At 45.4% G+C, this 142,927-nt stretch overlaps 5 protein-coding genes and 1 non-coding gene across 10 annotated transcripts; 4 read left to right on the plus strand and 2 right to left on the minus strand.

The window, feature by feature from the left end:
- Positions 1-3,717: 3,717 nt before the first annotated feature.
- On the plus strand, positions 3,718-9,997 carry LZTS2 (leucine zipper tumor suppressor 2). The gene is given in 5 exon segments (XM_033149810.1): positions 3,718-3,923; positions 5,031-5,634; positions 7,012-7,173; positions 7,175-7,282; positions 8,480-9,997. Coding segments are annotated over 5 exon segments (1,617 nt in total). The 5' UTR covers positions 3,718-3,849; the 3' UTR covers positions 9,149-9,997.
- TRNAK-CUU lies at positions 8,195-8,267 on the plus strand. Its single transcript has one exon. It is a non-coding gene; the product is annotated as a tRNA-Lys (tRNA).
- A 3,464-nt stretch (positions 9,998-13,461) lies between the features above and the next one.
- On the minus strand, positions 13,462-37,526 carry PDZD7 (PDZ domain containing 7). The gene is made up of 15 exons (XM_033149811.1): positions 37,297-37,526; positions 35,296-35,436; positions 33,891-34,065; positions 33,028-33,204; positions 30,576-30,723; positions 29,493-29,553; positions 27,823-28,293; positions 26,726-26,911; positions 24,382-24,539; positions 22,656-22,747; positions 22,058-22,149; positions 20,926-20,997; positions 19,350-19,940; positions 18,285-18,385; positions 13,462-14,223 (listed from the first exon to the last, which is right to left on the minus strand). Exons 1-15 carry the CDS (start codon positions 37,487-37,489, stop codon positions 14,077-14,079), a joined length of 2,805 nt encoding a protein of 934 aa, XP_033005702.1. The 5' UTR covers positions 37,490-37,526; the 3' UTR covers positions 13,462-14,076.
- A 3,149-nt stretch (positions 37,527-40,675) lies between these two features.
- On the minus strand, positions 40,676-50,224 carry LOC117047068 (proton channel OTOP1-like). Its single transcript, XM_033149812.1, has 6 exons — positions 49,869-50,224; positions 48,823-48,959; positions 48,332-48,390; positions 47,364-47,491; positions 44,961-45,880; positions 40,676-41,352 (listed from the first exon to the last, which is right to left on the minus strand). The coding sequence occupies exons 1-6, from the start codon at positions 50,116-50,118 to the stop codon at positions 41,122-41,124; spliced, it is 1,725 nt and encodes a 574-aa protein (XP_033005703.1). The 5' UTR covers positions 50,119-50,224; the 3' UTR covers positions 40,676-41,121.
- Positions 50,225-53,944: 3,720 nt separating this feature from the next.
- SFXN3 (sideroflexin 3) lies at positions 53,945-71,749 on the plus strand. Of its 2 annotated transcripts, none has more exons than XM_033149814.1 (11): positions 53,945-54,104; positions 57,896-58,062; positions 59,076-59,246; positions 60,029-60,127; positions 61,134-61,209; positions 61,575-61,660; positions 63,467-63,594; positions 64,768-64,817; positions 65,422-65,471; positions 66,868-66,915; positions 68,102-68,198. In XM_033149814.1, the coding sequence occupies exons 2-11, from the start codon at positions 57,899-57,901 to the stop codon at positions 68,196-68,198; spliced, it is 969 nt and encodes a 322-aa protein (XP_033005705.1). In that variant the 5' UTR covers positions 53,945-54,104; positions 57,896-57,898. The 2 variants fall into 2 exon arrangements, with proteins under 2 accessions (XP_033005705.1, XP_033005704.1); XM_033149813.1 differs by lacking the exon at positions 53,945-54,104 and adding an exon at positions 54,395-54,529 and having other exon boundaries at positions 68,102-71,749.
- Positions 71,750-88,198: 16,449 nt separating this feature from the next.
- On the plus strand, positions 88,199-118,426 carry KAZALD1 (Kazal type serine peptidase inhibitor domain 1). Of its 4 annotated transcripts, XM_033149815.1 has the most exons (6): positions 88,199-88,389; positions 107,102-107,242; positions 110,380-110,991; positions 112,904-113,064; positions 115,662-115,809; positions 118,036-118,426. In XM_033149815.1, the coding sequence occupies exons 3-6, from the start codon at positions 110,442-110,444 to the stop codon at positions 118,131-118,133; spliced, it is 957 nt and encodes a 318-aa protein (XP_033005706.1). In that variant the 5' UTR covers positions 88,199-88,389; positions 107,102-107,242; positions 110,380-110,441; the 3' UTR covers positions 118,134-118,426. The 4 variants fall into 4 exon arrangements, with proteins under 4 accessions (XP_033005706.1, XP_033005709.1, XP_033005710.1 ...); XM_033149818.1 differs by lacking the exon at positions 107,102-107,242; XM_033149819.1 differs by lacking the exons at positions 88,199-88,389; positions 107,102-107,242 and adding an exon at positions 93,075-93,107.
- Positions 118,427-142,927: the final 24,501 nt, after the last annotated feature.

Genomic DNA, 142,927 nt, shown 5'->3' on the forward strand with positions numbered 1-142,927 from the left:
CCTTAACAGCACCTTTAGATTCAGCTGACTTCCCCCAGTCTCTTGCCACTTTCTTAATCTTGCCTCTTGGTATATTCTGTACTGTACTGGCCGCATTGTTGGTACATAATCAATTTTGAACAGTTGTGCCTGTCTGAAGATTTTTGTGAGCGCAAATCCCACAACCCTGGTTGCTATCATCTTGCTGCTTTCTGGTGTGAAGAACTAACAGAAATGTATCTGAAGAAGTGTGCATGCACACGAAAGCTCATACCAAGAACAAACTTACCGTAGTTGGTCTCTAAGGTGCTACTGGAAGGATTTATTTTATTTTATTTTTTTGTTTTAACAGAAATGTGTTGCATATGTTTTCACTTGTTAGTCAGTAGCACCTGTGGCCCCGTTCATTCAGCCGCTCTCTCGCCTCATTCACATGCCTCCGATTCACATCTCACTGCCTGAGCAGCCAGATTCAAAAATGCAATGAAAAAGTTATGACAGTGGTTTCTGTCTGTCTAGATGTGTTGCTGTATCAGGAATGTTTGAGTTGATGATAGTACACAGAAAAGGAAAACACACACACACACCACTACCTGTAGTTGTCTTGGGCAAGGATATTTCTGATCTCTTTGCATGAATTTGCAGACTGTAATCTGGGCGTCTCAATCTAGCAACTGTTCCCTTCAACACCCTTTAAATCTGTGAGCAAGGGTATAGTCCTTTGCATGTTGATGCTCTCTGAAACATTGTAGTGTAGCATAAATCCCTTTACCCTGGGGAGCATTGGGGAGCCTGCCTTTCATTATGCAAGACCAAAGGCTTGTGGTAAGCAAGGAAACAAGGCCAAAGTATTACCTTTGAGGTCTTTCTCCTGTTGCAGATCCTGTTCTATTAGAGTCGTTCTCCGCTCCCAATTCCCCTCTGCGTTTCTAAAAAAATGCTCATGTACTCATGCACTGCCCAAGATGGGAGCTGAGCAGGGCTGGTCTAGTGCCTAGGGTTGGAATAAATGCGAGTTAGTTCCGCTCGGTGATCCTGAACTGCTGGCAGGAGCGGGAGACACAGGCGCTTTCTATTTAAAGCACAGCACAGGGCAGGTTATAAAAGGAAATCTGCTCTGCGGACAGAAGCGAAGGGAGAGGGAAGCCGAGAGTGGGGAGGTGCTGCTGTGCTTGGGATTCCCTCCCCCATTGCTCTTCTCCGTTGGTGGCATGGCGGAGAAATTGCCTCCCGGAATCCTTCTGCTTCCTTCCACCCCAGCTGCCCTATCAGTTCTAGGTGGGTGGCTCCCTCATTGACTACAGTACCTCCTAAATTGAACATGTAGCATGTTCTGCTTCTTGCGGAAGGGGGGAAATCACATGCAATTCCGGGAAGGATTAACAGAAGCCGTATGTATAAACGGCAGGCTAGTCGTTTCCCTCTGTACAACCTTAGCAGGGTTTGTTGCCTGCAGCCCCGCTTTGAGCTCCCGGCTCAGCTGCAGAAAGGAAGAGGCGTGCAAAAGAAATCAACGTTGGAAAAGCAATTGGGCAATGGGCATTTTCCATGGAGACAGGCAGGCAGCTCTAGCTGGCTGTCCTGGCTCTTGGAAGCAAGGAGAGGCAGCCAGGATGCCCATCCTGGAGGGAACAAACAATACCCCAGCTGTCTCTCCCAGATTCAAGGGCCAGAAAAGACACACAGCCTTTCTAGCTGTGAGAGAGGCTTTGCACTTCATGGGCTGTTGCTACTTGCCCTAGGCAAGTGGGTTGTTGCACTTCTGAAACATAGTATTGCGTGGGAACTCTAAAGCAGGCAGGACCCGTCTTAAGGGGATCTGCCGCCCTGGCGCGGCTATCCCTCCGGCACCCCCGCAATGCCGCCTCTCCGCCGCCTCCCTCCCGCGCTTGCCGCCCCTTGGGAGGGGGGTGGGCGAGCGGGGGGTGAGGGGCGTGGCGCTGGAGCGGCGCGGGGCTCTGCGCGCCCTTCCAGCGCTTCCGGGATGGGAGGCGAGGGCGGCCGGCTCGCGCTCCCGCGCAGCTCGCGCTCCGCGCGCAGCTGGACGGCGCGGCGCTGCTGGGCAGCTCGCGCTGCATCGGGCGGGCGACCGGCTGCGCGCGGGAGTGCGAGCCGGCCGCCCTCGCCTCCAGAGCCCAGCTGGAGTGCTGGAAGGTCGCGCAAAGCCCCGCGCCGCTCCAGCGCTCCAGCTGGGGCTCTGGGAGGCGAGGGAGGGCGGCTTACCGCCCGCCCGCCGGCGCGCGTGTGCCCGCCGGCCCGGGGGGGGGGGGGCGGGTTGGGGAGGAGGAGCCCGGTATGCCGGCGGGCTCGCGGGGGCGCCCCTGGGGCGCCCAGCGCCCTGGCGCACCGCGCCACCGGCTTCTATGGATGAGACGGCTCTGAAAGCAGGATGGGGAGCCTGTGGTTGAACATCAACTCCCATTAACATAGCCGATTGATGGGATTTGTATTCCAACAACAGCTAAGAGGCTGCAGGTTCTGCTTCGAAAGGAAACCTGCCTCTCTGGAAAGAGTTGGCACTCTGTGGTCTCCCTCCAGTTCCTTCCAGCTTTTGAAACTATTTGAACCACAATTAAAGGTTGCCCTTTAAATGATAGTGGTTCCTACGTCCCTGCTGTTATGTAAAAAGGCATGGCACGTATGTTCTCTGCAGCTTTCTTATCACTCCTGCCCACTCGTGTGCTGAATCTTGGGTGGGGACTTGCCCACTTCTCTGTGCAGTAGAGATAGCTTGAGAGGGCACTCCCCACATACATATTGGGTGTATTTTGCAGTGGGGGAGGAAGCAGTGGACGTAATGGTTGCTGATTCTTCCAGGACATGTAGAGCATAAATTTACAACCGGACACATGTTGAAATAGGAGGATTTGTAGCATTCATAGCATTCTATAAAAATAGCTCATGGGAGTCTTCCTTGCTTGATGGAGACCAGGAAGCAAAACACCCCTTCTCCACAAGTGCAAGGTAGGCTCTGGACCCGCTCTGCAAGGGAGATCTCTCCTTCTTTGTGTTTTGGAAGCTATCTTTAAGCTTAAATATCATTGCGTGGCAGTGATATTTGGGGGATTTGAGTTGCTTTTAGACTGGGATTTTCTGATGCCAGTATTTCCCTGCAGGAAAGAGACTGACCTAACTTTTACAGTGTAAATGAACTATGAAACACAAACTCTGCTCCTTGGCCTGTTTTCTATTTTGCTTTTCCCTCCTTGCTGCAAAGGCATCTCTTTCTCCACTAAGCCACCTTTGATCGTCTCCCCACATAGCAACTCAAAGGGACCTTTCCCATTGACCTCTGGCCTGGCAGAGGGTGGAGGTTGGGAGCTGATGGGCTCCTTTGTGTGCTCCCATTCCTCAGTGGGCCAGTGCTGTCACTCCCAGGCGAGGCCTTCTTTCTCTTCTCCTCAAAGTAGGAACCAACTCTGAGAATAGACCTTGTGTCAGAGGCTGCTCATGCTGCTCGTTCTTGGTGGGCCTTGCTCATGGTGGTGGTTTCCTGGTCGTGTTCTTAGCAGCCAATCCCTTCTCTCTTTCAGACCACGCGCAAAGCCCCTCCTGCGGACATCATGGCCATAGTGCAGACCCTGCCTGTCTCCATTGAGTCCACCTCCGAAGGGGCTGCCCAGCTCCACACAAGTGCCTGCCCGTCCCCCGCAGCCATGGGCAGTGTCAGCAGCCTAATCTCCGGCCGGCCTTGCCACAAAGCCACGACAGAGTTTGGCCCTTTCCGCCTGCCTGGCGGGGCTGGTTCCCAAGAGCCCCTGTGCCATGGACTTCCCACCAAGAAGAGCAGCTATGCTTACGTAAGCGAAGAGGACTGGGCCGAAGCGGTGTCTCCCATCAGCCCCTGTAGTGACACGGAAGACCTGCAGGATGACAAAGCCCGGCTTGGCACCATCCGTGGACCACCCCCCAAGTTGGTGCCTGTCTCAGGGAAACTTGAGAAGGTAAGCAGAAAGTGTGCTTTGGGCACAACAAGCTGGTCTGTCTAGATCAGCCTTCCCCTATCTGGTGCCTTCCATATATTTGGACTACAACTCCCATCATCCCTGACCATTGGATATGCTGTACTAGGGCTGATGGGTGCTGTAGTCCCAAATTACCCGAAGGGCACCAGGCCGCGGAGAGTTGTTCTAGTTGATGAATGTTTCCTCAGCCCTGTCAAAAGGCTAATAAGGATCCTCTTCATTGCTCATCTCTATCCTGATTCTGTCTTGAGAGAAATGCATACTGAACACAGGAGTTCACCCTTCTCAGTGCACCCATAATGTCACCCAGTTAAACCCAGGAAGGTGTATGCAGCTAAGGCAAAACAGTGGCAGGGTGTCCATGGGTGTCTGCATAATTTTTCCAGGGGCATATTAAAGCACCAAAAGAGGTGTATCTGAAGAAGTGTGTATGCACACGAAAGCTCATACCAAGAACAAACTTAGTTGGCCTCTAAGGTGCTACTGGAAGGATTTTTTTTATTTTTTATTTTGTTTTGACTATGGCAGACCAACACGGCTACCTACCTGTCACCAAAAGAGGGAGCAGGTTAGTTTCTCACGACCCACAAAATAAGAAGAATAGTGTCTCTACATTTTGCCTCATAACTCAGCTTCTACAAATGACAGAAACACCACCTTTATTTAAAATGAAAGCTGGGGATTCTGGTTCATCCACTGTAGGGGGTGGGGGGCAACTATTCATGAGCTCTCTTATCCATGTTGCTCCTGTTTGCCTTTGTCTGTATTAGCTAAAAAAGGGCAGCCAGAGTAGCACCACATCAGTTACTACAAGTAGCATCATAGTCACTCGCATTCCTCGTTGCTTAGGAGAGGGTTGTGAAAGCTGAGGAGAAGGCAGGTAGGTTCCATCCTCGAAAGAAGTTCAGAAGCAGCCCTTCTAATCTTGACAGAGATTAGACAAGGCCCATTACGGTACCTCTCTTGTGATATATGGAGTACACGTCTGCCAAAAGTGTGATAAGGGGACAGGGTTCATTATCCATTGATTAACCTTCCGGTATCAACCTCCACCCTAGCATCCTGTGCCTGTGTGCTGTTTTTCAGGCCATGGAGAAGTACGCTTATCCGTCCCACGGCCTTCAAGCCAGTCATGCCCAAGAACCGCAATGGCCCCCTGCAGGGGCACTTGGCTCTGCGTCCCGGTGCCCCCGTGCTCTCCGAGAGCCAAGCTAGTCTCGCCCAGCTCTTTGGCGGTGCCCCTGCGGGCAGCACCGAGAAGCACAACTCCCTGAGCTGCCGAACCAGCTCTCACTCGGGGACCATGTCGGACTCGGGGCGCAACTCCCTCTCGAGCCTCCCCACCTACAGTACTGGATGCAGCCAGCAGATGGAGCCAGTCAGCATCTCCATGGGCCACATCAGCCTGGATGGCGGCGGCGGCGTTGGCATTGGCGGCAGTTCGCGTGGCCTCACGGGGCTTTCAAACTCGGACAGCGGCCGCTCGTCGTCGAGCAAGAGCACGGGCTCTCTGAGCGGCCGGGGCCACCATTCCTCCGACAGCGGCTCCTGCGGGGGGCGTTCGCCTGTGCACAGCGGAGCGGATGAAGCCCTCCTCATTCACGAACTTGAGGAGAAATTGCGGGAGCGTGAGGTCGAGCTGCAGCACCTGAGGGAGAGCTTGGATGAGAACGAGGTGGCCATTTGCCAGGTAAGCTACTCTGGGTTGCCTGCTTGCTCCTAATGCAGGCAGGTCTGATGCAGCAGGGGGAGCGCTTGTGTTTCTCACCAGGGATAACATTTCTTGGTTTTCGAAAGGCTGCTTCTACTGCGGTGCTTGGAATGGCAGCAGCGTCTCATTTTACCAGGCAGCTTTCATGAGGCAGTTGCTGTAGGGCAGGAACCAGTAGGTTCATCTCCAATAATGTCAAGCAACTGGGAGCTCCTTTGTGGCACATTTAGGTTAAATTCACCTCAAGGCAGAAAGGGGTACGCTGCCTATCTCAAGGTGCAGTGTGTTGTCAATGTTGAGTAGGCTGGCAGCACTGCATGCTGGAAACTAGTCCTTGCAGGAATTAGCAGCATAACTTGGTTTCCAGTGTGCAGATTTTCCACTCCCCCTTCTTGGCAGCTTCCATACTTTGACATTAACAAGTTCTGCAACTGTTTCTCTCACAGCATCCTGCTGTCACGGACAAAAATGAGTAATCATAAATAAGGTCTACATAATCTAATAAAAGGAGCATTGTTGTGTGTCTTGTTACCAGAGTCATGATTTCACAAATGTTTCCAGTCTGTCATCTTGCTTTTTCCAGACAGCATAATAATCTGTTCCTGGAACCCAGTTTGCACTTTGTTATAATCTAGGTGAATTAGATGTAATTTTGGGCACTTGCAAGCTGCTATTATTGTAATCTTTCTGTTGAGACCCAGTGGTAGGCTACACCCCCCTCCCATGCTGACTAGGATGTGTGATCAGGGGATACGGGCAAGCTGGAGTATGATCCGTGGAAGGCAACCAGGCTGCTGAGATGTGGAGGAACCAAGTCATATGAAGAACGGTTGAAAAAGCTGGATGTGTTTTGCCTGGAGAAGAGAAAATTAAGGGAGACATGATAGCTGCCTTTGACTATCGAAGGGGCTGTCACTCAGATAAAGAAACAGATGTGTTCTCGTTGCTCCAGAGGGCAGAAGTTGCACCAATGGGTGGAAATGGCAAGGAAGCAGATTTCAGCTAAACATTAGGAGAAAATTCTTAATGGTTAAGAGCTATTTAACAGCAGGATATGAAGCTGGGGGTTCCTTTGTGGGGATGCTGCAACTGAGGGGTGGGGAACCATGCATGGTTAGAGGGGGGCACAGCCCCACTTTCTCCCTGTGTGCTTTTAAAAAAAGTATGCAAAACAGGGACTGTTTCCCTCCTCCCACCTGCCTGAAATTTGACAGGTCTGATCCCTGGGAGGGGTAATGGAAATTCTGGAACATTGACGGCAATTGAATTAAAACGCAGAAGTTGCAAGCAGCGGCAGAGCTTTCCTAATGCAAGCAGTGACCTGGGGGTTGATGAAAAGGGGTGTTTTCCTTCCAGGTGTACGAGGAGAAGCAGAGGCGCTGCGAGGAAGAGATGGAAGAGCTGCGGCAGGGCTACACCGCCAAGCTCCAGCAGTCGGCGCAGAAGGCCCAGCGCAGCCAGCAGGTGCTACAGCTCCAGATCTTCCAGCTGCAGCAGGAGAAGAAGAAACTCCAGGAGGGATTTTGCGCAGCTGCTGGCCGAGCGGGAGCTGCTGGAGAAGCGCTGCGCCTCCTTTGAGCGAGAGCACACGGAGCTGGGGCCGCGCTTGGAAGAGACTAAGTGGGAGGTGAGCCCAGGCTGCGGGAAAGAGGGGCTTCCCTATCTCCCCCACCCCCAGGTTTGAAAGTTGTATAGCACACAAGATTGCACCACTAGCAGATGGCTGGCTGTGCTGCTTTCAGAGATTCTGGAGGTTCCCCCTTATTTCCCCTTAGAAGTCTTTACACACCTGCCTTTAGTCTATCCAGGGAAGTTACCCCCTGCTCCTCACTAGTTATCCCTTTCTGGCTGAATTGGAGGACAGTCCAGAGAAGCCTTCCCATCCAGCTGCCCTCCAGATGTTAGTTGACAACAACTCCCATCATCCCTGACCTTTTCACCCTGCTGACTGATGGGAGTTTGAGCCCAACAGCCTCTGGTTGTTGAAGAAGGTATAGAGTCTTGAAGTATAGTTTTCACCATGGGCTTGGGAATAATCCCTGGCACACTTTTAGTTCTCTCTCAAATCCTCAAAACACATCATTTTGGGCGCTGTTCAGATGTCGAGCAGAGATGTTTGGGTCTTTTGGGGTGGGGGACTGGAGGAAAGTTTCCTGTTGACAGGAGCGCATTATTCCCGGCCTTGAATGGGAGAGAGTATCAGGGCTCACCCTGCTTGAGGTTATTGGACTCTTGGATGCCCCTTTCAATCTCTTCCATCCTTGCCCTAGGCTGTAAATGCACTTACGCTGTGATCTAACCGGCTCCTGTTCTGCAGGCTGTGATTTTGCTCCTGGGCTTGAGGACAGCAGGCTTACCTTCTCATGGAGGAGAAGGCTAAGGATGGTTACTAGCCATGATGAGTGTGTTCTGCCTTCCACTGCTGGAGGCAGTAAATACCTGTTTCTGGAAACCACTGGAGGGGAGAGGGAGCTTGTGCTCAGGGGTCCTGCATGCAGGTTCCCACAGGCATCTAGTTGGGCCAGTGTGAGAACAGGATGCTGGGATAGCTCAGCTGGTAAAGCATGAGACTCTTAATCTCAAGGTTGTGGGTTCAAGCCCCACATTGGGCAAAAGATTCCTGCATTGCAGGGTGTGGACTAGACGATCCCCTTGGTCCTTTCCAACTATGATTTCTATTATTTTTCTATGACTAGACGGGCCACTGGCCTGATCCAGCAGAGCTCTTCTTACATTCTTAATCCAACCACGCCTCTCGCTCTGCCAGGTCAGAATCTATGGCATCTTCCAAGTCAGCTGATGCATCTTGTTTCTCTCCCACCAGGTGTGCCAGAAGTCCGGCGAGATCTCGCTACTGAAACAGCAGCTGAAGGAATCGCAGGCGGAGGTGGCTCAGAGGGGCAACGAGCTGGTGCTTCTGAGGGCCCAGCTGAGGGAAGCAAGGGCTGAGCTGCAGGCTGGTGAAGAGCAGGTGCTGGGCTTGCAGGACGTGGCCCGCACCAAATCCTTGGAGCTGGAGGTGTGTGCCAACGAGCTGGCGAGGCGCAAGAGCGAGGCGGAGTTGCTGCGCGAGAAGGTGGGGCGGCTGGAGCACGAGTTGGACGGACTGCGCAGTGCGAGCGGGGAGCTCTGCCCCCTGTTGGCCGAGTGCGACGAGGCCAAGGCCCAGCGCCAGGCAGCGGATACCCTGCAGGGCTTGCGCTCCCAGGCCGAGCGGCTGCGTACCGAGCTGCTGTGTGAGCGCCGGCGCGGCGAGGAGCAGCGGGAAGCTTTCCATGCTGAGCGCGTCACTTGGCAGGGGGAAAAGGACAGGGTTATCCGCTACCAGAAGCAGCTGCAGCACAACTACATCCAGATGTACCGGCACAACCGTGACTTGGAGAGCCAGCTGCGCCACCTCAGCCTCGAACTCGAGGCCCGGGACATGGATGAGTACGAGATGCACGGGGGCGAAGGCATCTGCTTTGAGGAGATTGCCGCCACCGAAATCTGACCGTGCCTGGTGGAAGAAGGCCTTGGTGAATAGGCCGTGCGGCTGCAGACAAGGGAGCATGCTCCGTCGGACGTGAGAATGGAGTGAGCTTGGAACCAGTGGTGGAGGGAGAGGCCTGCTATACCTGAATCCCACTGGGTAGCACTTGTTCCATTACTTAACTTGGCTGGGGAACTCCCCCCACCCCCACCAGCTTAACAGATTTCACTGCCATTGAGATAAGACAAGGACTGGGAGGTAGAGGGCTGCTAAGGATTTTGCCAGTATTTTCCAGACCTGCCTTGTCTGTTAGAGGCGGGGCTAACCTCTAACTAAGCCCACCCTTTGGAATGTTGTAGCAGCAGCAGCATCTCCTCCTCCTCCTCCTCCATTCCCCACCCCTCCCCATGGGGAAATATCTACCCTCTAGGTCCTAATGCTGGCTGTGGTAGAAAATGGCTACCACTGTTTTGCCTCCCGTTCTGTGGGCTGGAGATACGGTGAAGGCAGGAAGCTCTCTCTTCTGCCACTACCTGTATGAAGTGACCCAACTGGCCCTCAGCCACTACCTGGCTGGAAATTAGGCTGAGTTGGCTTTGCCGACAGCCAGCTGATCCACTTAACTGAGGGGAAGGAATTAGCATCGCCTGTTTTTAGGCTGGCTGGAGAAGCATTTCACAGGGTGCTCTTTTGACCTTTGTCCCTGTCCTGGGCTGGGTAAAGTAAATCTTTAAAATAAATTGGAGGGGGGGGGGAGAGAAACATACAATCAAAAGCCACCGAGAGAACCCCAGATTCTGTGACTCTGACAAGCGGTAAGACCAAACATTGATTCTCAGAATGCTGAATTCTAGTCCCACATTTAGTGCTTATTTCAGTGCTAAAGAACATTAAGAAGAGCCCTGCTAGGTCAGACCAAAGGCCAATATTGTGTTTCCACAGTGGCCAACCGGATACCTAAGGGAAGCTCACCAGCAGCGTATGAGCCCAGCAGCCCTCTCCTGCAGTTTACCCACACACACATCAGAAAAAGCTGGTATTAGGTGTCAAACTGCTTCTGATGTATGGAAGTAGCATCTAGCAAATGTGACTAGTAGCCATTGCATGGAATTACAGAAGATATGCAGGCCTAGCCTGAGCTCACCCAAGGCATTGTGGGAAGACACCGTGCTAGGCTTACTGAGGAAAAGTAGTCTCCCCCTGTGCTGTGGAAGCAGGAGCCCAACACACACACACACACACACACACACACACCACCTCCCTAAGAAGACTAAAAGGCCAAACCTTCTCAGGCGTCTGCATCTGTCACGTGCCCTAACCTTAAGGGGACCAGGACAGCCAACGTGTCACAGCTTATAGACGATGTCTCTGAATACTCGGGGCATCTACAGGTACATTCCTGCCCCATCCTCACTTCCATGATGAGTCCCATCATGGAAAAACACAGGGTATAAGTAAATATATAAAAACAATGATGCCCATGTTGTTTTTATAGGGCATTCCCAGATAATTGCGCTCCTCTCGTTGTAAGCTGGGGATGTCTTGTTCTCCATACAAGACCAGGGCCTGCCCATTCGCTTGGGGTTGCTGAGTCTTGTACCAGGGCTCCAAGTTACTTGCCAGTCCCACTCTCCCCCCCATGCTGCATGGGGATCTGGGATGTCCTTCCACCCCACCCCCAATTGCCTTTGTCGCTCCTGGTTGAGCTCTGATTTGAGAGTGCCTTTTGTTTGGCCTTGCTGCCTGGGTCTCCCTCCCACCCCCACCCCCAACTTGCCCTCCTCCAGCTTGTGCTTTTCTGCCCAGCTGAATCCACTCTCTGCAGGCTCCATAAGCTGCTTGAGAGCCCAGTGGTACTGCCTTTGAGCCTGCCTGTAGCACCGTCCTCATGATACCCTCATTGCTTTCCTTTCAGAGTGCCCTGCTGGCTTCTGTTTCCCATGGATGATATGGGTAGGCCATCATTTGCCAGCCTAGTGTCCTTCAGATATTTTGGACTACAGCTCCCAACAGCCTCAGCCGGCACACTGGCTAGAGCTGTTGGGAGTTGTAGTCCAAAATATCTGGAGGACACCAGGTTGGCGAAGGATGGGGGGTCGGTTGGTGGACAGCATCCCTTGACTGTTCCCAGATGCCTGCATTCTCCAGGTGTCTCAGTTCCATTCCATCTCATGGCTTCTAACCAAATGTGATTCAGTTTGAATCCTGGTTCTTTTGAATGCCTGGTTCCTGTTTTCAGTCCAGCCTTCCTTTTTTTTTTGATCTTGCAGTACCCAGCTGTCCACTTTCTGTTGCAATTAGCTTGGAGGCAATTGAATGCCAGAGTTGCTCCATCCAGTGCCCACAAGCCCACACATCTTTAAAAATCTGTACTCAAGCTGCTTTTGGAAGTGAGGAAAAAGCCTGGCCCAAATGAACACCCTCTACTCTCACAACCAAATAACCTTTTCTGCAAATGGGCTCTTCAGAGGGCAGCATCTCCACTTGCGGAGAGCGATGCCCTCCATACCTGCTGTGGAAACCAATCCATGATAAATTGAGCTTTATGCTGCCCGCTAGCTTCTTGGAAGTAAAGTGTTTTTAAAAAGAGCTTCATCGCAAATACCCTGCAATATTTGCCCAGGAGCAAAAAAGGTCAGAGAAGCAGGGTCTTGTCTTCTGGGGTGCAGGAAAGTAATTTCCAGAGGAGCTTGACTGGGAGTGGCTGAATATCCTATAAAGGAGAAAAGCTCTCTTTGGTGGAGAGATGTAGCCAGGCTGACTACATGGGGACAAGGCACATATCCCTGGGGTTAACAGGGTATAGTTGAACAAGGAGGACTAGGAACAGGAATGAGTTATCATTTCAGCCAATGCAGGAAGAACCAGATGGCAGAGCAAACATGGCTCCGATAGCCACAGTGGCTCACCACCTTCTCCTTGACCACCCCAAGTTCTCCTTTGTGCAGCTAATCCTTGATGTGCCCATCCTGCCAAGCTGGTCAGATGTCCTTAGCCCCGTCCCTCTGGCTGTGCAAGCGCTGAGCAGAGAAGCCTCTCCTTGAGTGACATGTGACCAGAGTGCAGCCAAAGCCCAGCATAGTTCAGCACCCTGCTTAAGCCGCTTTGGAAATAGCAGCCCCATTGCTAGAGGAGGGACTGCCTGATATCTGCCAGCCTGGTGTAGCCTTAGCTCCAGTTCCTCCTGTTTCTCCGCATGCAAGAAAGCGAAAGAGCACACTCAAGAATTTGGGGAGGACGCATTCCAGCTCTGTATGATACTTTGGAATGTTTGCAGAAGGGAGTTTATGGCTTCCACGTTCACTTGGGAGATTGTTGTGCACTCCAAGAGAACAAGCCATCTCCGCCCACTTCCACCCCTGGTCATTCTTAACTCTCCCGCCCATAGCTATGGGAGTGCACGAGATTGGCGCCAGGGACACACAACACTAGACCAAAGGAAAAAGCTTGGTGCATGTTATTTCTTTGACTGTTGCTTACCTGATCCCTCTCTTCCCCTCCCTTTTTTTAGCACCACTTTGTGTTTTACTTTTTTTTTTTAACTTTTATTTCTGAAATTGTATATTTTCCAAGCTGTGTAAATTTCTTGTACAAACCAAAAGGAAAGTGTGAATTAAAAAAAGAAGAAGACGACAAAGCCACTTCCGTGTTTTGTTTTTTTTAGAAAAGCCACCTGGTGGTTTGATGCGTGAGGGTAGTGGAGCATGGAAGGATGAAGATAGGGTAGAATGGTTCTCATGATGGATGAGAAGCAGAGGTGGGTGGGCTGGTGGTCTTGCACTTGCACACCCTTCCTCTTGTTGCTGTATAAAAACTGGGTCCAAATGCACCTTGGTTTACAATTGCCACCGTCACTCAGTGGCTTGCAAAACATTTGTGGCAGCATCTTTTAAATAATGCCCCATAGGGAATGTATCCACCTGGGAAATGGACACTCTCTGATCCAAAATATCAACTTCAGCTCAGGGATAGAAGCAGATGGATCTATCCCTTTCCTTTAGCAGATCTTCCCTATTAGGCAATAGCTGGGGGGTCCTTTGAAACAGACATTAGGATTCCAGGCTAGAGATCCTCTGTAGGTCCTTCCCACGTGGATTTCAGAGAAGAGGATCTTCCTTTTTGCTGGCTTGCAACATCATGGCCATTGCAGAGTGGCCCTAAGCCTAGATGGAAACAGTGACCACCAGCTTGCTTTCCTATACGTCTCCTACTGGGACTGCTGCCTGTTTATTTCTCTATGGATTTAGCATTTGAGTTTCAATGGAAGAAAGTCTTGGGTGAATATATTAAGCCCTGTTTCCTGCACTAATGACTTCGTGGACCCTCAGATGGTCGTCTCTCCAAAAGGAGAGAAGAAAACCCACAACTCACTTGCAGACGGATGTTCAGATGTGTTAAAACAGTACCATTGCCTAAGTGCTCAACCTGAACTAGCCAAGTGTCCAGAAAGTGGCCAGGCTGGTTTAAAGGTGCCAGCCCTACATCCTGCTATCTGAAAACCTCCACTCGAATGAGAGCTGTACAAAGTTCCATATGCCAAAAACAACTCTGATGCTTCCTCACTACAGCAAGAAGTTTGTTGCAAAGCAACTAGTCCTGGTTGCAGCTGTCCCACTTACAGCTGCTCATAAAAGCATCTTCTTGGTGGATTTTGGAAACAGAACACCTGATTCCTGTCAAGGCTGGTCCTATGATAGTTGCTGTTCACCTGCACTTCCCTGCTGCTACTCCGGAAATGGGAAGCTTGACATGTTCCCTTAAGCCCCCTGCTTGCTAAGTGGCTTCCCTTCTTATTCACCTAGCCAGTAGTTTGCTTCAGCGGTACCACTACCTTTCTGAGCAATAGGCAGCCATCATAAACAGGTCCTTTGCTGACAACGGGGGCTTGCAGCCATTTTGAAGGCCTGGGCTGGCCATGTTCTTCAGGACATGTCGCTTTGTCCATGGCATTACCTGGCTCTCTTCGGCACCTTCACCACAATCTCCATGGGCTCCTTGGCTTTGTTGCGATAGGCCTGGCGGATGATGTCCACAGCTCGCTGGTGGGTCACGTTCTGCAAACTCTCCCCTTCCACTGCAACCAGCTCTTGGCCCGCCTAGCAAAAAAAAAAAAAAAACCCAAAGGAGTTAGGGAGGCCCAGTATTATATTGGGGAAGAGATGTAGCTCAAGAGGAAGGACTGTAGCTCAGTGACAGAGCATCTGCCTCCCATGCAGAAGGTCCCAGGTTCAATCCCTGGCATCTTCAGGTAAGGCTGGGAAAGACCCCTGCCTGAAATTTGCCAGGGAGCTCTTCCTTGGAGCAGAAGCATGGTAGGTGCAGTTACCCTTCAGAGCTAGAGTCACCAAATATACACAGGAACCAAGCTGTCTTAGCTATGGTGATGCTGCACGGGACAAGCCCTCAGCTGACCTACCTTTTCTTGTGTCTCACTTGTGTAAGCAGCTCCATCTTTGCTATGGTCCTTGGTACTCTGTATATCTGCCTTCCTTAACCATCCAGATGTTTTGGGCTACACCCGTCAGCCCCAGCTAGCATGCTGACTGGGGCTGATGGATATTACAGCCTAAAACAGGAGCAGCCAACATGGTGTCCTCCAGATGTTGTGGAATACAACTTCCATCATCCTTGACCATTGGCCATCTTGGTGGGTGGGAATTGTGATCCCAAACATCTAGTGAGCACCAGGCTGGGGAACACTGCACATATTCTTCAGTGCTGGTTCCTTGGATATGATGCCCTCGGTGAGCTCCCTCCCCTGAACAAGACCTCTTTCTCACTGCAATTGTTGCTGTCCAACGCCCTGCCTCTCCCATTGCCTCCAATGGGCACCACGGCGTGCCCATTGCAAGGTGTGCAGAAGTGACTGCTCCTGCTCTTTGCACTGCTCAGGAGGTTGAAGAGGGGAGGAAAATAGGAAGTAACAACAAGGAGGAGGAACAGTATGTCCATGAGCCTCCAGAGATCGGCAGCGGGTCCGCTGTTCAGATGTGGACCTTAGCAGATGCCCAGCAATGCCACAAGAACATAAGAACAGTCTGCTGGATCAGGCCCATCTAGCCCATCACCCTGTTCTCACAATAGCCAGGCAGATGCCTGTAGGAGAGTGGCAAGGAGGACCCAAGGGCAAGAGCACTCCCCTTCTGCAATTTCCAGCAACTTGCGTTGAGAACCACAACTGCCTCTGACGGTGGCCAGGAGCCATCGGTTTTGTTGACTTGTCTTTAAAAGCCATTCCAACTGCTGGCCATCAAAAGCCTCCTGTTGGAGAGAGTCCCATAGTTTAACTATGTGTCAAGCGACAATGCCGAGCTGGATTTTACAGCCTGAGGTAGCAGAATAGCAGGATCTCTGTGTATAGCAGTAATGCAAAAGCGAAGCTGGAGAGAGAGAGAGAGAGAGAGAGAGAGAGAGAGAGAGAGAGAGAGAGAGACTCCTGTCTCTGGGCTTGGCAGGGAGGTGGTCTGGCTGCAGAGAAGGGAGCTCTGAAGAAACTGGCAAGCCTTAGGTCAACACCCTCCACCACCACCAGCCCTGCATAAATATGGCAGAGGAGTGTCACCTGTGCCTCTAGCCAGCCATTGACTGTTTCTCCCTGCCACAGCAACCTGGGGGACCATTAGGCTCCCCCCCCCAGCCACCTGGCAATCTGGGCCTGCCATCCCCTCAGCAAAGAGGCCACCGAGGGGGAAATCTAATTACAGCTGCTCCCAGGGACAGATGAAAAGTTGCCTGGTGGGCGGGCGGGCAGGCCAAGGACCACAATGGTTCTTTGTCAGCGCCCGGCCTCATTACGCAGGCCTTGTGAAATGCCGCACAGCGCCCTGAACCGTGGGGAACCCTGAATGGCACAATGGGGTGTGTATGCCTGCCGCTGGGGCCCTCGGCCTCATTATAGGACAAAGCACAATGAGCGTTGACTTGGTGGGGAGGGGGCGGATGTCTTAAAAGGGTGAAACCGCACAGGGAGGTTGGGCTGTGGGGATGTCAGATGGGAGGCGCAACCCCTTTGCCATGGAAGGGGCAATGTAAGTGGGTGGGGTGGGGGTCAGATTCCTGGTATGGCCACCACGGCACACTCTTTTGTTTGGGAGCCAGGAGACTGGCTTGCTCAACGTGAGTTGGTGGCTCCTTAGAAAGCTTTGATCACTCTTTCGCAAACACAGGGATCAGTGTGGCTCACTTGGGATCCCCCTGTTTGTGATCTAGTGATCCCATCCCAGCCCTGTGGTGATGGATTCTGAGACATAAATACTCTGGAATAAGGTGGGTCTGTTTTGTTGAGATGCCTTGAACCCTAGTTGTGGATTACGGGAAAATCCTGTTTTGCTAGCATAACCCAGTGTGTCCTCATACTGGGACAAAAAAGTGGGATAAAAAACGTCATTGACTAATGAATAAATAAATAGATCCAGGCTTTTCCGATGAAGGACTCCCTCCCTGGCAAAGGGATATGATATGGCACACTTGTAGGATTGTTATATTACTTTCCTGTATGGATTTGGCTGGCTGGAATCTCTCTGTCTCTCTCTTTTTACTCCTTCCACATTAGTCCCACTTAAGAACCATGCTTTTTAGATTACAATGGTTTCATCAAGATCCTACAAGCTGCAATAGATTCCTCCATGCAGTCTTTTTCAGTTGTACAGTAAAAGTGTGCTTGCATTGAAAGCAATTTATTAATTCATAGCAATAGGAACAGAGGAGTAAATTTAGTAGGTTCTATGTGTCGCAGTTCCACACAGAAGCTGCAGTCCTGTTCATCTTGGGCGATTAAGCTCCCTTGCACTTGGGAGGAGTTACTTTTGAGTAAGCTTGCATAGGATTAAGGCTGCATGAACAGTGGTGCAAAGGGACAGGCTGCTTTGATGGGAGGAGGAGAGGGGAAGAACAGACTGTAGCGACAGCAAAGCAAGAGTATAGGGATTAGGGAAGGAGAGAGATTGCTGCCTGCTCTATTACAGACTCCCGTGGGTGACCTTGGCCAAGTTGCTTCCCTGCTAGTATGGGGGACAGGAAGGAGGGTGCTGTCCTGCTCTGCTGGTTGTTTATTGGGGGGCGGGGCGGTGAGGATTAGGATGAGGAGCTGGATGTGCAAATACTTCTGAAGCAATTGCACAAATCCTATGGAAAGTGCACAGAGTAAGTGTTGTTTGCTCCATCCTGCAGAAACTGTGTATGTTGCTGCGGGCAAGAAGAAATATATGTATATTGGCTATGCAAAGATCAGCTACACTAGGGACAGCCCATGTGCTGCACTCCAGATCCTGTTGACCTCACACCATCCCTAACCATTGAGCCATGGTGACTTGGGCTGATGGGTGTTATAGTCCAGTAACATGGAGAGCACACACTACATTGGCTTCCTAGACCAGACTTTCTCAACCTTGGGCCCCGAGATGTTGGACTACAACTTCCACCATCTCTGACCACTGTTCCTGCTAGCTAGGGATGGTGGGAGTTGTAGTCCAATAATAGCTGGGGACCCAAGGTTGAGATAGCCAGGCCCACTACTCAAGAACTGAGTAGTGCCAAAGCACTCTGGGTGTACGAGTGGGCCATGGGTGCTGATCGTAATACTCAACTGCTAAGTAGAGAAACAAGGAAGGTTTGTGGGTCCCTGGCCTCTGTATGGAGACGGTGCCACTGAAAGTCAGCCTTTCTTTGCTGCTCTGCAGAGCCGTCTCATCCATAGAAGCCGGTGGCGCGGTGCGCCAGGGCGCTGGGCGCCCCAGGGGCGCCCCCGCGAGCCCGCCGGCATACCGGGCTCCTCCTCCCCAACCCGCCCCCGCCCCCACGGGCAGGCGGGCACTCGCGCGCCGGCGGGCGGGCTGTAAGCCGCCCGCCCTCGCCTCCCAGAGCCCCAGCTGGAGCGCTGGAGCGGCGCGGGGCTTTGCGCGACCTTCCAGCACTCCAGCTGGGGCTCTGGGAGGCGAGGGCGGCCGCCCTCGCCTCCCATCCCGGAAGCGCTGGAAGGGCGCGCAGAGCCCCGCGCCGCTCCAGCGCCACGCCCCTCACCCCCCGCTCGCCCACCCCCCTCCCAAGGGGCGGCAAGCGCGGGAGGGAGGCGGCGGAGAGGCGGCATGGCGGGGGCGCCGGAGGGATAGCCGCGCCAGGGCGGCAGATCCCCTTAAGACGGGTCTGCTGCTCTGCTTACCTCCAGTTCTCCGCTCAGGGATGCTGCTCCCCCCGGAAAAATCTTTTCAATCTTCACCATTGGCTGCAATTTGGACTCTATCCCACCGGAAATACTGATCCCTGGAAAACAAAATAGTTCTCTGTGAGCACTTGGGAGCAAGTTGGAAAAGTGGTTGAGCCAATACAATCCATTGTCTGCATAACAGGAGCACCAGGTGTACCAACAGCCTGGACCAGCAGGTGGTGCCAGAGAGGATGCACGTGCTTCACTTGCTGGCAACTCTGCAAACAGTAGGCCTGCAGACTCCTTAGGCACATGGTCTTCCAATTTGGTGCAATCTCCAGCCTGCCTTATGCCCATGCTTGGCATAACAGCCCCTGCCGCGATACCTGCATAATGTCCTGACCTTGTGGGGTAGCAGGACCAAGCCAAAAGGTTTTGCTGCTGGAAGCAAAAGACACCTTTCTCTTTCCTCACAGCAGTTGGACTTCTCCATGACTGTTAAAAGTGGCATAATAGTGCTTTAAATGTATGGCGTGGATGAGACCTAATTCTAAACGGGTGATTACCAGTCCTCCAAAGCACGGTAGTCTTTCTGAAACATCGGAGAGGTTCCTGAACTTTCCCTTGTCATCCTTGGGCAGGAGAAGGAGAGGTCCTTCAGCCTTCCAGATGTTACTGAACTACAGCTCCTGTCCTCCTTCACCATTGGCCACACTGGCTGGGGCTGATGGGAGTCGAGTCCAATCTTCCTTCTCCTGTTCTAGGGAAATGTGAAGTACAGTCCAGGCCACCACAGGGGAACACAAGCAGCCTGGGTGGCAAACCACTGCGATGCTTCTCCCAGACTGAAGTCTGTGGTTGCTATCCACTTCGCCGGAGGTGACAGGAAAGGCTATCTGTATGTGACCCCCCCCCCCTTTGATACCTTCCAATGAATTGAAGCCTGAAATCTCAGATCTATTCCTTTTGGTAGCCTGAGATTCCTCACCTCGTAATATTTCCTTAGCTGCACGCAAATCACCCAGGAGGAAGTGCTGGGACCTTCCATTTCCAGGGCTGTCAGTGGTGCCTTTAACTTACCCAGAGACTGTTTGCTCTTGGACAGGTTGACCGTCAGCAGCTCATATTCCTCCTCCAGGACATCACTGGGGCCATTTTGGAGCAGGCCCTCTTGGTCAGTGGCCGGGGCGTCCTTGAAGAGCTGCTTAAGCTGGGGCCTACCTCTTCGGGGCCTGTTGACCGCAGAGTATAGGGTATCCTTGGCAGGCTGGAATTCCCCATGTGGCCCCCAGACTGTGGCTTTGCCATGGCTTGACTTGGGCGTGCGAAGCCTCCCTCGGCCAGGCCGCCCGTCCCCTTGCTCTTGGGGTTGCCCTGTCTCTTCCCGAGGGGGTGCTGCTCGCGTGGGGCTCACTGACATTTTTGCAGGCTTGCTTAGGAACCAGTGGGGCTGCCCACCACCCCCAGCAGTTGAGGAGGAGATGCTGTGGGAGGCGTAGGCATCCACTGGCACGTCGGGAAGAGGGGTATAGCCTCGGGGGTGAGTCCGTCTAGGGCTGGACGAGAGCTGCAGGCCTTTCATCCTATCCTTGAGCGCTGCTGCTGCTTCCTCTGCCTCCTCTCCTTTCTCCTCGCTGGTCACTGGCTTCAGGAGGAAGCTGCCCCGGAAATCTGAAACAAGAGTCACAGGATGTGACCATTGCCTGAGCAGCCCTGTCCTAGCAATCCTCAGAAAAAGGGGGGGGGGGGAAACTAGGTGAGATGGATCTAATATCTGAATGCCTGAAGTGAACTTGGAAGGAACCGCAGCTCTGTGGGAGACCATGTGCTCTGCATGCAGGTCTCAGGTTCAATCCCTGGCATCTCTCGGTAGGGCTAGGAATGTTCCCTGCCTGACACCCTTGAGAACTGCTTCCAGTTCCAGCAAGCTGTTTCTACACCTATGGTCTGGGTTTTAGGCAGCTTCCTCCGTCCCTAACTTGTGTAAAGGACTGGAAATGTGTGGTTGAAGTTGGCTAATAGTTCCCAATTCCTTGGTTGCACTGGAACTTCCATGCAGATAAGGATTTGTGAAATAGCAACCAACTACAACCTTCTTCAAAACATAACATTTTGAGTTAATGTCACAATACTGAATAAGAAAGAAATGGTTAATTGTCTTGACTGCTCTTCCTCTGCTGAGATTTTTTGGAGTGTGTGTGTGTGTGTGTGTGTGTGTCTTAGCAGGAATCACAAACATGGCTTGGTTACCTATGTGCCATTCTAGGTTCCTAGGTAAGGAGCTGGTTTAAAGCAAGTCAGTCCAATGATCCCCCTCTTTGCTGAGCACAATCTCTCCCTATGAGCAGTGGCTCACAGAAGATTTTCACCAGCCCTGCTGCCTGAGTTAACTGAACCAGAGGTGCCAGATATTTGGGCCCGACACCCTCCTTTGCCAAACACACCCCACATTTTGCACAAACCCCAACGCTGCAACTAGAACATCTCTTGCCAATGAAATGAAATGCGCACATTCATGCCATCTGTATTATAACTAACTCTCAAACTCAAAGTCTTTCCCCCCCACATCTGTCCCTAAGTACAATATTTGGGGGTGGGGGCTACATTTAAGCACGGTGTGTGTGTGTGACCACAAGGATGAAGGCTGGGGACTTACCAGGCACTGGGGTGATGAGATGTCTCTTGGGAGGTGTTTCTTGCTGTGCTGGCCGGAGAGCAAGTGACCTCACTGTGAAGAGGGAAAGGTGGAAGAACTGAGCTTCATTTTCTTTTGCACAGTGATCTTGGGTGGCATTGTGGCCAGCCCTTCTTCCTGGCTACTTTCCCCTCAGAGTTTAATTTCTAGAGAAAAAGGAGCTTCCGGGGCTTTGTAAGCCAGGCCTTCTTCTACAGAAGGCTTATTCTCCCTACTCCCAGGAGAGTATTATGTCTGTATATATACACAAAGCTAAGCTCACACTCTGTGATGAAGGAGGATGTGCTATGTGCATGTTCAGAAACTCCCCCATACTTTGCATTAAGGATGGGGGAACCTGAGGCCTTCCAGATAATACTGGACTCCACGTTCCATCAGCCTCAGCCACCATGGCCAAGGATCTGGGATCTTGGGAGTTGGAGCCCAGCCCCATCTTGGAGGACCACAGGTTTCCCTTCCCTGCTTTACAAATCTCCAGGCTCAGTTGCTGGCACTCAGGATAGGTTGAAGGCACAACTGACAGTGGAGACTGGCAAGCCAAGGGGCCGGCTGGGGCCCCTAAATAGTCTAAGGGCCCACTGCCACTTTTCTCACACTGCACGGGGCAGTTGCTAGTTGCATGAATGGCACTACATCCATTTTGCCCATGGGTGTAGCCAAGGAGGGCAGGGGGGCAGCTGCCCCCTCCTAAATCAAGCAAACCATTAAAAATACTTAACTAAGTTTCTGCCTCCTAACATGAAGCCTGCCCCTCCCCCCTACATAAATCCTGGCTTCGCCCATGATTTTGTCTCTTGGTGCCAAGGAGAACTGAGCAGAAAAATCAACAGTCATTTGGAATAAATATTCAGATGGTTTGCAAGAAATGTTGATTCAGCTGAGCTCTCCCCATATCACCCCATTTGCTTTCTTTTCAGGACAAATAAATAGACTGAAATGATCCTTTCCTTGCGGCAACCCTTTTGAATAGGAATGCTTTCCACCAACTGCTTCTAGCATCCATAGCTTTGACATTGGCTCCCCCAAATAGGTGGGGGAGGGGAAATGTCCCCCTCCTCCTTACACCTGTGATCCTTGCTGGTTCCTTCCCCACCTGTTCTGCTCTTCAGGGCATCATAGGCTTCGAGCTCCACCGGCACAACCATACTGTCAAAACGGCCCAGATCTGTGGGGGTGATCACACTCCTGTAAAAAAAATGAGGGAGAGAAGACTCATGGGTGTCTGGTGGCTCAACTATCTGCTCATGCAATGCAGCTGTTTTGGGGAAAGAACATGGCAAATAACCAAAGAGTACCAGAAGGAAGCAATGGGCACCCTGGGCAAGGCTGGGAACCCTCCTGTGCTTCCCTCCTGTGCTCCCTCTCCCCACCCTCTGAGTTCAATGATGCAGTCCAGCCTCCCACAGTTTATTGCAGGGGTCAGCAACCTTTTCCAGCCATGGGCCAGTCCACCATCCCTCAGACCATGTGGTGGGCCGGACTATATTTTGAAAATAAAAATAAAAATGAACGAATTCCTATGCCCCACAAATAACCCAGAGATGCATTTTAAATAAAAACACACATTCTACTCATGTAAAAACACGCTGATTCCCGGAACATCTGCGGGCCGGATTGAGAAGGCAATTGGGCTGCATCCAGCCTCCGGGCCTTAGGTTGCCTACCCATGGTTTATTGCTTCCTGTTCCTACCTGATATCTCTGAGGAGAAGCAACTTTTCGGGCCGGTCGAGAATCGCCAGGAGTGGCCTCACCAGATCTTCCACCCCGCTTTCTTGGATGTACTGTGTGTTGGGGGGGGGGGGGGAAAGTAACCATCAGCAGAGATCACATGGGAGCCCCATCTAGCTATTTAGTTTGAAGCAGCAGCAGATCCCCTGATCCCCGCTACTACTCTTGTTGCCCAGCTCCCTCAAAAGGAAGGCTATCTTCCCCTAGGCTCAGTTGATAGGTGGGGAGTTTAATCCTGCTTTTCTGTAAGGAACTCTCTCCCAGGCTAAGCAGGATTGAACTGCCTGGGCATCAATGATGGATGGCTGGGGGGTTCAATCCGGCTTTCTGTTGGAATCTTCAGCTGTACCAGATGTGAGGCAGGTGTTCATTTGGGGAAAATGGGGAGGTCTTGCACGCCAAAACTGGGCCACAGACCAAAGGTGGTTCCCCCTCCCTGACTCCTATGCCTCATCCTGGCTCCAGGTGGGCAATCTGTGGCCCCAGCCCTCTGCAAGCAATCAGTTCAGACTTCTGACAAGAGTCAGGCTGGGAGGGGAGACAGAGAACAAGGCATGTCAGAGATACAGTGTGGTGCTGGAGTTACAGAAAGAGCACAAGAAAATGGGTAGCCACCCCACATTGGGCTCTACTTCTGCCTGTTGCTGGTTTCAGCGCTGCCCACCGTTTGTAAGTGGCCCCCAACAGATTACTCCCAAGGGAGTGTGACCCTTGACAGGAAAATCTAAGAGAATGCAGACAGTGGACAGGGCTGAATTGCATGCTTGTAGGTGGAAGTCTTTATTAGTTTATAGGATTCCTGATAAGTGATAAGTAATCCTGCTCTTAGCGGTCTTAGCAAAAAGAAACCAGTTTCAGGGTGGCTGCTGCATCAGCCTATCAAGCAATCCTCCCCCTGCCCTAGTTTCATTTGTCCCTCTCTGCACCAAGATTAGTGCCCCCCTCTCTTCCTTGGGCTTCCCAGAAGCAATCTTGGGAATGAATTTCAACAATGTGCTAGCTCAGAGCTCCCTCTAGTGGCACATCAAAGGCCAGCAGGAATGGTGAGAAGTGGGAGGTAGCAAACTGGTGAGGGCAAACATTCCATACCCTGCAAGTGTCCCAGAAAAACCAGGGGCATCACATTTTTTTCTCACAAGAGGACATTGGCCTTTTTGGGTGCTGTGACCTCGCGCATTTTCACACAGCAATCCCCTCCCCCAATCTTGCATGGCACCCCATGCCCAAAAAGCACTGGGTTTTTTTGGGGGGGGTTGCAGTGCAAAATGGTGCAAGATCAAAGCACCAAAATGGCCAGATGGCACCCCAGTTTTTGCCTTTGATGCGCTGGAGGGTATGTATGACCTTCAAAGCTGCAGCGAAGGTTGGATTGCTGAATGCAATGGGTGCGGACCAAAGCCTGCCAAACCATGTGCCAGAGTGAGACAAAAACGTAAGAGCCTCATGTTGGACCATCCTGTTAATCGTCCTGTTTGGCACAGTAGTCACCAACCTGGTGCTTCTGGGAAGCCTATCAGCAACAGGACAAATGGGATGCTTTAAAGCACAGCCTTACGGAAGGGAGGTACAAATGTAACTGAAGGCAGAGTGAGGCAACTATAGATCATAAGTTGTTGCAAGACAACCAAGGGAGAGATCGGCCCATTCAGGCACCATGGCACACATGGCAGTTGTCCTCCATCCTTACCCGAGTGCAGTGTCTCAGCACAGCTGCCACTTCATCCTCCATCAGCAGCTTCCTGGCCATGTCTTCAATAAGCAGCAGGTGGCTCTCGGTGACTTTGCTGCGCTCCGTGCCATTGTACTGGGGAGAGGAGCCCAAGGAAGGGAAAAAGCGGCCTTTTTCTGGGAGGAGCACCACAGAAAGTCAGTGCAAAAACATAATCCAGGGATAACAAAGCATGAGGCCATTAGCCACCTGGAACCACAAGCCTGAAATGTACGCATGCACTTGAAATCTTACGTCTGTGGGTAACTACTGGCATCGCACATGCAAGTTATTCTGCATCCACAAGCACCCCCAGTGTAGATGAAGATGGTTAGGGTGCTGGATTTGGATGTGGGATGTTCAGGCGTTGTACATCCACAGCTGAGAAAGGAAAGGCGTGAAGAAGTGGCAATTGATATCAACACAAAAACACACACATGCACGGGTTTCCAGAGGCATGCTCACGCGAAGCTACATGCTTGTTGGCCAAGGCACAGCATGCCTTCCTGCTCAGTTACCCCGTCTCAGAGTGCGGGTGACAATCTTCTGTACGACGCTAACTGCAGGCAAGAGAGTGAGATGGGAAGAAAGAGCAAAGACAAATAGTTTGGAATCTGTAGTGGAGAAGGGCAAATTGGAGGGAAACGGTAGCCATTTTGGACTGGACTCTGCTCTGTCTGATGAAAAGGGAAAAAAGGAAAACTGTACAGTACTGCCATTCTGCCTTTTGGGGAAGTGTTTTTTTCCACAATTTGTGCAAGTCTGACAGTCTGCTGTAGACTGCATCACAGGCCCAGTGCAGACAATGCTGTCTATACCACCTACTGCCCCCTACAGATTGTTATATGTGTGTGTTCTTCAACTAGTCACGGTGGAATAATTGTGCATTAGTGATGGGTTTATACCGGGCAACCCACACATCCTTCTGCTTTCTTAGTTGTTCTGCAATGTTTCCCCAATGTTAGTGCATTCTTACCATATGGAGGGGCACGTTTGCGTCTAGTGCAACACAAGTGAAATGATGCCCCCCGCTCCAAACATTTGTGGTGTGAAAAGTTACAGGATTTCAGCAGGGTGTTACAGAATGTGGCACTGACTGCACAAAGCAGTATGCACGCCTTGGACCTTTGCAAGTACAAACAGCAGCAAAAGCAGAAGGGTGTATGACTGCCCCAATAGCATCATGAGCACAAATAATCACAGATGTGCAATACAAAAAAGATGCCTGAAGAAGACCATATTCCCTCATGGTGAAACCTTCCAGAGCCCATATGGTGGGTGTGGCCAAAGTGTATTATTGCACTTCAAGGACCCAGCCCAGCCAGGTAAAATAACTAAACAAGAGAATGGAGCAGGACCTGAGCAGAGTTTCTGAGGACCAGAGAGAGAGAGAGAGAGATATATCTGGAGAAGGGGCCACATTTGGCCCGTGGCCCTGAAGCTCCTCCCCTCTGACATAGGGAGACAGGCCAGTATACAGTACAATTCTCTGTGCCACATTTCCCCATGCTCCCCAGAGTCTTTTTCCTGACACTTCCAGTTTAGTGATGAAATGCTGAAGCAAGGGTTATGACAATTTGTTCTGCCAAATGTGACCCACAGACTGACTCTGGCCACCTTCCTGCCTGTAGACAGACTCCAGCTCTAGCTGCTTCAGATCAAAGCACGAGCATTCGGCAAATGCACTTTCATTGTGCTCCCTTGTTGCTTGGGGCAAGAACCTCCCAACCAATAGAAAGGATGAAAGGCCAAATGGAAAACCCCTTAGCACAGAATGGAAGATGCTATTTCTTAGTGCTGTAGTAATTGAAACAACAACCGAGTCTACGTCCACCTGGTAAAATGGGCCCCTAATCTTGGCTAGGCCAAATCTTGGGGCCTTCTCTTTTGGTCATAGTTTGCGGGGAGAAATGGACAGCCAAGAAAGGAACAGAAATTCTCTAGCTCAGCTGTTGATACAAATAGGAATGGTGATTGGTTCCTCTGCCTGCTGGCTGCCAATTACATTCAGGCTGTGTACACACTATAGCTTTGAAGCACATTCAAAACACACTCTTTCCCTTTCTGAGCATTGTAGTTTGTTAAGGGTCACTGGGAATTTTAACTCTGTGAAGGGAAATGCTCACACACTTGACAGTCTATTATTTTCCCTGCTTCTGTCCCTGCCCAATAAAGGGGGAAAGCCCTGTAGTTAAAGGTTCGCTTCTCCCCACCAAAAATCTCAGTGGACCTTGCTGCCATGCGCAAGATTACAATGAAGCAGAACCAGATTCAAGAGCCAGAGTACTGTGCTCTCTGGAGGGTGCTAGAAACTTTTTGTTACCTTTCTCGCCATCAGACCGCGCTGGGGATTTGGACCGCCTCTGTGTCTCTGGTGACCCAGCTGCCGAGCTTGGCTTCCCAGTCCGGGTGCTTTTAAAGAACAGGTTCATGAGGGTTTTGGAACGCTGGAGCGTGGCCTTCTTCTCCAAGGAGACCGGCTTCTCTTTCTTCCTCTGGCGTTTCTCCTCTGGGGCAAGAATCCAAAAAGTCATACCTGAAGATCATAGCCGTGGGATTACCCAAAAATCTGATCCTTCCCCACTCCAGCCCCATTGACAGTGCATTGTGGGTACCATTTTAAGAAGGAGAAGAAAAGGTATCTGATTATGTAACTTTCTGACTCTGCCTGTTAAACTGCTCTGCATGATGGAACAAAATGCACAGACCAGCGTCTTTCAGATGTGCCATCGGATTTTCTCCTCTCTGCCTACATATTAAGGCCCAGGACTGTTCAGCAATAAGGTACATTTTCAGAACTCCCTAGTAGAGAAGTGGTCAATCAGATCCCTGTGGGTAGGCTGCAAGCTGGACATGAGCACAATATCACTCTGCCCACCTGTGATTCCCAGCAGCTGATATTCAGAGGTGTGATGTCTCTGACAGTGGAGGTAGAACACAACCATGGCTAGTAGCCATTGATAGACTTATCTTCCATGAATTTGTCTAATCCTCTTCTTTTTGCCTTATCCCTCTCTCCTTCTGCCTCCATAAAATTATTTCCTGGGCCCACATTTAATATTTGACATCAAAATAATGTTGCATTAATGTAGAATGAAAGGGGGGAGGGAAATGTAAGCTTTCCAAAACTGCAACATTCCTGATTTACACTACATTATTGCTATTATTGCTATAAAGATGATGATAACAGCAGCAGCAGCAGCAATCTCAATTCTCTCAGTATTTATGTAGTCAAAACAGAAAGGTACCCCCATCACCCCAGTAGCCCAATAAAGACTGAGCATGCTCAGTGTGCATGGAATGCTCCCTGGGGGGAAACGGGACATGGGGAGGGCGACTGGAATGGAGTGCCTGGAATCCTGTTGCAGGTTCCATGAACCATGGTAAGAATGGTAAGAATAACGATCCCATGGCACCTACCATAAATGGTCAGATAGCTCTGCGATCTCTTGATGGGCTGTCGTGGACGGCTGAGTGCCAGAAGGAGGGCAGTTTTAGGGGAGGGGTCTGTTGTCTCTCTGCTGGCAAAGGGCCGGTGCTTCTTCAAGCGGAAGGACTCTTTGAGGCTCTCGGTGCGGATGGCGGTGTCTTTCAGGATCTTCATGGGCTCCACAACCCGTCGGGTCTCCATCACCAGGCTCCCCGAATAGGAGGCACCATCCGACAGTGGATCAGTCTGCATGGCGGTCTCTGCTCTCTCCAAGGAGTGTCTCTGGACTGGCAGTTCAGCAGAGATGCCAACATCCACCATGCAACTTTGTGCTGCTGGGCTGGGGATCGGGGCCATGAACAGGCCATTCATGGAGCTGAAAGGGGTCCCTGAGGAGTAGGATGATGCAGAGGAGCTGGATTCCGAGGTCTGGGACAGCTCCTGCAACCGGCCATTGGTCACTGTATGGAGAAAGAGAGAAGAGAGAGAAATGATCATTATAGGAGTCTTTCCTGTTTTGACAATCCATGTTAGTACAATAAATGCACAGAAGCTACCCATTATTACACACAGGCCAAATGACTTTCGTTGCTTTTGTTGTGGGAATATTGCATTTACACAGCAAGGAATGTGCTACAACTTTGTATTGGGGGGGGAATACCCCAACCCCAATTGTTGTGCCAGATAGTTCAAGCACTGCTATTATTATTGCTGGGTGGAATGATATTATGAGTGTGCCATGGATACCCACCTGATACCGAGTTAGATGTACAGTGGTTCCTTGGTTCTCAAACACCTTGGTACTCAAAACGACTTGGAACTCAAACACTGCAAACCTGGAAGTAAGTGTTCCAGTATGCGAACTTTTTTCGGAATCCGAACATGCTCCGTTTTGAGTGTTGCGCTTCTGTTTTGAGTGCCACACTTCCGTTTTGAGAGTTACACTGAGGTCTGTCTGTTTTTGCTATTTATTTTGCATTTTTGTTTTTGCAGCTTTTTGTTTTGTTTTGTTTTTGTGACTGTGCGGAACCCAGTTCAGCTACTGATTGATTTGACTGCAGTACATTGTTTATTGCTTTCATTTTATGGATCAATGGTCTCGTTAGACAGTAAAATTCATGTTAAATTGCTGTTTTAGGAGTTGTTTTTTAAAAGTCTGGAATGGATTAATCCATTTTTCATTGCTTTCTATGGGAAAGCACGCCTTGGTTTTGGAACGGACTTCCGGAACGGATTAAGTTTGAGAACCAAGGTACCACTGTATCAATGCCCTGACTCAGTATTAGGCAGCTGCCTATGCTCCTCTGAACTGCTGTTTTCTTTCTTTGTGCAACAGACACACAGATCTATGCGATTGCAAGCATGTCCTTAAGGGTGAAAATGCCCACTGGGAGGAGAGAATTTGAGCTCCATCAACATTGGTCTGTGCAGCACAGCACCCACTCCTGGGCTACTCTTTCTGAATGTTTTGTTTTTTGATGACACTGTGTTCTTTGCAAACAGCCCAAACACAAGTGTGAGGGAGAAAGCAGGATTGTTTTCTGAAATGCAAGGAGGGAAGGCAATTTGCTTGCAGGATGCTCCGGCATTCCTTACTCATCCTTAGCAAAGCAACATCCAGCATATTAACGTAGACAGAAAATGTGCATTTGTGCCTTACATCTGTTGAGCCAGCAATACTCTGCCACCATTTCCTTGTATGCAGGGAACCTCCCCGTCTCCTAGATGGAAAGCACAGAAGAGAGACACAACACGTCATGGGATCATTTGCTGCCTGCCCAGCACTGAGCGGTGTCTTCAGAGGCTAACCCGATCCCAGGCGGAGAGACACTTTGATAAATAATGCATCCCCCACTGCCAGGTCCCTTCCCAGCTGAAACTAAATCTGCTAAGTCTCAAGAGTCTGGGTCCCACAGCGTCTTGGGGAGGGAATTGCTGGGCGTCATGGAAGGCAGCAAGAAAGAGAGTTCAGTGTTGCTGCTTTGGCAAGCAACTTCTTAGAGGGCATGACCTCTTTTTTGGGGACACATTAAGCAGATATTGGAGGGCTCTGCTTTCCACCTCTGCTTTCCACCACTTCCTAAGGGCTCATCAACACTTTCGCTTGACCCATATTTTTTACTTTCCACTTGACCGGTATTTTGATTGCATTTTATACCAATTAATTCGCCCTGATCCAAGAGCTTTCCTCTTTGTTCCGTAGCCGTGTCTTGTAAAAATCTCACCCACTGAATCAGATCTCATTAGATGTGTGGAAAATCCGAAGAGAGATTTTGCTTAACTGAGCTTCAGTTCAGTGGGTGAGATCGGATTTTTGCTAGGGACAGCTACAGAACAACGAGAAAAGCTCTCATACCCTAGGGAATTAATCGGTACACAGTATGATCAAAAATAAGGGCCAAGCAAAAGTGTGGATCAGCCCTTTATCAAAATAGTAGTCTTTGCTCCCTGGCCCTTTGTAGCCTACTTATTTATAAAGTGCCATTTTCCTAGGCCAGGGTGCCACATCCTCTGCTCAGCCATAGAAAGGATGTATCCTATGTCTGGCTAGGTAGAGAAAGAGATTACACCTGTAGGAAGCTGACTATGGGAGCTGGTGAGAACACTGACAACACACAGCAATCAGGATATTGGTGCCTTGTCTCATGGCCCTAACCTCCCATAGTAATGGGACCACTGGGTCAATCTTCCCATAGAGTAACACCCCTTCCTATCCTAGTCTTGGCCCAGGCCCAGGCCTAACCTTGATGGTCAGCATGATGTGGGTCTGCCCCTTTAGCACTTCCACTGCCTTGCTATGGCTGATGTCGTCAAACTTGACTCCGTTGGCTGCAAGGACTTGGTCGCCGACCTTGACCCCATGAAGCTCAGCAAGCCCGCCGGGATCCACTCTGGGAACGAGACGACATTAGGATTATTCTTGAACGGGAACAGTGAGGCTTTGGGCAGGTATAAAAGGCATTCCAGGTCAAGTGAACAGGACAAGGGGAACTAGAACATGTTCTTGGTCAACAGAGAAGGGGAGGCTGTCAGAGGGTTGGGCCTAATGACCCTTTGGGTCTTTCCAACTTTCCAGTCCCAGGATTCTAGGACAATAAGTTTGGTGCAACAACTCTGCTTCCTCCTAGCATAACTGGAAGGCATGTCCCTCTAAGGCACTTTCCCTCATGGCTCTCAAAGGAGATTGAGGTGTTAAGAATGGATCCCGAAAACAGAAGAGCCTTTTTACCTTCTCTTTAGATTGGAGGTAACAACCAGGATGTGAGCGACTCCTTCTAATAAATTCACCAATGTCTCAGTAAATTATTGAAATGACCAAGCTTTTAAACTAATTGTAGAAGATTGGCATAAGCCCCGTAAACGTATTCAGAGCTGAAGATTATTTGTCCCCAGATCATAGAAAGCCATGGATCAAATCTAATGATGTGGTCATGCTACAGAAGGTGACAACGGCTGTGGCTTCTCTGACGCTGCATGCATTTGGGACTGAACAAACTTGATTGAAAAAGTCTAAATACAAGAGGCAAGAGGGCTGCTATGGTCGCATACAAATGCCATGCAGACACAAGATAATACTACAGACACAAGATACGGCCATTTTACTCTAGATTAATTAACCTGAAAGAAGGATCTATATTTGGTATCAAATTCAAATAAGATTGAATAACCATTACAGTCACAGCCCTGTACCAAAAGAGTGGGGGGAAATCTACCCTTTTCTCATGATATAACTAACCCAATTTTACATTTAAAAGGCGGATCAAGGGTGTTAAAGAGCACCTATTAAACAGATCCATTAAGTTCAATAAGATTTACACCCAAGTAAATGTGCATAATTGAGGTTTAAGCTAGCTCTCATAGTTTATTCTGCGGTTTGCAAAGTGAGCAACGATAGCAAGCAAAACAAGTTCTACAATGCACCACTTTATTTCTATAAAGAATCGTATCATTATGGCTGGAGTTTCTTGATAGAAATGGTTCCTAAGTATTATGCAGGGATAGTAGACCTAATCTTAGACTGCATACAAACCATACATTTAAAGCACATGTATTCTTCCAAAGAATCCTGGGAATTGGAGATTGTTCAGGGTACTGGGAGTTGTAGCTCAGTGAGGAATAAATCGGGACCCAGGTGGCGCTGTGGGTTAAACCACAGAGTCTAGGGCTTGCTGATCAGAAGGTCGGTGGTTCGAATCCCTGCCACGGGGTGAGCTCCCGTTGCTCGGTCCCAGCTCCTGCCCACCTAGCAGTTCGAAAGCACATCAAAGTGCAAGTAGATAAATCACAGTTCTCAGGATTCTTTTAAAGCAATGTACTTTACATGTGGCAGTGAGAGATTTCACTTTCTTGGGTTCCATGATCACTGTAGATGGTGACAGCAGTCACGAAATTAGAAGACGCCTGCTTCTTGGGAGAAAAGCAATGGCAAACTTAGACAGCATCTTAAAAAGCAAAGACATCACCTTGCCAACAAAGGTCCGTATAGTTAAAGCTATGGTTTTCCCAGTAGTAATGTATGGAAGTGAGAGCTGGACCATAAAGAAGGCTGATCGTCGTAGAATTGATGCTTTTGAATTATGGTGCTGGAGGAGACTCTTGAGAGTCCCATGGACTGCAAGAAGATCAAACCTATCCATTCTCAAAGAAATCAGCCCTGAGTACTCACTAGAAGGACAGATCCTGAAGTTGAGGCTCCAGTACTTTGGTCACCTCATGAGAAGAGAAGAATCCCTAGAAAAGACCCTGATGTTGGGAAAGATGGAGGGCACAAGGAGAAGGGGACGACAGAGGATGAGATGGTTGGACAGTGTTCTCGAAGCTACTAACATGAGTTTGGCCAAACTGCGAGAGGCAGTGAAGGATAGGTGTGCCTGGCGTGCTCTGGTCCATGGGGTCACGAAGAGTCGGACACGACTGAACGACTGAACAACAACAACAACAACTTTACATGTATGGTGTGTACTCAGCCAAGGTAGTATCAAGATTCCAAAACAGTTAAAAGCGGCAAGCTCCAGTGTGAAACAGCTCTTTAGTGCTCAGTCAGAACAAAGGCAATTCAGGATTTTTCTCTGGGTTGATGTTTGCTCTGACTGAGCACTAAAGAGTGGGTTTTCCCTGAGAACGGAATGGGGTGAGCAGAAAACCGCTCAGACTCATGCTTAAAAGTGGAAGTGTAGACAAGCCTCAAGACTTACTTGGAGACATAGATACCAAGGCCATACTCTTTCCCCCCACGGATGTTGAAACCCAAGCAGTAGTCATCAGAGGTGGTATACAGGTGAATAATCCGCCGCCTTCCAATCTCAGAGCTCGTGTCTGATGGCGTTGAACCACTCCTCTCCACAATCAGGCGCTTGTTCACCACATCAACCCTGTGGCGAGATAAAGAATTCACCCAGTATTCTGGACTCTGGGAGTTCTACACAATGGTTTCCTTAAAAAGCTCTACAGTTTTGGGGTCTTCATAAAAAAAAGTTTGCGGGTGTCATGAATTATACTTTTTGAAATATGGCAAACCTGTTTTGAGGGATCGTTGCATGACATCCTAGTCAACTACAGCTGGCTACACAACACACCTTTAAAACACATTCAGAGCACCTTGCCCTCCTGGCAACAATTCTGGGAGCTGTAGTTTGCTAAGGGTGCTGGGAATGCTAGCTCTGTGAGGGGGTAGACTACAGTTCCCAGGATTCTTTGGAGAAGGTGGTGGCGTGCTTTGAATGTGCTTTAAAAGGTATGGTGTAAACATAACCTAAGCAGCGCAAGTGTATGTGATTGAACCCCACCTGGAAAGAGCAGTAGTCTGGAAGCGCCCTAAGTCAGAGGGGAGCATTTAGCTCAGTAACCCCAGGTGACTTTGACCCGTCCCTCTCCTGCGCCCTGGTCAGAGTTCATCCCGATAGCATCTCCTTGCTTCTCACGAAACCTGATCTCACCGTCTCTGCTCCGCTGAGCCCAGCACACTTGCCTCGGCCCTTACAAACAACACATTGTGATTTTTGGTTACCCAAGGGCCTGCTGACAATAGGGTGTCACCATAGCAGGCAGTTCCGCTTACCATGTGGTCTTTTCTTTGGAGAACTTTATCCCTGGCACTTTGCCCATGCGTCTCACGACCATCCGCAGCCGGTTGTTCCCCGTCAGGACTTTGACTGCGCTTCCCATTGTAATGTTCTCCAAGCTCACACTATTCACCTCTGTGATTTTATCTCCAACACACAGGCCAGCCTGTTCTGTTGGTATTAAATACAGGTAACTCAACTTGGCCTAAGGGTTAGAGAGGGTTTCTTTTTCCTGGTTTTCTTTTTTTTTTTACAGTATTACTAAAATGACAAAATATAAAAGTACATAGCACACACATTTTACAGTAAGGCAGGGTTTCTCAAACTTTCTACTCCCAGCTGAAAACTACTGAGGTCTACCTCAATCACAAAATGGTGGTTCAGGAAGCAGAGTTCGGAACAAACAGCTGGTATTTACAGACATCATTTCCCACTGCTTTCTAATCCATCTTTGGAAATGGTTAAACTCCACCACAGCATTGTTCTTGTGGCAAGGAGTTCAATAGGTCAGTTTTCCTCAGGCTAAGTACATAATTTGCTACGGAGTTATTGTGAGGGTCTCCTCATTTCAGGCAGGATTTGCTGATTCAGGGGCACCAAGTGGAAAAAAAACTTTTAAAAATATTTTCCCCTCCCCATTCCCACATGACGCTAAAAGCATTTTTTACCCATCTTCTGTAATTCCTTCCCCCACCCTCCTTTCACACACAACTTCTACCTAATTTCTGCCCCTCTCCCACAACTACAACTTTCCTTCATCTCTCCTCCTTGGTCCTTAGACATTTGCTTCTTCCTCCTGTAAAAGCTTTCCTTTCTTATCCCCTTCCTTTATATTCCCAGTTTATTTATATAATAACAGCAGGCTTTTACTTTATAATTTCCTTCTTTGGCCCTTTCCCCTCAGAGGAGGGAGAGGACCATGTACACCACATTGAGTTCCTTGGGGAAAAGGTGGGCTATAAATGTAAATAATAATAATAATAATAATAATAATAATAATAATAATAATAATAAATAGCCTTGATAGCATATTTTCTCTCTCTGTTTAAAAGACTAATTCTTCACTGGAGCTCTAAAGACCTGTATGCATGGCTCTTGGAGAATCTGACATTTTGCGATGTCAAGGAATTATGTGCTTCCAGAACTACTTAGCAACATGACACATAAACATTGTCTCAAACAAATTACTTTGCTTGGGTTTTGCTGCAACCTCCAGACATGGGTTAGGTCTTGAAGAAGAACTGGTCAGCACCAGGAGACCACCTGCTGGCAAAGATTTAAGTCTAGGTGATTCTGCCAGTGTTGCAGGGACTAGAATGAAGTCCTGGTTTTATGGACAGAACATCCGAGCAGCTTGTTGTCTGTTTTTAAGGCTGGGAGGGTTGGAGAGATTTTGCTTACCTGCACTGCTGCCCTCCTCCACCTTGCTGACGAAGATACCCAGGCCATGCTCCGAGCCTCCGCGCACGCTGAAGCCCAGCTTCCCATCTGTGCTTTTTTCCACCGTAATGGCATTGATGACATCACTCTCATCACTGTTAGCTGTGATGGGGATACAGCATGATATAATTATGAAATGGCACCACGAAGGACACTCACTGCGCTGGAATGACCAGCAAAAGGAGCTACCCATGATCCTCTACCCTAAACACTGGGAAAGTGATAGTAGAAAGAATCGCAAGAGAAATATGCCACACCTCCCTACACTCTGCATTTTAGTCTCTCTTCCCCACCATTGTGGGTCCACCAGACCCAGAAATGACATCTAGGCAGGCTGGAGGGCATGCCATGAAATCCCTGACAGTTTACTTCCTAGGGAGACATGGGAGCGTTTGTCAAAGTGTATCTCCTCTGTCAATGCACACATGGATTTCCTATCTAATATAAATGGTTACAATACACAGAACTGTAATGCAAACATAGAACTGCGATGCGCATCCCCCCCCCTCTCCTATTAGGCAGCAATACTGTAAATGCCTTCACACCCTGGGAACATGGCCAGCACTAGGTCAGAAGAGTTCCCAACTAGAACTGCTTTTTTATGTGGATGTGATTTTATACTATTTTATTTTGCTCTCAGCTTTTAAATTTTGTAATTGGTGTTTTTATCTTGACACTGGTTATTGACCGTAATAAAAGGAATGCAACATGTTAATAGGAGCCGTGGGAGTGGCTCAGTTCAGGGCAAGGTCAAATGAGGAGTCAGATCAGTCTTCTGGAGGGGGTTGGTGTGGCAGGAGCCTTTTCTCCTCTAAATCTCTAGATTTCGACCTCTATATATCAAGGAGCCTGTAAAATGGTCTATATGGCACCTATATGTTTTGCCACGTGGGGCAAATAGAAGAATTGCAGGGGAGGGGGACCACAACACAACCCCAGAGAAAGTGTTAAGCTCTATCTCCATCATGGCCCTGATCCAAATTAGCTCTTCCTTACCCTATGATCCCTATGCTTGCTATTCACAATTAAAATCAGGTCCATGCAGAGCTTGTCTGAGGCCTGATGCAGGAGTCTTGCTAGAATAAAGTTATAGACCCTGAACAGTGTAAGTCTGGCAGGCCTGGTGGCACCCCCCCCCCTTCGGCTGGCTTAGCCCCCTGAGGCCTGGAACAGGTATGCCCAGCTGTATCTCACCCTCTCTGCTTGAGCCTGTTTAAAATACACCCTGTTTAAAAAAGGATCCACAGTTCTGCTCATGGACTTCCCATGCTGTGTCTTCTTTGGTCCTCAATCAGAAAGTGGCAGCATAGTAGAAAGCACTGTTTTGCTGATGCTCAGCATTATGGGAAGCTGCCTGAATCAATTTTATCTCTCCCCCTCAATGTAGAGGCAATTTTAGGGAGCACGACTGGTTCAGTTGCACTGGGAGCGGAGCCTCAGCGTGCCATAGGGGCCACTGCAACTATAATGTAGTATGGAAGGCAAGAGGCATGGGGTGCTGAATTTTGAGACCCCAAGGTCCTCCACTGCTCCATGTCCTCTTACCTCTGCTCCTAACATCTCATTTCTTTGCACCAAATAGTTGCTGAAAACAACCCATCGTATATAACATGAGGTAACATTCACTTCCTGGAATTATGCAGATTACAAATGCATGTTTCTAATTACTGTGATACTTCCTAATCACATAATTGGCTTATTTACTAATACTGGAATGTATATAAAATTGCAGGGCAATGAGGTGCGCATGCTATTTGACTCTCTTGGGTCACAGCAACTTCCTCATAAATCTGCAACTGATCTCGCAAGGAAAGGAACAAACAGCACTGTTGGGATATGGCTCTACTCCTTTGCAAAAGGATGACACCAACTTTCTCCATCCATCCAGGATCTGGCTTGGCTATGTAGGTAGAATGACGTTCTTTGCACACTACCACCTCCCACCTTCATCCCCAACGGTACCTTCAAGGGGTGTATTGATGAGGATAACCCTTCCCATGGGGGACGAGGTGCGGTAGTCCCGAAGGTTCCCATTCATGAGCCGGTTCTGCCTGCTCAGCAGGAGGCGATTGGCAGTGCTGATGTCACTGCTGGAGCCCCGAGAGTGAGTCGGGTAAATGATTTCGCTCTGGAACGAATCAGGAGTGTATGCCATGGCAGGACAGGATGCCGGTTATGCACAGAAGGACTCTCACTGTTGGATGGTATCCCTTGATGGGTTGGAGAAGCACACTATGCTTGGGCCTGATTCCTTCAGGAAAGTTGGGCGAGTTTGTTACATTTTGGCCCCTCAGGTTGCTTCCCACCAGCGGAAACCGTTGCTGGACATGTTCCCATCAATCATAGTATTACCTCTCGTAGACTCATTTTTGTTGTTGTCGATGGTGATGTTACCACTGAGGATTGCCCTTAGGAAAATTCACCTATGTTTAAAATGCAGGATCCAACGAAAACATCTTGCCTCTCATGGGTTCAGATTCATGCTCCTCTTCTGCCTTCCAGACAGGTATGCTGTAATAGTAGTAGTAGTAATAATAATAATAATACTATCATTTTTTTATCCTAAAGCCTTTAGTCAAATTTAAGTCCTATGCACATTTAACTGGAAGCAATTCCCATTGAATTAAATAGGACTTATTTCTATGTAAATAAGTTTAGGATGGCTGCATGGATTTCTTTTGAGTTTGTGGTGCAACAAGAACATGTTTTATGGCACTCCAGAAGTCTAACTGACAAGGGAGCATAACCTCACTCAGTCTCTCTAGTATCTGAAATTTGAGGACAGTCATAACAATTTTTTTGCACTCACAAGGTTGAGAAAGTGAAATTTTAAAAATGAAATTTGTGGGTGGCAGAATTTTTACAAAAATATTACTACCTTTCACACAATGCTCAATGCATCCACTTTTTGAAGTTAGGTGTGTTTGTGTGTGTGTGTGTGGGGGGGTCTAATGCTAATTCAACAGTTTCAGACATGAAGGCACTTCATATTTACTGTGTAAGCAATATGGTGGATGAAAACATTTTTACAGTAAGACATAAGCATGTTGCAAATGTTGTTTGAAATGTTTTCAGTGCAGTGGGACCGTTGTGTTCCATGGAATTTATGTAGAGTAAAGAGCAGGAATAATACTGTTTGACTATGGCTGACCTAGCGAAGTGTAGAAAAATTAAAGCTGAAAAGAAAATGAATCAGATTCTGTTCCTTCCAGTGTCACAGTGTGATTCTATTTTAGCACTTTTAGTCTAAAAATATCTGTTAATTTCAGTGATGTATCTCCAGGTTTATGGCTTGGCAATTTCATAGAATCATATCATTCTAGAGTTGGAAGGGACCACGAGGGTCATCTAGCCCACCCCCTTGCAATTTTTCACCCACGACCCTGAGATTAAGAGTCTCATGTGCTCTACTGACTGAGCTATCCCAACCAAATCTTCCTGGTTTGCACAGAGTGACTGGATATGCACTTGTTCAGCTGAGACCAGAAGTAACCCTACCTTGATATGCTTATATTTCTCAAGGCATTTACTGCTTAAGAATTACACTAGGGTGGCTTGAAGTGGGTACACTAGTTTACAGTAGCCAGTGCCAAGCTGAAATGCTTTCAGCTTGCTGTATAGATGATAAGAAAAGAATAATTAAAAAAAATCAAATACTTTTAATGGATTGTCCAAAAAACCTAACACTTTTTTGAGCTTTGCTTGTAAATAACTCGAGATGCTGCAGGGATTCTGCTTTTTGATCTCTTAATGCTCTCTGCTGAATATCCTGGTAGCTTTGCATTCCACCCAATATAAAACAGTATACTATACAACAGCCAAGAGCTTTTGCTCATTGTAACATTCTCAACAAGAAGCCTTAAAAGAGACTATGTCCCAAGCGGGGGCATTTGTTCCTCTACAGTGCTGTTCAGTCCGAGAAGATGGAGATCTCTCTGCTTTTGCTATGTAATCACACAGGGGAAGAGAGGGGGATTTTCCAGCTTACTCTGCATCAATGATACGCAAGCCCCGGTCTCCCCCCTGCCGCCGTCTCCTTGCCTGCACATTAGCTGGAATGAAGCCTGCGTGCGGAGCGACCTGACCTTAATAAATAAGTGATGTCATCTCTTCCATTAGAGATACAGCACGGGGGCGGGGACCGCACAAACCCTTGTGGGAGAGGACAAGATATGGGGCACGCCCCAATTCTGATACAAGGCCACTAGTAGGCAACTTCTCAACAGCCGTCGCTTCTGCTCCAGTGTGAGCGGAGCGGGATGTTTCAGCACCTTGGACAGGTCTCCCGAAAGCACCTGCATTAAATTGCATCCTGCTACCTGCAGGTAAACCTTCTCATGCTTATCGCCCTTGTTCAACTTGGCAACTCTCTCTGACCTAGCACAAAATAATCTACAGACAGTAGAGAGACGAAAAGGGAAGGATGACCCACTCAGAAATGTAAATAACCCCTGATTAACATACCCCTCCCATGCCCCCCTCACCTGTTTCCATGTTGCTCTGCAAACTTCCTCACCTGGGACAGACACACAGTTGAGCCTGCAAACCTGGTGGCTGCTAGAGGTACCTCTCACCCCCGTCACATGGATTGGCTGGTCAAACCAGGAACAAGACCTCTCATAGGTCAGAAGAGCTGTCAGTTATTCACAGCACTTCCTCGTTGTAACTCTTGCGGAGGGAAGGGGGGAAACTCAGCAGGTGTGTTTCAGGACTTGTAACAAGCAGAGAAGAATGGAAGCAGCTCCAGCAGAGAACATTATTAGGACTATCCATTTGTTCTGCAGTCAAAGTGAACAGGTAATGGCATGTGATTGCTGAAGAGGGATGTATCCCCCTAATTTAAAATGGCTTATGTGTGTTAATATCAAAATACCCCATTGAGCTTATTTCCTATGTTTTGATGCTTTTGTTGGACTTTGTATCCTGCTTATGTGTCTTGTACATTTATGATAATAAAAGGAGACATATCTATACTTTAGTAAGGTGTAGAGGAAAGTCTGTACATCTGGTAAATTAACTTTACATTTGAAGAAGAGATTCCCATTTTGCATTAGTATATTTGCTGGGCAAAATTATCTAAAATATACACATTTATTAAAGCCATTAACATCTAGTCCTAATAGGGTGGCCAAATGCAAAAGAAAGTGGGGCCTTAATAGTCACCTTTAATAGTTAGGTCACCTGCACCTGCCGAAATGCCCTCTTCTACCCTGCTGTATTGAAAGAGGCAGGAGCCTGGTTGTCTTTTGCACTAGGTGGAGGTGAAGTGATGACACTGGACTAAAGCACTTCCTGGTATGCAGGCAAGACTGAACAGAGGTAAATCCCAACCAGAGTAGCATAGAGTTTTATTGAATTAGTCCATATCAACAGAGAACAAAATAGAACAAATAAAGTCTGCATAAAAGTAAACTGCATTTAAAACTCTACATGAAAGGAAATGTTGTTTTTGCTTTTTCTGAAACAACTAAAAATCAAAACATTAAAAACAAAATAAAATTAATTGGGGAGAAGGACATCATACTAGTTTAGTTAGTCCACTAACCCCCTGAAATAAAACCTGCCAGGGAGATTAGTTCATGTACCAAACCTGCTAGTTGCCTGTCTCTGATAGAGTGGGCTTTCTCAGTTGATCTTACAGATGCTCCGTGGACTTAAGAGAGGGGGAATAGTCTGAGGAATGTGTGATTTGCTTGAAATGCTGGTTGGTGCAATAGGTAGATAGCTTTGCAACCTTCTCTTGTATAAAGGGCAGCTTCTTTTAGCTTCCCTCATGTGTGGGGGCACTTATGCTGCTCTCCCCATGATGTCAGGTTGCATTGGTGGTCCTAAGGCCGGTGGTGTTTTGCAGGTCTTGCAGTAAACTTCAAAGAGACTAGCCACGGAGTGCATACGGTAAAAGATGCCCAGTGGCAGGGAGATCTTGACCACGATGGCCCAGAGTGTGAAGCCATAGAAAGACTGCTCAATCTGGCTCACCAGGTGCGGGCGGGTCCCATAGGCATATAGAATCCACACCTAGTGAAACAAAGGAAACAGGGAAAGGAATAAAACCAACTTCAAACTCTTTGCACAAGTAGCCATTATTTTGGGGGCAGTTGCATCCTTTCAAGGCAGGGCTGGGGAGCGTGTGGCCCTCATATTCTGCTGTTATTGTTGAACTACAACTCCCATCAGCCCCATCCAGCATCTGGTGGGCCACCACTTCTCCATCCTTCCTGAAATGTCTCCCATACTTATTTAGCACTTGATGTGGCTATAGAGCACATGGAAAAGCTACGTTGTCTAGGATATACACTTCTTTTTCCACTGGCCCCTGTTCTGCTTTCTCAAGCACATGAACAACAATCAGAAGTTTTCATGTGCCAGATTAGAAGGTGCTCTTTGAGCCAATCTACATGCTCAGAGAAAGAACATGGGGCAGCGCTCCATGACCTGTTGTAGGTCAGAATGTAAGAGGTGCGTCACACAGCTATATCTCCCCTTCCCTTTGCGTGAACATAAACAAGCAGCAAGTCAGGAGAAAAGCTTGGTTAGGCAAACTAAGGCCCGGGGGCCGGATCTGGCCCAATCACCTTCTAAATTTGGCCCATGGACGGTCTGGGAATCAGCGTGTTTTACATGAGTAGAATGTGTGCTTTTATTTAAAATGCATCTCTGGGTTATTTGTGGGGCATAGGAATTCATTCTGAGGGACAGTGGACTGGCCCCCTGCTGAAAATGTTTGCTGATCCCTGGGTTTGCTGATCCCTGGGTTAGAGCCTTTCTTTCTATAACACCAGATTTTTTTGTGGCGGCAGGAGGAGAGTGGAATTAAATTTTGAAGACAGGGATAAAGTTCAGTTCCACTGCTTGGATTCCGAATTGGTACAGCCCCAGGAAAGTTGTAGCATTTGTGTGCCTCCTGAACATGTAGACCGGCCATTCTATAGATGAGGATGTTGTTCAGCTTCACCCAACGTTCTTTGGCAAGAAGATATGCTTTCCAAGCAGTGCCAGAATTCTTCAGTTACATAACGGGTCTTTGAAAATTTCTGTAAACATAACATTTTAAACAAGGATGATATGTTATGTTTTTAGATATGCTGTAAGCCACCCAGAGTGGCTGGGGAAACACAGCCAGATGGGTGGGGTATATATAATAATAATAATTTATTACATCTCAGTGATGTATTTTGTGGTTGGGATTTGGAGGGATTAGTACAGCAGGAACTCACAGAGCATACTACACATCTGCCTTGGGGCATAAATATATGGTTGTCTTTTGTAGATCACAAGGAGCTTGTATTCTTCCAAGCATGGTTCAATAACTCAGGCCTTCTTCTCACATACAGCAGATGAGGATGTAAATCAACTTCTGAACTATACCATTTCAAGTTTTCAAGAGGGCACTCACATGATTGAATGAACCACCATTTTAAAAATAAAATAAAAATGTTTTCCTGCACATAGAAAACAAGGGCTCTTCCCTAGCCTTCTCCCTGACATGCTAGTTCTCTAGGTTCAGCTACTTTTGGTATGTTGAAGTTTTTAGTCATGAGCTTCCAGCTGCATTCTGACAATGTTCTGTCCCAGAACAGGGTTTTACCTCCTCATTTGCTGTCTGTGAGAACTAAGGCACAGAGGGATGTCATTTTAAGTAAACATGACTACATTGGAGCTATAGGCTGCATAGGAATCCTCATCTATGTCACTGTTGTGCTGTTTCCTTGATACTGTTTGCAACAAAAAAGGGTGGGGTATTTGCATAAAGGAGAAACTAACAAATATGTACATTTTTGGAATCAGGAGAAAAGGATTTGTGATAGCAAAGCTTGACTCGGTGTTGCAAAGTACCAAATGCAGTTTGTTAGGTGACTAAAGTTACAAGCCTAATAACCATTTTATAAGTACCTATGTTAGCTTCCTGCTACACCAACCATCAAATAGTATTATGGCACCTTAAAGACAAACAAATTGTATTATGGCAGAACCTTTATGAAGAAGAGTCCACTTCATTAGATGCATCTGATGAAATGGTCTCTGGTCCACATCTTGAAGGTGCCATAAGACTTTTTTGTTGATTTTGGTACTAATCCACTACTGCCCTCTATGGGTCACATAAATTCTCTCACTTGGAACACATTCAAGAACTGATTTTGCGAAGTTACAGGTAGTTACTACAAATATTATTAGACAATGTCCTATGTTTTCCATTTCAGATTTGGCATGCTTGGAGCTCTTAACAAAATCAGCAACATTATGGAAAGATTTGTGCATGTAACATACTCGGGGGGGGGGGGCGTGGCGTTTTTCAATAAGGAATTTGGTAGAGCAAACTGAAATTTGGCAATGATGAGTAAAAGTCTTCATATCAGCCTGGAAGAGCTAAGGCAAATAAGTTCAAAGAAGACTGGGAGTTGCTTGGGACATTTTCGAAAGTGAATCAGGCTGCTATAAGAGGTACTGCCTTTCTTTTGCTCTGCAGTATCTATCTTGGAATTTCATGGTGTAAAATAGGTTTCTAATGCTGCTTCTTATTTAAAGACTACAATATTGAATTAAGGGTGAATTAACCTTTAATATCTTTTCATACCTTGTCATTAAATATTTATGACATGTTTGTAATTTCTTTATGTAACTGATGTGTTGATGATAGTTTTAATCAATAATAATTATTTTTTAAAAAACATTTTAGGAAATTGTGTCATTTTATGTTGGGATTACCAACATGGTGCTTGTGGGCACCAACCAGTGTTCCCATCAGTACCTACTGTGATGTCCACAAAAGGTCTCAGTAAACACCCTCTGAAAAATCCACAGTTCAAAGGAGACTGTTTGCTCTTCTTGCTCAGTTCCTGATTGCATTGCCCAGCCTCTCCTACACTGAATACACTTACACAACACTCTTATACATGCCCACAGTTCATTGGATTCTTGAATTGGACATCCTCTCATCTATTCTGAACACAGGAGAGGTGCAAAGAGCTTCACTCTGAGGGAGCCCTGGGATGGATTATAAAAAGGCACCTATATCAGCTACCTCATAGAAAAAAAGCCCCTTGCAGTTCTCTGTTCAGAAATCAAGTGCTCTTGGTGAGTGAGCACAATGTCGCTTGATAGAAAGCAACTTTGCCAGCCACACCTGAGTGTAGGACAATGTCCAATCCTGTAAGAACCTGTTTCCCATTCATGAGGTGGCTGGTAGTTGTGGACATGCCCATACCATTTTGTGGTTGTGTCCCTTTTTCTGCTGTTTTAGATGTGGCAGCCATTTTGTGTCATCATGCCACATTCCCCACAGCAGCCATGTTGTGTTGCGCCACAACCTCAAGATAGCCATTTCATGACTGGTATCTGTGACACTTTCTGGTATGTAATAACTTGGCCTGGGCCTAGTGAACACAAACCATTAATATTCCTACAGTGCACAAGTCGTCACTAGGCCTGGGCTAAGACCTGGCATGCTGGCATAGTTTGATCATATTATCAAAACTAAGCCAACGGAGACTACTGCCTCAATTATGTCATTGACAGCCTGGTTCCTGGTTGCATAGGGTCTCCTTAGAAGCCCTTTCCACAAAATCCCCCACCCACTGCAATATTGGTGCCACCTTTAGATCTGTCTTAAACCAAACCCAACTTACCGATATGTTGTAGAAGATGAGGAGAATTGAGATGTTTTGTAGGACCTTCCTTCTGATACTTTGTTTTTTAGGTTCTCTCTGAATGTTTGAAATCTGGAAGAGGGATGGGTCATCACCATGATCTGACAAGTGCATGGGTAGTTGATTTTCCAAACTGGCCATGATGTTGGTCAGTGTATGGGTTTTGGAGTAAGGTCTATTGCCATCCTGTTCTGCTGGACCTCTGGAAATGGAAAAGATCCAGCTGGCAGCAGCAGAATTGCTGTTGTCTTGGCCATCTGGCTCTTGAGGGAGGCTTGAGTACAAAGCTTCAGTAATGAAGAGATTCTGTCCCAATATCTGGATGGTCTTGCAGAGGGAGAAGCAGAAGTCTAGGAGGTGGAGGCCACCATTGGTATGAAGAAATAAGATGGCAACCAAAGAGAAGATGGATACCATGAGGGGACCACAGGAGCTGCCCAGAAGCAAGGTGACATCTAAGTTTCTTACCACGCTCTTGTCGGAAGGGAGAGCCGCAGATTTTTTCTTCATTCTGTAGGTGGCAATACCAATCAAAGTTGCCAGGAACATGGCAGACAAGAGCACAGAGTTGAAGATGTAGTATGTTCGTAGGGCTTCAGGAATGGTGTGGGGAGACTTGGCAAGCACTCCAAAGGAGATCATCACCCCAAATGTCGCTGAAATGGCCAAGGCCCCCAGCACTAGCCCCACGAAAGCCCCACTGAGATGGAAGTGTGCCTTGTGAGTGAGCTGGGGCTTTTGGCTGGGGCTTTCCCGCCCCGTGTTCTTCCAGATGATGTAAAGCATTGTAGAAGAGAAGAGACTGAACTCAATGTTGAAGGGATGCAGGTAGGCGGCCCCTTCTGAAAAGATGTGGCAAAGGCTGGTGGTACAGGTGCAGCTGTTGGTGTGGGAACCATCTGTAGGAAGAATAGGACGTTTGTGCTAGAAGATAGATATACGTTTAGCAGAGGAACAACAGAAAAGGTTGTGTGACAACTTCTAACTGGAAAAGAGGACCATTCTATCCGCTTAGGTCACTCCCACAGCAAATATTTAAAGCATTCTTACACCGCTTTAACACTCATGGCAAATCCTAGGAACTGTAGTTTGTTAAGGGTGCTGGGAATTGTAGCTTGGTGAGGTCAGCACTACAGTTACCAGGATTCTTTCGGGGAAGCCTGACTGTTAAAATGGTATTAAGAGCACTTTTTGGTGTGGCTGTGCACTGTGTGCAGTTGAGAAACCGCACACAGTTCTTTTCCACCGGCTCATAGAAGACCAACACAAACAGTTGGGTCTGCTGAGCACTCAATGTTCCCATCCCCTATAGTTATAATCCGTGGGTTGCCATCTGATTTTATTCTGCTCCAAATTTGATTTTAAGCTGTATTTTAATCGATTGTTTGATTTATGTTTTTAATGTATCATACTTTGATGTAAGCCGCCCTGAGCCCCGCCCTGGCCAGGGAAGGTGGGGTATAAATAAAATTTGTTGTTGTTGTTGTTGTTGTTGTTGTTGTTGTTGTTGTTGTTGTTGTTGTTATCTGCTTTCTTCATCCAATCATGACAACTTTATACCAACACATGCTGTGGGAAGGGGAGCTGCAGGCAAACTGTATCTGTAATTAATTTCTTACCACTGAATTTGGAGGATGAGGTGCTTCAGAGGAATGGCATGAGATGGAACAGCCTGTATAGGAAGCACAGTGATTGTGTGGTGGATGGTTAAAGTATGGATGGGAAATGGCTCAATCCAGGGGGAAACTCAGTTGAAGTGGAGTGTTAGGGCTTTGCAGCATTGGGGGAAAGGATGCAAAGGAGAAATATGGGGTGCGGCAGCTGCAGAGCTGCATTCTACAGGGCACCTCTCCTTATGTTATTGAAGCCAAATATTTCCTTAAATGCTGGGCTGAGTCTCAGTAGTTTCCCAGTCCTAGCATGAGAGGTTCAGGAGTAAATGGCAAAGTAAGGGGGCACATCTGCTGGAAAGAAGGCCAGAGAATGGATGTGAATGCTCAGAGAACATACATTACTGGGCTACCATATATGTATAGTGAGTAAGATAGCAAGTAAATAGAAGTCCCTTGGATAGGGTTGCCATACACCCAGAATTTCCTGGACATAGCCGGAATACCACATTCGTCAGCAGCGTCTGGGTGGAAATAGGCCAAATGTCTGGGGAAATCTGAACGTATGGCAGCCTATGTCAGCAGCTTTACAACTTTGCTGTCCGGATTTTCACTGTTTGAAATATGGCATCCCTACCCTTGGATTCAAACCCTGCCTTTGGTCACTTTGAAAGACTTAGTGAGTTCCAAAGTTTGTCACATTGCTCAAGCCAAGCCATTTGTAGACCTCTCTTTGAAAGCTCCCTCCCCAGATGAGAAGGACGGTTTGTACCATGGGGGGCCTGTGAAGTCTCTCCCTTGCGAGCATCATAAAATTCTTCCAGCTGCTTCATGGACTCATCCAGCACCACACTCATCCACAGGAGCACATTGGTGGCCAGAGTGTGCATCAGCCCAAACCTAGAAGCCACAGGGAGAAAGGAGGAAGAGGATAAATGAAAGATCTCTGCACTTCACCCTTCCTTACTCAATTTGGTTCAAAGTTAGATAGAGGCTCCCTGGCCCCAATCCAAACATTCCTCCCAGCCATTATTAGCATTTTCGTAGCCATTTCATGCACTGGCATTTTTATGAGGCTGCCAAAAACCTGACTCGCTTTCCCCTGCATGGTTGCCTCATCTCCAACATTCAGGTTCTTCCAGGCATCCTCATCTTTGCCAGAGGCAGAATCTTCATATTACAGCTACTCAATGCAAACCCTCCTGTGGCGTAATGGGTCAGCACATCTGCTTGTTAATTGGAAGGCCTTCTCAGGGACAGCTGCAGGCAAAAGATTCCTGCATTGCAGGGGGTTAGACTAGATGACCCTTGGGGTCCCTTCCAACTCTATGTCTCTGATTCTCTGTGATTCTAATTGCATCCAATGCAGTGCTAAGTAAGTGCCCTAGCAGTGCAAGGATTACTGTTTATGCAACAGGACTTTGCTTCTCTGCCTGTGCACCCCTTAAATATGTTCTGGACTTTCCTTCACCCCTCTGGAGCACATTTAGGGAAAGGGCATGGGGTGGGGGTGAAGAGGAGGAGAGAAAGTTCTGCAGTGCAAACAGCAGTCTTCGTGCTGATGGGATGCTTTCATTTATTGCATTTTTATCCCGACTTTGAAGAAAGATGGATGAAATAATAAAGAATTCCATAGGTTAGAAAAGACTACTCCTTTTGAAGTTCAAACCTTGGACCAGTGTGTATGCCTGGTTGCTGTTTGGGTTGCTGATTTTACATAGCTCAAGAGAATACACCTACCTATTTAGATGCTGGTGTTCCTGGATGCAAACTTTAGCATTAAACAACAGCACTGAGACCTGTAAGAAGGAAGGTGGCAGGGGTGGGGAAAGAGACAGAAGACCACATCACCATTTGCCACTAATAGTATAAACCAGTCTTCCCCAACCTGGTGCGCTCTGCATTTATTGGACTCCCAACTCCCATCTGCCCCAACCCAGTGGTCAGGGATGATGGAAGTTGTAGTCCAACAACATTTGGAGGGCACTAGCTTGGCTACCATTGCTGAAAGCCCACTAGGTTTGGGAAGCCTGGCACAAACTGTTCCTCCAGTACTCTGAAATTTTGCCTTATGCACTGCCTCTTTAACAGTAGTGAACCTTTTGCAAGGAGAAAGAACACAGTGGAGAGAAGCAGAAGGGGCTGGGATCCTAGATGTGTGGCAGAAAAGGAAGGAGAATAGCTAACTCCTCTAAGGCTGATGCTATCTATCTGACCACATTTGACCTCACCTGGATGATGGTAAAAACAGCTTGCACAACAGGGAAGGTGGTGATGAGCATGGAGGCGCAGTGCTGCAGCTCGTAGCAGTACCCCAAGGAGAGGCAGTCCAGAACCAAGGTGGCCAGTGCAAAGAGAGAGAGACCGCCTGCCATGACAAGACAAGCACGGTCACCACAAATGCAATACAGAAAGCAGGCACTCTGATAATTTATTCAGGAAGCAGAAGGGGGCAGGAGGTCCATTCATATTAAGTGCCAAGACCGTGGGACCAGCCTTCCTGCTGATGAAGGAAAGCACATGTATCCTGACAGTTCCACCCTGTCAATTCCAAAGTGAGTCCCCAGTGCCTTTCTCCACTGACCCATAAGACTACAGATTAAAAAACAACAACATGAGCTGCATGGGAAGGGGAATTGTGAAACAAGACTGAGAAATCTGTGGTTTCATGGAAGTCCCCACCCTTGCCAATCATTGCGATGCTAATAGGGGTAGGCCACTGATGCGAGTGGTTGTTTGTGAGAACAAATTGGCTGATATAACCAGTGCTCCCCCCCTAAAAAAGTGTTTAGGGGTACTCTCATTTTGACTCAAGGAAATCACCATTTTATAGTTCAAATCAGGGAAAATAAATACAGTAAATAGACAGAGTACAGAGATTCACAAAATGTTTAGGGGTATGTGTACCCCTGCGTCCCCCCCAGAAAAAAGCACTGGATATAACAATAGGCTCTGTGTCTCTCTGAAATGAAATGAAGTAACAAGTCAGGCTAATAAAAGAGTGGACTGAAATTATATCTTCTGGTTGGCTTGGATCTGTCAGACACCAGCAGATCCAAGAACCACATTTTCTCTGCAAGTTTCAACTGTAATGGTGTCTTGTGTGTCACAGCTCCTCTAGTGCACTTGCCTTAGCCACCTTTTAGTAGAAATGCCAAAACTTTGGAAGGGCAAGGAGGTTTCATTGCTAGTGATGGTCTTCGTTGTTTGAAGGATTGCACAATTTGCTTTGGCATGAGCATTTTGCAATGGATCCTATCTGTGTTAACATCTCTACCTTTTAGCCAGCTTGCTCCTGCCTGGTGATCCTGGTGCCTTTTCAGCTGCTTGTTGCGGGAAGAGTGGCAGCCAAACCAGAGCATCCAGATGCAGGAAGAGATCATGAGCGCCTCCAGGAAAGCATGGACGTTGCGGCTCTGTGAGCTGTGCTGGTGCATCTCAGCAAGGAGCACTGCACTGCCCACAAACGTCAGAAGCACCAAATAGAGGAGGGAAAGCAGGGAACTGGAGAGCATGGTAGATGCCATGGCTAAGCAGGGTCTTTTTGCAGTGCAGCAAGGTACAGCTCAGCATTACAGGGAATATAACTGTAGACAGAAATAGACTCGAGAGAGAAAGGTCAGGAACACACATCCTATGTGCCATGCTATGTAACTATGTGGATCTTATAACACACAGACAGGCACACAGCTCAATACGAAGGCTGCAATAGTGCATGCATTCCCTTCAGCCTGCCCAGTGTATGAGTCCAAATGAATAATTTTTTGAACTAGCAGTGCTTTTCAACAGTTTATCCCAGGGGTCAGCAAACTTTTTCAGCAGGGGGCTGGTCCACTGTCCCTCAGACCTTGTGGGGGGCCGGACTATATTTTTTTGGGGGGAATGAATGAATTCCTATGCCCTACAAATAACCCAGAGATGCATTTTAAATAAAAGCACACATTCTACTCCTGTAAAAACACCAGGCAGGCCCCACAAATAACCCAGAGGTGCATTTTAAATAAAAGGACACATTCTACTCATGTAAAAACACACTGATTCCTAGACCGTCCGCGGGCTGGATTTAGAAGGTGATTGGGCCGGATCTGGCCCCCGGGCCTTAGTTTGCCTACCCATGGTTTATCCCATGGTGGACCACTGCCAGGCTGCACGGCTTCCAAAGGAGAAAGTTAGGATGTTAGAGTTGGTTCCTTGTTCTGCATTTGATTCAGCTACAGCTGTAGTGTGGAAAAGCTCTGGGCAATTTAACACATTTGCACTATAAAAATAAGCCATCACAGATCGTATACATCCATGTCACCAGGAGAATGTGCCCTAGCTGCGTGACTAGCCCACAGCTTCTGTCATGAAGAGGAAAATCCCAGGAACAAAGAGCTCATCTGGCCTGGTGCTCAATGCCAGGGAATCTGTCTTCCACAAATGGTTAACAACACAGTGCTTCCTAACCATGTTTATTCAGAACTAAATCCTACTGAATTAAGTGGGGTGTGGTCCCAGGTTGTGCCGCTAGGATTGCAGCCTAAATCACCCGCCTCCACCCTCCTCTGCAGTCATTATACTACATATAAACATCCCCTTCCAATGTCTGCTCATAGTTACACTCATATTCTCTGCAATATGCATGAGATATATGGACACAACAGTAAATGTTTTTGGAAGGCATAGATTTGAATTTTAGATTGCTGGGGTCAGACTGAGGGGGCTAATCAATAAACTCTTCTCGTTAGGCTTTCCATGAACCCCATCTGCCTAGCGTACAGCCCTTCATATGCTGTAACGCAATTGCAAAATCAAGCTTTGGGCCAAAAACACAAAGTGAGGCATGCGAGACTCGCTAACATGGGCTGGATTAGGAGTCAGAAGACTGCTATTGTGTCCTGCAACACAGGTGCTTTTCTTGGAAGCAATGTGCCTCCCACTAATAGCTAGGTTGGTGCACAGGACCCTTTTTCTTGGATAGTGGGAACCCCAACACCACATTTTGCAGCTGAAATAATGGGGTGATCCTATATCACCAAGAACATTAGTTATCACTCACCCTCCCGAGATAGTTGAAATTACTAAACAGACTTTCCGGGGGGGGGGGGTAAAAAAAGAAGGCAATATCATGAGTCTTTGCACATGAGCATGGAATCCACCAATTTTTGAAATGGAAAAATGATACCCCCAAGCGCTCCCTCCAGAATTCTTAGGGATGGAGCCCTTCCCCTCGGAAGCCTTCCCTTGGGACAGTGGAATCCTTGTATACATGCTCATTATAAGATCTAGATTCCAAAGCACACCTTATTCTGCTCTAGGCCCTTTCCCTTGCAAGATCCTACTCACCTGGTCGTGTCATGCTGCTGAGAGTCCCATTCTCTCACATGCCTACCACAGATGTGGGATTCATCTCAAGGAACCAGCAAGGTGAAGGTATTAATATACCAGGAATGATGGCCCCAGGGGGCAACTTGGGACCACCCCTACCAGCATAATCAGGGGCAGGGAGATCAGGATTTCCATATCCTTTCTCCTTCACTCCCTGCCCCATCCACACCTGGTGTTTAAATGGCTCTTTGTAAGCTAATGGGATTTGAATAGAAAGGGCTGGGGCTTTAATAATGTATACCATCTAGCAATGGATGGGAAAACAAGTACATTTCTTTTACATTAACTGTCGTGAGCAGAACAAACAAGTAAGCAATTTCCATGGGGTGGGTATATCCCACCAAAGAAACATTGGAATGTTTCCTTTTGAAATGTATCCAAATAGTAGACATACATGTTTTAAATCATTTTATTTTTATTTAAAATAATATTTCCAAAAAGATCTCATGGTCATCAATACATGTTTCATGATTGTATCCTAAATCACACTAGAACATAAATACCAACAGAGCAATAAATCAGTTTTTTTCAGCTGAAATAGACAAAAAAAGCAATCTATGCATAGAAATGTAACAATTCATAAGGTAAAGGTAAAGGGACCCCTGACCATTAGGTCCAGTCGCGGACGACTCTAGGGTTGCGGCGCTCATCTCGCTTTACTGGCCAAAGGAGCCGGCGTACAGCTTCTGGGTCATGTGGCCAGCATGACTAAGCTGCTTCTGGTGAACCAGAGCAGCACACGGAAATGCCGTTTACCTTCCCGCCAGAGCGGTACCTATTTATCTACTTGCACTTTAACATGCTTTCGAACTGCTATGTTGGCAGGAGCAGGGAGCGAGCAACGGGAGCTCACTCCGTCGCGGGGATTTCAACCGCCGACCTTCTGATCAGCAAGCCCTAGGCTCTGTGGTTTAACCCACAGCGCCACCCGCGTCCCATATATTACCACTAAAGTAATTCATAGATTACCACTAAAGTAATGAGTACTACAAGTATTAAGCATTTCTACCACAATATTGTGATTAATTCAACCAAATATATTTTCACATTGAGACGTCAGGAATTCATACACGTTCGTCACACAGCATCTAAGAAATGTTCTGGCATTTGTTACAAATTCAGTAAACAGCAGCCCATTCCTGACATCTGATCTCAGATGGGACCCTATTCATAAGAATGTCTCATTAGCCATCGTGGTTGGGGCTGATAGGAGTTGTAGTCCAAAACGTGGAGAGAGCGCTGCTTTGGCTTCTTCTGCCCTAATTTATACTTCCCATGCGAGGCCATTTCATTCCACTGCACATGCAATAATATATTTTATCAATGGACTCTAGAGACTCAGCTAGCTCCTCTTGCAGATCCTGTTACAGGTCACCTGTATCCTGACTGCCAGCTTACTGCAAGCTGTTAAGAAACAAAGCTGCCCTGATCCTCCTCCTCCGCCCCTTCCAATCACATTCTGCTGCTGGGGGGGGGGGGTGGGTCGTACAATGGCCTGTTTTAAAAAGCAGCAAAGGAAGGAAACACTCTGCACATGTTCAAGGACACTTTCCCCTAGCATCTCGCCCATTCCAGGGCCAGAGATGGGCTACTGGAAAAGCAGGCCTCAGGGCTGCACCTGGGTCCCGCTACAGGTTTCATGCTTAAAACGCGGACAGCTCCGGCCGATCGCCAGTGAGCGGGGCAGGATCTGACCCCAAAGCCTGTGTCAAGCGGCACGTAGCACGCTCTGAAGGGGAGGCGCCCACCTTGCCTGCCGGGCGAGCAGCAAAGCAGGGAAAAGGCCGGCAGCCAGAGCAGCTGGCGCCGCCGCCGCCGCCTCCTAATCCGATCCCCGCGAGGGCTGCCAGGGACAAGCCTCTCCCCTCCGCTCCTTCCACGCAGCCCCACCCCGGCCAGCTTCCCGCGCGCTCCCCTCCGCTCCGCTTCCCGGCAGCCTCAGAGGAACTGGCTAGGCCGTAGCCCTGCCTCTTGGCCGGCTCTCCCTCGCCGCCCATTGGCTCTCGCCTCGCCAGGGGGGCCGCTACGCTCGGGCGCCGTGACAAGCCAAGGAAGGGGCCGGCCTCGGGAAGCAGCCCAGCGCCGCCGTGTCACAGCCGCCGGGCGACAGGGTTGCAGCCGCCACCGCCGCCGCTCGGAGGAACAAGTGAGTTTCCTCTCGCAGGGATCGCGACCCTGCCCGGCCCTCCCCTCGCGGGGGCGGGGACGCCTCCCGGCTCCATCCTCCGCTCTGCCTCGGGGCTCCCGGCGCCAGGATCTCCCTCGCCTTCTTCCTCGCTCCACAGCCTGCGGATTACTCATCACTCGTTCCCATCTCTCTTTCTCTCTCTCTCCACCCCATGCCGCCCACTCCGCGCGCGCTTTCCCTTCCTCCTCCTCCTCCTCCTCCTTCATCCGTTTTTATGAGTCACTCCGGGGTTTTGGGTGGGGGCCCATCCGCGTCACGAGCTCATGCACGCGCCGGCGGGTGACTCTCCCTGCGCGCACCGCGTGCCCAGGGGGCTGCTGAACATCACGCCGGGATCTGGGGAGTTGGCTGGGAGGGCGGCAGGCAGAGGATGCGAGCGACAGGTAGCGGCACGTAGCGGGATACGCAGAGCTGCCCTCTCCAATCCATCTTCAGCTCCCCGGTTTCTGTGGCGGCCGGTAACCTTGAAAGACGGGAGCCTTTCTTTCTTTTTCTTTTTCTCTTTCTCTCCCTTCGCCTCAAGGTCCCAGGGTGGGTTACAACATTAAAACACAATATTAGAAAATAGAAACAACTGACAACAACTAACAACCGGAAAAATAAGGCGGTCCCTGAAATTAGATGCCCCAGGTGTCAAAGCCAGAGGCAAGAGGTGCCTCCTCAGTATCCTGTGGCAGCTGTATGATGAAGGTACTGGATGCATCTCCGTGGGATGGGGGCTCCACAGCTTAGGGGCTGCCATGGAGAATGGCCTTTCTTGGGGCACCAGCACCCCAGACTCTGAGGGTGGAGGAAGTACCAAGAGCCACCCCCCCCCCCTGCCAATCTCACACCCAGGAAGGTCTGTAGGACCGGTGAGCTTCTTTGTATGCCTCCTGTTGGACCAATGGGGATTTAAACTCTGGTTTCCCAGGTCCCAGTTGGGCATTCTAACCACTATACCACACTGGTTCCCAAGAGGACTGCAGAGAGAGATGGAAGACTTCCCTGTTTTCTTTATTTTGGGGTCTCCCCTTTGCTCGGACATGCACCTCTTCTCCTGCAGGACTGTTTTTTTTTTGGCCAGATAATATTTTTATTTTTAAAACACCAGCTTTACTTCAGAGACTTTTAACTAGTTCAAAACATCACAGCCTCATATAAGCAATTGGGCCATCACTTTTGTTGTTGTTCAGTCGTTCAGTCGTGTCCGACTCTTCGTGACCCCATGGACCAGAGCACGCCAGGCACGCCTATCCTTCACTGCCTCTCGCAGTTTGGCCAAACTCATGTTAGTAGCTTCGAGAACACTGTCCAGCCATCTCATTCTCTGTCGTCCCCTTCTCCTTGTGCCCTCCATCTTTCCCAACATCAGGGTCTTTTCTAGGGAGTCTTCTCTTCTCATGAGGTGGCCAAAGTACTGGAGCCTCAACTTCAGGATCTGTCCTTCTAGTGAGCACTCAGGCTGATTTCTTTAAGAATGGATAGGTTTGATCTTCTTGCAGTCCATGGGACTCTCAAGAGTCTCCTCCAGCACCATAATTCAAAAGCATCAATTCTTCGGCGATCAGCCTTCTTTGGGCCATCACTTAGGATCATAGAATTGTACAGTTGGACGGGACCCAAAGGGTCATCTAGTCCAACCCCCTGCAGTGCAGGAATCTCAACTAAAGAATCCCTGACAGATGACTGGCCAAGTTCTGCACGGACGGAGAGATGTGTGTGTAGAAATCCTTACTTTTTGCATGGCTGGTATGTTGCCTACTATACTTGTGCCAGGACAAACTGATCCATAAAGCATGCATAAAGCATGCTGCAATTTCAGCAGACCATTGTTAGGACCATTGCTGGTTCTGGCATCTCCAGGGTTGCCTCCCATTTTTAACCTGGCCATGTCCTATTTCTTTTATTTATTTTCTTACATCAGTAGTCAGTAGTGGCTGGTGAGGTGGTGTGTGCACTCTTCAGGAAACTTGACTTGGCGCATGGCTGCAGATTGACTCTGCCGTCATGTGCCACACGAAGCTTCCCTGTGCTGTTTCACTGGCCACTGCTGTATATAGCTCACCTTGGTTCCATGTGATCTACATGTGGTTCCTGGTGGTCAAACATCCAGGCATTGACCAGACCCATTCCTGTTTAGCTGCAGCAAGGCAGTGGCCTCATGTGCCTTCAGGGTTATATCCTGGGTTCTAGGAGAAAAGTGCTGGCATATACTTAGTGTACTCTTGGCTGTGTGCTATAGGTCCAAACTGAATGCTTGGTAGGTTATAGACACACCAAGTATATATAGACACACTCTTAGTAACTACTCGAGGATTTCAGACTTGACTATTCCTCCTAACCCAGGAATTGTGTTGATCATCCACTGTTAGTACAAGCTAAATTGATAGAAGGTCTGAGGGAGAACCCAGTGGTGTGGTTTGCTTCTTGGAAATTAAAGTAATTTGCTGCATTTTAACATAGAACTGTGTCCTCCTGCAGCTCTTTGGCCTCTTGGTAGACCAGCAGCAAGTATAGAAATCAAAAATGCTTGTGAAGCTTTTCAGTTAAAAAGGAAAGGGGAAGCGACCTCTTGATACCTTGCTGGACTCCAGATGAAATTGACTAATTTCCTTGTTCATGCCATTTTCACCCACTAATGAGAATAGAATTCAAATCCCTGAAATTTTATTAGGTTCAATCTGTATCTCTGCGTGTTCTTTGTATGCAGTCTCTGCAGGAAAGCTTCAGAGTATTTGTTCTAATAATACTGCAGATAAAGTCTTTATCGGCTTTTTATTTTTTTATTTTTGAATATTGCTGTTGTGCCTCACAGGGTTTCCATCCAAAAGGATTATTCCTTCCAGAGAGAATTTGTGAATATTGGAGGCTGACATTTTTCTTTGACGCAAGGAGTATGATGTTTGTTGTTTTAATTATTGCCTGGGTAACAGTAGGGGCACGACGAATGGGATTTAAAGGGCAACCAACATTTCCAGACGTGAATCTTGATGTGAGCCTTAGTGTTGATGTAACCTCTCTTTTAAAAAAATAAAAAAAATTTTTAGCTCAGCTTCAAGTGCTAGAAAATAAGCAACTTAAAATGTATATTGATTTACCTGTTTTTATTGTACTGGCTCAATTTTGCTTAGGCACATATCCTGCTGTGCAGAAGGCTCAAGGGTTAGGAATCTCTCTAATGGGCTGCAAAGAACCCCCCTGCGCTTAACAGGCAGGATCCCCTATGTATGCAAGGAGGAACTCAGGAGCAAAGCACCAGCACACCAGCAACTTGGGGAGTGGTGGAGATGTGAGAAGTTCACATTGTCCTTATATGCAAGTAAAAGCGAAAGTCACGCTTTCCGATGGTACGGAAGTGACCTTGTACATATCTGATAACTTCCCCAGTTTTGCTTGTTCCTGCTTTGTTGGAGAGCATTGTGTTTGAGTTCTAATGGTCTTTGAAGAGCAAACTTTCAGCACATAAGCTTGGGCCCTAAGATAAGATAACTTAATCAAGTTCATGGGAGGAATTCTTCCTGTCCCCTCCTCCCATTTGCCGCCACTCGCTTCCCTGAATGGAGGATGGAGAGAGACATTTGTATGGGTAGAAGCCTTTAACTTTGGTGTGGATGGAATTTAGCCTGCAGTATAAAGAGTCACATCCATTGCTCTGACCGCTTTTGCCTCCGGCCCCACCCACCACTGGCAATGCCAGTGCCAACACTTCTGCGTAGCCTCACAGTGACATGAATTGAGTTTGATCTCCCTCCTTTGTCTCCTTGCAGAAGATGTCTGGGGAACTGTCCTTGCACATCAACACCAAAGAGCCACGATGGGACCAGAGCAACTTCACAGGGAGAGCAAAACACTTCTTCACGGTGACAGACCCCCGCAACCTTCTGCTCTCTAGCAAGACCCTGGAAGAGGCCCGGAGGGTGATTGAGGATTACAGGTTCTCTTGTTAGTCTGGGGGTTGCTTTGGTCCTTAGAGAACGACGAGGAAGGCAGTGGTGGGGGTGAGGTGGGGAATCCTGATGTTGTGCTGTCTAGAGGGTTTTACAGCACTTGCTGTTAACGATGGAATTCAACATCCTTAGCTCTCCTCTAATTCCTGGAATTCGTAGATTCTTCTTAGCACTCTGGAGTGGCTTATTGACTTTCAGTATAGTGGCTCTGGGAAAGCATAAGCAGGGAGAACAAACTCCTAGGGAGAAAGTTACAGGTGGGTAGCCGTGTTGGTCTGCCATAGTCGAAACAAAATAGAAAATTCTTTCCAGTAGCACCTTAGAGACCAGCTGAACAAACTCAGTTGGTCTCTAAGGTGCTACTGGAAAGAATTTTCTATTTTGTTTCTCCTAGGGAGAAAGATGCACATTTAGAAGGGATGGAAAGGTGAAACTTAGAGAACACCATCATCAAGTTTATTTACATGCCACATTCCCAAAGGGTGCTCCAAGCGGCTCACAAGAACAGCAAACAAATCAATATATAGGTGCAACAAAAACATAAATATATCATAAATGCAGTCTTTTATGTTCCCATTAGCAAACAAACATATTAGTATTAACGATTCCCTCATTAGTATTAATGTCATCTCCAGTGACTACTGGCCATTTGGTGACAGAACATTAGCATAGTCCCAAACCATTGCCCTGTCTACACATCTTATTCCAAACTCAATATTTTGAATTAATCATAACATTCAAAGGAACCCATCCAAGACTATCCATAGGGCAATTAGTCCATTTGAAGGGTCTCCATTCATTTCACAGTGTATGTGAATAGAGAGTAGTGTTGAGGGGTACCTCTGGTCATTGCTAATACAACTATTCTTACCTCCCCAACCTGACCCTGCCTCTTCCTAGTACAGTGCATTGATACTTCCTGCTCCAGCAACCTCTGCAGCAAATCTACTCATTTCCCTAAACTGCCTCCAATCTTCTTTCCTTTTCTTGATTGTTTCAGAGCGGGGAAGGTGTCGCCAGGATTGACTGAGGACCAACTATGGCGGGCAAAATACATCTACGACTCAGCTTTCCACCCGGACACTGGCGAGAAGATGATCCTGATTGGGCGAATGTCGGCCCAGGTGCCCATGAACATGACCATCACTGGGTGCATGCTCACTTTCTACAGGCACGTGCACAACTTCTAAGGCCCTATTGGTGTCCGCGTGAACTGCAGCATGACAACAACCTTACATTTTAATATGTGTAGGAAGAAATGCAGCAATTTAGAGGGCTAATTTGAAGCAGTCGACAAAGGACAAATACTATATGGACAAGTACCTCTGAGGGAAATGCCAGCTTTGGGGCAGGAAGAAGGAGCAATCTAACATTGTGGCTGGGGCGGAAGAATTAACTCTACTTTCCCCCATGCCATGGACCTCACCAAGGGTTGGCATATTTCAAAAAGTGAAAATCCGGTCACAAAAGTTGTTGAGCTTTCTATTTTTAAGGAAAATCGACACTGCCGACAAGGGTTGCCATACATCTGGATTTTCCCAGACATTTTAGCAATTTCTGCCTGGACACTGCTTCCGACTGCAATATCCTGGCTATATCTGGGAAATCCTGGACGTATGGCAACCCTACCACACCCAAATTGCCCCCTATCATCAGCTAGTTTTAATGAAATAAAAAAGACAGAGATCTGTTCATGGATTTCCTGTGTTGGATGTATGGTAGTTTGGCCCTAAATCTGAAGGAGAGGGGAAGTGCTATGTATGGGGTGGAACAGCGGCATTGAAACTGCATGCATACCTCACTGAGTGCTTGTGTGTGTGTGTGGGGGGGGGGCTGCAAGAAGCACACATCAAATCAGTTCATAGAGCTTGTTCGCTACTTCTTTGAGAATTAGCCTAACATTCTGGTTTTTGTCATGTTTATGGGAGCCCTGACTTTGCTCTTTCCTTGCAGAACAACACCTGCTGTTCTGTTCTGGCAATGGGTGAACCAGTCATTCAACGCCATTGTCAACTACACTAACCGGAGTGGAGATGCTCCCTTAACCGTCAGGTAAGAAGACACTGAGTACTGCCCAAGAGCCCTGGAAACAAATGCAGACATACTTGTGGGAAATTGCACCAGAGGGGCATGGGTTTGCCTGATACCACTACAGGAGCTGCCTCTTCAGGGTAGCTTTTCAGGACTCATGCCTGCCAAGGAAGCAGATCATCAGGCCCAGAAAATTCTGCTCCCTCATCCCAGATGGCCATGGGTGTGGACTCGGATTATTCCACATGTGCTTAGGAGCTCCTTCCTAATTACATTTCAAATGGAAACCATGACAAAACATTGCACTGAGGGGCACTCCTATTCAAGGTGGCAGCCAATCAGCCATGCCCCTTTTCAGGATACTCTATTTCATCCTCCTTCCCACCTGTTTCTCTGCCCCCTACAACAGTCAGCATTCTATTGCTAGTGAGCATTGCTCAGTCCTCACTGAGCTATGTTTGAGTTCCTTCCCTTCGGTTCATTATTTCCCTTAAGTTTTCTTTTGAACTTCTGCAAAACTTGAGATTCCCCCAAGTCTGCTGATACCTCCCTTTTGTGCGTGAATGGGTGCCATTTTTGGTGGGTGGGGATCCACACTGGGAGAATGAATTCACTCTTAGCCTTTTCCCATTGTAAATCCTAGGAAAACACATGGGAGCTAATTCTTCAAAGTGGTGTGCCTAGGAAGCAGTGGTAGCCCCATTTTGGGGGGTCAAGAGGAGAGGATTGCAGGGGCTGGGCTTTCCAGGAGTCATGGAGGGAAAGCTTGAAGTCAAAAGCAAGGTAGACCATGATGGAGACCTCCTGTGCAGAAATGGGTAGGGAATGAGGCAAGAAGGAACACTGGCAGTGCTAGGAAAGGTGGTGAAGATGTGTGACTGCTTTGTCTTGGTGGGGATTTTTAATGGTGGGAAATAGAAATGTTCCTGCATGTCCCACCCATTGAGTACCTTTCCCAGGGGCTGGGACTAGACAGGAGGAAGTTGAGAGTATCTTAGCCTCACCTGGTTGCCTGCTTCCTTTACAGCCAGCTGGGCACTGCCTACGTCAGTGCTACCACGGGAGCTGTGGTCACAGCACTGGGCCTCAAGTCCCTCACCAAGGTAACAGACTCACCGGCTGTGTGTGCTCTGGCACTGCAAATGCCTGTTCTTTGAGATTAGGGTGTCACACTTTGGTGTTATAAACAAGACCTTGCATAGGACAAGTGGCTCTCTTTCCGTATTTGGTTATCAGCATTCCCTGGCCACTGAGCATGCTCAGCACTCACTGAGATGTTTGGAAAGGATTTCTTCTGCAAATCTTTGGTTCCTCTTCCTGTTTCCTCTTTACATCAGTCAGGCCTGTGCAAGGGGGGTGGGCAGCTGGGTACACTTTCCCTGGGCCTATTCATCCTTCTGTTAATTCAAACCATAACATATGCCTCCTCTCTCTTTCTCTTTCTCTTTCAACCCTTCCACCTCGGTAGCATCTTCCACCCATCATTGGACGCTATGTGCCTTTTGCAGCTGTGGCAGCGGCTAACTGTATCAACATACCATTAATGAGGCAGAGGTAAGATAGGGCTGCATGGTGGGGAGAGGGTAGGAACCTAGGAAGATAGCTTACACTGAGTCGATCTAGTACAGTATTGGGCCATCTAGCTCAGTATTGTCTGCACTGACTGGCAGGGTCTCTCCTGGGTTTCAAAGAAGGGGAGCTTCCTATCCCTGCCTGGAGACACCAATGACCTTTTGCCCCAGCAAAGCACGTACTCTGACACTGAAACATATCCTACCCTCCTGGAAAGGGGAAACCAAAGATAAGGTCCTGGCCATTTCTTGCTAGTAAAGGTAAAGGTACTACTGACCATTAGGTCCAGTCGCAGACGTCTGGGGTTGCGGCGCTCATCTCGCTTTATTGGGCAAGGGAGCTGGCGTACAGCTTCCGGGTCATGTGGCTAGCATGACTAAGCCGCTTCTGGCGAGCCAGAGCAATGCACAGAAAGGCCGTTTACCTTCCTGCCGGAGTGGTACCTATTTATCTACTTGCACTTTGACGTGCTTTCGAACTTCTAGGTTCGAAAAAAACTTGCTAGTAGCATGTTCTAAATTACTGCACCCCTGGGAATCTTTTCTCAGTCTTCTGACCTTGAAAGTATGAGCTGTTCACAGCTATGATAATATACGGAATCCACAATAACTGGCATCAGGCTAACAGCATAGCAGAGGACTTTGCCGTTATAGATCTATGAAGGGTGGGGGGACTTGGAACATAGTAAAAAGTAATACCAGATTGCGTAAGGGGAACCACCACCACCACCCCCAGAATGAAGAAAGAAGCTTTCTAGCTATTTAGAAAGCAACGTCTACATTTCTGTGATAAGTTTGCTACTGTAGTTGAGAATATAGTTCCTTTTATTTATTTGTATCCCATCTTTTCCCACTTGGTAATTCAAGGCAATATGCAAAGGTCTCCCATCCAGGCACCTACCAGACCGAGACCTGCTTAGCTTTATGAAGATTGCTGCATCATGTGCCAGAGCCGGGGTAGAGAGCCAGGGTTTTAAAGTACAGTGGTACCTCGCTAGACGAATGCCTCGCTAGACGAAAAACTCGCTAGACGAAAGGCATTCGCTAACGAAAGGGTGACTCGCAAGACGAATTTCCCTATGGGCTTGCCTCGCAAGACGAAAATTTCAATGCATTCCTATGGGAATTAAATTCCTATGCATTCCTATGGTCGTGCTTCGCAAGACGAATTTTTCGCAAGACGAAACGACTCGCAGAACGAATTAATTTCGTCTTGCGAGGCACCACTGTAGGTGGAAGATGTTGGAGAGGAGGCAACATAATGAAGAGTAGAGAAAAAGTGTAATGAAGAGTGGAGCCACAGGTCTCACTGCACATTAATTCTGTGTACACACCTGCCACTTTGCACAGTGCACATACAATGCATTTAATGGTGTATTATGCCTGCAGAATCTCCTGATTTGCCTTGTCCTCATGTCTGAACAGTGTCTGCTGTTGTGATGTTTATGTGGTTTTGGTTCGTGGGGAGTGGTCAGGTGGGATGATGTGATGGAGCTACTCCACATTGTTTCGTGGTCCTATACCACATTGTTCCAGACCATCCTTTTTTGGAGATCCAGCAGGACAGATGTGGTCCTGTGCTGGCTGGGATTTGTAGTCCAAAACAACATCTGGAGAGCAGCACGCTGGTGAAGCCTAGTTTAATACTTGTGTTCCTGGTCTAGAAAGACAGGAAGCACAGGCAACTAGGACTCGGAAGAATTGCTGCATTTCTGGCAGCAAGAGAAACAAGAGGCTGAAAATGACAATAAAGGGTTGTATTATTTTTCCCCCTTAACCATTTTTACAGGGAGCTAAAGCTTGGTATCCCCATTACAGATGAGAATGGAAATCGGTTGGGTGAGTCAAAGGCAGCTGCTCAGCAAGCCATTGCACAGGTGGTGGTGTCTCGAATTGGCATGGCTGCACCTGCCATGGGTAAGTAGCTACTGCATTGGCAGTGGCCCTTGGCTAGAGCAGAAGCAAATATATGAAGTTCCAACTTTGCCAATAAGGGATGATGTGTTGTTTTATGGGTGGAAATGTGAATGATTTTGGTTTGCTGACCTCTCTCAATTTTTTGGGGTAAGATTCAGATATGAAATATTATAAACTGAGGAGTGTTTCTTATTAACTATTAATTAATTTGGATGCTTGATGTGCATTGGGAGGCTCAGTGGCAGGGCACATGTTTGCATGTAGCAGGGCCCAGGTTAAACCTTTGGCACTTTTAATTTAAAAGGGCCCTGAGATCTACTGATGGAGGTCGGTACAGTGGTGTCTGGGGGTGCCAGGGGGACCATTGTCCCAGGCGCACAATTGGGGAGGTGTGAACCAGGCCCCCACCCCCTCAGAGATCCGGCGCTTGAGTGCCCGCCTGTCGGCAGAGGCTGGGGAGCACAGAGGGTGAAGAATACCCTTTGTGCCCTATGCCCCGATTTGAGCATTCACAGATTGCCTGGAGAATATTTGACATCAAAATTAAGCATTTTGAAGAGCCCATTAATTTTAGTTCTGCTTTTGGTGCATACATGCTGAAAGGTTCTAGCGAGGTAGAAATCCTGTTTAAGTTGTTGGCATTTGCAGGGCAAAAACAAAATGACAATCTGGGCTGCCTTTGCATGGCAGTTTATTCCATTCTCATGACTTTTCCCTAACTTCTAAGTTCTGCATTATATTTGAGCTTTCACATGATGTAAGATGTAGTGGAACATAGTGCAAGTTAAGTGCTCTTTTCCCTGTTTGCAAATAATATGGAAACCAGTGCTAAACTTGTACTGTATTCCACTATAGTTCTGGAAGTGGATTTTGCATCGTGTGAAAGCATCAATATAATGTGGAAATTATCAATTAGGGAAACGTCATGAAAACGAAATAAACTTCCATGTGAATGCAGCCATAAATCAAATTCCATTGCCAGTTGGGACACCTCTGAGCTTTTAAGTTTGTGAACTACTCATTGTGATGTTAGTTTCAGAGTATCCTCAATGGATTCCAGGAAATCCTAGAGAAATAAAACAACAACAACCCTAAAACAGATCCAAAACGTGCAGGAGACATTTGGCTGGCTGGGTGTGTCTTTAATATTCTCCTTCCTTGTTTTCCTTATAGCCATCCCTCCTGTGATCATGAACGCGCTAGAGAAGAGAGCATTTCTGAAGGTAGGTCCTTTTGGATCTTAGTTCAGCTCCCAAGCCTCCATTCCTATAAGCTGAAAAGGATGTGGTTGCTTTCCTGATATGAGCCATAGTTGTGTGTGTGTGTGTGTGTTCAGCTTACTTCTCATCCCTTGTGAACAGGAGAGGGTTATTGCCCTCGTGTCCTAGTTGTGGTCTTCCCAAGGGCATTCAGTTGGTCACTCTGCAAACAGAATGCTAGATTAGATAGGCCTTTGGGTTGATCCAGCAGGGCTCTTCTTACGTTGGTCAGGAAGGGGAGTTTAATTTCTTAGAAGGTGTATTGACTGCCATCTTGGAAATGCTAGGGTCAATTGTTGACAGTTACAAAAAATATTCAAGGCTTCTTAAGCGGGGATGGCTAACCCTTGGCTCTCTAGATGTTGCCATCATCCCTGACCATTGACCATGCTAGCTGAGACTGATGGGTGTTGTAGTTTAGCATTATTTGGAGTGCCACATAGGACTTCCCCCAAGAAATGTATGAGTGCTCCTGCTGGGTAAATGGCTGCACCTCTGTAAAAAACAAGCTGCTTTGGAAACGGATGTAGATACTGAGCATGGACCAACGCCTTGTGTTTCCTTCCAGCGGTACCCTTGGATGAATGCTCCTTTGCAGGTTGGGCTGGTGGGCCTGTGGTAAGTACGCTTCTTCCCTTGTGCAAATGGGAGTATTGTATGTCAGGAGGAGAGAACAGGTTGCCAGAGCTCTCTGAGAAGAATGTCAGTGCAAACCATGGTCACATTCACACTGTATGTTTATAAAGTGCCATGATACCACTTTTAACAGTCACGGCTTCCCCCAAGGGATTATGGGAACTGTAGTTAGTTTACAGTGCTGAGAGTTTGTTAGGAGGCCCCTATCCCCCCCCCCCCCAATTTTCAGAGTTTCCTGTGAAGAGGAATTGAATGTTAAATCACTTAGGGGGCTGTAGCTCTGTGTGCACAGCAGGGATCTCCTAACAACTTAACCAACCCTTAACGAACTACAGTTCCCAGAATACTTGGGGAAAGCCATGGCTGTTTAAAGTGATATCATAGCGCTTTAAATTTATGGTGTGAATCGGGCCAGTGTGGGGAAGTAGGGTGCCTATGACTGGGGAGGCTCAGGTTCAAATCCTCTCTCAGCCAGGAAACTCACTTTCTCTCAGACCAACCTGGTTGTGGAGGCTAAAATTGGGGGTGGCTGGTTGGGGCATGATGACCTAGGAGCCTTGAGCTCCTGGGAGGAAAGACAAGACAAGCATGGAATAAATAAATAATAAAGAAACACAGCTTTTGACTAGAACCAGATAGCACTTGGCTTACAGGAGCAAGTGAGGTAATCTTCTGAGATGGTATGATTGTGGGAATCAGGCATGGGGATCCACATTCCATGGCCCTTCTGGATTTTCTTCCCTGGCAACTGTGACTTGACCTTTAGGCTGATCAGAAATCCCACCAGTTCCTATCAATGTATGTCAGTTTGAAGGTGTGGAAATTTCTGAGTGGCAACCTGTTCCATTCTGAATATTTCAACTTTTGTGGGTCACCCCCCCCAAGCCCCATTGAAATGACAATAACATGGTACCCAGCTTATTTGTAATGGATCAGGCAAGGTAGCTTTCATGACATAGTGCTATTCCTTTTAGAAATTTGACTAGATCCCCATTCCAGGAAAATGGGTTGGGGGCCCTGAAGAGGCATTAGGGCACCCTTTGCCAACCTGGCGCCCTCCAGATGTTTTTGACTATCAGTTGTAGTTGTGAGTTGTAGTCCAAAACATCTGGAGAGCTCCAGGTTGGTGAAGGAGGCACAAGAGAAAAGCTTTGATTGGGATGCAAGATACTGCACTCCATGGTGTGTTGTTCGGCACCCACAATTCTGACTGTGAGCGAGAAACAGCCTATACCCCCAAGACATAGAGCAACATAGAACATTGCCATTGCCACCCCCAGGGGTTGGTGGGAGGGGGGTGAGGGTTATTTCCCCCCAGAGTGACTCCCTTACCCGTCCTCCAAGGCAGAAGTGACTCCTCCTGTCTTTGTTCTTCCAGTTTGGTGTTTGCTACCCCCCTTTGCTGTGCACTCTTCCCCCAGAAAAGGTAAGCATGCCATTGCATGTTATGTTCTATGAGAGTGGTTCCCAATTGAGGGTTCACCCACCCAGGGTGTTTGTAGCACATACCCATCAACTGTCTGGGACATCCCATTTTGGGGGGCTGTGCTCTCGCACATGGGTCACATAGACCAGGGGTCAGCAGACTTTTTCAGCAGGGGGCTGGTCCACTGTTCCTCAGACCTTGTGGGGGGCCGGACTATATTTTGAAAAAAATATATGAACGAATGCCTATGCCCCACAAATAACCCAGAGGTGCATTTTAAATAAAAGCACACATTCTACTCATGTAAAAACACGTTGATTCCTGGGCCGTCCGCGGGCCACATTTAGAAGGCGATTGGGCCGCATCCGGCCCCCGGGCCTTAGTTTGGGGACCCCTGACATAGACCTTAATGGACCTGTTAGTCATGTTCATTAACTTCAGGCAGTCTACTCTGAGTAGACCTAGCACTGAATGCAAGCCTCGGTGCTGCTGAATCTGTATACTTTTGAATGGGAAATTCCTCATAAGCTGTTTCTTTCCTTTTCTTTCCTTTTATATTTTGCTGTCCAAAGTCAACATTTTCACAACTTTCAATTCAAAATTTGAAAAGTTTGTTTTTTTAGCTTGTTTTTGCCAGGGTATGTGGGGGAAGAAGCATTATTTTGAAAAACATGGCCTTTTTAATGTTTGTGTTGTTGTGGTTTTCATGCCATGCTGGTGTGTTACAGTCTTGAAGCCTGATCCTGTCTTAAGTGTAGAAGCAATCCTATATTCTTTAGGAGTCACAGATGTTTCCCCTTTCTGCTGTAAGATATGTTGTTGGGAGGTTTTCAAATGTGGGCAATGTCACAGTTGGGGGAATGCCACACAGTGTGGGAAAGAGAACCCCACATGAAGTTTGAAGAAGACACCTCTAGACAGCACATGCTTGGGACCTAGTTTCTCCTTCAGCGACTGTGGTGTTCTCCAGAAGCATACATGGTGGACACACTGTAAGCATTTCTTTCCCATAATATACAGATTAGCCTACCACTGATTTAAAACATGACATGGGAGGGCATAGCCCATTTTTCAGAGAATGGCTGTGCGCCTCTTGAGTTAGCCCTGCCCCATAACTTTGCTTTCCATTTCCTACTCTTTCCTTTGCCCTAAGAACTAGAAACACCTCTTGTTTTCCTTTTTCCAGCTCAATGCGGGTGAGCCGCCTGGAACCTGAAGTCCAAGCTCTGATCAGGGAGAAAAACTCTGACATTGAGGTGGTCTACTTTAATAAAGGGCTTTGAGAGAGGCTTCCTCGTGCTACCCTGGTATGGAGTAAAAGAACAGGAAGAAGTGGAAGAACCAGGGATCCGGTGCTCCTGAGGAGGAATTTACACTTTGTAATAGTATAATCCCTTTTATATGCTGCTTTCTTATTGGCTGTCAAGTCATGGCAGGTCCTATGTGTATGATATAACCTTCCTGAATTCAGGTGAACCCTAGGGTAGATTGTAACGTGGCAGTGTGGCTGTTGCAGTGATGTGCGTTCATACTCTGAACAAAGCAGAAACATTCCAGTGATGACGCATTTGGGTTTCAGGAGCAAAGAAGCCCTTAAACCTAAATCCTTACATTACACATAGTTCTACAGTGGTAGGTGTACAGGTGTGTATGTATGTGCACTATAATCTTAATGATGTATTATCCCAAGAATGATAACCTTGATAAATGTTTGGGGAGAGGAGAAATCCATGGGACACCTGAGAATCAGTTGGTACACGGAAGGCAACTTGCTGTCCTGGTTAGTTGGAATTTCATGTATTCAGAGGTAAAGGAGATCATGCTCCCACGCAAGAGCATTATGTGTTTTTGCAATACCTACGTTCTCGAGATGTTTTTTTTTTCCCTCTCCAGACAACCTTTGTTTTTGCAACCAAAACATGTTTTTCCAAGAACCTCTTGAGTTCTCTTGCTGTTCTGATACTTTGCTGATAAGAGAAATGTACGAGAATGACGGTAGTGCAGCCTTGAAACTGCAAAACCCATGATGCAGAGTGAGCGCAAGTCAAATAAGCGCACTGCTTCCTACTTATGGAAGCAAGCAATTGACCCTATTGAGTGAGCAGGAAACCACTAAAATTCAAACAGGTTGGTGGATTTTCTATCAGCAGTCCTCTATTCGGAGGTGAGCACGTGCTTCGAAGATGAAGCAAAGACCTGATGTTTGCATAATTACGTTATGGGAGATAGGATCATGGAAATCAGCTGATGCTAACATGCCCTTTATCTGCCCCTTGGAAACCACAGAATTTCACATAAAGTGGGAAGGGATGTGTCTATATATGTAGAGGCTTCACCCCTTATGTTTTGCTTAGCTGTTTTAGCATAACCACAGCGATATATTGTGCAGTTGCATAGCTTGTTTGAAGGCCTGGGGCAATTGATAGGGATGGCATCCAAATGGAACATCACTTCTGCCAGCTTCATTGGACCAGGTGAGGGTTGTGAAAGCAGCAACCCCATGCTCATGGGACCTGATGGTTTCACCCCCCAAACCGAGAAAGAAATCTGTTCTGCTTAAGCCTTTCCACACACTCACTCCCCCAAACCTTTCATTAATACCATGGGTGGTATCCAACTAAGTGGTTCCACTGGTGCAAGCATTTTAAGAACAATACAAGCCTACTGGATCAAGCCAATGGCCTGGTGCCCAGCATCCTATTCTCATAGTTGCTGACAAATGCCTGTGGGGAGCCTGCAAGCAGGGCATGAGCCTAACAGCACTCTGCCCATCTGGGTTTCCCAGCAACTGGTATTCAGAGGTATAATGTCTGACAGTGGAGCTGGAACATACTTGTTGCTGTGCAAAGGAACTTCTGCTCCCTCTCCTCTTCCTGTGTGTCCCCCGTCCCCTGAATCTGTCCTAGGGGTTCCCAACCCTCAAGAGAGAATGGAGGGGGCCTTGGGGGCACATGGAGAGGGAAGAGCAACATGAAGAATTCTGTTGCGCAAGTAGAAATCTCTCCATTTAGTTGGAGAATTCCTAACACCCCTAAAAAAAAATTCTAAGCCCATACCCTGTTGCTCCAAGTGAATACTTACTTGGGTGAATTTGTCAGGTAGAAAATGGTCACACCTACCTGAGAGCATAAATGACTATTTTTGGTGCATGTGGCTGTGGCTGAATAGTGGTACACATAAGTATCTCTCCTTTATCTGGACCTGTACTTTACCAGAACAGTTGAGACAACCACTCTGAGGTTTTGTTTCATTTTTACAATCAAGCAGTACATAAATCTTACAAAATAAATAAAATAATAAATTATGTGCCGGCATTTGGGAAGGTGTGTCTGCACAAAAGCTCTTGGGTATCTGGTTTGATGCTTTACTTGCTAAAGCAGTATTCAATACTCACGAGTGTGCGCTAACCACAAGGTTTGGTTTGGACCCTGATTCAGCGCTTTGGAAATTACTCCAGTTTGGCTCAGACAGTTTGAAGGCTGCCTGGTTCATCTTGGCACCGTATCAGAATACTGATCTGGGAAAAGCTGAAGCTTTGTGCCTCCCCATTGGCTGTCATGAGGAAATTAACAAATTATTATAGCCTCTTTTCATTTGACAGAGTTGTATGCAATTTGCAAGCATAGCAAACCCTTTGGACTGGAAGAGGCCTGCCATAATTCCAGTCAAAAAGGTGCAGGTTTGTTTGTGCTAGATTCTTCCACCCTCTTCCCACCTTGGCTTTCTTCTTAAATGGAAAGCTTGAGGAGAGATGTTGCCATTTGTTTTTTTGTTTTTTTGCAAACACACTTTTTGCGGTCCTGTTTTGGCTCGTGAGTGTCAGAATTGCTCAGAAGATTTTCGGAGGACCTAGATTCAGTTTGAGGTGGTCCAGAGAGAGCCAGCTTTACTGTGGACAAACCGGACTCTCTCTGAATCAACATTTGCTCCTAATAAAGAAAGTAATGTGGGCAGAAGGTTTTCTGCAGTATTACCCTGTGTTGATTATGGTACCTGCATTGTAACCCTACAATTCCTTCTGTCTGCCATGTAGACTTAACTGGTCAGTGCTAGGATCAGATTTGTGTGTAGTGATCAGGTGCACCGAATCAGCGCATCCATAAGATAAGAGTCTTTGGGTGGATTTGACCTCTAAAAATTCTCTTCGCTGATGGTCTGAAGGGATAAAATGCTCTACAGCAATGTCCATCCCTGTAGTTCATGCTGTTGCATATTCTGCACAATCTAGCATCAGATTCCATTTGCTCAGAACATTTAGTTCAATGTCATTTTTGCCGTTGACTTCAGCAGCAGCAGCAGCAGCAGCAGCAGCAGGGTCCATAGCAATTATTTGACCTAAGCAACACACACAGAGAACTAAATTGGAACCAGTGTGTGTGATGGCACATGTTTGCCTGCAAAGTAGAATAAAGAACTGCCAGAACTGCCTTCTCCAAAGGTGGATGAAGGTCAGTGGCTTAATCCAGTTTTATGTACTTTTTATCCCTAGAGCAAATCATTTATTTTAATCTGAGGAGAACCGCCTGGGTTTGCATGCTTGCTTCCTTTGTTAAATGTCATCTTTGCTGGAGCCTCAGATTTCCATCAGAGGTTACTATATATGCTCTTTATCACACTCTTAATGAGACCTCATCTGATCCAACTCTTACAAGCTTAAAATGGTTTGAGTCAGCTTATTTTTCTTTTACTGTGTTGGGTTATGCTTGAGGCTTATTTTACCAAATGTAAAGCAATGTCTCCGCGCAGGAATCCTCATTGATTCCATGTTATACCTCTTGTATAGCTTTAAATAAGACAACTGTTTCCAAATAAAGAATATAATTTCTGTTTCTTGCACATGTCTTTGCTGTTTTCTTGAACTGACAGGTTAAATGCATTCCTGTGTTTGTTGCTCATATAACAACAGATTTTAATGCAGAGTTTTGTTTTAAGGAAATGTGACCAAAATTACTCTTACTGGCGATGAAGGCAAAAAGCTTCCCGCTAACTTCCAAGTGTGGGTCCCCTAATTCCCACCCGCATTCTTCAGAGGTTAATCCTTTTATGATTACAGTGATTATTCCTGTTCATGGAAGGGCTATGCTGTCATTTGAGCAAAGAAATCAGCATACTCTCCAAGATGTGTCCCACATTCAGGGCCTTTTTTACCTTACAAAATTCCTACACAAAAGACAACCTGTATGTAGCGTGATTTATTTTGAGAGCACTTAAATGTTACTAAGCGCTGTGCAAAGCTAATTTAAAATCGCAGGGGCCTCCTTGCAGGCCTATAACCTTAGAGCTTTCTGATGTACCAAGCAGCAAAAAGTGGGAGAGCGAATGTGATCTAGACAAGAAGGGAAAGGAAACAAAAAAGTTGTGCATGTGTTAGGGGGTTGTGGGCCACTTTTGAGCTCCCACTGCGTGTACAAACAGCAAAAACTCAATGTGTGATAACCATGCATGACAATCTACATATTTCTTCCACAGCAGATGAAGCACATACAGTGATACCTCGGGTTAAGACTTCGTTAATTCGTTCCGGAGGTCCGTTCTTAATCTGAAACTGTTCTTAACCTGAAGCACCACTTTAGCTAATGGGGCCTCCCGCTGCCACTGCGCCGCCAGAGTACGATTTCTGTTCTTATCCTGAAGCAAAGTTCTTAACCTGAAGCGTTATTTCTGGGTTAGCGGAGTCTGTAGCCTGAAGTGTCTGTAACCTGAAGCGTCTGTAACCTGAGGTACCACTGTACTGAAGAATACTTAGGCCCTGATCTAGAAGTCTTTTGACTGAAGATCAAACATGGGAACTTACATGTTCTCAAAGCATGTATTTGTATCACTGAGGAATTGTGTGCTCAGGGCTTGTCACTTCCTGCAGGGATGTACATACTTCAGGCTTGCAGAATCCTCTTTGGTTTTTTCTTTTTGTTTTTTACTAGAGATTCACCAACCAGAGTCTGTTTGTAAAAGACATACACTTGGAATGAAAGCCTTCTGAGCCTTGGAATTTGTTTTGAATACCAGAATGGAATGAAGCTTGCAGTTCTTCTGCACAAAAATCCGCTCCCAGTTACCCCAGTCTTCCTTCATTTCATTACTATGTATGTTTGCGTGTGTGAGAGAGAGAAAGAGTGATTTTGTTGCTGCTATTGTAAACTGATTTGGAATCGGAAATCGTTGCCATTCTACAGCAGATCGCCCAGAGTTCTATCAGTTGATCCAGATCTTTCTTCCCACCTCTGAGCAATAGTGACTTAACTAAGAGAACCAAGTCTCTGGCCAACATTGGACATATATTTGTGACATATGAAAAACCCACTTGGACAACATGCCCTGACTTGAGTGAGAGAAGGATTGAGCCCAAAGCCAAGGAAGAGGGGCAGGTGCTGCCTGCAGAGGCTCTCATCCCCATCTGCTTGCCATGTGAGCCCCCTGCCCTGTTCCCTCCCGCCCCCTCCAGCTTAGCATATTGCACGGATGGATCTGGGATGAGCCATCAATCAATGGCTGATAAATAATGTAGGAGTCTGCGGTGCAATAAGACTTGTCAATTGCAAAGCTGCCCTCATAAATTAAAGATGAAAAGGTACAAGGCTCTTGCCAGAAAAATGAAGACAAATTTTTAATAGCTTGCCAAGATGCAGCGAGATGGAATGCTCAAGAAAAATGAATTACGTTTTTATTATGTGTTTTATTATGCTGTAATGAGCGGGATTAGTTGAGAAAACAATACATTTCTAATGCATCTGAGTGGAAGGAGAACCCCAGGCACACTTTTGCAACCCTCCCCTCGCTTTACCTCTTCATGCAGACAATCTGAGCATATCCCACGGAACTTTCAGCGAAAGGGAAACTTGCTCTGACATGGGAGCAGATTGGGGAAAAAGTTTGGGGTGGTGGAGGGTCATTTTTGATGGAATGGGATAGTAAACTGGGTCCCAGGCTACACAATTGCCATGCAGAGGTCAACAGGTAGAAAGCAGTGGCGGAAGATGTAGCTGGGGAAATAAATAAATACTTGAGGCCTGTAGCCAAATACTTGACTGACTATGCAAAAGCAATATGCGACAATTCCATTTGAAGTTCATGCTATGCACACCTCACTAGTGATTTTCTCATTCCCCACACTCCATTCATTCCTATGAACCAGTGTTCTTCAGTCTTAGGTCCTCGGATGTTGTTGGACTACAATTCCCATCATTCTTGACTAAGCTGACTGAGGATAATGGGAGTCCATCAACATCTGGTGACCCAAGATTGAAAACCACTGCTCTGGACCATTTTCTAAGCCCGCTCTTTGTCTCGCCACACGGCCTTCCCATGCCCTCTGCTTCTTCCTTTTCAAGGTCACTGCAATGCTCTGCCTCCTTCCTGCAACCTTTGTGTCTGTCTCTTTGCTGTCTCTTCAGTCAATGGCTGCCAGAAATCTCTGCCCGCCTCCCTCTCTGTAACTTTAGGACAACTCAGCCACTCAGTGCTAGAGGGTTCATCTCCATCAACCTTCGGAAAACCCCATCAGTGTATGAGACATACAAGTACATAACTTCCAGAACAGCTGTGTTCTTTTTGGATCCACAGAGTAAATACCCCTCCTATAAAAACCAGTTTACGAGCTTTGCAGAATCCCACAGAGCACTCATACGTGATTAGAGACCCTCGAATTAATAAACTCACTTAATGCCACTTCTTAGTACAGCTCTCATAATGTTCCAGGAAAGGTCAGATAAACTGAAATGTACTGAGAGAAAAACAATCTGAAGTCACTCAAGTGGGAGGCTGTTTATGTAAAACAAGGTTCAAATAAATGTGAATTGCAAACTGCAGGAAACGGCATTTTACATCATGAGTAGACTTATTACTTGATGTAGTCTACCTCCAGACTGGCACCATTTTGTGGGAAGGATTCCATTGCATACCAGAAAGTTATCTTTGTACTGTTACAAAGTGGATTAAAGTGCTGCTATGTTCTGATGCAAGAAATTCCTTTTTTAATGGACTTCTGGTTAGGAAAGTGATGGGAAAATACACTAAAAACTTTATGATAACAATTGATTGGTAGGAAGATGTATAAGCTCTCATCAAACAAACTGGGATGAATGCTCATTGTCATATGGCCTTCCTGCAAACAAATGAGAACGAATGTTCAGTAAAGAATGGGCATCATACAATTTCTGCACATGTTTTATGCAAGCAAATCAGAATGACTTCTCTCCACATTAAATGGAAGGTGCCCTTTGCGTTCTCTCATGTGCAGCACCCCTGATCCTTGAGGTTCCTGCCAAACCTCAGTTCAAAGAACCAATTGTGACTGGGGAGGCGTAGCCAGGGGAACAGTCCACTCTTTAAGCATAACGTCACAACTTTGGCAGTTATAGGCCTTGGGCGGAATCCTTTAGTCTATCTTCCCTAAATGGGGGTGTGTGAAGCGGTGACCCCCCCCCCCCCCCGCAGCAGCAATCCCAAAGGGTTCCCCATTAAAGGGGTTGTGTTGAGGGGAGTCGCTGGCCATACTCTGAAAGGTTGTCAGTGCACTCCCCTGTGTTGTGGTGAAATGGGGGATGGGACATATGTCTTCCAGAGCCAGCCCAATCTCCAGATTGGATAACCTTGATGTGCCCCAGATCCCTGGCTGGGGACTGGGAGGGCTAAATGCCCAATGCCTAAGCCAAGGTCTTCCTACGTCTGAAAATTTAATAAAGTTGTGGTCAATTTTAATCCCATAACACGTCACAAGTCATTATTCCACCCGGGTGTCGCCTAGGGTCAGGGGGGCCTCCGCCTGGGCACACAATGAATGTTCAATCAACAGGTCATCTGGAGGAGCCCCAAGAAACTGCAGTAAAATGCGCCAAGACACCCCTTCCCAATATTGAAGGAATCATAATACACCTGTTGCTATAATTATATGTATGTATGTACAGCTTGACTCATCTAGGGAGAGCTATGGGGTAGAATTTCAGTTTGGTTCTGATTTTAATGCAAACCTATCTAATTTGTACTTTTAAAAACAATATGTTCCCTAAAAGGCAGCCTATCCTTTGGAATTTGTGCAACTCTGAATTTTGTGAAGCTGAACTCCAACCGAATAATGTATAAACAAATGTGTCTATTGGGGGGGGTAAACGTGCATTAAAAAATCATATATTAGTGAAACTGGCATATACAATGTGTTATATTAAGGAAGATCGCTTGCAAAAGATGTGTACATCTGGCAAAATTGCATCCAAAAGTGCTACATTCTGACACATTTGAGGGAAAGGCTGAAAGACGAGGCACACTTAGCCTATAAAGGAGAAATCTAAAAATCCTCCTCTGATTCCACTTGTTTTATTACGTATTTGTTTATTTAAAACATTTATAAGCCTCTTGATGTAGTATATGTTTAAAATCCCTACATAATTGCTGCTATGTAATTGTTCCCAGAGGCTATTCAGCCAGATTTCAACTTCTCCCAGCAATAGTGTTCTGATTTTGAAGTAATTAGCAAGAAAGTACTGTAAAAGGTTTGTTACTGTCTGTCAGAGAAGTGACAAAGTGAAAATAGTAAATCAAAGAGGAGGAGTATGCAGAGGGAATGGAAGGGGACCAAATGGAACTGCCTGTACATGCCCTACTGTACATGCACGAGGAACATCTGTGGAACAAAATAAGGAACCACCTGCCCTGGTTTAAAGGCAGTGTAGGGTAGTTCCACAAGCCCCAAACTATTTTTTTTTCTCTCTGTGAGAACTCTCTCGAAATCTCCTTGCATACAGCTAGTGCTCTACAAGGAAAAGCACACCAAACTTCCCTTTCTGCTTGCCCCACTATTCTGCCCCCAGACAAACGTATTACCATTTCCCGTTTCCTCCCCTTTCTAGCCTCATTAGTGGGTTCTCTTTCTCACCTGCTGTAATCTATTACCTCCTTCTCCTTGCCTCTCCCAGGGATCCCAGCGCTTGGTTATGATTAAGCAGGCCATTAAGTGGAGAGTGTTTTTACCTTTAGGGCTGGATCGTCTGCTATCTAACTTCTCAATTAGTATTTTGGAAAACGTCAACCAAGATTAATAGTTGCATTGCTCCGGGACAGGGTAAATGAAGACTGGGAGAGGCAGGTTGCAACTGGCAGAAATGTGGTTGGCATGGAGGCGAACTCCTGCCAGGAAAGGTGAAAGATTCCAGTTTGGCAAGCTCGAATTGGTTTGGCAAGGGCCAAAGATATTGTCCGTGGATGAGAGATGAACCAGTGGGGGCAAAGAACGAGCAGGGAGCAAAATGCCTGGGGATTTAAACTGCTTTATGTTTGCTCAATGTGAAATGACTGGCATGCATATTAAATGTTTGTGAAGTTACATGATGCACCTTCTCCCCCACCCACAAACATTTTAATGTCATTCCACCTCCACTAAACCCTATTTCATTGTACTTTGCAAAACTGTGTTACCGGAAAAAAGTTAAAACCCACGTGTCCAAGGTAGAACACATTTCCTGCTCTGACAGCATGAAGAATTGCTATGAGTGAGTTGTCTGTTAATGTCCACTTTTAGGTTCACAATAGTAGAGAAGAGGGGCAGTCAAATGAATATCCTGCAGAATGGAGTTCCAAAGTTCCTGGGCTCCTCTAGAAGAGGCCCTTTAAAGATGTCAGTTTTCAAGGAGTGCTTATTGACTGGTCTCCAATCTTGGAGAAAGTGTTCCCTGAGATAATCAGGGCCTAGACTATTTAGTCAAACTGTTGCTCAGAAAACCCAGCACCTTCAACTGAGCCCAGAAACAAGCTGGCAAAGGGCTTCACATTTCTGTTGGTATTAGAATCCACACCATACAATGATAGCACTTTCAGAGATATTGGACATTCATGTACTATTCGTTATATTTCTTGATTATGAGAATAATTTATATCCCATCTTTCAAGGTACAAGTCCCCTCCAGGTGGCTTACAGACACCCTTAAAGCAACAACTATAAAATAATATTAAAACACCAAAGCAAATAGGGTGAAACATATTAAAACCAGCAGTCATCTTCGTGAAAAGATTTGGAAAGCAGGTAAATCTTCAAAGCCCACTTAAAAGCAGCAAGACTATAAGTACAGTGATGGAGGCCTACAGCTGAGAGACAGTATGGTGTAGTGGTTAGAGTGTTGTATTAAGACCAGGGAGACCCATCAATCTGATCTTACTTACTAGTGAGCTAGAGAACGCACTCCAAATCAGGACTGAGGCACGGTCAGAATTCAAGCTGGTGGGATCAAGTCATTCTCAGCCACACATTTCATCTACAGAGCAGGCTGGCTTCATCTGCAGTTTCTCAAGATCTTGAGACCTTGCATCTTGCTGCTGCCGCAGCTCATTTCTTCCTCATTTCAATACCAGTTCAACACACCTGATTGTCAGCTTCTTGGAGCAAAGGATGGAGGGAAGGGGAAGAAGAGGGAGCCAGGACTCTGCCATTCCAACATTTCAGAGCAATTACAGAGAGACCCCTGGGCAAGGGATGGGAGGGGCAGGGATCGATTAATCTCTGGGATATTTAATGAGGAGCCCCCAACCGCAGACTTTAACCTTGCAGATAATGGGGTTAGCGCTGGTAATTCCTATCGACAGAGTAGGTTCCCCCATCCTTAATGAGCTAATCAATACTTGTTCTCAGCTTAATTTCCATCTAATTGCTCTTTAACGACGCCTGATAATGGCCAGTCTCCTGTGAGTGCATGGGGTGGGGGGAGATGTTTTAGGTAGGGTTGTCATCATGGAGGGACGGCAAATTCTCCTGTCCCTTCTCCTCAGTTATGCTCCTAAGAGGGAGACATTGTCACTTCCCAAAAGGATCTGGGACTAAGAGTTGCCATGCTTTCTTTCTTGCCCTTCATCTCCTCCTGTGTCTGAATGCCTGCTTGCTCTATTTAGGATCTATACCATCTCGAGAAGACCGATGTGGACTTTCATCCATGGCCAAAAATGAGTTTATTTTATAGTTTCCCTGGGCTTTTTGGCCATGTATCCCTTGGCAAATGGTCAGATCTAATGTCCTACCCTACCTCAGCAACTGAATCTCTTCTAGGCAAGCTACGATCTTGCTTCCCACATTGGTCTCACATTCACTAGCTGCTGCTGAAATTTCCCAAGGGCCTCTTGAGATGGGTTCCTTAAAGGATGCTCTAATCTTTACAATACTCCTGCAAGTGATGTCGCCATGACAATAGCATGATGGCTCACTCGCATACATTGCACACTTGCATGTGTGTGTGTTTAACTGCACTTAGGTCTCTGGCGAAGGGACGTAGAGCATGTGCTGAGCATGCAGAAGGTCCCAGGCTCAATCCCTGGCATTTCCAGGTTGGGGTTGGAGAGCATCCCTGTCTGAAACCCTGGAGAGCCACTGCTAGTCAGTGTAGACAGTATGGAGCTAGGTGGACCAATGATCCGATTCAGGATAAGGCAGCTTCCTATGCTCCTATGCTTCTCTTGACGAATCCTAGAGCAGTTAAAATGGGTTTCCATTCAGTGTCCCAGGCAGGCACTGACCAGAATACAACCTGCTTAGTTGTCACAATATGAATGCAACAAGCACCCTCAGGCACAATGCCCCTTCTTTGCTCTGTGTGCCTGTATGTCACTGTGTGTTGTGTGGGTCAAGGAGGGGAACACTAACCTTGCAACATTTAAAAATCACCTATTTCTAGGCAGCATTCTGGCACAGGAGCTGTTCAGCAGGGAGAGTGCACAGTCTCTGCACTAAAGCATCCAGAAAATGACCCGCTTGAATAATGAAAGCAATATTCCTGGAGGACAGGGGAGAGGGTGGGAAAGGTTTCATAGAGTCATAGAATCTTAGAGTTGGAAAGGATCCTGAGGGTCATCTAGTCCAACCCCCTGCAAGGCAGAAATATCAAACCTGTAAGCTTAGTGTTATCATGCTCTAACCAACTGAGCTATCCAGGCTTGTGCGCCATCAAAAATTGTATTTGATTGGTGCCCATGGATGTAGCCAGGATTTTTGTTTGGGGGGGCAGGACTTTTGTGGGGGGGCAGAACCAACATGATTGGTCAGTTAGTTAAGTACCGGTATTTCTATTGCTTTACCTAATCTAGGGGAGGGCAGCTGCCCACCTTGTCTACACCCATGTTGGTGCCTGCAACATGTTCAGAACAATGGTCCATAATATGATGAGAACAAATACGCAAATATGTTGTTGCAATTCTGACTTGCTTTCCCAATTGCTACAGTTTTCTCTAGTCGCACAACACACATGTAATCATCTAGGGCAGTGTTTTTCAACCACTGTTCCGCGGCACACTAGTGTGCCGCGAGATGTTGCCTGGTGTGCCGTAGGAAAAATTGTGTTTATTTGATTCCTATTCAAGAGAATTACTTTATATATAGTCAATATAGGCACAGAGTTAAATTTTTTACCATTTTCTAATGGTGGTGTGCCTCGTGATTTTTTTCATAAAACAAGTGTGCCCTTGCCCAAAAAAGGTTGAAAAACACTGATCTAGGGATTCTTATTCCTACAAACAAGATTCTATTTGTTTCCTTCAGAGGACTTCTATGCAGACATACAACCACCCTTTCAAGTTTCTTTTCTAAAGGATTTAAGTTTTGCAAAGTTTTGAAAGTGTTTCAGACATTGGGGTGATGGTGGAAGAGCATGCTGCTCACCATAGGCACTGTCAAATTGCTTATAAATCAGAGAAGCATTTTTCCTGGAAAGGTCCAGAGGAGATTTCTGTGCTGCTTCTTTGGCTCTCTGTACCTCCAAGAAAGCTCTTCAGTCCCAGCCTGATAAATTTGATTCAGTTCACACTTAAAGGTGATTCTACCACAGAGGCACCAAGTTGCCCCCAAGATCAAGGTGCACGTTTTGTGTGCGTGACATCACATGAGCAATGTGGGTTGCATGTGTGTGACGTCACGCAACATTGAGGGGGCCCGGCTCATTCCAACAAATATTGAGTGGCCACCCTGCTCTGCCAAATCCACGCCTTCTGAAATATGTGCAGCAAAACACAGCTGCCCTTTGGAATTCACACTTATTTGAAATTTGTGATGCAGTTCTCCAATCAAACGGTATTTGCAAAAATGCCACATGTTAGGGGAAATTGTGCATAAAAGTGAGTATATTAATGAAAATTACATACACACATGCATTATACTAGGGAAAATTGTTTTCCAAAATCAAAGCAGCATACAAAAATGTGTTTATCAGCAGAAATTCACAGTAAAATGCTGGTGAATTTTCATGAGGATTTAAAAAACAAACAAACAAAATTCTCAAATTGTTGCAAAAAATGTGTAGAACTGAAATTCACAGGTCTTTCTAAGCTTACTGCACACAGCTTCATCTTGCGAACTCCATTCTCTCATTCTTTTCTTTCTCTTCTTTGGAGAATCCATATTATTTAGTTTTTAAAAGACTTTCCAAAGAGGAGCCAGTCCCCAGTAGAGACTGTAGCATGGCCAGCTAACACTTGTCCTCTAGATGGCAGCAGAAGGTCCTATATTTTACATTGCATAGAATTCAAGGTAAATAACTGCCCTGTTAACTCTTGCTAAACTGACAGGTGAAGACTATGGTTTCAGGAAGAGAAATCAACATACTTAAAACAAGTATCAGATCCCCAGAGAGAAAACAGAGGCCAGAACTGGGCCCAGCATGCTTTAGACACAGATGCTGAGCTTGCAAAGGATAGAAGAAATCTCAAGTCTAGGTGGATTTTAACTTTCTGTCCCAGAAACTGGTTTTGTTGCCTCTCTTTAAATTGTGGGAGAAGTGACTCATTAAGTAGTGAGTGATTTATTCTGGGTGCAAGTCTTTACTTGAATTGTAGTTAATATTTCCTGCTTGGCAGGGGGTTGGACTGGATGGCCCTTGTGGTCTATTCCAACTCTATGATTCTATGATTATACTATGTAAAAGGTGGTTTAAAGTCTTTCCTTTTTGCACTTCAAATATTGGATCTGCTAAATGCTACTGAGGACATCTGAGGTGCCTCTGGCATCCATGCTCAGGTGTCCCAGGAAAATTACATTTCCCAAAATCCTTGGTGTCTAAGTCACTGTTTTAGCACTAGAGCACTAGGGAGGGAGGCCCACCAACTTGGATCACAATTGGAGACAAAGTGTTCAGACAAAACGGTGCTTGCTTCATAATGCAGAGGAAGTATTCTTATCTGGCCAAGTTTGTATCCCAAGGCAGGTGGGTATGAACTTCAGCAGCAGCAGTAGCAAAAGACTGTCTGGGTAATGCGGTGGGTGGTGTCTTGGCAGCTCTTGTAAATATAGATTGGCCTTCTAGCCAAGAAGCAGACATTACCAATATGTTTATTCATCTTAAGTTTCATGGTAAGGATATCAGAGGGGCAATTCTTCCACAAAAGACAAGTTCAGTTCAAAAATGCTTGCAAACTTTTTCTTAAAGGAAGTAATTGACATAAATCTAGTCCTCTTCTGAACATAAGTCTACTGTGACAATTGCTCTTGTTTCTCACACTTTGCAACCTTTATGCATATATCTTAATGTGTGATGTGCAATCATCTGCACATTAATATAGACCTTTTAGCATGTTTGTGTTGGGAGCAATAATATTCTGTATTATTGTGATATTTCTATTCTTGTGGTATTTTAAAACTGTTGTATGCCAGCTGTCTCCTATAATATATAATAAAACCCCACATATTAGTAAAACTCATGAAAGCAATCCTGATCCCGAAGTCACCAGATTTCCATACCTGAAAGAGACTTGCTATTCTGCAGTGTACCTTGAAAATAATGACGGTGCCAATTTTGAAAATACACCATTATCTGGATTGCTATGAATGATGTGACGATACCAGGTGACCAGCTGGTAAGTACCAGCCTTTTATTGGGTAAGTTTTATATCTATTTAGGTCATTTCTTACCATTGGTTCTTACAAACGTTTTTGTGTGGTTGCTGCTCTCCATCCAATGTAAGCCCCTCTCTTTTCCTTACGTGAGCTTGTGTGGAGTGAGCAGTTGTACTTTCAAGCAGATTTCCAGCATGTTTGGTCCCCCAGAGTGGATGCAGGGCAAGTGAAACAGCCAAGCTACAATTATTGGAGAAAGTGAACTATCAGAATACAGTGGTACATTGGTTCTCAAACTTAATCTGTTCTGGAAATCCATTCCAAAACCAAAGTGTTCCAAAACCAAGGCACGCTTTCCCATAAAAAGTAATGCAAAATAGTTTAATCCGCTCCAGACTTTTAAAAACAAACCCTAAAACAGCAATTTAACATGAATTTTACTATTTAACAAGACCATTGATCCATAAAATGAAAGCAATAATCAATGTACCGTACTATAAAATAAATAAGACAGTATTGTAGATGATGAAAATTGAAATTAATTTTTTTTCTTACCTGCACTGATGATAGACATTGTTTGCATGGTGGGCTTTTATCCATTTCTGCAGCCACACAATCAATCAATCAGTAGCTGAACTGGGTTCCACACAGTCACAAAAACAAATTAACTTAAAAAGCCTCAAAAACGCAAAATAAATAGCAAAAGCAAAAGTGCCAAACTTAGTCCATTCCGGAAGTCCGTTTGACTTCCAAAACATTCAAAAACCAAGGCACAGCTTCTGATTGGTGCAGGCACCCTGGAAACAATAGCCAACAGCCTCATTGTACATTCAGCTTCCGAAAAACATTCAAAAACCGGAACACTTACTTCCGGGTTTTCAGTGTTTGGGAACCAAGGTATTTGAGTACCAAGGCGTTTGAGAACCAAGGTACCACTGTACATACACCAATGTTGCTAGTTGGAGGGATGACAGTCAGAGAACAGGCGACCTTGTAGATACCAAACTGATTCTGAACTTAGCCAGAGAGAGTTTGCCTATTACTGCTTGGAAATATACATGCACATGGAGTCATGAAACCAGGGGCAGCTGAACGATGGAGGCGGACTAGGCGCTTGCCATAAGCAACATGCTAGCCTTTGCTCTTGTGCTGCTTCCAGTCCCCTATAAATACTGAGAATGTACTCCAGGTTTTTTTTGTGTGTGTGATGGGGGCAAAAAACCTTGAGCTGTCCTGTGTGAACCACAACAATTTTGTAGTCTCACTTCATGAAGAATACAAACGTTGGTCCTCTACTGTGACTAAGCAGTTGTGCATGTACAAAAAATGGGTGCACAGAAAAATCACACCTCCAGTTTTTCCACATTCTTAAACACTGCAGATCGTATGCCGCAGTGCAACTTTTATTGCTGTGTGTGTGTGTGTGTGTGTGTGTGTGTGTGAATGAGAGAGAGAGAGAGAGAGAGAGAGAGAGAGAGAGAGAGAGAGAGAGAGAGAGATGAATCAAGTGAATTTCATTAGAAACTCACACATACCAGAGGAAATCTACTCCCTGGCTTCAGTGATCAAGAACAGAAATACATTTCACGGGGAGGTATGTGTGCCCCATTCAGTATTATGGGAAATAGTTCCCTTTAAACAGAGATTACCTTGCTTGAGCTGCACCCTTGAGGCCAGGGCACAGGTTGCACACGAGCCCAGCTACATAGCCTGCCCTAGCTCAAGATGGTAAGACTCCTTTTTTGTTTAGACTGTTTCTGGCTCAGAACAGTGAACATTACAGAGGCATAATTAACAACAGGAATGGCAAGGAGCTTCCCCCACCCTTTTGTCTCTGCTGAGCTACAGAATGGGCTTTCCATCCCTTTTCATGTTTGGAAACCAGATGTTTGATTATCGGAGACCCTGCAGCAGTCATCCCTGGGAGCCAAGCACACTGGGCTGCCAGATGTTGGGAATGGGGCCAGTTTTGATGTCTTCCTGTTCTGTCCAATTTTGTTGGGTGCGTCACTTGTCTGGTTAAGTAATGAGATGTTTAGGTTTGATGGCAGAGAAATAAATGGCAAGCGCAGTTGCGTGATGGTAATTGACTGATCAGCGAGGCTACTTGTGAATAGGGCTGCTGCCTAGGTTTAAAAAGCCCAAAGTGTGTGCTGCTTGAAAGTTTTCTCTGCCTGGCTACATTTGGTGGGTAGGGGTGGGGGTGGGATCAGCCTCAGAATTAGACAATGGACAATCAAATTTGGGCTCCTTTAAATGAATAATGCAATTGAAAATAAAATTTGCAAAAAGAAAAAGGAAGTGAGCAGCAAGACTATTTGTGGACACTGAGTAAGGACACAGTCACACCATCTATTGAAAACACTATGATACCACTTCAAATTGGGCTTCCCCCAAAGAATTCTGGGAGATATAGTTTGCTAAGTATGGCAAGAGTTGCTAGGAGACCCCTATTCCCCTATCATTTCTAGAGTTTCCTGTGAAGAGGGAATGATTGTTAAGCCACTCTGGGAATCGTAGCTCTGTGAGGGGAATAGGGGTCTCCTAACAAGTCTGAGCACCTTTAACAAACCACAGCTCCCATAATTCTTTGGGGGAAGCCATGACTGTTTAAAGTGGTATCATATGTGTGGTGTGAATGTAGATAGGGTGAGAGAACCAAAAGGATGGCAATATGTTGAATGCTGAGGGGAAAATAGGAGGAGGCATGGATTCCTAGAAGGCACAGTTACTGTTTGTTAGTATTGTTTTCTCCTCCTGGAAGAGTGCAGCAAATAATGTCAACTGTCCAGAAATACTTCTCTTGTGTTCACTGAGCTCAGGTCAATATTCTGGCCTAGCAAAACAGAGGAAGTGTGGAAGTCCTTGGGACCTTGAAGGAAGTTCTGGATCAGCAGGGATGCAGATGGCTTTCCAAGAAGTTCAGGTGCTCTGGCTTTGTGCAAATGGGAGACCTCACAAGATCCCTTCTATTGCTCTTGGCTTCAGCTTCCCACCAACTGCTGAGTTGGCTGGAAAAGCACAAACCGCAACGCAACCACATATCTCGGGAGAGAATTTGGGCTCAAGATTCTACTTGTAACTATTTTATCAGTCTTGAGGAACTGCTATTATACACAGGGGGACCCCACTCGAGACTGCTGGTCTCCTTAGCCTTTAAGGAACCCCCTACACCCAATTTCAGATATTTAGGAGGCAGGGGGACAAAAGACAGGATTGAAGTGCAGTTACCTGGCTGCTTTAAAATCCACCTCATTTTTCCTGCCACCCAATAGTGTTGTGCTTTGACTGGTTATTGAGCATTTTAAAATTAGATCCACTTAAATGGATTAATGTATGACTGGCACATCTTTGAGAGAAAGCAAACTTAGTCTAGGTTAGACAAATCTAAGGAATCTATATTGCAAGATACCCTGCAAGTTGGTCGCAATGGTCAGTGATCTCTGGTGGGCTAGGGAGAGAGGTGAAAGCTGTTTCCTGCTTCTGCCGGATCTCTCTTTGATTTCTGATACCATTGCCATGGTATCCTTCTGGACCATCTAGGGGAATTGGGATCTGGGGGCACTGTTATGCAGTATTTCCACTCCTTGCTCCTGGGCCATTTCCAGAAAGTGGTGTTGGGGGGGATGAATGTTTGGACCCCTCGGCTCTCACTTGTGGGGTGCGTCAGGGCTCTGCCCTCTCCCTCATGCTCTTTAACATCTATATGAAGCTGCTGGGAGAGATCCTGAGGGGGCTCAGCTGGGTATTCACCAGTATGTGGATGATACCCAACTCTAATACCAGACTCTCACATAATACCAATGCAGCTGAATGTTGGAAGATTAAAGGTAAAGGGAACCCTGACCGTTAGGTCCAGTCACAGACAACTCTGGGGTTGTGGTTCTCATCTCGCTTTACTGGCCGAGGGAGCCAGCGTACAGCTTCCGGGTCATGTGGCCAGCATGACTAAGCTGCTTCTGGTGAACCAGAGCAGCGCACGGAAACACTGTTTACCTTCCCGCCAGAGCGGTACCTATTTATCTACTTGCACTTTGATGTGCTTTTGAACTGCTAGGTGGGCAGGAGCTGGGACTGAACAATGGGAGCTCACCCTGTCACGGGGATTCGAACCACCGACCTTCTGATCGGCAAGCCCTAGGCTCTGTGGTGTAACCCACAGAGCCACCTCTACCCAGCTCTATCTGTCCTTTAAATCGGAACCGGTGAAGGTGGTGAATTTCCTGTGTGACTGTCTGGAGGTGGTTGGAGGATAGTTGGCGGTTCATGGATTGAGGTTGACTCTCGACAAGACAGGAGCACTGAGGGACATGGGGTGGGTGGGTGTGGAGGACTCCCTGGTCCTGAATGGGGTAACTGTGCCCTTGAAGAACCAGGTGCACAGCCTGGGAGTAATTTTAGACTCACAGCTGTCCATGGAGGCATAGGTCAATTCTGTGTCCAGGGCAGCTGTCTACCAGCTCCATCTGGTACGCAGGCTGAGACCCTACCTGCCCACAGACTGTCTCTCCAGAGTGGTACATGTCCTGGTTATCTCCTGCTTATCTCCTGCTTGAAACACCAGCTAATCCAGAGTGTGGCAGGTAGACTGGTGACTGGGAGTGGCCACAGGGACCATATACCACTGGTCCTAAAGGATCTATACTGGCTACTGGTACTTTTCCAAGCACAATTTAAATGTTGGTGCTGACCTTTAAAGCCCTAAACGGCATTGGCCCTGTATACCTGAAGGAGTGTCTCCACCCTACCCTCCATTGTTCAGCCCAGACACTGAGGTCCAGCTCCAAGGGCCTTCTGGCGGTTCCCTCACCATGAGAAGTGAAGTTACATGGAACCAAGCAGATGGTCTTCTCTCCAGTGGTGACCTCCCTGTGCCACATCCTCTCCCATCAGATGTCAAGGAGATAAAGAACTACACAACTTTTAGAAGGCATTTGAAGGCAGCCCTGTATCGAAAAGTTTTTAATGTTCGGTGTTTTTAATATGTTTTTAAATGTGTCGGGACTGGAGTCGCTCAGAGTGACTTGGGCAGCCCAGCCAGATGGGTGGGGTATAAATAATAAAAATTATTGTTATTGGTTTTTTAAAAAAATAAACTTTATTTCACTTTAGCAATTACACAATTACGCAAATATGCAAAATATACAATAAGATATAATAATAATTTAAAAAAACACTGATAATTAAATCTACTTTATTGTTATTGTTATTGTTGTTATTCTGCAGATCTGCCAGGCACCACATTGGCTAGCCCCTGTGTACCACAATTACAGCCCTTCTAAATGCACAAATTTCCATGGACCACTGCATTGTCCAGTGCTTTTGCTTGCTCTGGAGATTCTGTTTTGCCTTCAGGAATTTCCCTGGCTCTGTTTTTTTAAAAACAAAACAAAACAAAATAACTCCCTTGCAGGGCAGGAATAGGCCTATTTACTTTTCCCATTTTCTTTGGAGTGGATAGAAATGGGAGGGCTGGGGTGAGGGGAAGGGGTCTCATGGTTGCTCCTGTAACTGGCCCCTTCCCTCCCAGCTATAATGCTTTTAGCAGCAGTCATGGCGGGACTGCGGATCAAAATGCCATAGCTGTGGTCTCACCAGCAGCTGCCTGGACTCCTGAATCAGCATTTCTGCAACACTGCATTAACAAGACTAGCACATCTCAAGTGTGCACAGATCTCACGGTAAGAATCTGAATAAGCACAGGAGATTTGAACAATGTCTCCGTAAGTGACCATGAAAAAAAATGTGTGTTAAATGTGAGGAGCTGTGTGGTGCCTGTGTGAACTTTCTATGGACATACTTTAATTGAAGTGGATTAATGCTAGAGGTAGGTATCAATTTAAATCCAGTCTGTTTAATATGTGTGTATCTGTGAAGGCTCATAGTAGTAATTCCCAGAGCATGCTAGGAAACTTTGAGTGTGTTTCAGGCTTGAATCCCAACTGTGCACACTTACCTGGGAGTAAACCCCACTGAACACAGTGGGTCTCAGTTCTAAGTCAACATACATAGGACTGTACTGTCAATAAATAAAATTAAGGATGTGGATCAGCCTAATGAACCCACCACCCACACAGAAAGCTGCCTGCTGTTTCTCTGCAAGATTATCAGCTCTGACCTTTCTTACTTCTAGTTACCCACTTTTATTACAGGGTCATTGTCTCCACATGCACCTACTGATGTACTCAAAGGGCGCATGCATTTTGGGGTCTTGAGCTCAGAGGAACCACGCACCACTGGGCAAGATGCACTTATCTAAGACTTAACAAGGGGAACAAGCAACCAAGAGACTAGAGCTTAGAATAAAATAATTTACAAACCTCACACAAATTAAAGCAATTAAAACAGTTAAAACAAGTAAAAACAGTTAAAACAATTGTAGCAGCAGCTCTACCTCTGTTTTGTAGCTGGTGCTGCAGCCAGAAGATATGGATTGACTGCAGAGACAGAGGTCACAAGACTACTGCTAATTGTGGCTAATTGGTTTACAAATTGGAGATGCACATTCAAATCACATTACCCCGCCCCGCAAAGAATTCTTGGCATTATAGTTTGTTAAGGGTTGCTGGGAATTGTAACTCTCTGAGGAGTAAACCACAGTGCCCAGAATTCTTTGAGGGGAAGAATCTGCTTTGGATGTGCTTTAAGGGTATAGCGTGTACAGGCAGCAACCATTGTGCGTCCAGCTGATGTGTGATTGCCAACATGCGGGTCCTTTTGGACCCAGAAGAAGGCAGAATGGGGTGGGGTGCGATTATACCTGCTCCACCGATGCTCGCAGGGACCAGGAACTGAACCCCCACTCGAAATAATCACTGCCTGTACTCTGACTGAAACAAGCAAGACAGAATGCAGGTGTAACTTTTCCTGGGAAAGAAGGCTTTTTCTATGGGGGATCCTTGCAGATCATCTCAAGGGCCAAGTCACCAGTGTTGTTTTGGTGTTTTGCGATGGGCTGCTGAGGGAAACACATGAATTCATACTCTCTAACCTCTGCCCCCACGTTCGGTGTGGCAAGAGCAAATCAAAGCACTCTCCAATCCAACAGGGGCAAGCAGAGGCGCATGGACTGAATGGAAATAGCCACTGAGTGTTATGGCAAACTCATAATGACAATGTAGGGTGGACCTCCAGCTTGCCAAAGATGACTGATGATTCCCTTGGGACTCTGAAGATGACAACCACATGTCATCCTTCTCAACCTTGCAAACCCTGGCAGACCCTTCGTAGTCAGTGAGGGTTTGTTTGTTTTTTTAGTCACGTGTGAAAACTGAGTGTAATCAGAGTTTAATAACCAGTGTCCACAGTACACTTCATGATACTGTGCAGACAGAAATGCAGCATGGGGCATTACCCAGGAGAAAGAAGAAGGACAAGAAAGAAGAGCAGGGAAAGGGAAGCCAGAGATGGGAAGCAGAGCGCTGATGAATTGAGTGTGTGAGAGAAGAAACAGGCAGTTGCCATCTCAGGTACGTCATATGTTCTGATTACCCTCCAGTACGAGGAGCAAGGGAGGAGAAACTCTGCTCTATCTCCATCTCAGTGGATAAAGGGCCCAAATCCGCTGTTGGTTTGTGTTGTTATTCCTGCGGGCATCAATGAGATCAGAAAAATTGTAGGGAGAGAATTTGCAAGTGTAGTGGCCATGTTTGCCTTTGTAATGCCCTGTTTGGGTTTTTCCATCATGGAATTCAAGGCAGGATACAATGGGTGCTTAGATGGTCTCATATCCAGGAACGGACCAGATTCAGACCTGCTTGACTTTAAGACGCTAAAAAAAAAGGTATTTATTATATGATCCATACAATTTTCCACTGTAATAAGTCACAAAACACCAAATTGTGAAAAAACACTCCCAACTCACCCACCCATAACAAAGGCGCGGTCCAGCACAGGTAAGCATAGTATATGTAAAAAACAGATTATCACGATTCAGGGAATTAGAAGAAATGATAAACAGTCCAACTATTGGACCAACGAAAATATATTATAAATCACTAGAAGATCAGTATTGTCCATTGTATTCATAATAAAACAAAAGCAATCTGCTGCGGATATGTTCTAGGAATGTTTCTGTGCCCTCAGACCTTTGTTTAGAAAGTCTGTCTATGGTTTCATGCAGTCCAATTCTTTCATGGAAAGATGGTGAGCATTCATTACACAGAGGTTGCTGGTTGGTTCTCCCTCCTTCTAGAATTTGCAAGAATGTGTCACTGCTTAAGCAGCACTTCTTATTCACATTTAAAATAAACATTTTGTAGATTTTTGAGTACAACAATAACATATACAAACAGCAGCAAATAAGACAAGAGTTTGGGAGAGAAATAAAGATAGGTTGCTCATTTCAACTTCTGTTTTCTGTCAAGCCGCATTTCTAACCTATGCTGTTATTTCACTTCCTGTACAAGTTTTATGTGGATGTTTTTGGAAGGAGCCTATGGAAAAATCCAGGCTCTGGCAGTGGAATAACGTGCAGAGTTTAAATCAATAGTAGTAATTTTTAAAATGGCTAGGTTGTTTATAGACATACACCCTACCAACACTGGAAAGCGAATGGGTATTTTCCTCTTGTGCAGTTAGTCCTAATGACCCACTGTTACAGTTTTTAAATAAAGGCCTGATTTTAGTCAGTGATGGGCTTTTTGAGGGGTAAGGCGAGAGCTGAACATCACAGACACTCAGATGCTGCAGAAACAGAATTGTGAATGACCTTGGCTGGTTACTGCAGAATGTATAAGACTGATAAAAAATACTCTGTTAACCCCTCTTACCACGTAGCCATGTAAACTGTACAAAGTGTGTAAGTTACTGTGGTTTTGAAGGGGAAAAGGCTGATTTCATGAGGGAACTGGTAGGAGAGAAACACCCTAAAGCAAATCTCATCTTTCATCACCTGTGTGATGCAGAGCATTTAAAAGCTTGAAATTTTAATTGTAGTAATGATTATTTCTTCTTCTTCTTCTTCTTCTTCTTCTTCTTCTTCTTCTTCTTCTTCTTCTTCTTCTTCTTCTTCTTCTTCCAATTTATATCCTATACCTCCTCCCAAAGGAGCCTAGGGAGGAAACACACAAGCGATAAAACAATTAAAACATTTAGCCGTCTCTTTTCACCCTGGTGCTTTCTTTCTCAATTTCATCATGTTTTATTGGCAGTCGAGTCACTTTTTAACCTCAGGTGGCACTAAATAGACTTTGCTGCCAATATATCTCCCACTACAGTACTTGCATTTTATAGGGCTGCAGTGTTATACTATAAGGGAAAACGTTTAAAACCTTGGGCTGTATATATACATTTTATTCTATAATGGAGACTGGCTACTTATTTTTCTATGTAGATATGTTTATTTATTTATTTTGCCCTTGAAAAACACTTCAAAAACTGGTTTCATTCTGAAAAGTAAAGCTCACTGCAGAATGATTTGGCATCACCCCACAGTTGACCATTTGAAAACAGCTGAAAACAGATGTAGGCAGTCTCAGAAATGGTGTGTTTGTGTGGCCACACCTGTCCAATGATGTTTCAGGTGGGCATATACCACCACTTCCTTCTTCATTCACCTGGGGCATGTGCAAGGTGGAAAAGGCATGGAAAATCTAATCAAGGGGAAAGTTTCCAAATGTGTATTAAGTAACCACAGCCTCCCTTCTGGACTGTAGAAACTAGAATCAATCTAGACTGAAAGCAGTATGTTGTGAATTAGCATGAGTGATTGGGACTGATTAAAAACTACATTATTGTTCTGCAAGCAGGTTAGCTGTGTATGCAGCTCAAATCTGCAGAATGCATGTGTTTACATTTGATGCTCTACTTGCCGTTACAGGGTTTGCAAGTTTTGTTTATTGTTTATGAGTTTCATTTAAATTCACGCAGGAATTTGGGAAAGGTTTTCTTTCTGGATCTCAAGCCCATTTAGAGCAGCTGTGTTAGGGCGCCAACAGGTTGGTGCGCTGAAGGGCAGCAGTCGGCTGCAGAGGAAGTCGAGGCCCAACAGACCGGGTCAGGAACCAGCCGAGGTCAGGTATCAGCACTGGGGTCAGCAGAAGCCGAAGTCAGGAACAAGCCAAGTCAGGAACAAGCCAGGAGTCACAAAAACAGGAACAGGATGAGCAAGAACAACCACGTGCTTCAGCACAGCAGTTGCAGGTGCTGGTGAATGGAGCAGCCGCCTTCCTTAAGTAGCCAGCTCACGACCACACCTCTTATGAGCTGCAGCTGCCTCTAATTGTTCCCTACGCTTTACGTTCTACAGCTGAGAAGGAAGGAGGGGAGGGGGCCAGCCGGTTCCTCTCTTCACAAGGGCCTGATTCTGGCTCAACTTCTTCCTCCTCCTGTTCAGGTCTTTCCACTTCCCTGTCTGATTCTTCCTCTTCTGAGGAGTGCCACCACCAGTCTTCTCCAGGTATGAATTCCTCCATTTCCCCAGATTCTTCCATGGGTGCAGCCTTGCCGGGAGGGGGGCTTGCCATCACTCCTCCTCGTCCGCCTCAACCCTGATACTGTGGTCCCATGACCACTCTGGATCTGAGAGGCCTTAGTTCAATTTTTACCTTTGTCCTGAAAGTTCTTATCTCTTTGCATAAATAGGAAATGAGAAGAAAAACAGCTCACCTCCATGGGTTATTATGAAAATCAAAAAGAAATGGTTTCTGAAACCCCCCCCCCCCAAAAAAAAGTGCTGCGGCATTTTGCATAAGCAAACAGAGGGGAGCAGGAGTCTTGCCTTGCTGGCAAAGGAAGAGTTTCAGGAATAAACTTTTTGTATAATGACAGAGTGATTCCACTGCAGGATATTTGTTTGGGAACTGCGGTTTCAAACTAGCACTCCTATATATTTACTTAAAATAGAAATATATATTTTTTTAAAGCAGCAGGAAATGCAATTCAGAACCCCCCCTATCTGGGCCTTAGCTTTCCATTCCATGCATGAGGGACCCTATATTTCCAAACAGCTGAAAGGAAACCGGATTATTCTCAAGGAGGTTGTATATACCATTTAAAGACTGTGGTGTTTTGCCCTTAATTGAACAAGAGGGACTGACCAGTTGCTTAGATGCAGTGTTGCACTCTTTAGCAGGTTTCTCTTCTAGATACAACTCAGATTTATTTATGTTATATACAGTATTTTGTGCCTGCTTCCCCCCTCCCCCACACATTAACATGTGCTCACTTAGAAACTAAAAGATAGCAAATAATAAAACACATTAAAAAGAAAAGAAAAGAAACCTTAGTGTGGTAGGTTATAATCCTAATCCTGTATACTTGTAAATCACATGGAATTGAATGGGAGTTCTGAATAGGCATGGTTAGTATTGTAGGCATAGATGACTTTGTGATGAGCTAACAGGGCTACTCCTCTGGAAATTCATTAATTTTGAAAGTGAACACACGGGGAAGGTAATTCATTTGTAGATATCTGTTGATGGGTAAGATATGTGTGCCTATTTTGTGCTATGATATACAGTGTGGTTTCCCATTAATTCCCAAGGATCTACTCTGAGAAGCCAATTGCAGTAGAACAGAAAACACCCGTTGAAAAAAACACACGAATGAATGTCAGAATGGGTTGAAGCACTTTCAGACATCCCTATGGTGCCATCCCATTATCTGTAATATTATCACATCATCAACAAAAAATGTGGGGCACCACAGCCAGTAAGATCAAAGGCAAGTGTGGGCAAAGGAGACTGAGATGGAGCTGTGAAGGCAATGAAAAAGAGAAATGGAAATGGTGCTGGGAAGCACTGAGACAGTGCCAAAATCTGCTGAAAAGGGGAGGTACTTTTTGATACGAAAACAAATGGCAAAAATGAGATGAATAGTTTTAACCTTGAGTGGGTGAAAATAAAACACTGCTAGCTGTGTAGACTGCAAACGGAGCAACATTACTGCACATGCTTTAATTTTACAAGGTGGGCATAGAATCCAGGAGGCATGTTAATGGACAGCCAGTTGGCAGCAGCTGCAAGATTGCACAGGGGCTCCGACTGCACGGATGTTTTGTCTAGACCCGACCCAGAGAAGGGGGCTCGCCTCTTTCAGCAGTGTGCAGAGAAGTCCTGCAGAACTCCACTGTGAATGTATTCTTCATGCCTCAATAGTTTGTCTGTTGTACATGATTACCAGCCCATTGCATTGGAAAGATTAATGCCCTCCCAAGGGGTTTGCTGCTTCTTTCTCTCTCTCTCTGCTACTTCAATGGCATTCCCCTCTCAGCAAAAATGCTGCACTGAAAACAAAGTTCCATTCAGTCATTTCAAAAGTGAAGCAGGTTTAACTCATTCATTCCAGCAGATGAGCTTTCCCAGGTTTTTAATGAAGTTATGGCTCAGATGGCTGGGCCTTTGCAACACATTTAAATGGCTTTTATTGATTTGCAGAGTTGTAGGGGTGGAAGAGGCCTCAAGAGGCTCACTGGGGTAGGATGTCGCCAACATGTTATCCTGCTGTTGAAAGAATTGCATTGGCTGTCAATTAGCTACCAGGCTAAGTTGAAGGTGCTGGTTTTGGTGTATAATGCCCCGTACAGTTTAGGACTAGGATACCTTAAATATCATCTTACCCTTTATGTACCTAATCAAACACTGTGATCTACAGGTGAAGGCCTCCTACTGATAGCACGTTATAAGGAGGTCCATATCGCACAATGTAGGGATTGGACCTAGCCATTGGCATTTCCTCCCCTTGGATGTTGTCTTTTTAGTACCTACTCGAAGGTCTTCCACTTTCAACAGGCCTTTTAAGTTGAGATCTTTTCCAGTCTGCATCTGTATTGGAATTGTTTTGAAGATGCTTTAAAGATGTTTTATTTTTCTATTGCTTGTTATTTTCTATCGCTTGTTATCCGTACTAAATTTATAACAAAAGGTTTAAAGAGGATAATTTGTAGCATTAGTTATTTATCATCTAGCTTCTTTAGTACTCATATTAGGCTAGGATATGTGATCCTGTACTATTTACACAGTGATAGAGAGGAAGGCTAGCCAGGAGTTCTAGTGAACTGAATTCTAATACTGATTTGCTACATCGCATCAGCCTTGCAAATAAGGCTACAAAAGTTACTAGCCTGAATTTTTTTTACTAGTCTGCTAAGAGACTTGCAGCCTGTGTTTCCATCCTGGCCATGGAGATGGGAAGCAGGGCCGTCTTAGGGAGATCGGCCGCCGTGGCGTGGCGATCCTTCCAGCGCCCCCGGCGTGACGCCTCCCGCGCTTGCCACCCCTCGGGAGGGGGGGGCGAGCAGGGGATGAGGGGCGTGGTGCTGGAGTGGCGCAGGGCTCTGCGTGCCCTTCCAGTGCTCCCGGGACGGGAGGCGAGGGCAGCCAGCTCGCAGCCCACCCGGGAGCGGCATGGGCGGCAGCGCTGCTGGTGTGCGAGCGCCCGGCCGCCAGCCCACCCATGGGGGCGGGTGCGGGTTGGGGAGGGGGGTGCCCGGTATGCCGACGGGCTCGGGGGGGCACCCCTGGGGGGGGGGCGGCGCCCTGGCGTGCTGCGCCACTAGCTCCTATGGATGAGACGGCCCTGATGGGAAGCCTCCTTCTCTACAGCCAGCATGGAAATGAAGAAACAAAAGTTATACCAAGGCTGACAGAGGAGGACTGGATCACTCCATCCCCCACCCCATTCACCACCATATCACTGCATTTCTGTGCTGGTCATGAAGGAAGGGAGTTTCCTCATTCTGTGGCTAGCATGGAAACCAAGTGAGTTGGTGGAGGAGGGGGAATGAAGAGGTCCATCCCTCCTCCGCCAGTCTCGTCATTCCCCTGTATGGAATTCCTGGTTGCCTCTGGTTACCAAGCAAGTAGTTAATTATAAGACTGTTACATGGGCATGCCACTTCATTTGCTTAAGGTCCCCATCTTCCCTTTCAACTGCATTCTTGTCTAATTTTGCTTTACACTCTTCAGCAAATGGACCAGCTCTCAGTATGTGCCCATAAGTATCCATTTTTGAGAGCAAAGGGGGCCTTCATATTTTATGCTGAGAACAGCAGTGGGATGCTGATCAGACCTCATCTGCTTGCAGCCCTGGCTTGCCCTGTAAACTTCAGATGTAACCACAATAGCAGAAATGTATGGCACATGTACTCCTTGTTTTTCCAACCTCAGAAGTAGTTCCTGATGTGATCTGTGTGTTTCAAATTCTGTTTCTGCGTTGTTAGAAATGGTTCGGCTGTCTGTAGCACTTAAAGTTAATGCCAGCTTGCTTTCTGTAGCCAGACATTATACGAAGCTGAACTTGGAGTTGCTGCTTGGAGGAGACCAGAGAACTCGGACAAGGCCTATAATGGAGAAAACATGCATTGAGGCTGGATGTCCCAGGGAACCTTGGGAGATGCAAGGGGGTGGGAGGAGAAACACACACCAGGTGCTGGACTGTTTAGTCTGCAACCTTCGAACTCCCACTTCCTCCAATTTAGCTCCAAGCAAAGGAGAATGTAGCGTTACTGGAAAGAGACTTAGCTGGACCAACTTCACTTTATGAAGAAAAAGATGCAGTACAAAATACACAAGCATACAGGTTAAGGTGTGTGTGTGTGGATATGTGTTATGCATACTAGGGGAGGATGTCATTGGTTCTGCTATACTTGGTTCTGCAGGATTTGACTGAGTTTCCACCTGGAAAGCACATCTGGGTGGGGTCTGGCTGACACGGGGGAAGAGTTTACTAGCTCAGCTTACAGCCCAACCTCTACTCTGCTGGGGCAGAGACAGTCCGAAACATTTTGCCACCTGATGCAAAATTGCGATGCCAACAGCAGGTTTTTATTATTATTGTAGTAGTTGTAGGGGTGGAAGAGGCCTCAAGAGGCTCACTGGGGTAGGATGTTTAGCACAGGCCATCCATTCTTTAATACGGTTCTGTCACTGCTCCTTTTGCACTTGAGTAGATACACAAAATCTGCAGGGCTTTTTCAAGGCCCCTGCTTTCTGCTGTGCATCAGAACAGCATCCATCCCTCATGTGCCTTGCTGCAAATGGGGGCAGGTGCTGCTGGCTGAGGGAACCTCTCTCAGAAGGACACAGCTTGGCTGCTGATACGCTCATGGAAATTTCTGGCTAGTCTTCACCTCATGCTGGATCTCTGCTAATCCCATGCGACCCAAAGTTTGGGAAACAAAACAGAGTTTCCATGGTGTGGAGGCCCTTCGAACATACCTGAGGACTGAAGGGGAGGCTGTAGCAGGATCCTTTGGCAATGCTACTCAAGAGCCTTATTATAGCATAGTATGTTGGGGGCTGCAAATCCTCTACTCCTGAACCTATGGGGTAAAATGCTGATGAAAACATGTTGGCCTGGAGAGAATCAGACATTGGCTTGGGAAAGGGAAAGGTGCATAGAAAGCAGCTTTACCAAAGTGTAAAGGGTGAAATCGCTAAGGACCAGGGCTGGTCTGTCCTAACCAGCCTTGGAGCATTAACAGTTTTTCTGGCTCCTCTGAGAGGAAGCCTGGGAAACTGAAGTGTGGCTGGCGGCAGCAGGCAGAATGGTTTCTGAAAGAATTTGCTGAGAGGGGAGTTTTTAACGGGAAGTCGGCTCACAAAGTGCCCAGAGAAAGGCAAGCCAAAGGCCCCTCGCTTATGGCTTCTGCAGTTAATACAGGTGGGGAACATGTGTTGCTGCCGAACACAATAGCAATTGCTCTAGCATGGCTCTTGGGGTCGGCAAGAGATGTTGTTAGAGATGCAGCGAGCATCATTAACTTTTTCAGGTCTACCCACCCTGCTGGCTTAAACAGGCTGGATAGCCATTCCCTCTCTGCAGAAGATCCTGGGAACTATGAGGTGGCCTGTATGAGGGGGCTGTAGTTCAGTGCAGGGCCTAAGCATCTCTAATGGATTGTTCCCAGCCTTTAATGCACTTTGGCTGACAACACTAGCCCATTTTCCCTAGTGGTGGTTCTTTTTCTTACCGCTTACAGTAAAACACACAAGTCTCATTGGGGACCTGAATGTGGTGGGTAGTCAGGGGAAATGATAATCCTTTAGAGGCCTGTAGCCAGAACCTTTGTGGCAAGGAAACTTAAGGACCACAGAGCAGCCAGAACAGGTAGCCAAATAAATGCATTCAACACTATTCAGTTGAGTTACCCCTTTTAGTCAACAATTAGGTACAATACAATCTGCATGGTTTTCTTTCTGCAAGCAAAAAGGCTAACTTTCCTTTAAAAAGAAAAAAGAAAACTGAACATTTAGGGAGGTGTCTAGATCTGGACAGTCCCTTTGGTTTCTAGGCATCCACATGACTTCTTGGCTATGATCCTGATTATTTCCTAACAAGATCAACATTCTGGCAATGGAATAAATGAAGAACCACTTGGACCCATAGTGGCTGGCTTCTGCTTCCCCTGTTTTTTATTCCCTTCTGGGTGCGCCCAGTGACATACTTCCTTCCTACACGATCATGCCCTTTCCCATCAAAGAATGAGTTAAGCATTAGAGAAGGAGAACCATGACTTGAGGCACATTAGTTGGGTGGGGCAGAATGGGGTCATGTAGGAGAAAGTCCCGTTGCTGACAAACTATAGGTGCATGCACTCCATAAGTATAGGGCCATATCCAACGCTGCAGCTCCCCTGGTGCAAGGGCCTTCTTTGCACACAACAGAACTTCCTCTCCAGTCCTCTCCAGCTCTTCCCACACGTGTCCTCAAAATCAGCTTCGGAGGGTTGGCAGGCTCTCCAGATCAGGTTTGGGAGGTGCACAAAGGGAAGAGAAGAAATTGAAGTCTTGTTATGCCAGCAGAAACTTTTCATTTCTACACTGTATTTGCTAGGGTTGCCATATTGCAAACAGCAGAAATTGCCGTTTTGAGCTATTTTTATGGGAAATCGGCAAAAAAAAGCACTGCCAACATGGGTTGTCATATGTCCGGATTTTCCCAGACATCTTTACCGATTTCTGCCCGGACACTGCTGCTGACTGCAGTATTGTTGATATGCCTGCATATCAGTATTCCTGATATGACTACATGTGCAAGTGAGCGGGATAGCACAAGTGGGTCTGCGGAGTGAGTGGGCAGGCAGATTGAGTGACCTGGCCAGCAGGCAGCCCAAGGCAGGGCTTTCTGCACTTGGCCTGTTGCCGCTGTTGTGCCCACCATCACCCCTGACAGGGGAGAGGAATGAAAGGGAGAAACTCTTTCTTCCCTTCCTCTATCTCACCCCCCCCCCAATTGGAGAAGGAAACGTGCGTTTAAAATACAGGCAGGCCTCCTTCTCTTGGCCAAGGCAGCACTGGTGGGGATGGTGGCATTGGTGGGAATGACAAAGGGAAGAAAGCCTTGGTCCTCTTCACCTCCCCCTGCCACACCACCTCAACCAACAGAAGAAAACCTGTAAGGATGGGGGGTGGGGAGGGGAATTGGAGTGAGCTTAGGGACATGGGTGGCGCTGTGGTCTAAACCACTGAGCCTAGGGTTTGCTGATCAGGAGGTCGGCGGTTCGAATCCCCACGACGGGGTGAGCTCCTGTTGGTCGGTCCCAGCTCCTGCCAACCTAGCAGTTCGAAAGCATGTCAAAGTGCAAATAGATAAATAGGTGCCACTCCGCCGGGAAGGTAAACGGCATTCCCGTGCGCTGCTCTGGTTCACCAGAAGCGGCTTAGTCATGCTGGCCACATGACGCGGAAACTGTCTGCGGACAAACAACGGCTTCCTCAGCCAGTAAAGCGAGATGAGTGCCGCAACCCCAGAGTCGTCTGCGACTGGACCTACCGGTAATGGTCAGGGGTACCTTTGAGCAGGATGAGTTGTAAGAGAAGCAGGGAGAGATCTTTTGGAGTGAGGTATAAAGGTAGGGGTTTGGGGGGCTGAGGTGTGAAGGGAGGGGGAGGGCATTGGTATGGGGGTTTGGTTGGGGGGTAATTGGGAGTGACAAACAACACAAGCAGGAGTGGCAGTCACTGGTACATAAAAAAAGAAAGAAAATGAAAGGTTCCAAGATTCATAAATGAAAATATCAGAGCTATGCATATATCTAGGCTTGTTAGTCTTTCCACTGCTAATATGAAGTCTATGCCAGTATTTTTTGTCTTTCTATTACAAAGCTTCTTCCCAGACCCCAGAGCCAAGCAGTCTCTCTATAGGAATTCCTTGAAGAAATAAAACTAACAATGGCTAAAAAGTCTATGTTTGATTTCCTTGGCTCAAAGCCCTGGGATTTCTCTGTGTTTGCATAGGAAGAGGTTCCAAATCAGGTGCTGGCGGGAGGCAGACTTGTCGGCTCATTTCCTCAGATCTCTGGGCTCTTGCCAAGAAAACCTATAGAGGAATTCCAGCTTAAGGAGCAGTGAGTGAAAGCTGGTTTAGGTGGCATAGACTAGAGAGATTTATGAATTGGCCAGCAGTGCTGCGGATTACAACTGCTCACAATGCTACCCCATGGCTTGTTCTAAGAATGATGGACTTGAGACAAGCTTGTTTAGACACCTGGCTTCATAGCAGATGAGAACAACAACCAAAGCAGATTCCCTTGAGCAGGACAAAGCACTGAAGCTGCTGCCAACCTGTGAAGGGAAGTGTAATGATGCGTAGGAGGTATTGCTTGGGGAACTATTAAATCCATAGTGAACAGACTCTTTATGCTAAGGATGGGGAACCTGTAGTCCTTCAGACATTGTCAGACTCTATGTCCCATCATCCCTGGACAGTGTGGCCAATGGTCAGAGACAACAGGATCTGTAGTCCAACAACTTCTAGAGGGCCTCTCACAGCTAAGTGTCTGCAAGCCCATGGAGCAGAAACAGCATGCCTAAGCAGTAATTTGTATTTAGACACCACTCAGGTGATTGGCAAGGGGGGAAAGCCTTTTGTGTAGTTCAAAAGCTTTGGACAATCCCCAGCACTCATTAATTGTTGCTTTCACTCTGTTCCCAGAGTGTGGCCTGAGAGGAAACTGCATTCTTCCCACCTCCAGATAGACAGTAATGCAAATGTTGGTTCACATCCAAAGGATCCTTTGGCAAACCAGTAAAGGGTTTTCTAATCTAGCATGCTTTCTGACATGCAGTGTGTTGCAATCTTCTGATCCTAAGCATAAGGATCAATTACAATGAGATGCTGGCTGTACAAAAGGAATTTTCCTCATGCAAGGTTCCATCTGACCCTGGCCTGTGTTTAAATTATACTTATTCATGTGTGCAGCATCCACATGGTGGAACAGTATCTGTCCAGGCCAAAGGTCGCTAATGAGCACATGCATGGAATTGCACACGGGTTAGGAAGAACCCTTTAAAAATGGTACCAGGCCGCATGGGACTCTATACCCACGCACACACAGCCTCTCCTTTAAAGCAACCCCAAGGAACTTTCCCTCCAAGCAGACTGAGCTGCCAGGTTTGCAATGGTTGTCAATATAATGATTGCATGGTAGTCATCCACCATCCAAGGCCCTGATGATGTCCTAGTGTGGGGTGGGAACCAAATGTTTCCTTGAACAAAGAAAAACCTTGAAGTCATTTGTGTGTTTGAGCCAAATGACAAAATGCCTCCAGTGTTTAAAGGAAAGAACAGTGGAAGAGAGATTGGCTCTTCCTACAAGGGACAGGAGGACACAGGTGGCGCTGTGGGCTAAACCACTGAGCCTAGGGCTTGCCGATCAGAAGGTCGGCAGTTCGGTTCGAATCCCCACGACGGGGTGAGCTCCTGTTGCTCGGTCCCAGCTCCTGCCAACCTAGCAGTTTGAAAGCACATCAAGTGCAAGTAGATAAATAGGTACCGCTCTGGCGAGAAGGTAAACGGTGTTTCCATGTGCTGTTCAGGTTTCACCAGAAGTGGCTTAGTCATGCTGGCCACATGACCCAGAAGTTGTACACCAGCTCCCGTAAAGTGAGATGAGCACCACAACCCCAGAGTCATCTGCGACTGGACCTAATGGTCAGGGGTCCCTTTACCTTTACCTTTACAAGGGACAGGAGAGAACAATGGCAGGCACAGAACACAGGCAATTATTATTATTATTTCTTTAATTTATTATTTATTAAATTTCTATACTGCCCTTCATCTGAGGATCACAGGGCAGTTTAAAATATAAAAACACAAACATATGTAACATGGTAACAAACAAAAGCAAGACCCCCGCCCCTGCACAGTCTAAAAGGCCATAGACTCTATAATTAGCCAAAGGCCTGGGAGAAGAGGAATGTTTTTGCCTGGCACCTAAAGATAAGTAGTGAAGGCACCAGGTGAGCCTCCCTGGGGAGAGTGTTCAGGAGAATGCTGTGGACACGGTGTATACTGATTTGAGTAAAGCTTTTGACAAAATCTACCATGATATTCTTGTGGAGAGGCTGTTAACCTGTGAGCTGGACAAGGTAACTGTTAGGTAGTAGCAGTACCACAATATTCTGCCTTGGTCAGACCACACCTGGGATCATATGTCCAGTTTTGGGCACCACAGTTTAAGAAGGGTACTGACAAGCTGGAATGGGTGTGTAAATATATGTATTGAAGGTGTCCAGGTAGACCTCCCTGGGGGGCGCATTCCACAAACAGGGAGCCACCACAGAAAAGTCCCATTCTCATGTTGCCACCCTCCAGACCCCTCATGGGGGGAAGCACATGATGAAGAAGTGTCTCAGGTGGGCCTTGTTACCTCCTGAACTTAGGTTTAATTGCAGGTGGCTTGTACCAGTTTGCAAGAGGAGGAGGAGAAAAAAATGCCTCCTCAACTGTTTCTCAGTCTATCTACTTCACAGCAACTTCTGGCTCATCAAACTGTTTCTTGCATCTGGATTCTCCATAACACCCTGCAAAACTACTCTCCTTTTCTACTGGATTCCTCTCCTATCCCATCATGACTTTCCTCAGGATTCAGGTCTTTTCCTGGCTGGGTTTCTGGGTGCTGTGATTATTGACATCGTGATAAAAGTTTCCTGTCTTTGTGTTTCAGGGTCTCTTTTTGAATGTATATTAGGAAAAAACCTTCACTTTGTTTCCCAATTCTCACAATAGGTTGTCTGTAGTGGGGATCCTTTGGGGCTGGAGATTTCTTTTTAGCTATGGTAACTGGAAGGAGCCAGTTTGGGTGGGTGGATTTCAAGCTCAAAGCTGCTGAAAACATTTCAGGGGTTGTGTGTGTTTTGTCAATAGCCACTCTGCCTCTCCTGGTTACCCCCCCCCCCCCCCCCGTCCTCGTCCCCATCCCCGATCATCAGGAGCTGTTGCTGGAATTGACAGAATCACAGCTGAGTGATAACTGTGCTAGAGAACCAAGGGATGTGTAGAATCAAAGACACTAATGGAAGTGCTAACATAGAATTGTAGAGTTGGAAGGGACCACAAGGGTCATCTAGTCCAAACCCCCTGCAGTGCAGGAATCTTTTGCTCAACATGGGGCTCAAACCCACAACAATGTGATTAGGAGTCTCATGTTCTACTGACTGAGCTACCTCGTGAACACAAAAGTCTGCCACAATGGATCGGTTTCCTTTTGTTATTTGCGCAACTCGACTTCTCAGAAGCCAACTGATAGCTTGCAAAGAAACTGAATGTGTATTTCTGATTTTTAAAAGGTAATCAAGATCCACTATTACTGAAAGCGTTATGCAAAGCCTTGCAAATGCTACTGAGGCCACAGGATGGCATTACTTTGTTCTACTGTTTGAATCTTTAATGTAGCCAACTACTAATTAGATAATCATCACCAATTTGAATGTGAACTGATGGTACTATTTTGAGTACAGGACCACTCCCTACCTTGGAGGGCTCCAGTGGCCCCCTCTTTAATGGTATCATGACACTCTGCAAATATTTCTTTGCCCTGCCAAGATTCTGTTTTGGTTTAGCCTACTCTCTCTTCTCTTTGTGATTATGTTTGGATAGTCAGCTCTGGTATGGGTTTGTTGTTGTTGTTTTTAAGCTCCCGGCTTTATTTTATTGTTTGGTTGTGTTTGTTTTAGTTTGTAATTGCGAGCTACTTTGGGGACACTGTGAGAGGCTGAAAGGAAGAATGGAAATATTGCAATAGATAAATAAATGAATACTACTCAGAAAGAATATCAAAGTAATGCACCCAGGCACCATTTTCAACCCTTACTCAGTCCTTCCTAGCTCAGTTTTCAAGTGGTGTTCTTTATAAACACACGAGAGGTTAAAAACATAGGACGGTGAGATCAGGGGGCCATCAAGCCCAGAGTCCCCTTTCCTGCAGTGGCCAACCAGATGCCTACAAAAGCCCCTAAGCAGGATGGGAGTGCAATAGCACCCTCTTGTTCATGGTACTCAGGGGCAAGTTACCTCTGTTTCTGGAGGTAGCATACATCCATCATGACCAGCAGTCATTGATATCTTCCCTGAAATTGTCTAATCCCCTTTTAACCATTAAGGTTCCTCAGTGAAAAGATTGACAATGGCACAGAAGCCGCCTGAAGTTAGTTTGTCCACTATTGCTGATTGTCCTCTCCATTCCACAGGAGTAGATTGATGCTGGGCCCAATCCAGGGATCCAGGACCTGCACTTCCAGATCACACTGGGCAACAGCTAGACTCACAGCCACAGTTGGAATCCTATATGTGAATTGTGATGGAGCCTTAGGATGGATCCCATAATTCTCATCAATGAACTTTTCACTCAGTGCTAATAGTCTTGGTCCCGCCATATACGTTTAGTTGAGGGTTGCTCCATTAGTTACATCTGTAGTTCTGCAATACATGCAAGTACAAAAGATCACTCAGGGGTTGTTTTGGTGGGGAGCAGCATACATATCAAATCAGGCATCTTCTCTTTGAAAAGAAAAGGGACACACTCCTGTAGCTACTTTTGCTGTTCATATGAACATAATTGGATCAGACAAAGAGTCTTCATTGAACCTTTTTACCACATAGGCATCTTAGCCAGCATAGATTTGACATCCTAGAGAAGACAAAGGCAAGTGTGTTGATCGGTGACATAAGGTCCCATCCATTTGTAATAGTATGCAGTTGTCAGAGAGAAGGCTGAGATAGGCCTATTATTATTATTATTATTATTATTATTATTAAATAAATTTGTATTAACTTTCTTTTCTGTCATTACAAACATCTCATATCAACAACATACATATTACACATCTTCACCCCTTCCCTCCCAGGCTTCCCTCAGCTTCCAGTTCTGGTTTGTTACCCCCTTATTGCATACTGCTGTTTCTTACAATCCACCAAATCATTTCTTCATTGTTTTAAGTGTTCTCTATCAATAAAGATGTGTGTGTTTATTTAAATCCTGCCATCAAGTCAATGTTATTTCTTTGTTTCTGCAAATATATTATGAAAGGTTCCCACTCTTTTTCAAAGTCACTGTTGTCCTTTTCTTGTAGTCTATCTGTCAGTTTTGCTAGTTCTGCATAGTTCATCAATTTCTCTTGCCATTGTTCTTTTGTTGGAATTTCTCCAGTCTTCCAGTTTTGTGCTATCAAAATTCTCGCCGCCGTAGTAGTATACATAAATAGTGTCCTCTTCTCTTTTGGCAGATCTTGACCTAAAATACCTAATAGGAAGGCTTCTGGTTGTTTAGCAAATGTTATTTTCAATGTTTTTTTCCATTCATTGTATATCATTTCCCAATATATTTTTACATTTTTACAATCCCACCACATATGATAAAAAGTACCTTCAGCCTCACACCTCCAACACTCCTTCTGTTCATTTTTGTACATTTCTGCTAATTTGACCGGTGTTATATACCATCTATATACATCATCTTCATATAGTTCTCTCTCAACAATACAGGTACACAGTCCGTAAATTTCAAATTTACTTTCCACAATTTTGTCCAATCTCCGAATTGTATATTGTGACCTATATCTTGTGCCCATTTTATCCTCAGAGATAGGCCTCTTATTTTTGACATGCCTTATAAAAAACACCAGGGATCCTCACTGAGAATGCCCTCTGAAACACTCTGATGATCCTCACTGAGAATGCCCTCTGAAACATACCATCCATGTGGCAACTAAATATCACTTTCCCGAATACCTCTCACTTTCACAGCTTCTCTCTATAGCAAGCAGAAGGGGCCACACCAGGAGTTTCTGGGGGCTCTTCTGCTGTGGAATGTTTTGCTTCGGAAAAAAATCAGGCACATCTGCCACCCAAGAATTCTGAGCTCCCCCCTGGACATGTTGAGTTCCAGTTCATACTTCTAATTTTTTTAAAAAAAGATTTTTCTGCCTAGAGCCTGCTTCCTAAGTAGTCAGTGAAAAAAGTGTCTAGTTACAATTGTGGTTTCTCCGTAGAAGGAGGTTTCTGCTGGGCTTCACTTGTGGCCATTCAGCATGAAAACAAGTCTAGTGGCTAATCAGGCAGGCTTTGGTGGAAGTAGTACTGTTTGTGTGTGTTGAGGGGCGGGAGAGAGGAGAGGGCTGGGATCAGGGGATCACGTTTCATTGTGACATCACTGGTCCTCATTCCAAGCAGAGATGCAGACAAACTAATCCACTGGAAAAGGCAAAAATCATCCAGCTTAACCCGGTTGGAGGGGATATTCAGGACGGCACTGGAAGCAACTGATCACCAGGATTTTGAACCAGCCACAGGCTTTGGCTAGTCTGAGCGGAGGTAGGTGCATCCACCACTGTATGGGGAGCTGAGTTGCCAGATTTTTTTTTTATTTTATTTTTTTAATGTGAGGTATTTTAGGGCTACATTGTCTACTGTATATAGTATGCAAGGAACTGGAGCGTTCTCAAAAGAAGGAATATTCATTACCATGATTCTCTGGATTAAGGCAATTCAAGTCAGGTCTAGCATTTAAAATAAAGGAGGGTAAATATTTGCATGGAGCTTCGTAAACCTTCCTTTCAAGGTTAAAGCATGGTCCTGCAGACCAGCTGCTCAGACTAACTTTCTGACAGTAAGAGCTGTTTGACAGGGGAACAAATTCCCACGAGAGGTGGTAGATTCTCCTTCCTTGGAGGTTTATAAGCAGAGCTTGGATGGCCATCTGTCATGTATGATCTAGATGAGATTTCTGCATGGGAGGGGGGGTTGGTTGGAGTAGATGAGCCTTGGGGTCCCTTCCAACTCTACAATTCTATGATTTGATGAGCTCCTTGACCATTCCTGAAATCTCAAGGTATCCATTGATTTCTGAAACTGGATTCTGGAAAAACGAGCATTTCAGACTTGGCTCCAGGTTTTCAGCCACAGGAGATACATATCCTTGGAACCATTTAAGCATTTGTTGGATAAACATCTGTCATGGATGGGATGGGTCCAAGGAATCCTGTCTACAGGCAAAGCATGAAACAATTGGCCTCTAAAATCACTGCTCGCTGTGTCTCTATGGGCCCTGACGCTTCCATTATTTCCCCTGGTCCCCTGTGCTAAGTTCCTCTAAAGATGTATCTAAAGTCTAGCAAAGTTTTCAATTAGCATGGAGAGAATAACATTGTTGAACAGTAATACTCCTGAGGGTGTTTGGAAACTGATATGAAGCACTTCATTCATTGTGATGTATTATATTTAGCATCCTCCTGTTATTTACATCACAGTCCTAGACATGTTTACTCAGAAACAAGTCCCACTGTGTTCAGTGGAGCATACTCCGAGGTAAATGTGCATGTGGTTGCAGCCTTAACTTCACAGCAATTGAGCCATCCAAACAACTTTTTTATTGCATGTTCATGATGATTTGTGATAATGATGGTATCAGGGGTGGTCATACACAATTTTGCTTTCAATACTGTTTGCACCAGCAAATGTTTTGGGGTGTTCATACTGCCTCATTCCCATTCAGTGCATATCCTGCAACTTCCTGCTGAAATTCCAAAACTTTTTATACCACAGATGTTCAGGGTGTTGTCCTGCATATGTCCCACTGTAGTCCTTCCAGACAGCAATAATTTGGTAACATTGGGGAAGCACTGAAGAACAATTAATGATATATAATAAATCCACCACTATTGTGTCAAGAATATGTTGCAAAATTCCTCTGCAATAAAACATGTTGTAAAAATAATCCACAATAAAACACATTGCAAAATTCACCCACAACAAAACACTAGAGACTTGCCCCGAGTCTTTCTCCCCCCCCCCTGTATTATCATCATCAGAGTCTCAAGACCTAGTATGTTGGCAGAAGTGTAATTTCTAGCTCACCAATAAAAGTTGCTATCATCATGGTATCTAACTAAAGGTCTGGTATGAAATCTGCACGTTTGTGGTTAGGAGGGAGTGGGGAGTGAAGGAGAACAATTCTGGGAAGGCTTGGCTGTCACAAGATAGCCCTTAATGCCCAGGGCTATACAGAGTGTGTTTTCTATGAAACAATAGAACTCCTTCTGTTATGGATTAGTTTCATCTGAAATGCCATGCAATTTTTTCTTTAGCGCTTGTCTGTAAGTGAGAATATTGCTAACAGTGCTCATTAGTGCACTTCCATAATAACAGAGTGGGGTTTCTATCTCCAAAGTTAGAAAAAAAAATGCAGGTTGTCGTGTTAGTCATTAGGATCTGGATGGAGAGAGAAATCTAGAGGAGATGGTCCGAAAAAGCATCTGAAATACTAGGTTCTGTTTTCGTGTGTTCTAGTGATACAGAGCAGCCCAGAGGAGTTGGGTTATTTTATTTATTTCTGCGGATATATCTGTTTGTCTATTAGACCAAAATAGGTAGGTGGATCTAGGATCCTAGCTTTTGGAGGAAAGAGGCATGAAATAGACATTACCATGGAGGAGTGGGAATGGGGGAGGTAAAGGTGATAAGAACCAAGGATAATGTACTAGGGGTGGGGGTGGGGAAACCTGCTTGACACTTAATTGGCTGCAACTGCAAGTGAGTGACAGAAATAGCAATTGCATCCCCTCTTCCTTACCCAAGGGCCATTTCTTTCAGAACAACTGTTAACTATCTGATACAATGCAACAGATGTCCCTGTCTCAATGGCAGCCGCATGGCTGAAGTCAAACAACCCCCAAGATTTTGAATGAAGCAGCCTAGAAAAATGATCATGGACAAGAATAACTTAGTGCTGAGTGAATATTTTCACAGCATGACTGCTCCCTCATTGACCTCGCAGTCTTTGTTCTAAAAGGAAGCTTGTACAATATACATGAAAGGCAAGCTTGGGAATTAACATTCATAGCCTTATGGCAGAGAAAGCACAGTGGCTTAAACAGACTAGGGATTGAGTTCCTGGCTTGGGACAACAATAGGCCATAACCACCTGTTAGCCATTATATTTTTCTATGCTAAAATAATTGTAAATAAACTGTGATCTGAAATGATTGAAATGTGCATTTACTATTGTTCTGGATATAATACCTCAAGGCTTAACTTTCCTGTCTGCCTGATGAAACATCTTGCAATTATATATATTGTATGGGCGATTTTCAACTTTCACAGGAGTTACACTCTGGCGATAGTGTGTAAAGCTAAAATAACGTATAGTCAAAATACATAGGGTTCAGTGGTGGGTGGGATTGCCTTTTCCCCCAGATGATGTCCCTTGCTCCTCATATAGTTCCACAGGAACTCAAGAAACTGCCTTATACCAAATCAGCCCAGTGGTCCATCTAGTTCAGTATTGTCTACACTGATTGGCAGGAAATCTCCAAGGTTACAAGAAGCTCTACTTGGAGGTACGGCCACTGAGCCACAACCCTTCCCCACACCTCAGGGATTCATTAAGTGGTTGTGGTTGTCTCTGAATATTGGTATATCCCCCTCTTCTAAGTTCTATTTCTTTTTTGCAGGCACTGATGGCCTTGTAGAGAAAGTTGCAGTGAATGGTGCTGAGGACCCAAGTGTCCAAGGGATGTTTTCCGGCAAGGGTGGTGAATGGATGCCAAGTTCCCGAAAGCTTGTGAGAATGTCTCGGCCTGCTAACTTAGCCTCCTTACGAGCCACCTTTCTCTTGCTGTTTTTGTGCTGGGATGTACTCAGTCGAGCCCTGCCTGTCGGCCCAGATTACTTGCAGCGTGGCTGGCAGAGGCTTCTGGAGGAGGGGGAGAGCTGTGTGCAATGTAGATTAGAAGAATGTCCCACGCCACGTGGCTGCCTTGCTGGGGTGGTGCTGGATGCCTGTGACTGCTGTTGGGAGTGTGCCAATCTGGAGGGCCAGATCTGTGACTTGGACAATACCAACCACTTCTATGGCAAGTGTGGAGATCACTTAGAGTGCCGCCTTGATTCCGGGGACCTACGGCGTGGTGAGGTGCCTGAGCCTCAGTGCACTTGCCAATCTAGCCAGGCTCTCTGTGGCTCCGATGGCAAGACCTATGCCCAAATATGCAAATTTCAAGAGGTGCATAACTCCCACCCAGAGGCTAATCTCACTGTGGCCCATGAAGGACCCTGTGAATCAGGTAAGGCTTTTCAAGGTTTTCTCTAAATTTCCAAGTGAAGCTGCAAGCGATGATTTGGAAATTAAATGAGAAGGCATTTCTCCACATTTACATTCCAAGAAAAAGGGGCATTTGGGAAATGAAACAGACGGACAGCTGTAAGCTGGACAAAAGAGAAATGGGGAATGCTTTGACAGCTACCTTAAACCAGTTCAAGCTTTTGTTTTTTCGAGCCCAGTACAATGACTGGTGGAAGTGTTCCAGGGTCTCCAGCGAAGATCTTCCCCATCACTTGCCATGTGAGCTTTTTAAACTGGAAATGCCAGGTATTAAACCTCAAACTAGGACTTTCTGTATGCAAAGCACAACCACACCTTAAGAGTGATGCATAGACCTCTTCACAGTGCGCTGTAATTATTTTCTATGGAAAGCTGTGAAGACCAAGATCATGGGGTTCCACCCCCCAAAAAAGCAGTAAGTAATTGAAAATAAGGCCTGTATGGTTGTTAGGAGGCACCTCCAGATGATGACATCTCCAGTGCTTAGAGTGAACCTAAATATCTGGCCAGAAGCCTATTAAGTGACAAAGTGAGACCAGTCTTCTTTTTCAGCCTGTGTCGCTTTCACATGTGTTCAATCACATGTCCATTCCAGCCTATTTCATATTCATCTGGATATTTTGTGCTGCCATTGAAAAATCCAGAAAAGAAATTTGTATTGACCAATGTTTATAAATGTTTACTATCCCACAAAAGACACATTTCTGTACCGATTTTCCCTCGAAGCACATATTTCTAAACATATTTTATTCTGAAATATACAGGTCAACATGCATTTTTTTACTTGATGTACTGGGGACTACATCACAAAATTTGGAGAAAAATTAGATTGCTATTTAGTGTGCACAGCCTGGCCCAGAAAAGAATGGCCCAGTAAGCTACAACATGTGTGTATCTTAAAATAGATGGAGCCACTTTGCTAGATTCCAATGAAGGGGAACAATAGAAGAAATCCAAGATGTTGGGGGGCAGGATGGTGTCACTGGGATTGCTAACATTTGGCCTCACAACACTACACTATTTGGAATATCCAACTGAAACTTAAGAAGGTGCCTGAAATTAGCCAGAGATTCTTTGGTGAACTGATCAAAGATTATCCACTCTGCAGCTCTCCAAGGTATCAAGTAGAGAACTATCTATCCCACCCAACACTTTGTTAACTGGGGATGCTGGAGATGGACCTTGGGAACAGAGTATATGCTCTACCACAGAGCTATGGATCCCTCCCTGTGCAGCCAACCTCAAAACAGGAGGAAGAGAGGGACTAGGATGCTTAAAATGTAGCCAAAGCATCTGACAATAAAGAAGGGCTGATTAGCAGCTGCCACAAGGATGTCACGTTTCTGCTGCAACATGAGACTGAAGCGACATTCCCCGAGAAGCACTTCATTTAAACGAGTGTGACAAAGCTCTGGACCACCGTTTAGGGGCCAAGGGCTGTGGTTCACAGATGTGCCATGATGCAAACACAGGCTTGACTAACAACTGCTGGTGGGCATGGCAAAGAGGACTATTCAGCTCAGTCATAAAAAGCCTGGCCTTTTCTGCTGTTAAGAAATAAGGCAGCGTAGTGCAACCGTTGTACAGAACAATGTGCTTAATTATTATTGTGGTGGTTGCTGCTGCTGCACCTAAAATTGCTAGTTGCTGAACAAAAATATTAAAATTACACAGGCGCTGCTTGCAGGCTGACATTTGAAAAGTAAATATCACATCGTGTACTATAAGGATTACTTGGAAAACACACCTAAATCAGATCTCAGCTAGAACAAGCTGAGAGAACTAATCTATAAAATCCAGCATGAAAATGTTTTGTCTTCATATACAAGCAACCCAGAGATTATTTCCCTCAGATGGTTTTGGGTCTTTTCCAGAGCCCCACATCATATCGCCTCCCTATGACATCTGGAACATCACTGGGCAAGATGTGATCTTTGGCTGTGAGGTCTTTGCATACCCCATGGCATCTATTGAATGGAGAAAGGAGGGGTTGGACATGCTGCTTCCTGGAGATGACCCCCACATCTCGGTTCAGGTGAGCTATGAGTTCCAGAAAGAGCTCAGGAGGGAGAATGGTTTGTGTTTATGGGGCAGGGCTGAAAAAGGATTTTGCAGCAGAAGATACTCAGATTACTCAGTTATTTGGCAGGCCTAATTTACCTCCTTTTAGCAACTGCATCTCATGTTTAGCATCTTCCATCACTTAGGCTGACCTTAGGTCTTCTGCCCGCCAACCACAGATATGCCACAGATGAACTTTCATTTTCTTCAGAATATGTCTTATTTGCTGCTGAAAATGCACATGCATTTCCTTTGTTACCGTGAAGTTCAATTATCTTCTACTTTTTACTTTTCCCCTTTGAGGAAGAGTAATACACGTATCCACAATGGCAGCTGTGGAATATTATACTCACTGTGCATAACCCTAAAACAGAAGGCTCACCAAGTTATCTTCAGAAGGGTTAACAGGCTTGGAGCTCCATCCCAAAATAGAACTTGAGAGGCTGTAGGGCAGCCGCTTGTATACCCTTCTATTTAAAGGGCGTGTAAGGAAGTCCTGGGAAACTTTTATAGAAACTACAAATCTTTATTATTATTGCATGGAATGTTTGGGTGAGGCGAAAACTACATCACTGCTGGATTGAGAAGCTTGGGGAAGCTCCATGTTTCGGGCAGGGGGAAAGTACGTAGTGTTATGCTTCTGACAGCATCTTCCAGCTAGAATGAATTTCAAGTCACTTTCCTTGACTGCATTTTCTTGCTGGACCACACATCAGGGATGAAACTGAACAAATGAAAACTGGAACCAGAAGCAGCTTTCCCACAGGGAAAAGCTGAAACAATGGAATAAACTCCATTTTTCTGTGAGTTAATTAAAAACAGTTTAAATGAAACATTATGGAATATATTGAGCAGAAAAATCTTCAGTGTGAGGGTAGCTATTAAACCAGATGATACTACCAAGGTTCTAATGCACCACTAAATTCCCATGCGCCCCTACAACTTTAGGATTCCATCTTTAAAATGGAATGGAAATCCTAGGCAGGTGGGAAGTGGTCTTCATTGAAACCAGTAGTATTTACATTCTGGCAATCCTGCACAGGATTGTGCTGTAAATCGGTCAGTCTCACTGGAGGATCCTCAGTTTAAGGTTAGGTTTCCCAGTTTAATCAGGAAATCTACCGGTTTGTGACCGCATGTTCTAGTCTATTGCATAGACTTGTATAGCTTTGTAAGAATGCAGAGAAACCTAGTTTTCATTTAAAAAGTTTCTAGACCTCATCTTAAAACTATATGTATGTATACATATAGTTAAGTATATAGACATAATCTTCTAAGAGCTGAGAAATCAAAGGGGATGTGGGTGTGGCTTTCAGTAACCAAGAGTGAAGTTTTTGAGTCTCATATAAAGCTTTTTGATTCAATCCATGGCAAGTAGTCCTTCTCCTACTGACTCCACAAACCCTTCATTTTCTCCTCTTTTCTATTCCAGCCCCTGCCAAGACATTACAAATGCTGGAATTTGTTTCAGTGTTGCGCTGCTATTAGATAAGCAAATGACTATTTCAAAGTGATCTTTTAAATTCTGTGCCTCATGCGTTTCTGCCCATTGGTGAGGTAACATCACTTTTTGGACGTGATTCTGTGCTCTCTGAGTTAACAAGAGAAAGAGAAAGACAGAGCCTGTGCATTCACTTTCAGAGAAAAGCTGCTTGTATCCTGTTTACAAAGGAGACTGAGAAACAAGAAGACAGTTTGTGGTCACTTTCCAGTCCGTTCTGATTTATGCTCCAAAAGAAAAGAGAGAGTGTGCCACAGTACAGTTTGCTACATCTGCAAGGAATTTAGATTCTTTTCCCGTTCAGAGTGGGGGTGAGGGGAGACTTGGTATTTCACAACAGGCTGAGATGTCCCGGAGAATACACAAGTACAAAATACGTATGTGTCAAGTGTGAAATGTGTGCGCATGTAGAATTAGGTACGTAAGTCTTTTAAAAACCCAGAAGTATGCCACCTTTCTTGTTTATGTGTACCCAAACACACAGGATGGTGGAATCTCCCATTTAAAGTGAGAACAAGGAATATGGTGGAATCCTACAGTTTCCAAATATGTACAGAGATGAGACTAATTGTTTGCTCTAACTGCTGGGATTAGGAAAAGAGAAAAGGGGTCTAAATTATAGGAAGACAAATAATAAAGAAGAAATATGCATGCCTCAGAGGTTGTGGAGACCTTTTAAAGTGAAGTATTCAGTCTTATTGGCCCTGCTTTAGAACAGGAAAATGAGTCAACAGCCTTTGCATTCCAGGTGTGTCGCTTTCTAAATAACAAAAGATGTCCTATGTGACAGAGGTAGCATTTATAAATGACAAGATATGCTTGTGCAAGAAAATATATTTCAGAGAACATGATACTGTAGTGCTTCCCCTGAAAGGAGGGCAAATGGAGCAATGCTAAAACTGAGATTTGACTCTGTGCAACCAATATCTTAGATATGCCTGAATTGATTGATTTGTGATACAGAGACTGTCTCAACAACTCCCCATTGGAGATTTCAGCAGCAATCTACTTGCTGTAAAGTTTTTAACAATGCAATTGTGTCTCTCCTGTTGGTATATAATTAACTCTAGTTTAGGGGAGGCCCTCAGAAATATGAGGTGACCAGCTGGCTGCAGATTCAAGCTGTGCGGGTAACTGATGAGGGGACTTACCGCTGCTTTGCGAGGAACAACATTGGGCAGGTGGCAGCTCCAGCCAGCCTCATGGTCCTCACTCCTGGTAAGTAGTTCCTACTCTTCCTCTCCACCTCCTGACAGATTCATTGTGTTGACATTTCAGGCCCGGCACACCAAACACCCTTTGCCATATGTGAGAGCAGATCTTCAATGTCTCTTTAGTCTTCCCCTCTTCTGAGCTATCTGATATTCTTTAGGCAGCTGCTGCTATCAGTGCTCCTTAACTACCAAGTACTGTTTCATATATCCTGTGTAACCAACTGCGTTATGATTGAAGGTTTTTTTTTTTTTAAGAATCAAATGGTTTAACCATAGCTACTAACTATACCAACCTAATCCTTAGTAAAATGTTGTTAACAGTGTTTTCTAAATAAAAGGAATTCAGATATATGGAATACCATTTCCTCACACTCAGGGCAGAACTACACATTACCAAAACATGGTTGCCAACAAAACTGGCAGCCCTGTGTCCATTCCCCCCCCCCCCCCGATTACATCCTCATTACAATCAACATTTTCCCACCCCCTTTAGTGGCAGCAAGTCCTGTGGGTAAAGGGTTTTTTAAAAAGCTAATGTAATGCTGTCAAGATATGAGGGTAGTTGAACTACATGCTACAAAGGAGCAGGTGGGGTTTTTAACAGGGGGATCCCAGTTTCAGTGATAACCATGTGTTTCCCATAATGTTTAGTTCTTCTCTATGGTCACAATTCAACAGAGTTAAGCAGTTCCATGGCAGATGTCTTCTGGACCCAAATTCTACTTTTTGTTCACTGTATCACGATATCCCTCTTTAGCATTCAATTTAAAATATCTGCAAAAACATTTGGAACAAGAACAAAAACTTCGGTAATATTGACATCTTAATTGCTGCTATTTTGCCCGAAAAGGATAAATTTAGATTTTCCCATCTCTCCAGCTCTTTTTTAATTTCCTTCCAAGTCTTTGAATAGTTATTTTCAAATAAATTTATATTATTAGCTGTTACTTCTATACCTAGATATTTCACTTTATTTACTATCTCCCAATTCGCCAATGCTTGTAATTCTTCTACTTCTTTTTTCCTTATATTTTGCCAATCGTGGGGAAAAAAGAAGTATTTGCTTTATGGAGAAAAAGTTTAAGTAAATTTATTTGGGGAGGGAAAAAAGAAAGAATCTTATATAAAATTTTAACAGATACGAAAGAAAGGGGGGGATGGGGAGTCCCGGACCTCAGATTGTACTATGCAGCTAGGATACTTATAGCTAAAACCTGGAAAGGAGAAAAAACACCAACAGTCCAAGAATGGCAAATTAAGCTAATAGAATATATGAATTTAGCAAGGATGACAGCGGCAATAAGAGATATACAAAAACAGAAAACAAAAGCAGAATGGAAATATGTGGAAGAATATTTTAAAAAAGGAGGTTTGAAAACGGAACTAATGATTTGCTTAGATTAAGTTACGCACGTGGGAGATTTAAATTATATATATATATATATATTGTTGCTGTTTTTTGTTCATTTGTAAGAATGAGAGTAACTAAATTATCAGTTAGAGTAATGAAATGAGTATTATACTAAGAAAACCGTTGTAGAAGCAATATGAAGTCATATTTTAAAGTTGATGTATAATTTGAAAGAGATTATTGTAAATTTATGTTTATTATTTGTGTGATGAAAGATTTAATGTTTTGTTTTGTTCTTTTTTTAAAGAAACACAAATTTAATAAAGACTTATTTTAATTTTAAAAAAAAACCAATGATAAAATATCTGCAAAAACAATTAACACCAAATATTAGCTTAAACATGCTATTGTTTGTGACATGCGTGCTTGGTTGATTTATTGGTTTGGTGAACAGAAATGCAGACAAAGACATGGAGATAAAATGTTTGACAAGTTGTTTGTCAGACCCTAGAGAGAGGCAGCTGCTTCAAGCAATGGATGCTGAGATGTGGACAGGGACAGTAGCCATTTCTTTCTAAACCCCTGTCACAGCTATTCTCCTGTGTTAGAGAATAGAGAAGGGTGTGCCATGGGACCTGCACTGAGTCCCCCAAGGATGAGTAAGATTCAGCTGTCAATCTGGTAAGTTTCTGCCCATGGAATGTGGTAGTGGTGACATCTTGTCCTCAGGCAGCAGAACTGAGTCTTGGGCCAGCCCTGTTCTTGGCTGCTTGTAAAATGGACAACATCCAAATATCCCCACAGTGGTGAAGGATAGATAGCAAAGAATACAAACACTGTACTAGGACTAATTATTTGCTTTGTGTCCTGTACTTGCAGATCAGCTGAACATGACTGAATTGGCCCTGCCCAAGATGTCCAGACTAGGGCCAGACGATGACATGGAGAGTGACGATGACTCATATGACTATTACTGATGGCACATGCATGAGGGAGCTGTCAAAGTGAAGAGAAATGTACATCTATTCCATTTTGAACATTTGCCTCTACTGCAGACCTCTGAGATAGCCAGTACTGAATCTTTGTGTTGAAAATCTTCTATGGACAGTTTGGATATCAGTTAATTTTGGGTGGGGAAGATTTATGTATTTAATCATTTGACCCCTTCTTTTGTTAGATGAAGGGGACAACAAGCAAGTGGAGAGAAGGGTTTTGTTTTGTTTTTAGCTGATCCTAGAGCAAATGGGCATTAAATGGTACTTTGATCACCTTTGGAGAATATAGTATCTTTGACCTCACACATGTCTCAACACTCATGTAAACTTCCCCTTGAGAAAATGAGAGGCTTTATCCTCAATGCAGATAGCAGATACAAGATCCTTAGTTCAGAATAGAATATGGTGGGGGAAGCACCAAAAAAAACCCCAACCCCTCCACACCAGGGTCCCAATCCATTGCTGCACACCAGGGATGTACAGCAATGGATACTTCAATTTACTTTTTAAAAACCAGTTATGGAACTGCTAATTGCATGAATGATATTTTGACTAGTTTGATCAGAGACCAGGGCTTCATCTGGACAATTTGAAAGCACAGCACAGACTCTAGAGAAAAGACGAAGCTATGAGACCCCTTCTTGTGATGGGAACCCAGCCTATTCTGTTTCAGATGCTCTCCACATGCTTGTTCTCTACTCTGTTCACCATTCCCTTGTTCCTTACATTACAGGCTCCAAGTTGTCTTCTTAGCCTTGATCTGTACTTCTCTTTGGTCTGCTTCCTCAGTTTGGATCAGCTCTTGCCCTCCAGATCAACTGCAGCGGCTTTGTATGAGACACGATTCGCCATATGAGCTGAATGCCTTGACAATTTTAAAGTGAAACCACCACTCACATGTAGCAGTAGATATGAAGCCTCTTATGCAAATACACTGGCATGATCAACTCTTCCATACTGAAGACAGCACAGATAGGTTACAACGGTATATAGTATATCCCTGCAACCCGCTGAATCCTCAGGGCTCTGCCCATGTCGCAGCCCTCACTGGTCCTGCTCTGTATCCTCCTCTAGTGATTTTATCTGGCTGAAATGTGTCCTTTAACTGGGGTTACAACTCTTGCTTGCCTGGATGGACAGTGGTGTGTGTCTGACCACACCGACCACAGGTATGCTGTCCCCAAAACATTAACCACAAATGAATGTGGGGCCCTTGGCTGAAAAATGTTCCCCATCCCTGGTGTACAGCAATGAAACAAGATTGACCTTTGAAGAAGAGCCACAATTCTCACTCCTGAAAATAAAACAGACCTGGGAGAATCTCACTTTAAAGCACAGATGGAGGCCTGACTCCTATGCAGCAGTTTCTCCCAAGCCTTTTGTACAGATTCATCTGTGATCTCATTTGTGTTGTTATATTTGTTACTGTCCTTTGCTTTCTAATGAAATCAAAAGCAGGGCTAGTGGACAAATCCACTTTCCCACTTTGTTTTCAAAGGTCTTTTCAGGTCTCATTAAAAGTCATGAGGGAGCAGCTCTCGAGGATGTGTACACATCTATTTTGTCTTTCACAGCTGAGATCCTTAGATGAAACTGTGGTTTCTGGGTGCCTCCCCCAGGAATAAAATCATATGCTCATTCAGAAGAGCTGGTGGATAGTCCTTTGCCAAACCAGGATTTTCAACAAACAAGAGATGAACAGAATGGTCTCTTTATAGGATTCATATGGACTCCTTTTGATTCTTGGAAATGGATTGTTTTCAGTTCTGGAAGCAATTAATCGATTTATAAATTGGTCTCAGAGCAGCTGACACATAAACACCACATACACTATGTGAGCAGATCACAGGGTTGGAGGATTCATATAAACTTGGATCTGATGGCCACTGCTGTAGTGCGCTAAATGAAATGTGCATGAGCAATGTGCCATTCTACAGGGAACAGTATGCCTGTTCCCCCTCTTCACATGATATAGGGTTTACAATGAATGCCTGCAGAGTGATAGGATATAATCCAATCTATACATATTCAACAGACCTTGTGAACAGATCCTGTGTGCATACAGATTTTATGCATATAGACACTGTGTGTGCCATCTGGGACAGTAGTTCATAAACTCTTTTTCTACACAGTGTGATGCTGACATTCAATACAGCAGCTCAAACAGTACAACTAGGCTAGGGGTACCATGGGATTTTCAGGTTGGTCTAAGAGAGGAACAGGTATACTAAGTGGAGGCTGAATTCTACCAATGTACAATATTGCTTTCACCTCTAACCTAGAAGGTTAGATTGAGGAGAGTCTGCTCTCAGAATGCAAGTTTTAAGCATATGTGCCGCCATCAGATGCACTTGCTTTCACCTATTACCTATGCTGAGTGCACAGCAAGCAAAATGACCAGTTCACACAATGGTTAATTTTCATCTCAAGCAATGAAATTAGCATTTAAGCTTCTTCTCACTTATGACAGACACTGCACTCATCTTTAAACAAAGCTCTTTGTGACCCTTGCAAGTTATTGCAAGCAAACATGGTGCAACATGATAGTTGTATTTATTGCATGGTAAACAAAAGTGAATTGTCCCCAGGAAATCATGTGCTGACATGCATAAACCCATCAGTAAGTATTAGAACTGGAGGATGAAGTGAAAATTATACACAGCAGATTTCTTAAAAAACTAAATAGATTCCCCTCTGCTTTCCACAATGCACAATTGACCTGTGGAATTGATTACTGCTGGAAGTTGCAACAGTAAAATGTATGAAGATGTTTTTAAATAAAAAGGATTCATACTTATTGAAGACAGGGGTATTAACTGGGGTCAAGCACAGATGAGATAGGAAACAAGTGCACTTTCCTGGGAGAGGCTAAATAATAGGCTGCAATCCTATTATTAAGAAGGTGAAAATAGGCTAAATTGCAGATCATGTTTGAGGGTGTTTATAAAAGCTTCCTATATCTGTACAGGGTTGTCAATATCTTGTTAAGATATTGTGAAATTTTCTGGAGGCAATGATAATTTATTAATTCCATTTTTATCTTTCCCTTCTTTGAAGGAACTCAGAGCAGCACGCAGGGCTCCCCTGTCCATTTTATCAATCTGAAAGCTCTGTGACATAGGCTTAGTGGTGACTGGCACAAGGGGATCTAAACCCAGGCCTCCAGGGTCCTAGTCTGACACTCTAGCCACTACATCACACTTCCCCTTAAAGACTCGGTTATAACAGAATAAGCAACATTCTGAAAAGTGAGCTGCTGGCCCAGGCCTTCCTTTAGGGGAGAGAGGGGGGGTACCCTCCACAAATTATCCCCCACGCATTCATTAATTACCGGTATACCTGTGTATAATTAACATGTGTGCAAGCCATACTGCCATGCCTGGCTTTAGATACAAGCCAGACAGAAAGTATTGTAAGGTGCTTAAACAAAGGGAGCTAACAGAAACTAAAGGATACCATTTTTTTAAACAGACAAGACCTTTCTTTTTAAAAACACACACAGAGAAAGTAATGGGGGGGAGGGGGTAATTAGCCTCAGCAATGGAATGAACATATAGTAAGCTGTTCAGTGCATTCATCCTCTTAAGGGTGAGTGTGTGTGACTTAATACCTTGAATTTCCTGTAGCATCAATATCTGTTTAATGTTTATGTCATTACAGCTGTCCTCTCCCCCCCCCCCCAGCTACATGTGAGTGTTTCATCATACCATCACTTGACTGCATTATATTCCCCTATCCATTTATCATAACTATTTAAAGCAAAGGTTTTCAACCTTTTTTGAGTCCACAGCTCCCTTAACCAACTACATTCTTTTTGTGGCACCCCTGTGGGGCTCGGGAGCCCAGTTATGTCACCCCTTGCCCGCAGAGCTGGCTTTGTCTCACCCTTTTCCAAACACCCTCCCTTGTGGAGTGTTCCCTCAGCCTCCTCTCATCTCCCCTCTCCTTGGGATTCTTCTGGGCAGCTGCTGCTGTCCTTGGTCTCTGAGCTGCCCACCCCACCCCACCCGCTCTGAAGAGAGGTGCCTTCTAGAGGCACTATTTCCCTGCAGAGCTTTATGGCCAGGGCTGCTGCAGTTAACAGCTGTGCAAGCCTTGGGGAGGCAGAGACACAAGAGGGCATCAGAGGAGGGAGGGAAGGAAAGAGGGACAGGTCAGCATTGCCCAAGGCACCCCAGGGTGCCACGGCACAATGGTTGAAAACCACTGACTTAAAGGTATGTCTCTCCTAGCTCTCGCGGGTGGCGCTGTGGTCTAAACCACTGAGCCTAGGGCTTGCCGATCAGAAGGTCGGCGGTTCGAATCCCCGTGACGGGGTGAGCTCCCATTGCTTGGTCCCAGCTCCTGCCAACCTAGCAGTTGGAAAGCACGTCCAATTGCACATAGATAAATAGGTACCGCTCTGGCGGGAAGGTAAACGGTGTTTCCGTGCGCTGCTATGGTTTGCCAGAAGTGGCTTAGTCATGCTGGCCACATGACCCGGAAGCTGTACGCCGGCTCCCTTGGCCAGTAAAGCAAGATGAGTGCCGCAACCCCAGAGTCATTTGAGACTGGACCTAACGGTCAGGGGTCCCTTTACCTTTACCTCTCCTAGCTCAAGCAAACCTAAAAAATGTTCCTGGTGGTCCCTGACCTGAGTCTATTGCCACTGACAAGCTTCCCAAATAACTAAAACCTGCCATACGACCCCCTTCCAGCCTGTGGTAGCAATAGAGTAGTGGCTGAGGCGTGTAAAGCTGATTTCAGTTCTTTCCCAGAAATGCCTTCATTCCATCACCACCATTAAATTCTATCAACCGGGGAGTTCATCCAGGATGCTGAAGACTGCTCAGCCTGTTCTTATGCTGCAGAGAGAGTCTCATGGGTCACAAATCTTCCTTGTTTCAACACCACTTAAAAATTAAAAGGAGAAAATAACCTTCTCTGCACCGGGCCTAAGGTTAATTGTTTGGAATCTGTCACTGCCACAGAACTTAATTAAAGTTATTTGTTGTTGCTTTAAAATATGCTGGTTCGGCACTCCTTCCGGGACAGCAACTGGCATCCAAGTGGTGGCTTGGAAGCTTCCATTAACCCTGCTGTGCCTGGGCTTCCCTCCACCTACCACTCTACTTCTGTTTACCAACAAATTTCAACTAGGGTCACCGAATCATTAAAAAAACAAAACTGGCAAGATTTCCTGTGCGACAGGCAGATATCGAACAGGAGAAGCATTTCTCAGCGTTGCACCTCTGTGGTGGGGTGGGGCAGAAGCTTCATCTGCTGAATTTATTCTTGTCATTCAGGTTTTAAAAGGCACAGGAGGCTTTCCAGGAGAGGAAAAATAATGTCAACCTTAGTGCTCCCCCTCTTGCTATTATAATAGCTGTATGCTGCCTTTGTGTTGGCATTGGGGGCTCATAGGAAACCAGTTCCTGCTCAGTGTGTTCCTCTTTGCTATGGTTCCTCCCTCAGGCACCCTCAGGTCTGCCATACACCAGGGAAGGCACAGCTCCCTCTCCTTCATTTGAATCAGTTTTCCTCTGGGCAGTGGACCAAAATAAGCATTGCCATAATAACTGTCTGTTTTGTCTTAGTTACACTTAGAGGAGCTTGAAAAAGTTTTTAATCATGCCCTAGGGAGGCTCACTATGGTAATAATGTTTAAGAACCGTTGTTCAAGCTAAAAAAAAAAAAAAAAGCCTTTAACGTATTTCCCTCATTTTCAGTCTTTAATTCAATAACCGTAACAGGAGGGGGTGAAAAAAATGAGAGAAAAATGAATACAGAGAGACTCTGTGCCTATGATGCTGTGCGGGCTTTGGACTAGCCACTTGCAGGGTGTGTGTGTGTGTGTGTGTGTAGAAAGGCATCATTTAGGATGTATACAATGTGGAACCTTCTGGAACAGTTATTTAATCGAAGCATCCTCACCGAAAGGGGAGCATATATCACATCTCTTGGCTCTGGGTTTCATCACTTACCCAGCTACACAGCAGTTTGCCAAAAAAGAAATATAGGCCAGGGAGTCAGAGATCTCCACCTCATCGCTAGAAACATAGATTTATGACTCCATGCATATGGATCAGCCTTTAGGGGGAAACAGCCATTTTATCCTATGACAGGCCATAGTTTCAGTGTCAAAACTGGAGCGCAGATGGAGGGAGGAGGAAGCAGTGAGTGCATTACTCCATTAACAGAAGCCAAGGAACTGCTCCTGGTTTCCTTCAGGTCAGAAGGTCCTTTCTGGCAAGAGTCAACAAAGCAAAACAGCCAATTAATTCAGATGAGATACGTTCTCTTACAAATATTGGTCACATTTTCTTCTTGCCTTGTAAAAAAGAAGAGCTTGGAGGATCCGGGTTCTGTTGTTGGGTGGGTCACAGAGATGAAACGGGATCAAGTGCGATTACTGGGCTTCCAGACTTCCTAATCCTACTCACTTGTGGAACTCATGGAAGAAAGTGGAACCTGTTTGTTTTTTTTAATCCATCTAGGTCAGAACCATCTTCTCTGATTGACAGCAGCTCTCCGTGGTCTAAGGAAGATGTCTCTCCCCTTATTTGCTTCCTGGTCCATAGCTACCTGATCCTTTAATTGAAGATGCCAAGGTTCAATGTTTTAAGTTTCCAGAACAAGACTTGGAACACTTCTCTTAAAAAACAATAAAAAAATGAAATATGTCTGTGGTGATTTTGAAAAGTGCTTCAGATTCACTCTTCACACAGCACAATTCTAGGATTTCTCCTCCCACTACCTGTTTGTCAATGATTGTCCACTAAATAGTGCCATCTACTGGCAATCTCTTCAATCACATTGCAATCTTCTATTTGTGGTGCTTGAAGCTGAAGTGAAAACCTTTGAAACTGATGGATGCAGTTTTTCCATCCATCAGTATGGTGGAAACATCTATTTGCATTTTGTGCTGGCAGAAATAAATAAATAAATAAATAAATAAATAATTTATTTATTTATTCCCTGCCCAGCCACTCTGGGCAGCTCCCAACAGAATATTAAAAATAGAATCAAACATTAAAAACTTCCCTAAACAGGGCTGCCTTCAGATGTCTTCTAAAAGTCAGATAGTTGTTTATTTCCTTGACATCTGATGGGAGGGCATTCCACAGGGTTAGACTTGCCCCTGGAAGTTGTACATATCTGTGCCTGCAGTAGGCATAGAGTACAGCAATTGTAGGGAAGAATCTTTCTGTCTCTGCAAGGCCGGAGATGAATTCATGCAGGATGAACTCATAAGTTACACCTGGTCCTTTGTATTCACTGGTCATTAGAAGTCTATCTTTGCTCCAGCAGGTTTTCTTTAAAGAAAACCTCTGTTCCAGCATCCCCAACAATTTCCTCCTTAGATCAACCACATTCCTGTCAACCTGCCCCCCCCTTTGTTGGCTGTCTTATGTTGTATGTTTTCCAATCTCCAAGGGCTTGTTAAAATACTCTTCATTGGAAGCATATAGAATGTTTTCAGACACTCCTTCTTGCATTGCATGCTATTTCATGGGGAGTGAAAAGGAGCTAAATGTGCATAGGGTAGAGAAGGGAATGCAGGGTTTTGCCACTTTCCCATCTCCATCATCTATTTGGATGGTGAGTACATCCAAATATCTAAAGAGCAATGGGAGGTGGCCCAACCAACAAGCACTCTGAATCACCACACTGTATCATAGAATATTTGGCATCTTCCACTTGCATCTTATTTCAAATATTCTTCTTAAAATTCCCCATTAACTTTAACCAGAGGCTCCGCTCTGTGGCAGTAAGTGACATGCCCATTTCCCGCTTGAATACTTACTTTCTAATTTCAGTTAAAAGAATAAGCCACTTTATCTCTGTCTCTTGCTGGCACTTATTCTGTCTGGCAAATAAAATGGGGAAGGGGGAAAACACCTTTTGCAGTTGAAGCAAAGGGGCCTCATGGGTGAGGGGGGCTTCAATAATTCACAAGGCTGCAGCATACTGAGTGAGCAAGCTCTGGTGGGTTTTAATAAATGCAGCTATAATGTGACATCCAATTTATTATTAAACTTTAAAAAGGAGAGGAAACGGCAGAGTTTAATAAAAACGTTCAAATGCCTGATATTAGTCATGGCAAATGGATGAAGGCTGCGGATTTGGCTGAGGGTTTTAATGAATAATATCTAAGTTGGTCCCCTGGTACATGCAAGGGAAAGGAAGGATATACTGGCAAGACTGTGGTGGGGGCAGGGAGGAGAGGCCTGGTCTCTTTGATACTAGCGTTCTCCATAATGTGGGCTGGACAAAATAGCTGTAGGTGGATTTATAGCTGGTTGACTGGCTGAGCCCAAAGAGTGCCCATTAATGGTTCCTCATCACCCTGAAAAAAGTGGCAAGTGGGGTGCTACAGGGTTTTGTCCTGGGCCTGTTGCTGTTCAACATCTTTATAAACAACTTGGATAAAGGAATTGAGGGGGTGGTCATCAAATTAGCAGATGACATCAAACTGTGAGGCACAGCTAATACAGCAGAAGACAGAATCGGGATTCCAGATGACCTTAACAGATTGGAGATCTGGGCCAAAACTAACAAAATGAATTTCAATAGGGACAAATGTAAGGAAGAATCAGCTGCACAAATATAAGATGGGGAACACCTGGCTTGTCAGTAAAACATGTGAAAAGGATCTTGGGGTCTTAGGAGACCACAGTGTCAACAATGTGATACAGCAGCAAAAAAAGTGACTGCTGTTGCAGTTTGTATCAACAGAAGTATAGTGTCCAGATCAAGGGAAGTAATAGTACTGCTCTACTCTGTCTTGGTCAGAACCCACCTGGAGTACTGTCTGGGCACCAGAGTTTATTAATGATATTGACAAGCTGAAATATGTGCAGAGGAGGGCTACCATTATGATCAAGGATCTGGAAACCAAGCCTTATGAGGAATGGTTGAAGGAGCTGGGTGTGTTAAGCCTGGAAAAGAGGAGACTGGCAGAAGATATGATAACCATCTTCAAATATCTAAAGGGATGTCACATGGAAGATGGAGCAAGTTTGCTTTCTACTGCTCCAGAGGGTGGGACCCAAACCAATGGCTTCAAGTTACAAGAAAGGAGACTATACATTACATAAAACTATACATTACATAAAAGACTATACATTACATAAAACTGGTGCATAATGCACAAACAACTTTTCTACATTAAAATGAATGAAAACCAGCAATGAAGTAGAGCAAAGTTAAATCCTTTTTAAGTGCTTTGAATCACTGTCAAAACCAACAGATTTAAGCACCATGTTGACTCTCCCCTTGAAAGCAATAGAGCTTCAAAATACTTGTTTTAGTCTATCTCCATCATTCTCCTAAAGAATGTGACAATAGAGTAAGCAGCCATAATTCATCTGCTCAATCTGACATGATGCTTTGCAAGATATAGAGAACTATGATCATTCCAAAGTGAATTGGGTCTGTCACATTTTCAACCTTGCAGTCACATTCCACTTGAGGAAGACTCTACAACATGCTATCAGTCCATTTCAAGTAATGGCTGAATAGTTGAGGCAAAATGAATTGGATCTGACAATGGGATTGGATGCCAATGAAGAACTCATACAGAAATACCTAGAGTGAAATTGGGGGGCTCTGAAGACAAGCACCCATGGTCCTAACATGGGAAATTGAAAGGATATGCTTACTTAGATAATGCAGGGCTTATGTTGTTAGAGCCTCTTCTCAGAAAAAGGGCAAAACACCAGCAGCATAACACTAGGTGAAGAGATGTACACTGCAAGAGTACTTTGACCAAAATAAAAGGGGACGTTCCTACCACATTATCCTTACGTTCATCTGCACTGCAATCTATTGCAGCTCAAGATTACAGCGGCTGCACAATCTTTGTACTGTATATTTTATAGAATCGATTAAGGGATTCAGTGTGCTGCACTGCGCAATAGCCAGGCTTTAATCCTTTGTGGCTGTGGGTTAAACCATAGAGCCTAGGACTTGCTGATCAGAAGGTTGGTGGTTCAAATCCCCACGACGGGGTGAGCTCCCGTTGCTCGGTCCCAGCTCCTGCCCACCTAGCAGTTCGAAAGCATGTCAAAGTGCAAGTAGATAAATAGGTACTGCTCCAGTGGGAAGGTAAACAGCATTTCCATGTGCTGCTCTGGTTCACCAGAAGCGGCTTAGTCATGCTGGCCACATGACCCAGAAGCTGTACACTGGCTCCCTTGGCCAGTAACATGAGATGAGCGCCGCAACCCCAAAGTTGGACGCAACTGGACCTAATGGTCAGGGGTCCCTTTACCTTTAAACCTTCCTTAGTCATGAAGCTCACTTAAACCTTGGCTACCAGTAGCCAGTCCAAACAGATGGGTTCTCACGGTTTTTCTAAATGTTCTAGCTTGGATAGCAAGTCTCAAAGGGGAAGGGAGGCCTTAAATATGGAGCAGCCATGAAAAATGCTTCTTCTCTATTATCTAAGCATGGCACATAGATAGTCTTACTGAGAGGCAATTGTAATTTGTCTTGGAGATTGGGTGATAGGACATGGAGGGAAGTGGCAATCAAGCTGTTATAGGTTTTTTTTTAATAAATAAATAAATCAAAGCCAAATTTAATAGAACCTATATGGTGGATTCACCTTTTCTTTTCATTGACATCCCCCCCCCCCCCCGCTTTCCATGGGACGATGTGTTGTTTGTAACATATGTTATTTATTTTGAGTTTTTGCAGATTCAGAATAGTTTTATATCAGCACTTGAATAACAGGTGGTGCCCTTTAATACAAGCACTGATTAGGGCAGTCACGACACAGTTATTATACAGTAAATTACCAAATGAAATTGTACCACAAAGATCATTATTTCTCTTCAAGACCTGTGTTACTGTCTAGGTCAAACTTGCTAGGAGAAATGTGGCACAGCTGATTTTTGTCTTTCCTGGAGGGAAATGGACTCTAAGTGGTGATAGGATGCAGGGCAATAAATTGTCAGTGGACAAAAAGGAGAAGCCCATATTTGCATGTGGTTTGGCTTAGGAGTCAACTATGAGTACACCCATTCATAAAATCAGTAGTAGCTCTGGCTTCAGTCATTTTTGACCCTCAGCTCCAGGTTATCTCCTTGAGTAATGGGACTGTTTTGTGGAGAAAGAGCTTATCAGAAAGCAGCTTAGCTGCTTGTTGTCTTTCCTCACATTCATTTCCACTCTAGCCATTGCTATCTGTTACTGTCCTGGTCTGTAGTTGCCTTTGCCTATGGTCTGTCACTTTGTTAAGATTAGGCATTTCTCTTGCTCCTGGCCTGCTTTGAACTGCATAGAAAAACCACAGCTAGGTTCAAAGCAGGTGATATACTTGCAAAACATATTAGGTAGAGAGGCAATTTAAACCTGCAATTAATCTGAAAGAGTTGCATCTCATCGCTTGAGCATAAAGGGGCAAAACAGAAAAAAGAGGAGCAGCAGCATTGGTATGTTGAATCACGTCTTTTTAAATAATTATTGACAAAATGTAAGAATATAGCCAATATATTGCCTGGGATCATAGTTCTTGGGAACATTTAATTGTGTGATCCTATTGATGAATCTCACTGGCAACTGAGGAATACTGCTAATGGTACAAATGGTTCTAAGAGATTGTCAACATTCAAGTGAGTGTTGTTTCGTTCCTAAAGAGTTTAACCAATGTGAGTTTGCTTTTCCTCCCAAGAAGAATGATACAAATCTTACTCATCTTAGACATTGTCATTGCTCTATTGTGCCAATGTTTGCAATTCTCTGAATGTTTAAAAATGACATTTTAAATGTTGCTTTATTCTATCTGTTTTTGGAGGTTGTTAAGCAAAAGATTTCTAACTAGGTAACTGCAATCTGAGACAGTTGCACAGCAATTAGAATATACAGACAAATATCCTGGCTAGCAGATCACTCTTTTTTTCCTGCATGATAATTCATTAATTTGCCATTAAGCCAAAATTACATGGAAATTAGTTTAATCAGAGTACATCTATGCGGTCCCAGTAGACAAAAGAACAACTACATCCAGTAAAACCCTGAGCCCCCTCTGCATATTCTGGTCCCCCTTACCACTTGCCTGGACTTTTAAAATCTGCCAACTGTGAAGAGGGAAATCCAGCCACTTCCTCTTGTTAACAGCTGACAAGGAACAGATCGCACACTGGGGCAAAACGGGATAGCATTTTGTGCAGTGATGGGGATGAGCAACAGGCAGGTCTGGCAGCTAAAGCAGCACTGCAATAGATCCAAATGGGGATTTGTCCAGCCCTTGGGACATCTCTTACCGGCAAGTGCTGCAGAGAGAGATCACAAGGTGATTGCTTCAGAGTTTTTGGAAGCACATCCCCTTCACTGCACCAACAAACCTGGCATGGATGGCCTCCAAAACTCTCATGAACTGAAGCATACTGAATAAGAAAAATGCCCTAAAAGCAACAGGACAGCTCCTTAGAAACAGGCCATTCGAATGCACCAAGTGATGCTAGGTAGTTAGGAAAGATCATCAGGCTCAAAAACACATACGACACAGATAATTAAGAAGAAGGTTTGGGATTTTTCAAGACTGCTGTTAGATTGCTAACAAGTAAGATAGTAATTTCAGAGTTGTGATACTTCCCATATATCAACAGACCATTCCACTCATCTTTTTTTGAATTGTTCCTTCATATAGATGCTTGAGGAAAAGGTGCTGGTAACGGCAACATTTTGGCTGGTCTGTTGAATCTCTTTTCTTTTACTTGAAGTTTTTCTCTCTCTCTCCAGGAGGTACTCAAGGGCACGCAGTACCGGCACCTTGTTGTTGTTGTTAAAAATGTAGCACTTGCTGTAACAACTTAATGGTGAGCACCAGCAACTATTTTTTTAGGGGGAAAAAGCACTGCCTGTAAGTCAATACATAACTCTTCCCAAAACTACCAATTTCCTTCATAAAAAGTAAATGAAAGCCAACTCAGTTCACAAGGATGCACTCTTATGTGGGTATGAACCAAGTGTTGGGGGAATTGGGCCAGAGTTAGGACAGTTTAGGATCAGAGTAAGAAGCTACATTATCATACATTCCAAGCAATCATGCAACACATAAAACAGCCCAGGACCTCTTCATCACCTAAAGTCTATATTAGCACAGGAGAATACATAACTAGCAAAATAATAATAATTCCTTATTGTAATGACTAAAGCACAGGCTCCTGCTGAAGGAGCATCTGTCTCTCTTCTTGCCAGTTCCCTGCGTCTTTCTGGCAAAACAGATGAAATTGTGCCCCTCACACTGAGGCCTGAGGGGATAGAAATCTGATAGGCCTGAGTACTGCTGTAGAAAAGGCCCATCTTTTAAAGCAGAATTCTGTTGGAGTTGGTGGGTGGGAGAGAGAAAGAAGGCCTTCAAGGTGGGGGGGGGGGGGAGGACACACACACACCACTGTCCTCTCACAATGGCTATGCTGATTTAGTTTAAGTCTCCCCTGACCATGAACTTGCAAATGGTCCTTAGTTTCTTCTTTAATTAAAGTCTGAAGGGTTTTGCACAAGGTAGCAGCATATGAGCCTTTCAATAAAGGGAATTTATTAAAATTCTGTTTCGGACTGGCCAGATTTTAGGTGGAAATGTGGTTGGTCCAGTAGCAATGAAAGGAGGACAAGAATAAATGAAGTTTGGTAATAAAGTCTCACTAGTCTTCTGAAGGTATAGGATAGGACCTACTTGTTAGGAACTAGAAAGAAATCTAGCCCCTCAATGGACAAAGAAATACAAATATTTCTCCCATGATTCAGAGTGAAAAACTTGAATTTCAGAGATGCCCAGATTAGCAATTTGCTTGCCCTCTAGTCTTCGGAGCAGAGAAACTTAGTCCTGGCAAGTTTTTGCATAATAAAACTAAATAAACCACAGTGTTTGAAAGAGGGCTCATTCACACTTCCACTTGCCTTGTGCCTAGAAAAAGCATGGATCCAAATGGTTTTCTGCGTTTCCCATCATCTTGCCGTTATGTTGTCCTATGACATCTGGAGGGCACCATGTTGGCTACCTTGAGTTATGCCATCATTGCTCTCCTGTTTTTATTCCAACAAGGTCTTCCCCCCCTCACCCAATATTTCTGAAAGCCTATGGAGATTAAAGAGGAACTCCTAGTGCTTAGCAGCAGGTTCTGTGGGACTGCTGCCTCAACAGCATAAAATAGCTGATATATGTTGAAAATAGGTGTCCAACAGGGGGACACACTCACAGAAGCTTCTCAGCTGTTAACTCACCAATCCAGATATATTCCAGAACTAGAAGAGTTAATGTTTCTGCACAGGAGCCCCCACTCTCCAGTGCTCTCAGCTCCTCTCGAATGATGTAGCCAGGCCTGGAGTTCATGGGAGCTGTACCTGTGCTTTGTCTTCATCTGTCACCTCTACTGACAGTCAGATCCATCTTAAATTGGGAGAGAGTCGGGGTGGAGGGAAGCAATAATTAGCCTCTGTGCAGTTTGCTCTGCTGAAATACCGTAGCCCAATGATGCACAAGGAGACAGTCCTGACACTTTTATTGCTGCCCGGCTGTCCCTATTCATCCTCCGTGTAGGAGGGGATTCTTTAGAGCTGTGCTGCCTATGATAGAGACCCAGAAAAGGATTCAGTTTGTTAGAGAAAAGGCTGCCACTGATTCATCACCAGGGGATCCAGAACACGTTGCTCAAACACTCTACAATTCTGCAACAGTACAACTTAACATTCTGTGATGAGAATAATTATGTAAACAGACCTCTTTTTGCATCCCCATGCCCCTTTATTGAGAAAGCATACATTTGTTGTTGTTGTTTTTGTATGAAATATTTCACTTGCAACCCCCCCCCCAAAAAAACCCCACCACTGTGGTGATGAGGGTTGTAGGACTTGAGGTTTTTTTTTCTGGCAGGGACTGGAGTGTGCAAAGAAGGAACTGGGAAAACCAAAGAGTGCGTGATCGGTGAATTTCAGAAAACAGTATGCTGTAGTCTCTTTTTCTGACCACTGGAAAGCCTGCAGAAAGGACAGGTGTAATCTTATTTACCTAGGAATAAATCCCACTACTTCTAAACCACTTAATTAACTACTAGCTATTTTTGTCAAAAACAACAACACAGTTTTCTGGACCAGGTTTTCAGACTACATATCAGGTGAAGGATAACAGAACAAGAGTTTATGCCTCTTCTCACCAAAGGTCTGAAGATTTTGACATTCAATGTGCTTAGACTTATAAGAATTAAATTGGTTTAGACCCACCTGCGTAGCCAGTTCTGGAATATACAAGTCTCTTTTGTGCAAAATCTTTTTGAGCTCTACTGTCATTACTCCCACCCGGGGTGGAGAACCTTAAGCTGGGGTCTGAATGTGGCCCTCTGGGTTCCTAGGAGGTCAAGAGCACCGTGTAAAACAATAATCAGGACAACAACAACAAAGAAGGAAAAAACTTTAAAAAGAAGGCAATTGGATTAAGAGAAGAAATGAAGATAATGCCACCAGCCAATATCAGTTATTCTTAAATCACCATGAGTTTGAAGTGGAATAAAAGTTGTTTTCTTTGTTAGAAGTGAATTTTTAAAAAATCAATAAAATGATACCATGTTTTTTTCCAAATTTGTCTGACTCCTTTGCTTTTCATAACGCTTTCATTTTATGTGCTATTTTTCCATATATATATATATATATATATATATATATATATATATATGGTTGACTAGATTTCTTGAAATCAAACTTCCAATAAACCCAAATGGGATGCTTTCAAATATTTTGCTAATGTTAATCTAGCAGCTGTCAATTGGTGTCAAATCTTACCTGCTCAACCCTGCAGTAGTGTGAAGGAAGCTACAGGTACGATTATGACAGATAGAAAGACAAAAGCAGGCTTTGCTTCTGAATGCTAAGACTTATTTTGTTCTGGGGAAACCATTTGAACTTACTTTCAGGCATCAAAACATTTCGGGCAAGCACTGTTCGACAGTCTCATTTAGGGAACATAGAAGAAGGGAAAATCTGGCAGAAGTAAAGATCTTGTAAAGTTTGGTATCTTTTTGTTCTGTGCATTCTTTGTCTTACATGAGACCTTTGCAACAAAGATGGAAATTGAGATAATCCATTCCCTATCACCCTCTTTGCCTTGAGTCAGCATAATTGAATTGTTATCTAATTAGCACTTTCTTCAAGAGTTTAGTTTTGCTCAACAACCATATTTAATGTTATAAGGAGTACCTGTGCCTAATGAACAGACTTGTGTTGTCTGAAGTGTACACTGGTACCAGAAAAGATTTTTATTTTATTTTTTTGCACTGCAGCACTTTTGAAAAAGAATCTAATCATGGTAGCTGTCCACAGTGCTGAAACATGAGACACTCTACCCATAATGGAAGCCTTGAACGTCTCTCAACAAAAATGCTCTTTGTGTAGTTTGATTAGAACACATAGTTCTTATTCATAGTTTTTGGAGAGGGTCATCTTGAACAGTGCTGAGCCAAAAGAGGGAGACACATCTTGCAAACATTTCAGCACACTACAAAAACTTCTTTCCTCTTTGTGGGGGTTTTGCAGCAGAATCCCTCTGATGCATTTTAAATGGATTTTTACATCCTAAAGTAAAGTATTGTTTTAGCCTGTTCACAGACAGCATACTCTGCTTATATTAAAACTGAGAATATTCAGGGACGGTTTCCTTAATTAAGAGAAAGGGAATTTATGCATTTGTTTGGCTAAGCATATAACCACACAACCTCTCGGGAAGGAAAGCTAATTCCCAGAATTCCCCTTTCTCAAGAGCATCCTGTAAAAAAAACTTTCCTGGCAACACAACATGCATTATATCGCAACATCATGAAATGTGGTGCTAAATGGATATATCAGTAAAGGCTAAATGATTTGTAAACTGCTTGGAGACTGTATTGGTATTAAGCAGCATATAAATATATAAAATTTAAAAAATAACAATAGTGATTGAGAAACTGAGGTACCCGGTACCAAGGTGAGAAATACATGAACAAATCTAATGAAAACTTTAAGTATAAAAAGGACATCTGTGAAAGCAAGAAGTTGTACTTGCTCTTTTACAAAAGGAGTATTGTCATAGTCTATGCCTCCTTATTGAATATATCACTGTAATAGGATTCCCCCCCCCAGTCAGGGATATGAGGGTTTTTTAAATCAAATTTGGTAATACTGAATTTATTTTTAATGCACCCATGTCACACTATTGGGGATTCTTGCCCAATACTATTTTAAGGCTTTGTGACAGAGACAGGAACCCAAATATTCTAGGTCCCTAGACAGCTTCTTGACTGCCCATCATGAATAAACCTTCCTGTTTTTAAACAGGTGTGCCACAAAAGTTTCTAAGATTAGAAATTATTCTAAACATTAAGTGTTTTGTAAAGCCCCAATCTGCTGTAAATGTTATACAGATCAAACATTTCTTTGAACTCTGCTGGCCCTTTCAATTTGGCCCTGATGCACTGAGCCCCTCTGCTAACCTATTTTTCAATGAAGTATCACTGAACTTCAGAGATATTTTGTACTATGTTGTGAAAGAAGGAAACACAGCTTGAAATTCCCTGGGGTGACAGATGGGGGCAGCAATCCTAGTTTTTAAAACAAACCTGAGAACTAGTTAGCACAATATTTGCTTTGGCAACGAAAAGTAGGTATTACCCTAAGAGACATTGATAAGTTGAATGTATTAATAACAGACTCTGTTACATCCCTCCCCTCCCGCACAAGCATCCAGTTTCAAAACAGTAGTCATAATAAACCCTTCAAATGTTGGAAATGTACAGATGGGATTTTAATCAAGCCCAGTTTGAGCACATGGGTGCTCAAGCTAATCTAATTCCAGTCAGTTCATTAGGAAAGATATAAATCACTCAGTGATTGACAAAAGGCTGTAAGTCAAAGTGGATTCTAAGGAGCTATGTCAGCATTGGAACTTATCAGATGGGACATGGCCCAAACTTTTCGGTGCTCACTTTCTGCTGTAGAAATGTTCAGAATAATAGCTGCAAGTTTATTTTCAATTTGATTTTTAACAGATAAAATGTAACCCTCTATTTTTCTAAATGTAACTTTTCAGCATTGAGAAAGTGCCTTTTTGGCATTTCCAATTAGTTAACTTTCTTCTTCATTAGATTGTAAGATCTTTCAGGAAGTGAATGGCTCTCATCATATGCAGTAACATAGTTGATATAGTTACAGGTGGGTAGCCGTGTTGGTCTGCCATAGTCAAAACAAAATCGAAAATTCTTTCTAGTAGCACCTTAGAGACCAACTGAGTTTGTTCCTGGTAGGAGCTTTCGTGTGCATGCACACTTCTTCAGATACACTGAAACAGAAGTCACCAGATCCTTAAATATAGTGAGGGAGTGGGGAGGGGTATTGCTCAGAAGGGTGGTGGGAATGGGTGATCAGCTGATAGGTGTGGAAAACCTGTTGACGACTCTTAACGGCTGTAATTAGTCTTGCAGGGAAAGGCAAGTGGTGAGATGGCTAAAGATAGCTTTGTTATGTATAATGAGATAAGAATCCAATGTCTTTGTTTGTCTTTTCTTTGGGCTCAAATCCATTACCCTTATATTAAGAGTCTCATGCTCTACTGACTGATCTATGCATTTCCTTACCAAATAATCTACCATGGTGCCCATATAGCTAAGAATTCTTGTTCATCATCTGTAATTTTTGTTCTTAGCAAATTCCATCTTCCAATTTTCTCTCACGGCCCCCCAACTTTTCACTATAAAATCATCTCCCGGCAAACAGTTCCTTCCTTCTTGTTCGTCCCATTTCTTGCATACGAACATTATATATTTTTTTAAAATCCTTAGATAGCTTTTCTTTATTTCACTTCTTTAAAAAAAACAAAAAAAACCCAACCTCACCAGTCCTTATCTTGGTTGTGTGTCTGCACACGCACACGCACACACACACAAACACACTCTTTTATGGTGGCTCAAAGGGTGGAGCTCTCAGAGGCAGACCAAGAGGAAGCCTCAGCATCAGGCAACCCCACTATTTGAATGGGAATGGCAGGAGCTCTTTGATGGGAGTAATCTATCTCCATCACTGTAATGACCATTCCCATTAATCGGCCATAAACTAATAAAGTAAGCACTTTCCCCTCTGCACCCCCCACCCTTCCAAACTTCATTAAGTCTTTAGTACATTAATATGTCTTACTTAGTGTCTGTTAAGCCTCTTTTTCTCTGCGTACCTGATGAAACACCTCCCATGGGACAGCTGAAGCCTTGACAGCTCAGGCCTCAAGTTAGAAGCCATCACTAGGCCCTGTTGTTACGGCAACACCACACTTGCTACATGCACAGCGGGTTGGGGAGGGGGGTGGATGATGATGAAGGGGAGGGGGGGAGAACAGTAAAAGAGCTGCTACACCTCCAAATTAAATTTGCGATGCCAGGCATCAGATGGGCCCACAGCCAGAGATTAATTCGCCTGATCAAGTTATAAAGAGTGCTGAGGCTGGTAATCAATCTTGTAGCTGTCAGGGAGATAGGCAGTGGTATTAACCTGGCAGGACTCACGAAAATGCAGGCCTCTTTCATTCTTTTCACAATGACTATTATTTCCCTGGCCTGTTTTGTCTGGTTGTGCTGGTGGTGTCAGGGTGGGATGGTGTGGGATTGATGGCTGTCCTCCCTCCCTCCCTCTGTCCAAGAAATAATTCTGCATTATTTAGATTTTGGTTCCAATTTTACTTGACCACTGACTTCCACTGAAACATTTGCCTAGGAGTCAGGGAGGTGATGGTGGTGAAGCAGGGATGGACATCAGGACCTGATCTCTCCCCCCCCCCCCCATGATTGTGAACAGGCAACCTTGCGGTGGGGTGGTGGTGGTCGGGTAAGGAACAATCACTTTGTGTTAATTTGCCGCCCCATTAGTATGCTTTAGCCACCGTTTTAATTCTCAGAATCTTGGGAGTGATGACAGAGTAGCAAAGGGTGGCCTTTTTCTACCCTTTCAATGGGTGAAGTGTGACCTGTGATTGTAAATATACAACAAGAGCATGGTATTCCAGGTTAATTGCTCTGGTGTAAATGTGTGATTAATCCAGTGACAATGGTTTATTGCCAAAGCCTAGGTATGGATTGTTGTGATGATACAAAGGTTAATTAGGAATTAGAAATAATTAATGAGGTGGTGCTGACTCAGGCAGAGATATTGAATTGGAGTTAGCGATGGGACTGAGCAGCAGTGATAACTGTTAGCTATACATCTAGATCAGGGGTGGCCAACTCCCAAGAGACTGTGATCTACTTACAGAATTAAAAACTGGCAGTGACCTACCCCCCTTTTGGGGGGTTCAGGTCAAAGTTGTTGAGCTTCTTTGGGGAGGAGGAAAGCCCTATTTTTTAGGCATTCAGGTCAAAGTTGTTGTTTAGCTTTTTTTAGGGAGAAGGAGAGCCCTGTTTTGGGGGTGGTGCAGGGCAAAAAAAAAATTGAGCTTTTTTAGGGGAGCCAAAGTTGTTGAGCTTCTTTGGGGGTGCCAGTGATCTACCAGTGATCTACCATAGACATCCAGTGATCTACCGGTTGATCACGATCTACCTGTTGGACGTGCCTGATCTAGATAAGCTAAGGTCCCGAACATTGTGGAACCTCCCTTCCAGATCATCACTTTACATCCTTTCCTGCCTGTGCTACCTTTCTTGGTGCCATCTGCTTCCCAGCTTAGATAGTGGGCCTGAATAAAGGCAAGAGTACACATTACGCTGAGTTTTAGGTAACATTCCCCTACTTGAAAAGGAAAAAGAAATTAAAGGAGGAGGAGTGATTGAGAGAAGTGTTTAACCTCAGGATGCTTTTCCTCTCAGAATTGCCCCCAGCTGCCTGCCTTCCTTACAAGTTCTTGTATTTTTTCCTCTACGGAGATAAAAGCAGTTTGAGGTGACCTTAGAAGGAAAAACAGTTTGCAGGGAGGAAAAGTTAAGCACCTTCTTCCACATGGAGGAAAAGATACCTTGAATTTTGTGCTATATGTTGTGCAGGTGTGTGGCTTTCCATATGTTGATGGACCCCCAATTCATTCCAGCCAGCATGGGATTGTGGGAGTTGCAGTCCAGCAACATCTGGAAAGCCACAGGTTCCCCACTTTGTCAAGTTTTCTCCTTATCCTTGCAAGCAAGAATCAGGTTCATTTTCTAGTGGTAGGGTTGTGAAACCCTAATTCAGGCTGCAAATACCATTATCTATTTTGACTGCCATTAATTCAGCTGGTCTGATTTCACAGAGGGCTCTGCCATAAGCATTTTAATAAAATCTTGAAGATGCATTTAAGCAGAAACAAGGATTTATGTTGCTTATAGATTGCATGATTATAAATAGAAGTACTAAACTGTCCAGCTTTCCAAAAGTTTTTAGATAGAATGCTGTTATTCTAAGCCTAGTAGAAATCATTGGAAATTTAGTGTCCATCTTTCCAACTGCTGTTCCCCTTCTACGCACACTTCTGCTGCTCACAAAACAGCAAGAAATGAAGGAAAGTCTGGAGCTAGTATAGATACAACAAGCAGGGGGAGTGAGGACTGCAATTAAATGTATGTGGAAACATCTATAGATGCATCCCAACAGCACTTGAAAGTAGAAGCTTCAGATATTCACTTATAGCTTTAAAGCAACAAATGTACAAATGGTGTTCAGAGAGCAATTTTGAGTTCCTCCTAATACAGTTGCTAATTCTTCAATGGGGGCATTTTTCCAATATGCTTCTTTGGGCATGGGATTTCCAAACCTCTCCATACAAATCAATGGGTTGAATACTACTTCAATAGATTTTTAAGGGATAGCTCTCCATTCCCTAGGGATAGCATTCTATGCAGGAGCTGTAAGAGGGGAAGTGACACACCTATGGCCACAATTTACCTTGAAAGAGATCATCATTGTCTGTATGGTTCCTGTTAATGGGAGGTTGATGTTTCTGGCAAATACATGGGTTACTGCTCTGATATTTTTTTTTGCAACTATTAGGGTCAGGATGCTAACTGCTCTTTCAAGGTCACATATGAGACAGGAGCTTGTACCAGGGTCATGAATAGCTCATGCAGGGTGCATTTTGTATGAAAGTCATGCCAGCTGTTCTAATACCACGAATCACAGAAATAAGCCGTGTAAAAAGTCCAGACTAGCACCCATCATCATTACACCCTTAACATGGGTCTCAAGATGATTTACAAGCAAACAAGAAAAAAATGTCAATAGTTGTTGAAACAGTTCAAAAATAGGTTTTAAAACAATACACTATAAACAGATATGATTTGTTTGGAGGAAATGTTTCCAGCTGTTTCTAGAAAGTACAAATAGTGGTTGTCCTTCATCTTTCAGCAGTGTTGCTCCACAAATCAGGGGCAGCAATATTGAAAGCCCTGCTCCAAGTTGCTGTGGAGAGAGCTTCTGATATTTAGGGACTTCAAGAAAAAATTCTTCTGCAGAGCAGAGACCTATTGGCCATGTCAAGCTTTTTTCTAGCTCGATGCTTTTTGTTTCAAGTGGAGTCTTCCATAATAGGCATACTCTATAATGTGGGAGATGCCAAACCCTCTGGGAAATGCAGTGGGGGTGGAGGATGTGTGGGAGAGAGTAGCCACAGTTCCAAAGCTATGTCAAGTCTTTTAAAAGCTTCCCGTTTCCTACTTCCTTTCCCTTAAACCACGTCTTATGAACAGTCAGTCATGATGTTGCATCTTTTACATAAGCAGCTAAGTAAGATAAATGCTAGGATATGGGAACTTCCTGTTGAAGACTATAGCATGTGGGAAGCTTGCAGAGTTATCTGGCTGTTTGTTGTTGTGAACAGAACAGTAGACTAGATGAACCAAGCCACAATCTTATGCCATGGCCCATTTTCTGTGATATTGTGGAAGGGTCCTTTAGGAACATAGGAGGTTGTCTTATACTGAGTTAGACCATTGGTCCATCCAGCACAGAATTGTCCACGCAGTCTGGCGGTGGCTGTCCAGAGATGCTGGGAATTGAACACAAGAACTTCTGCATGCAAAGCAGATGCTCCATTACTGAGCTGCAGCCTTCCCTATGCTCCATTCAGTGGCTTAGCACATGGGAACAATGATAAAAACACAGGTGACTCTTGTATACCCTTCTGTCTCCTTATACACTTTTTCCATTTGAAACATTGGCTGAGTGGGTACCGGTATATTCTTTATTTAAAATATTTATTATCTGTTCGTCACTGCACAGCAATCTCAGAGTGGTTCACGACTAAAGCAATTTCAAATTCCAACTACGGCCACATCCGCATCATATACTTAAAGCGCTATTAGACCACTTGAACAGCCATGGTTCCCACCTCCCAGAGACTCTTGGGAGTTGTAGTTCGTTAAGGGTGTTGAGCATTGTTAGGAGGCCCCCTATTCGCCTCACAGAACTACAATTCCCAGAGTGCCAGATTGATTGTTAAACCACTCAGGAGGGAATAGGGGTTTCCTAACAACTCTCCACACCCTTAACAAGCTACAGTTCCCAAGATGCTCTGGGGAAACCCATAACTGTTAAAATGGTTTAATAGTGCTTTATTCTACAAATATGGCCCAAGTAAGTACACAGGTAATCTGGCCAGTCTCCTATGCTATGCTGAGCTGTATTGTACTTCTGTTTAAATTCTAGCAATTATTTCAAAGTGCTTATTATCTCTAAACTTGCATCTATCAATATAAATCAGCATGGGTACATTTTATACAAATCTGTGTGCTTTCTGGGGGTGATGTATAAGCGCCCCCTCCCTGGTACAGCTACCTGTCTTGTCCGGGAGCCATAGGGGCACCCTGTGTCACTGACACCTATGCCTCACTCGATATCTCAGCTGCTGCCAGAAGGCTCTGCATAGACAGTGCCAGTGAGTCACCCTTAGCAGGTGCTGCTTGTATGAGAGCCAGGAAGGTCTTTGGCTTTGATTGGCACTTGGTGGCAAGCATGTTAAATTTGTGCAGTGCCCATGAGCATCTGATACAGCTATACTGGTGGGCACTTTGGGCAGCACACTGTGGGAAATCTAACATGGCGGCTGCTCAGTTTATGTGTGGCCTAGCTCTACATCTGGAAAGTCTTCTGGGTTTGATTTAAGAAGGTCTCCTAAAAGGAGATAAAAGAATACTGCTCTTGTGCAGCCTAACAGCGGAGAAATAATATGGCCACAATCACAACTTGAGCAAGGGAGGCAGGAATTAGCAACTTGTACATGGCCTATAAAAACAACTACCAAAGAGAGGTAAGGGTGCATTACTATCTATGAGTAATCTATTAACCACCACTAGAGGGGGCTTATGTGCTGTAACCTGCTTTGTGAGCTCCCCCCCCCTTTTTTTTTTAGTGGGTGGGAAGAGGAATGTGTGGTTATTGTTTTTAAATACAATTAATCTAAAATAACCACCATGGTTCTGTAATCACAATCAGCAGCATTAATTACAATACTGTTCCATAAGCATACAACAAAAAGGATGGGGAAAGCCTTACCACTCTTAAACCACCCTGTTGGGAAGTATGGTAGGGTGGTTAAATGTTCGGTCTAACTAATCCAATTTAAGGAATCTTGAGCCTACTGTACTCTGGGGCTCAAAGAGCATAAGGAAATTATCTAGGTTTACCCAGAACTATAGAACATGGAAATGAATTATCTCCTGATTTCCAGTCCAAGCCATATCATCATCAGGATATGCTAATGATGCCATGGAGATAATTCTCAGCCAAAGAACACAGGAGAAGTCAACTGCTTCTTCCCTTCTATCAGTTAAGTCCAATCTCTGATTAATAGCCGAACTTTTCTTCTTAACTACTCTGCA

Source organism: Lacerta agilis, chromosome 5 (assembly GCF_009819535.1).
Source record: "Lacerta agilis isolate rLacAgi1 chromosome 5, rLacAgi1.pri, whole genome shotgun sequence".
NCBI classification, from domain to species: Eukaryota; Metazoa; Chordata; class Lepidosauria; order Squamata; family Lacertidae; genus Lacerta; species Lacerta agilis.

Coding starts and splice junctions, on each gene's coding strand:
- SFXN3 (XM_033149813.1), top strand. CDS start 54,410: ATGCACGCGCCGGCGGGTGACTCTCCCTGCGCGCACCGCGTGCCCAGG. Junction 58,063..59,075: donor AGGGTGATTGAGGATTACAG/GTTCTCTTGTTA, acceptor TGATTGTTTCAG/AGCGGGGAAGGTGTCGCCAG. Junction 61,661..63,466: donor ATACCATTAATGAGGCAGAG/GTAAGATAGGGC, acceptor CCATTTTTACAG/GGAGCTAAAGCTTGGTATCC.
- LOC117047068 (XM_033149812.1), bottom strand. CDS start 50,118: ATGGCATCTACCATGCTCTCCAGTTCCCTGCTTTCCCTCCTCTATTTG. Junction 48,391..48,822: donor CTGTTTTTACCATCATCCAG/GTGAGGTCAAAT, acceptor TCCTTCTTACAG/GTCTCAGTGCTGTTGTTTAA. Junction 45,881..47,363: donor GACTTCACAGGCCCCCCATG/GTACAAACCGTC, acceptor TTCTTCCTACAG/ATGGTTCCCACACCAACAGC.
- KAZALD1 (XM_033149815.1), top strand. CDS start 110,442: ATGTTTTCCGGCAAGGGTGGTGAATGGATGCCAAGTTCCCGAAAGCTT. Junction 113,065..115,661: donor ACCCCCACATCTCGGTTCAG/GTGAGCTATGAG, acceptor AATTAACTCTAG/TTTAGGGGAGGCCCTCAGAA. Junction 115,810..118,035: donor CCTCATGGTCCTCACTCCTG/GTAAGTAGTTCC, acceptor CTGTACTTGCAG/ATCAGCTGAACATGACTGAA.
- PDZD7 (XM_033149811.1), bottom strand. CDS start 37,489: ATGGCATACACTCCTGATTCGTTCCAGAGCGAAATCATTTACCCGACT. Junction 19,941..20,925: donor TCTCATCACCCCAGTGCCTG/GTAAGTCCCCAG, acceptor CTCTTGTTTCAG/ATTTCCGGGGCAGCTTCCTC. Junction 14,224..18,284: donor CCCTGAGCGGAGAACTGGAG/GTAAGCAGAGCA, acceptor TTTTTTTGCTAG/GCGGGCCAAGAGCTGGTTGC.